General features: G+C 27.9%; 4 protein-coding genes and 1 non-coding gene across 7 annotated transcripts in view; 2 read left to right on the top strand and 3 right to left on the bottom strand.

The window, feature by feature from the left end:
* The window catches only part of LOC132918818 (innexin inx2), a 3,375-nt gene extending 2,254 nt beyond the window's left edge, over positions 1-1,121 (bottom strand). The window contains exon 1 of the mRNA XM_060980186.1: positions 1-1,121. This exon is cut by the window's left edge and continues 2,254 nt beyond it. Coding sequence (XP_060836169.1) covers positions 1-511 — 511 coding nt within the window. The 5' untranslated portion in view covers positions 512-1,121.
* Positions 1,122-17,435: 16,314 nt separating this feature from the next.
* On the top strand, positions 17,436-17,508 carry Trnar-acg (transfer RNA arginine (anticodon ACG)). Its single transcript has one exon. It is a non-coding gene; the product is annotated as a tRNA-Arg (tRNA).
* Positions 17,509-20,130: 2,622 nt separating this feature from the next.
* On the bottom strand, positions 20,131-52,339 carry LOC132929405 (formin-binding protein 1-like). 3 transcript variants are annotated; one of them, XM_060994742.1, is made up of 13 exons: positions 51,932-52,339; positions 40,962-41,077; positions 35,461-35,511; positions 26,610-26,757; positions 25,173-25,430; positions 24,448-24,633; positions 23,389-23,628; positions 22,394-22,420; positions 21,647-21,771; positions 21,326-21,571; positions 21,147-21,260; positions 20,953-21,086; positions 20,131-20,871 (listed from the first exon to the last, which is right to left on the bottom strand). In XM_060994742.1, the coding sequence occupies exons 1-13, from the start codon at positions 51,953-51,955 to the stop codon at positions 20,717-20,719; spliced, it is 1,824 nt and encodes a 607-aa protein (XP_060850725.1). In that variant the 5' UTR covers positions 51,956-52,339; the 3' UTR covers positions 20,131-20,716. The 3 variants fall into 3 exon arrangements, with proteins under 3 accessions (XP_060850725.1, XP_060850732.1, XP_060850739.1); XM_060994749.1 differs by lacking the exon at positions 22,394-22,420; XM_060994756.1 differs by lacking the exon at positions 22,394-22,420 and having other exon boundaries at positions 21,647-21,744.
* A 2,709-nt stretch (positions 52,340-55,048) lies between these two features.
* On the bottom strand, positions 55,049-60,250 carry LOC132917268 (uncharacterized). Its single transcript, XM_060977923.1, has 8 exons — positions 59,375-60,250; positions 58,599-58,708; positions 58,349-58,540; positions 58,040-58,219; positions 57,067-57,743; positions 56,840-57,005; positions 56,620-56,697; positions 55,049-56,543 (listed from the first exon to the last, which is right to left on the bottom strand). The coding sequence occupies exons 1-8, from the start codon at positions 59,934-59,936 to the stop codon at positions 56,265-56,267; spliced, it is 2,244 nt and encodes a 747-aa protein (XP_060833906.1). The 5' UTR covers positions 59,937-60,250; the 3' UTR covers positions 55,049-56,264.
* Positions 60,251-88,220: 27,970 nt separating this feature from the next.
* On the top strand, positions 88,221-142,088 carry LOC132930743 (uncharacterized). Its single transcript, XM_060996779.1, has 6 exons — positions 88,221-88,589; positions 102,860-102,923; positions 125,384-125,451; positions 129,662-129,785; positions 138,078-138,234; positions 139,529-142,088. The coding sequence occupies exons 2-6, from the start codon at positions 102,899-102,901 to the stop codon at positions 140,805-140,807; spliced, it is 1,653 nt and encodes a 550-aa protein (XP_060852762.1). The 5' UTR covers positions 88,221-88,589; positions 102,860-102,898; the 3' UTR covers positions 140,808-142,088.
* Positions 142,089-144,179: the final 2,091 nt, after the last annotated feature.

Genomic DNA, 144,179 nt, shown 5'->3' with positions numbered 1-144,179 from the left:
GCAGGTTAGTGGCAAAGTAGTCGATCAGTAGTTTCTTGCGGTCGGCCTTGCAGTCCTCGCTGATGATCGGGCAGTTGAGGTCGAGCACAAGCATCTTGATGCGGCCACCCTCCCACGTCTTCCACATGTACCTGGGCAGGTAGAAGAACATGGCCTGGAAAAAGAGCACGAAGCACACCCACTGGTAGTACTTGTGGTACTTAACCTCGTCTTCTCCGTCCACGTGGGATGCAACGCCCGGCTGTACGACGTCTTTACCGATGCGGCCACTGATACGGTTGGGTATGGTGAACGTCGAGTATATCCAACAGTACGTGTCCATGATGTTGAGCGGTACATCGTCGACGATACAATCGATCGGGTCACCGATGTACTGGCGGGATGTGACTAGCAGCGAGAACGCCACCAGGATGATGACAGTCGCTTTGTAGTGCAATCGGAATATGTTGTTGTCGATGCATACGCTGTCGATTTTCAGCAGCCCCTTGACGGAGCCGAACACGTCGAACATGGCGGCGGCGGCGGGCTTAAGTGCGGGTTATAGTCACTAGACGGGAAACACACCGCCGGAAGTCGGAAACTCGTCGTCGACGGCGGCGGCGGCGGCGGTCGTCGGGACGAAGAATTAAGGAGAAAACGTTTTCAACCCGGACTCACGTGCGTGACGGGGAGCGCGTCATTTGGAGATGGACGCTGTAAAAATCGGTCGCGATGAGTGTGTCGTGTGTGCACGTCGATTGTCGGCGCGCGCGCGAGCACAAATGCATACGACGAAGACGATAACAATATTTGAATCTTTACCGAAAGAAGGCGAAAAAAAAAATTCGATAAACCGAACACGGTCACATGGATAAACACACACGTCGGACGAGCTCGGCCGTTTCTCGTGGAATGATTCGCGGCGGCGGGCGGCGGCCTGCGCGTACTGCGTGCGGTGGGGCGACGGCTGATTGTGCGTGCGCGTGCGCGTAAACGTCGGCGGTGCGTTGCGTTCGTGTGTGTGCAACTGTGACGACGCCACGGACGACGTACTCGGTAGGTAGGAAGGGAGGCGTCGGGTCAATGGAGTCGGACGGCGCATGCGTGAAACGCCGATTCGACGGGCATGCCCGCCGCCGGCTGGTCGCTACTACCCGTACGCGAACGGGTCTCTCCAGCCGCCACTCTCTTTTGTTAACGACGCGTCGTCGTCGGCGACAATACACCGAAGGGAAAAACCGGTTGTGCGGTTGTGTGGTGTTCGACTCTCTCACTCGTTCCCATGGCGGCGGGGCCGGGCGACCGATCGCCGCCGAACCGGCACAACATTCCTCGCTCGGCGTGTCGTCTCCGCACCGTCACCGACCGACTCCGACGGCACCACGGCAGACGGTCGGCCGGCCACCGGTTCGCGAGCGCTAGCGGTCGAGGCGGCGGGACGGCTTCTACACTACCCGAGCGCGGTGCACACACCCGCCGCCGCGGGTTCCCAACTTGTGCGAGGCCCTCGTACAGAAAATACGTTTCGCGTCGACGCCCATTTCTCCGAGGATCTCTATCGGGATTTTATGAATCGGTTCGAGAAACGTTTCGATAAACGTATTGGTAGGTGAAGGTACGTTCGTCATCGATGACGATGCGTTGCGTATCGTTGAATATTCTTCGTCATTACATGCATTACGGCCTCGTCTATACTGAACGACAATAACGCCCAAAGTTGGCGCTCTTCGTATCGTATCATTAAAACATCGTAAACCTATATCGTTTAGCGCAAACCCGTTCATTTTCATCGTCGACGAGTGTTGTTTCGCGTAAGCCACATTGGCCCATCATTATAATCACGCGAGACCCGATGTCCGTCATTATAATCCATCATAATATGGTACTCGCCACTCGGGTGCATATCGTGAAATATCGCTCGTTAATTAGACGGTCCGACTGAGCATATAATATATTATGTATATCGTTCATTTTTCCGTCATGACTATTCCTATAGCGTTTACCACCTACAACTATTACACTGTATTGCAAGATGAAACGTGACGGATCAATTAGGTGCTATCTACCCATATTATAATAATTATATCTCCTAAACGACTGATAATCGATCGATCGAAACCACCGATAGAACGTACCAAGTGCTAGCAGTATGAATCGTCTGCAGATTGTCGTGTATAAACAAATAAGCAATCATGCAGAAATGTATGTTGTGTGGTATCGTTTAACGACAATAAGGTTGCGCAAGATTAATTGATTTTAAATTATAAAACATATAATATCTGATAGGTGGGTCAGACCCAAGTGTCAAAAGATTCAAAAAATAATTGTTTCTCCAATTAATAATCGCAACCAAATAATATTTTCATACGTCTACATAATATAATATATAAGCATACAAAATATATTACTCGACGTGGCTGATCCGCCACGTCATCCGAGCTTATATATTACCGGTTTTCAATCGATAATTAAATTAAATTAAAAAAGAAATACAATATTTTTCGAATTAATATGTTTGTTATAAACATAAAGTAATATAAACGTTGGTTAAATCAATGCATACTATTATATTTTTGAAGTATGTCATAAACGGTTTTTGCGGTTATTTAATTTTAAGTAAAAATAAAATAAGTTTTTTAAAACGTTTTTTCGTGCCTAAAATTCGTACAAAAAAAAACATTGTTTTTTTATACTATTTATAGTGTTCACGTTAATAACGCTTAAATATTTTTTTGTCTTTAATTTCTATAATTTCAAAAACCTTGATCATCACGACATCGCGTGTGCCACACTGCAACCGGTCGACGTTGTTATTGTAGTAAATGTATAAACCTCTTATACATTTACTTTTATGGTACAGATACTTATACTCGTTCAGTATATAAATATTATAAACTTGTCAAAACGGCTACAGTGATGTATTGTAATATGTGACATGCAGGTCATCGCATAATATATATAATAATATATTATAATGTTATTAACAATGATGACCGATCCTTGATTCGTCAAATTTTCTGTGGCGCACGTTATGTTTACGTATTGCGGAAAAAATTAATAATAATAAATAAAAAAAAATGGCAAGTACAGAAATGAGTGTACTGTACACCCAAATGACCTCGTAAATAAATTACCTATAATAATTTCAATTCCAAGATTGAATTGTTTTACGTGATCCTCCATTCTTCCAGCTGTTGTAAAAATTGCATGCTTCCGCTAGAACAGCTAAGATGACACACGGTTAATATAATTTGTAAATCGCATACTTAATACTTAGGTCTTATACTCTTATGTCCTTATATACTGTAACGACTGCAACAGTAAATACATTTTTTTTTTTTGTTCACCTTCACCGACATTCCATGAAAAACGCGATGACTGCCGAGTAACAATAATCGTTATTATATCGCATATATATAGATCGAATATTTTATTATATTAGTCATAATAGAGCGGTGTATACTGTATAGTATACATAATTAATTATTGATTTCGACTCTACCTCTGTAATAATATGCAGCGCGTATTTGAATTTTGCAGAACTTATCCAGAAGCCGGTCCTCCGTCGAGCGAGGCGTGCTACAGCAATAAACTCAATATTGTATAATAATATGCATAATGTATACGTTACGAAATTTGTTCTCGTTTCGTATCATGACGTATATTTAATAATTATATCCGATTGAACACGAATCGTCGCGTGTTGGCCGGAGGAAACAGTGTCGGTCAAACTCAAGGTAAAAACGTTTTAAGCGATATTATATTATTATAAAATATATAGACGATTTTATTCTCGCCGAGTCACCGACAATGATTGTACCTATATATATTACAACACAATATTTCGTCCACTTAACGAATTGTTGTGACTTGTGATATAATATAGTATAATATTATATCGTACATATTATGATGTTTATAATAATATCCCACCGTTTGTGACCTGATCGGGCGGATTCTCACGGGATCGGATGAGGAAATTGTAGTTTCCAGTGTGTGTTTTTATGTTTCCTGGGAGGAACAAAAAATATTATACCTAAATATTTAAACATTGTGCATCGCCATTATGTACACGGATATTTTGTTGGTATACCAAGAAATGTCTTCCGAACTAGGTAATTCGGACGGAAGAAAAACACACCTGTTGTCGAAGACAAGAGCACCACGACCTTATATTAGGCGATTTTAGAGGCGATAGAGACAAGAGACCATTACTTTATAATACGAACGTATATTATTGTCAAACTCAAACAATCAAAGAATAAAAAACTGTCACATTCCCTGCTTTCTATCGTTTTGCATATATAAATAACTGAACTCATATGTTTTGTTGACAAAACACATCTCGTCGTCAGACGACAAAAGTAATATCATTGGCTATTATAATATATAGGTACGCAGGATTGTACATTACCGTTGGCATCGAATAGTTTCAAAACAGTCGCTTTTCGAAAGACGTCGGTGCTGCATTGTTATTTATTTCTGTATTTATTATTGGTACGAAGTCGCCCGGTGGCCGGTATACATCTGAGTATCTGACCGTATAGTATAGTATAGTCCCTACCAGCAATAACTTTTTTTACCAAAATATTATTTTCCTCCAAAATGTTTAACTACCTATTGATTATTAATATTAGAAGTGTTATATTTATATTATGTATGTATAATAAGTATACAAATCAAATAACTCTTGTCATAATTGTATAAATAATATAGAAATCAAATAAATATTTATTTATTATTTGGGAAAAATGGTTTCACTGTCTTCACCCCATATACATACAATACTTATAGGTGAGTCGTATTTTACATATGATTTGATGATAAATATTTACAAAGAATTAGTATTTTTAAAACAATAACCTCTACCGGCTCTACCTATGTCCTATACGTAATTAGAGAACTATAGTAGTCATAAAATACTTTAGTTAACATACGCTTTATTCACAAATTCACAATACTAAACTGAAATAAAAAAATCAATATTTTATCCTGAATAAGAAAACAAATAAATAAATATAATTTTTATTTCATGTTTATTATAAATTTATAACTTACATTTACATATAAGTATCTAACTTATTGCCCATTAATAAAACTGATAAAAAAAAGTATATATGAAGTAATAATAATTGAAAAAATCAAACTAGAATTTGCTAACTGCCGATTACAGATTTTCGATGGTGGTGTGTGGGGGAGAAATTACGGCCCTGATCGCATCACCTGCAGCGTAAAATGCGTGATTTTAAATATATATATATATAATATATATTTATATATACCTTATACAGTCCTCTGTCGACATAATATTGTATTCGGCGCCACTGCAGCTGCAGTGTGCTTGGTTCTTTCGGAGAAAAGGAGACCGCGAATCCTTAACAATACACCAGTAACCTGCGTATTCAGTATTCATTTTCAGTGTGACAGAGAAACAAGTAAATTTTTTTCACCCAAAAGAGACTTTTCTTACACTATACATAGTCCAATTAGTACATGATATACTGTAATAACGTATACGCACGTATTTAATATAGTCACACACCAACGAACACTGTTTCTCCAGTATATATAAATATATAATATAATATGTATATAGGTACCTAGGTACCTCTACACACGCGCGCATTCGGCCGCCCTCGTTCGAAATGTATGAAAACGTCTCATCGTCGTCGTTTTATATAATAATATCTCGTAAACGGTCATTAAATTCGTGCGTGGGAAATTTCACCAGTCGTGATTGTATGCGCGTTGCGAGTATATAATATAGTATAATATGTTATATACTCTCGCGGGCTCGGGAGTCGGGTTTCTCACAAATCACGCGGGGTTGTGGGGCGACGTCGGCCAAGTGCGACTGTTTTCTCAGAGCACGCGTTTTAAAAAAAACACACACACACATATTTGTACTCTGCCATCTATACATAATATGTATTGTATATATTTGTGTGTGTGTGTGTGTATTTCCTTGACGATTGCCCCGAGAAAATTACGGATAAGGTTAGGTTTATATATATCATATATATATAATAATATAATATATATATAGGCGCATAAGGTATATTCAACCGTATTGTATCTTGTGTGTACCGCCGAGCTCGCACAATCGTTTATACGCGTCGCCGCCGCAGTCCCGCAGACGACAACAACAATAATAATAATAATGTAATGTATACGATTCATAACCCGATCCGGTCGTCTACAGTTATGCCATAAAAATGATAAAATAATCATATATTATAGGTACTATACGTGTTTTATAATAATGCGGTCGAAACAGAATTAAAATAAATATAATGTAATATCACTATTATCAAACAAACGAGACTCGATTGAGTTTCGTGTATATATACGCCTGTAAGTATACAATACTTACCAGAAGTATAATATAATTAACATTAAAGGAGGATATACGATTTTCTCTCGGACTAGACAATATGTACAACGCAGATGTCATTCGAAAAGATTTCCTTTCGACTATAATATACAAGATGTATAAGTATAACGCTTAACAGTAGTCCCTATATATTGACTGTTATATATACGGTGGTAGGTATACAATATGCCTATAATAGGTTATAACAGTGATTTTCAACCGGTGTGCCGTGAGCGCTATTGAAGTGTGTCGCGAAAAATCTATTAATAGTTTTATAAGTATGTATTTATTTGTATATATATTGGTATTTATAAAAAAATATGTTTCACATATTACGTGGATTGGTGTGCCGCGAAAATTTTGTAGGAGATGAAGTGTGCCGCATGGTTAAAAAGGTTAGGGCTATAATAAGGTAGGTATATAATACTAATATACTATTTGCCCCGAAGAGGAATACGAAAACGCTTTATTTTAGTCCTTGTGGATGCTTTTCGTGCAATATATTATAGTACAATTTTGTAACATTTAGAAACTGGTTAAAGCATGGACGTGAGAAAAGCACCGAACTGCGCATGCTGCATAACATGTATTATATAGTCCGAAAAGTCTGAGGGGTACGGCCATATGGTCATCGTGCACTGCAGATCATCTCACTCACGTAGAACATAAATGCTGTGAAGGCAATAAATACAATTAAAAAAAAAAATTAAAACGAGACAATGTGACAATAAGTAATTTTAATAAATTAATGGACAAATGCAAGGCATTATTTAAAATGATGAAGAAATCAATTATATTATATATTTCCCATTGGCCATTGATTAATGTTTTTGAAAGTATGTTTTTTACATAATTCCCAGTTAAAATAAAACTAAATTTTTTTAAATATTTATATCGATATAATTTTTTAAGTTTTTACTTTTTCGAATGACAATATATATATTTTTAATTTCATGTTCTGAAAACAGCTATTAGTTTATGAGCTATAAGTATTTTAAGTTTAGGTATAAGCGTATAATAGTAGCTAGGCCAACATTTTACGGGGTATCCCCATTACCCCATTACGTCACTCATAAAAACTTTAAATACTTATAAGTTATAACTCATATACTTCTCTTCCGAATTGCGATTTTTATGTATAGAAATACCCCGAAAAATAGTCTGCTTCAGAGTATGACATTTTTAAATGAAATATGTGCTTATTCAAAAAAGCAAAAATTTAAGAAAAATATAATTTTTTTTTAAACATTAACAGATTTTTAAATAATTATGAGTGTTGTCCTATAAAAGAATCATCCAGTTTATATCTATATCTTCTCTGTATAAAATAAATGGTAATCTCTAAACACCGTAAATGCATTTATGTTTTTTAGCTGCGTGGCGTATTTTTATTGGTATGGTGTGATGGTATAATATTAAGTGGATTATTGCGTGTGTTTAAATTGTGTTGAAAATGTTTATAGATTGTTTGGGTTTGTTCGGTATAGTTGTTGTTGAATCTAAATCATTATATAAGCCAATATGGTTATTCGTTGCTATATAACCTACCATCACTGTACCAATAATAAGAAACGTATATTTTTACAACCTCAGTGCAAACAATTGGAATGATTGTATTTTTCAATATTACAGGGTTTGCCAGGATTCCTGAAACACTAGAAAAAGGTCTTAAAACTGTGTCTTGTATATTAGAATTTTGTTATGGATTGTGAATTTGTGATATTTTGGTATTCATAAGACTGGGAGAGAATGAAAGAGATTTAATTTGATATTGAAAATCTGTATTTGAATTTAAATCATTTTTAAGTTTTGGAAACAGAAAAGTATTATATAATAATATATAGATATATAATACTATCTATCTTATATTATAGAAATGTCGGAAGCGCTCGCTGTATTTTGCTACGGTTGCTAAGATGTCAACGATAACGCGTATAATTATTTAACACATACATGATACATAATATATATATATTATGATACCGACATACCGTGATATGACCTGAAAACAGTAGCGGGCCATTCATTTAAGTTAGATAACACCTATTAATGTACGTTGTATGCATAGTGAATACCTAATAAAATGTATAATATACATATTGTATATATTATACATTTTATTAGGCATATATATGTTTATATTATAGACTACATTACACGACAATCCTGAATTTGACGCCGGCCAATGACGCAGGAAGGAAATAAAAACTATTCGTATAACAAAAACAGTTGCTTTGTATGTATATTATTTAATAAAATATACGACTATCACGCGGAAAAAAATACGATGAATGCACTGAAATGTTATACAATATATATGTTTTATTTATTATAAAATATAATATTATATGTACACGAAACCGATTAATTTATTAAATGTGAAATAAGACGTTGCTGCGCTAAGACAAATCCATTGTTTCGTTGGAACCGAAAACGTTTACGCCGATAATATTATATTTTACAAAAGAAATCTAACAGGAAAAGTAGAATAATATATTATATAAAAATATAATGCGTATACATACACATACCGACGCTTTTGTCCCTGTTAATGACTTTTTTTGCAATGTAATATATTTGGATTTAAAAAATTAAAAAAATTAGTATGTTTTTTCGATCAACCAAAAATAAAATTATTAAAATTATTATCCTTTTTATTTTATTAGTTTTATTCGATAATGCTGCAGCTTATACATCGGCGGGTACTAAATAGAAGATAAACGCACGGCGATGTATATTAAAATATATAACCTGTATGGTGTATGCATGTACTTTATATATTACATTATTTATAACGGTTACGGATTAAGTATGTTTACTAACGTATTATTTTGTGTTTTTGACCACCCTATAAAGGAATAGTATTGTCTGCATATACATAGTATGTATAGTTGTAGACTGAAGTATGGTCTGTATGGAATTCTAATAATGATAAAGCCACACCAAGAGTCCAGTGTAAGTTTTTGTGGTTTTCCAATTAATTCTCAATTAGTAAAATGTATGTGTCCACCATAAAATTATGTTCCAGTAGTTAATATACTTAACCGTCTTAACCTATCTTCCTTGAATGAGCTAGGAATCTAGGAGTTAGGACGTTGCAATATGTGTTTAATATATACGCAGTTCGTCTCAGTTCATTGAAGGGTTGCTGAATGGCAATATTGAATCGTCTGCACTTATTGTCTCACCGCTTTACTTTATGGTATATCAAACGTTCAACTCAAATCACTATTTATTTTTATATTCCTCATGCCACCACCAATTATTAACTAACCAGCCACTAAGACGATTAATATGCCAATTTGAATCCATATTTTTTTATCTATTAATTATGATTATCAATATATATACTCGTTTAAATCACTTCGCACTACAATTGTTGTTACTCACAGCAGGATTAACACTGTTAAATGAACTACCTAAATACATTATATTATGCATGTCCGTTTTAAGTAAATCGTACCTATATATATTATATATATTATGTAAAAAATAAAAAGACAGTATAGGAACTGAGTCCCTTTAAGGATGATATGTGTCCAGAGTTCTTTTAAAGTATATAATAATTAGTAATTGAGTCCCGTGACATTTCACGTATAATATATTAATATATACTATTTGAATCCACGTGTTAATGCTAACCACGGAGCCCGTTAAACTTTAAAAAAACATCTATAATTTAATATAAATAATTTTAATGTTACTTGTGTATAATTAAATGAGTAAAGGTGATGATAAAATTACATATTTTATATTTTTAAAAATATAGGTGTTCATAAATTGTAGTCGTATTATTTTCTTTAATTGTAACAGTTGCATTTGTTCTTTGACTTCTTTTTCTTTGTTTTTGATATCATTTCTTGTATTGGTAATATGAGTACTTCTAATTTTGATATATGTTTCGCATTGTATATTTAAAAATAAACAATAAATATAAAAAAAGTCCAGCCAATGAAAAAATTATATTATATATAATAATAATAATCATCTTTATGCACATATACCTACATATTACATAGTAAGTTATGTACTATTATGATTAACCAAGGATGTGGAATTATTGATTTAAAAAGAAACGATATGATAAAATGCCGCGTATAAACATAATACATATTATAGGGTACTTATACATAACCTAACGCGACGTACATAAAAACGACGCATGTGAAAAATACAAGTATTTACGAATGGGTTTTTAATATTTTATGTGAAACGTGTTTTGTACACAAATTGTCTAAACGTTCGGCGCCTTCAAACTCGCAAATCGCTTGGTCGTATCATATATCACGTTCGTATTTACAGGTACGATGAATAGGTACGTAGTTATGCACTTATGTTCACCATCACACGTCTCGGACTTGTATTATTTTAGCGTTTCACTGTCCGAAACCGGACGAGAACAATAAATTGCTCACTTCATACATACGCACCCATATTTATTATAATATATTACAGGCAAAGGCATTCAATGTATTATTATTGTTAAAACTTTTTTTTTATCGACAATGTACCTACACAAAGATCATTTGAAACTAATTAAAATCATGTATGCAGCATTGTATGCGAATTACCGAGAAAATAACTATTATATACATATAAATAGACGATAGACACACAATATTACCAGCCACTACTAGTATATAGTACTATCGTGTAGGTATAATTTATTGCATTATTATATACAATTCATAATATTATATTAGTGAATAATGAACACGACAAAACCTAGCCTGTAAGGCAGTAAGTATTAATTATATAGTTTTTAGATTTAGGTATTTAGAGCTTAAACAACCAATAATCGCCGAATATATTTTATAATTAGGTTAACACTATCGAGAGAGAGAGAGAATAAACTAAAAGAACTCTTATTACTAAAAATTGATTTTAAAGTAATTATTTTACCTACCTATTTAATTTGTTTATTCATAGTCAATAAAATATTTAATTAGTTTTTAAAACAATTTAACTATTATCAAACATTTTTATTCAAAATATAATATCTTAACCTAACTAATATCTTGAAAAATATTTAGTTAATTTTATTTTATGAAAAAAAAAATGTTTTCTTTTAAATATTATAATATAGTCTTGTAACTTGTAAGTGATTATAAATAGACCTAATATGTATATTAGATTAAAATTATTTTTTTAATGATTATTTATTAATATTTAATATATATTTTGTTTAAACGATATTTTGGACAAATAACTCTTAATATGTTGAATGTATCAATTTTATTTTATCCGTGAGTAAATGTGGTTAGTGGTTACACTTATTAATAGTTTTATTTTTTTTTTTGAATGAATTCAATAACATCACGTATTTTAACTAAGACGTCGACTCCGCATTTTCTGCTGCAGTAGCTCTATAATGGACTCTTCTAACATTATAAGAAGTAATATTACACGACGTTTACCTAACTGTTATATTTGCATTTCAACAATTCAGTATTTCAGTTCAACTATCGACTGTGATTAACTATCTGTCGACAAATAGTTTGTTTAACATAAATATTTCGAAATGCGAATTGATGTGTGTATTGGTGTTCACTGTTGGCAATTTGTTAATATGATTTTTATAAATACATTACATCAAACCGGTTCAAAAATTGGTTATTCGTTATTTTACACTTCACGGATTTACGTACAAGATTATAATAAACTAAAGAAATATATTATTCAAGAGTCGCAATTTTTTCGGCACGCCGCGGGATATATTTATACCGGATAGAATATAACTAAATTGCACGTTTTATAATTATAACATTAATAGCATGCAATGTATATGTGAAACAAAAAATCCGCAAGTACAAAAACCTATCGGTTTTGTCATTTAGTTATTAGAATTTCCAATTCTTATAATTAATTACTCATACACATTGAATACCTAAAAGTAAACTAGTAAACATCAGAAATTTGAGCTGATTGTTGCAAGACACGTTACATACTTACATACTCCGACGCTCATATTATTATATGACGATTTTCCGCATGTGGTCGGCCTTTTTTTGTTGCATATTATGGAAGAGCCCTATGAAAAAACGACTGCGGTGCGTCACGAGCTTTCGCGTATTCTACGAAATATATGAAATTACGTCATGGTGTGTATGATAATAAGTAATAAGTAATAACAAATATACAATGACTTAACAGAACGTCATTTCATAATTGTGTGTGAAAGGCAATTTACTAATAGTCAACTATATCACCTAACACCTAACCTAACCATCTAATCCTTCGCTAGAAAAATGCTTTCTGATTAAAAAATCTGTGAAATTGTTAACCGTTTTACTAAATAGTATGTCGAGTGTACTTAATGTTAAAAACCGATTCTGAGTGAAATATATATATACTATATATCTGACATGAAGAAATATTTTTCGATAAAAAGGTCATATATATATATATATATATATGGATAACTATTACTAAATTGGGTAAATTGGCACCGTTCTGCTGTACATTAGGTGTCGAGTGGGTCACTATTATGGGTGCATCAAATTTGAATCCAATAAGGCAATGATGTATCATTATTCATAGTACACGGAAGCATCTGTTAGTCTATAATAGTTATAAGTATATTTTGTGATATATTTTTTATGTAGCAACTAGCAATTAAAGCTATTTTTTTTTTTTTAGTATTACGATAAATGATAATTTATTCTTAGATAATTTAGTATTTAATTATTATAATAATATACATATATATACTATGTATTATAAAATGTATAAAATTCGAAATTTTATTTTATAATTATAAATAAATTATTTTAGTTTTATAAATACCGTAATATAGCAAAAATAGATTCATAATATAAATAGATATCATCTTAAAATAATGGAAATATTAGGAACTCTGTATTAAATTTTTAAGCATTTTTATTCATCCATATTTTTTTTATAGACATAAAAAAATAAAAAATGTCTATATAGTCTATAAATAGCTCATAAAAATACTTTGAAAATTATACCACATATTGAAAATTTTCACAAAAAAAACCACTGTAGGAACAATATAAAATATATATGCTCCGCTTAGAATCTAAAATAAGAGAAGAGAGATGTAAAGCGATAATCGTATGATAATCGATACGGAGGTTCGGTAAAAAACAAACGTCTGCTGCTAGGCGCACCAAAACAAGTTATGTATAAATAATTTTCACCGCAATAGAAAAACAAAAACCAATCTGACGCCGATCCGTTGCAGCATATAATATACGTAGATAATATTCGTGTCTTATAGTTAATATTATCGGAAAATAAAATGTCAAAAATAGCTGTTTAAACATGTTATAATGTATCTATAATGTAATCTAAGATTGTATATTTGTATAATCTACGGTATAAAATATTTGACCTTACATAATATGGTACCAGTACCCACCTGCTTGCGTATGACGCTGCATCATTATTCCTATTCGTCATTCTAAAGGTATCATACCAGAATAAAATTTCAAGTATAAGACAATATTGTCAATATTGTATTATTTAATATACTATTATGTAAAACCCGAAACCAGGGGTGTTATTTCAGAATTTTACAAAATAAAATTACCGATTACCAACCATAGGTCTATAGTAAGATGTACTTACAAAATAGGTATACTCTTTGTTAAAAAAAAATATTATTGTATATTAATTTAAATTTGAATAATTAGAAGATGCAGTTAATGATAATCAATATTTAAGTACATATTTAATGTTTATAATATATATAATATATTATTAATTCAAAGAGATAAATTCTCTTTTTCTCAATTAAATTTGATTACATTCATTGTAAAAATGACTAAAACTATATTAAAATGGTATTATTCGTAAAAAGGTCAATAAATTTCAATAATAAATCTGTAAAATATAAATAAGAACGTTTAAGTGATGATATATTATGCATATTGCATAGCCACTTATCCTAGAGGCTAGAGGTTCTAACATACGGTAGAACTCTAATCAAGCAGAATAATATTTACTATTATATTATAGTCCTATATAAGAGTACAAAAATATATCGCTTCCATGTAGTATTCCTCCGGCAACGTTTTAGACGGCTAGATATTTTATGTTACTCTAAACAGTTAACATACAGCAATTATGAGTAATACATGCACAATACACGTCATATATTCATATCAAAAATTTAACACTGTTAGATTGCTCAGACTTAATAGCTGTATATGAGCAGTTAGATAAGTCATACATATACTTTTCAATTACAATATTATCAAAATATAATATTATAGAATTTCAAAATAATAAATAGGTATGTATGTTTATTTTAAAAATTACTTCTGCATGTAGTCTGTATATTAGCTGATAGCTCGATTAGCTCCCCACTTTCACACACGTGGCAGCCGAGTAGCCGACAAGCATCAAACATCTACGCCCTATGGTTTAGCTAGTCAATAAGGAAAAATGTCAATACTAAAAGGCGAGTTAACAGAAAATACAAAATAAAACCAATTAACGTCATACTATTTTATATTATGGAAATGCAGATACATCCAAAGTGGATTCATCCACTAGGATAATGCTGCTAAGCTGGCGGCAATGTCTCAGTCATAATAAAAAACAAGTATCTCATAAATTACAGCAGTTAATTTTGTATAAGTATAGGTTAATTAGTTTAAATTGGTATGGAAATTTTAAAATAGATAACATAGAAAATGGCTTAGCATATTAATTGTATATTTAGTATATTATTATAGTTACTATTATATATACACAAAGGAAGGCGTCTTAAGCAAAATGTACCTCCCTGCAACGTTTGCGAATCTATATATTTAACACCTTTTCGAGGGGCTGCATCTATAAGAGTCGGGCGTTTACAATATTATATAGCTCTCTTCCCCCACTCTAGAAAAAAAGATGCGAGTTGTACAGTGACTTAACGTTGCGGTGAACTCTAGTATGGATATTTTATTGTAAAAATATTACACAGGTATATACTATTTTCACGAACACGGCCGGCCGTGTATAGCTACCGTTAGTGGTGATCGTATTGGATTTTTTTATGTTTCTATACCCATGACGTCCGGCCGGTAGGAGATAACGAGTTTCGTAATGGTATGTATAATGTACGGAGTCAACTTTTTCTTCTTCTCCTACTCCTCCGGCTCTGGATACATACGCTGTTATTAACGTCGTTGTTTAATAATAATACGTACGGTGGCGCAGCAGCTGTGTGCAGTACGACTTACGCGAGTAAGAGACGGCCAGAAAATCTGGCGGTGGTTATTACTTATTACCACTACTACCGAGTTACACCGCTCAGTGGGCGGGGTGTTGAGGTCTTTCTCCGTAGACGGTTCTCACCCCGTCCCACCACATCGTTCCGCGGCAGAGGAGGCAACCCGAGAGAGCGAGCTCCGACGGACCATTTTCAAACGAAACGAGTGTATTATAATATACATGTCGCCAACACCCGTGTCTGCAACAACACTGCATACGTATACAAACTGTACAGGGCGATTATTTTGTGCACTTGCACAGTAAACACTCATTATATCGAAAAGTATTTACGTTTTTGAAAATAATTTTCAATACTTGAATTAATTATGATGCAATAAACAATATTACTTACCGAAAAATGCTATATTTTTCAACATCATAATATTCTATAAGCTATAAAGTGTTCATTATTTTTAACGATAACATACATTTTAACCATTTTAAGTATTATATTTCGTAGTGAAATTTTTTCTGCGAATTTTATTAATTTTAACGTAAAAAAATCGAATTTCGAACGATTATAATAAATTGGTACTAATAACTATTAAACTAATTATGACTAATAATAGTATTTAAAGTTTAGGTGACCAGAATAGGTAACCTAATTATCAATATTTTGTTGGATATCATTGTACCGTGTTCTACACTGTGCTACAATTCGTTCCTAATTTGATTTTTATACATAACAAAATTCTCATTTTTATCATGAAAAAAAAATGTTTAAAAAAAAGTAATTTTGAAATAATGAGTGATTACTATTGTCTATTGAAATAATCACTAAGAATAATATTGTATATATAATTACCTGCTTCTACATCAAACTACAGCAAAGGTAACGTGGTTTGATACATTTATAAGAAATTAACAATAGGTAATTATTTTATTATCGCGTAATATTGAAAACCGAATTATTCCTGTATTAATTTGTCAACTATATTATTATACATTTATATTTATTTAACGTACCTACCTACCTTGTGTGTAAAAATTGTGAGTATATTATTATTTATTAAATCTATATTATTTTAGTACTTGAATTTTAAGCTTATATGTAGATATGTAGTAGAATTTAAAAAACTTTTAATACCTACAATTAGAAAAAGTTAGAATCTAAACTATTATTTCTTGGTAATAATGATTCAAAAAATAGTTTGTCCGTTTTCAGTATACTTTATTTTGAATAAGTAGTTTTAAATATTCTCTACATAGCGAAATTTGAAGTAAAAATATAAGATATTTATAATTTATGTATTAAGAAGAGCTCTGGTCGAGAAGCAGCAGTACAGTAACAGTTATAGGTTCCTACTTTAGATAATATTGAATAGGTAACCGAAATACACGAAATATTATTAATAATTTTAATTACTCCATTAATAATAATAAGATGACACTGAAAATAAACTAAAATAGTGAATACTAGGTATTTAATATACAAATATTAAATTATTTAAAAGTAAGTGACAAATTAATCCAATACTATAAACTGTAAAATAATTATTATAATAATAATAGGTATACTTACAATTAAAACTCATTAAACGTGAAATAATTTCAATAATTTCAGAGTTTGTAAATTATTTGACACCCAATTTCAATTAGGTATATATATCAAACAACAAGCAATGATTTTTAGGTTTAGATAATTACATAGATAGATTAATAAATGTAATTTACATGGTTTTTAAGAAAATTCAATTGAATTATATATGGTTTGAAAATGCGCGGTTAAATACTAATTAGATGGACTACCGTTGTTATCATGACGTTCGTTTTTCAATATGATAACATGATAACATGAACCGAAGTTACCCTAAACGCGTTTATATGCTCACGTTTTGCCACGTCCTCACACCGAGGCCTTGTGGCGCAACGGATAACGCGTCTGACTACGGATCAGAAGATTCCAGGTTCGAATCCTGGCAAGGTCGGAGAATTTTTTGTATTTTTTTCCTAGGCCAATTTCCAATTTTATCTTTCCGCCAGGGCGCCAAACCACCTGCCTATTTTTCTCGCACAATCGATACGAATGATTTTAATAATTATAATAATATTTTATTGTTTAATATAATTTACAAATAAATTACCTTTACTTTTCAATAATGATTTTTATGATTATCACATCTGATGACCGAACGACCGACGAGAGCAGTGCTTGGATTGAGGAAAAAATTAATAGATGAATGCAAAAATAAGAATATATATCTGAATATATAAATGTTTCATTGATTAGAATTCTGAATTTAGAATATAATAAGAAGGGTAAATAATTACGACCACTTATATCAGTTATATCTCACTGAAAGTGTCTGTGACTTTCAACATTTAGATACTCTTTCATTGTCCGTCCCAGGTCCCTAGACTCTAGAGTCCAAATGCCTAATTTTCCTCAATTCCCTTACTGCCTTAAATATACCTCTCAACAGTCTCAACCTTTCCTCCATTCTCTAATTTGGAAATTGTCACCAACAAAATACCTAATCAACTTAATTTTGTTATCTAACAATCTTGTTTTCTTTGTTGTATTGTTTAATTGCATATTATGTTTGTGTTTAGTTAAGTAAATTATGTAATTGTCGAGCTAAATAGTATTGTACTTGTACTGAAAGCTAATAATAATAATGATGACATTGGAGGGGGTGGGACTTAGCCCCCCAAGTATTTCAATAGATCCCCAAAAATTGAAGGTAATATACTAATATGTAATACTCATATTTGTGTATAGAAAAGGGATGCGAGTCACTTTACATTGAATTATTATAGCTCCCCTAAAAATTTAACCAAATATCTGATTAAGTTCACACCTGAAACACTTCAAATTTTTGATTTGATCGATTATTAATTACTATTTAGTTTTTGACATTTCAATCTACTAGAGTAAGAAACACAATTTGTGAGAATGGAAAAGCTTCAGAAGTTAGTGACTTTAAAATAGCAAATTGCTTGATTATATATTTATATTTTCAAATTTAAAATGGCCATGGTTTATTATTATTAATATATTATTTTCTATGATTCAGAAATGGTTCAATGATACCAATTTGATTTATACAACAATATTAAAATAATAAAATAAAGAAAGTTCACACACCCAGTCATTGTAGCGTCAAATACATAGTATTATCATTAAGAATAATATTACATTAGTTATACATTTTATATATAGTACATAGTTTATGTGTATATCGAATAGTATTATTATTTTTAGTATACATTTTTATAATATAATCTTACTACAAGTTATCTACCACTTTAGTAACCTCTATAAGTTTACATTTTAGTTTCGATCACATATGAATTGGCGTTTATTTCAGTAATTGTTAGATATATTTAGCTAGGACAGTTTATTTAATTACTTTGCATATTTCTTCTAATTTATTTCACTCTTTGTAGTCTTGTTTAAGCACATCATTAATTTTGTGCAGGCTTTGTTAACTGTATTAAGTAAAATATTATTATTTTTAAACATGATAATAAATATTGCCAAATTTTAACTAATGATTTAGTTAAATGAGCACAGATAACTGTTATTTTATATTAAATTTGTATGTAGCAGTGTCATTATAATAATATAATATAATATAATATTTGAAATGTCATTCAAAATAAAAGTTATATTAAAAATGTTTTGTAAAAAACAAAATCAATACTAACTTACAAAATAACAAAATAATTGCATTACTATAACAATCAATCTGTTGTGTTAACTCACTTTCATCTGACATTAGGTCATTTGTTTAAAATGATAAAATGATAAAGTTGAAGATAAGTAAAGACAAATGATGCAAGGCATTCCAACAATCTAGCCACTGGCTAGATCATCAATTATTTGACATTATACTAAGTATAACGGTTAATATCCGTATGAAAGCATAACTTTTAATACATTTTTATGTTCCAAAGTCAAGTTTTCCGGAGATAATGATAGATTCTATACTAAGATTATCTCAAACACCCAACACTTTAAAAAAAAATAATAAGGAAATGTATCCATTTTAATTTTTAAACAGTTTAATAAATAACAAATAATAATCTTAGCAATTATTTTCTTTTTACATATGGTTAGTAGTGTAAAGTTTAATAATCAATGTATTGAAACAATAAATAGTGATATGTTTTTAAAGCGTTTTAATATAATATATATATAGTACAAATCAGACTATACTGATACAAAATACACTATAAGCATAGAGTTGGGATTAAATGAAAAATGCTGGTTATACGTATTAGGATAATATAAATAATAATAATAATAATAAAATAAAATACAACTACCCATAAAAAGTGTTGTCTGTTTGTTAATTTTGTTCGCTTATGTTTTGTAAATATTACTATTTTACTTTATTTCATTGAATAATAATTTAATGGTTTTATTATTATTTTTAGTATAACTTATATTAAAAAAAATATACATAATTCATTTTTAACCATTACATATATATAAGAATATATATAAATAACACTCATCTGGTATTTATAATAAGTTTGAACAAACACAACCTATTTTCAAGTTAAAATATTAATCTGTTTTAAAAAAATACACAAATGGATGATTAATTGACAAAATTGTTACTTATGTTATTTGAATAATCAGGTCGAAAGGCGGAAAATTGAGTAAAAAAAAAAAACAATATATAAACAGTGTTAAAAAAAGAAAAAAAACAATATTGGAACTAAAGAACTTATGATTAATAAAACAAAATAAAGGTGGACGGAAACTCTTTATAAGTTGAAAACTAATTACATTCTCGTTTTGGCTTTCAACAGATTAAGACGGAAAACAATAATTAGACACAGTGGCGCAAGTAGAAAAATAAAAGGTCAAGCAAGATGACTAATTTACCACTGGTTCATTTCAATTGCACATTAGTTAAAGAAATTTGATTATCTGAAAGCAATAATAATAGTAATGATAATAATAAAAAAAAATTCCTAACGTAAAAAAATCCTACATGACAACTTGAGCTCGGACCGATTAAAATATCATTTTCATTAAAAAATTGGCACTTTTCACAACCTTATGAAAAAAAAAAAAATTAAGTCTAAAATTATTTATGTATAGGGTGTTTTAGTTTAATATATATACAATTGATTTTAATGTCATAGGGTATCGTAAACATTTAAAATGAATGCCTCTGTTCAGCTAGAGTGTATAGAGATGTATGACGTAGGTACAAATCCTTCCTCAACATTGGGAGGTTGTCTTCTAACACGCGTCCATCCATCCCCTTGATCTTGTTCGATGATTAACAGTTGCTCTCCATCAAACATTGGTATTGATCCTTCGCTTGTAGCTAAAACGTTCAATAATAGTATAAAAATTTTGTTATAACATAAATTATTATAAGAATATATAATTGAGGAGATGTATTTACCTTCAAATGCATAGAGAGCGGTACAAGTTCCTAGTGGTGGCAAATCGTGAATATCATAATAAGGTGGAGGATCTTCATCATTTGTCAATGAATTGCGTGAAGCGCCCAAACTTACAGTCTCGCCAGAGTATCGACTGTAATTGTATTGTTGATATTATATTATTAGTGAATAAATTAACTTATTGAAAACTTACTTGTTTAATCCAACAGCAGGTATAGAAACACTGGAATCAGATGCTGAACGGCTCAGAGATTCGTCTTCTCCAAGAGGAGCTCGTCCATCCGGTATAGATGTATTTAGCCTATTACTATACAAATAAGATAAAATACATAATATTATAAACTTCACATTCACGTAATATAGTTAAATTACTTGTGATTGGATAGGTTGTTAGTGCTACCATTGCCGATACCATTATGTTCTGTCAACTCATGTTTGCGTGTACCTGCAGGACTAACATTACATTCAACTTCTTGTAAAAGTCCCTGGTACTTGGCTATGTCAGAGTTGAGTTTATCAATACGCTGCGAACATTCATTTAGTTGACCTTCAGTGGACATCGGGTCACCTAGGGCTGGATTAGATTCGTATACTCCTTTCATTTTCATTAAACCGTCTCTAAAAATATAAAACACACATCACATATAAATATACAATTCATAATTTACAAATTAAACTGTAAGCAATATGTACTTGGCTGCTATTTCTTGGTGTAATTTTGCTTGCATTTCATCTAGTTTTTGAAGAATCTTTTTTCGACGTTGATTTGGTGGTAATTCACTATAATCATCCTTATCACCCGACGATGAAAGATTATTCTATAATAAGTCAACAGCTTTAATGAATAAATGATTAAATAGTATACCAAATTATTTAAAAATAATGTATCATGCTATTATAAAAACTGTTATAAAAACAACCAAAGAAATGATTAACACAAACAAAATAAACATAATTATTTTATTCAAGCTTTCCTTTTATTCCACAAGCAAAAAATAATTGTATAATACATGTGTAATTTAAATTTGTCAATACTCAATAATCATACAATTTTTTAATTAATAAATATTTTTGAGAGATAATTTAAACCCATTAGTTTGATACTATTATTAGTTGAAATTGGTTTTTTGCTTTTGTTAGTAATGTTAAAATCCAAGAAGTTTTAATAGAAGTGAGTTAATATTATTAAATATTAAAACACATCATTATATAAAGTTTATATATTATGTTATTATCCACTATCATTAAAACATAATATTTATAATTATAACTAGGTTATCTTAATCCCTTTATATCCTTGTTATAAAAATATAAGATGACTTTTTTGAATTTGTTATATTTTATTAAGTTTCTAATAATCATCCCTTTTATGATTTTTTAAGGTAAACAGTTAAACATGATATTATTTAATCACACGCTTAAAAAAATATTTTTTAATACCTTTACAGAACTGCATACGTCCATTAGCTTCCAAGTGCATGAAAAACATATAAAGCAAGCGTGATTAGCCATGCAGTTAGTAAATAATATAGTATAATAAAATTAATGTATAAGTTTTAAAATATTTTATATCAACATTATGTACAATAAACCCTAAAATTATGATTGAATTGATTATCTTAAAATAATTATAATTAGGAAATTAACTTTTTTGTTAACAAAAGTTAGCCGATTGACGATTTGTTTAATAACTGTGAGTAAACGACGTTATAATGATTCATGTTGGAAATTTGGAAGCCGTGTTAGTTTAATGTAAACAGGACAAAACAGGACATTTGTAATTGATAGTTAAACTGTGTAACTATGACCATAGCTCGGAGTAGTAGCGTTTGAATAAAAATATATTAATAAAATTGCAATCGCTATTAGGCCAAAAATATGAATGCGGTAAAAAAACAAAAAGGCGCGTCGTTCACTAAGCTCAGTGTCGTTATTATTTGTGTTCCAGAAATACTGACCCGCTCAACGTTTGTATTTTATGAATGAATCGTATATGAACAACCGTATACGTTTCAACGAGCCAAGATTATAATATACAACATAAGTATTTAACATTCATGTATTTCTTTTGAATTATATTTACAAACATATTTGTTAATGTTATTATGGTCAAAATATTATCATGGTCAGGTAAGTATTTCTAAATCGTTAGAAAACGTTGACATTTGATAAAAATACGGCAATGTAATTGTTTTTTTCCCACGGATAATGATGTACTTACAGAAAGAAGAATTGGGGTGGTATTGAGAATTTTTCAAGAAGAGCATATTTTATGTTTCGTTGCGAAACATAATCGGAAAAAAAATAAAAATAAAACCGTTAAAAAGACTACAATGTTATAGTCAAATGATAAGTACATAATACATATTATTATTTTTTTTTTTATTATTGTCGTCATAAATTTCTATAATAATTTGGATGCATAATATATATACCTTGTTGGAGCTAAATATGGCAAACAGACCCACACGCTTTTTCAGCTTGCCGGCCGACATGGTGCCCTTGACGGTCATCGATTCGGACCTGTGGGCGCCAACGCCCGATGACACATAAGTGTTGCCGCTACCCGGTAATACGAGCGGCGTGGATTCACCACCACGGCTCAAATCATCGAATGGGAAATCTCCGGGTGGTTCGAAACCAGATTTGTACCGTTCTATCACTAAAATCGTGTCCTGAAAGTTAAATGAATATTAAAAATAAATGTATGATATGAAGCGCAGCTATCGCAGGTTTATCACACGGAACGAAGCGAATTAACCGCCGTAATTTTTGGTTTCGGTTTTTTTTTTTTTTTTTTAATTTTACAGACTTTTAAAAAGAATTCTTATTTTTTGGTATTTAAGGGAAATCGGTTACATAGTATGGGTGGCTCTAGAATTTAACACAGACAATTTACTATAACAACAAAAATAATTTATTAGGGTACCCTCAAGTTCACTTGGGATGCGGAAGAGAAAAATAATGGTTTAGAAGCCATCATCGTTTAAATTTTAATAATGAAAAAATGTGTTTATGTAAAATTGTACGACAGCAAATACAGCAATATTGTACAGAGTAACACCAGGCATTCTCACATCCATTTTTCCTTTCGTAATATAGGTACATTTATTTAAATTCTGATTAGGTTTGAAAGTTTTAACTTTTAAGTAAATTTAAAGTATTTAAATGTTAGTACGTTCAGATTGTTCTGCGTAAACTTTTCTTATTCAAATAAGCATTGTCCATTTTTATTATTAATTATGGAAAATATGATTGTAAAAAACGAAGGCATTACGCTACAGGACATTCTTTAAATGCTAATCTTAGTATTTAAGAATAGAATATGCTCTTATTAATTATGGATAATTCAAAAAATCAGAATTTGAATAAATGAATTATTAGAGTAATCACTTATTAGAATGTACATGTTTGGAGAATCACTCTGTAGTCTGTATACACGGTACAAACATATAATATATTATCGCGTTGCGGATTTATCGACTTCTACTCACTTGTTTTTCGTTTACTTGATTGGCAGCGTTTATGATGCCGTCCAGACACTTGTTTATGATCGGGAAAACGTTACGTTCCACGTCCGCCGAATGGGCCATGAAATGTCTGACGTTTCGAATGCGTTTCTCGTCGAGTTCCTGCAGCTGCCTGAACACCTCCGGCATCAGCGCTTTGTAATGTTGGCTCTGAATGAACACATAGCAAATTAGTAAACAACAAATAAAGTACATATAAACCACGCACGCGACTAAACGTTGTGTGGCTACGTTCAGGCGTTGAACGTGTCCAAGTTATTATTATTGGACGAGTATAAATATAGTACCTAATACGTTATATACACCGAGATCACGGAGTTGTAAACAGAGCGATCCTTAGAATAGCAGGAATGCTATTAATTTCGAAAATTACCAATACACATTTTTTTTTTTTGAAATGTGTTGATAATAAAAGTAAAAAAGCAAATATTATTTTGCTTTAAGTCATATATATATATATTTAAAAATGTATATATTATAGGTTTCCTTTAAAAACCCGAAAGCTATGATGGAGGTTTATATCGACGGAAACACAAAAAATGAAGAAGAAACCATTAGAAAATATACAATTTATAGGTACTAGAAATGCTTGTTGAAATAAAAAGTTTTACATAGGATGTCTATATACATATATATAAATAAATTCGAACACCTTCCTCCGTCAATTTTTGGAGTACCTATCATCATACCTGAAGCTCATTGGTTTTTTGCAGCTGGTTGGCATACTCGTTTTTCGACTCTTCACAGTGTTGATTTTTGATGGCCATGTTCATCCGTTGTTTTTCCACTTCGGCTCGGGACAAGTTGAGGTCAGCGTCAGCCCGCTGAAAGTTGTCCAGAGCCCTCTCTGCCTCTTTGAACGCTTTCTCGTAGTTTTTCCGTGATCTCTCCAGTGACGCTACCTGGTTGTTGATCATCGCTACATATTTTGCGCTATCCTGAAGCAACTATGACAGAAATTGAAACATACATAAAAATATATATTGGTTATACGTTATCACGGGGTTGCAACGATAGCAAGACAGTAAGACATGTGCTCACAAGGGAGTCTTGCGATTCACCCCGTTCATAAATAGATAACATTACATGTTTAATTATTTTTAATATCCAACATTGGAACCAATAAGAAATATCCAATTTTTTATGTGTGTATAAATAAAATACAATTTGAAACGAAGTAGGTAGATACATATCGCATCGAGCTATTTATTTTATTATTGGCACTTAAAAATATTACCATATTACGTTGTTTACCAGCTATAGATAGGTACCATACGTCGATTATTTTTTTAATAATTCAATGAGCTATTTTTGAACTATAAAAGTATATTCAAAGGTTAGTTATTTAATGACATTTTGAGATTTATGTTCCTAATTAAATTAATTTTTTCAAGATTTAGTGTTTATGTTTCAAGTCGTATTCTGATAACTTAGGTGATCTGATTAAATTGTGTCTTTATAAATATCTTGTAATAAACAAACAGTCGTAGCTAATTTACATTATTGGCGCTAGCTATATTAAAAATAAAAATAATAATATTTAAAAAATGGGTCAGAAAAGTATTCATGTTATATTTTCAAATATTTACCGATTACTAGAAATATTATATACCTTTAGGTATACTAAAATATCGTGTCTACGATAAACCCGAAAGTTTTAATATCTTAAAAGGCTGAAAAATAATTGCGTAGACAAAAATATTCCTTCAAATATATGTATTTCATAATTTGAGACAGTATATTTTTTAATAACTTTATTTCTAGACTCGTCATGGATTGATAATGTCGGTAGTTCATTCAAGAATGTTGCTAACGGCTGGGAAGTCCATAATGAACTGGTCAAAAATCCACATCTTTCGAAAACTTGTCTATATTTAACTATTTGTTTTAAACTATTAATTAATAATATAAACAAAACATTGATATAAATATTACATAGTAAATATACGTATTACCTTATATATTTTAAATAATATGTAAATTGCCTATTTGAATTTTTAATATTAATGTTTTATTTTAACTTAAGAATTATAAAAAAATATATATGTACATACATATGAAAAATCAGCTACTCGTCATATTGTTTTATAATCTATATACAGTTAGAGTTTAATATAAAGGCGTACCTTCTTTCTTTCTTCTTTGATGTCCTTCACTAGATAATTGATTTCCCTGATGACGTCGGATTGGAGATTTTCAGCGATCACTTCATGTTGACCTGCCAAATCGTTTACTTCGCACAACATCGCCTTGAACGCTTTACACGTGCTATACCTAGCATACATACAAAATTAAATAAAAACTATTTAAGACGAATAACAATAAATAATCAAAATAATAAAGCAATCGATTACTAAAGATTATTAACAATAAAATAATAACAATGGGTAATGAATACTACTATTTCGTGAAAAGAAAATGTCCTTATACTATATTATATATACAGTATACACATATATTTATGTTTATAGACGCGTTTTTCGTAATATATAGGTCACGTGTTTGTACTCAAATATTCGAGCGGCGTTGTTATAATTTTCTATACAGCAATTTTGAGAAAAAAGACATGCTCGAAATTGATGAACAATTGGTAAATTTACATATAATAGTATACTAAACGGGTGTCTAGAAAGTTTGGATACGTTTAATTTGCATTGATGTAGAAACACTTTACACAACTAATGAGTAATAACTATAGGCTTGAAAAATACACGAAGACATAAATATATTGATAGTCAGGGTTGGAATGTGTTTAAATAAGTGGTTTTGTTTAAAATAGTTTATACATAAACGTTTAAAAATAAACATACAATTTGATCGTAATTTTTTTTACAAAAAACCTTAAGACAAATATTTAATATTAGAAAACACAATATTTTTATTAATTATTAATATGTAACACAATTCTTGTAAAAACTTCTGAAACAGTTTAGATTTGTTATAAAACAGTTCTTGGTAGATTTGTGTATTTATTTAGGTGTTTAATTTGATTAGACACTATATATAAAGGCATCGGGAAAAAACTACTTAACTCGAATCGTTTAACCCTTTGAGTGCCATAGACGCATATATGCGTCCACCATACAACAACCGTCAAGTGCCATGGACGCATATATGCGTCTTCGCTTGTTAAAATCATTTACTGCTGTTATCAATACTTAAATGTATACCAATAGATTGCAAATTCAAAGACGATTCCAAAGACGTTTAGTAAAAAAATATCGGATAAATAGCAATGAAGTTATAAGTGAATTAATTATATTATATTTTCAGTGATAACCAAAATGTGTTGTTTATCAATTTTTTTTTTTTAACACCGTTAATTATCATTCGTTAAAATGTTAGAAACCACTGAACGCTTAATTCTAAAAGTACAATTACTTTGAAAATTTAAGTCCAAAATTTTTTTTTTTTTTTTTAGTCATTATATTATTCAATGAATAAAAATAATAAAATATAAAAAAATTAAAATAAAAATGCAAAAATAACTTGGTCTGGCAGGTGTCACTGGTCAAAATTAATTTGGCACTCAAAGGGTTAATGACTTTTTAAGGACCAAATATTTTGAAAAGTAAAAATATTAAAAGTAAATATTTTAAAAATGAGGTCTCAGAGTTTCAGACAAAGCTTATTATTTTCAGGTAACTATTAGTGAAATGAAGGAAATGTCCGTTAAGTAGGCGTTCTCTCTAATTCACGAGACTAAAAAGGGAAATAAATAATAATATACATAATATATCTCTAACAAAACCAATTTAAATATTTTTAATTGTCCGCTTATACATTTTCATAATAGGAGATAACATTTAAATATAATAAGCCTAATGAGAAAATTTGAAAGAAAATAATTAAATACCAACGTTAAGTTTTATTTTTAACGAATTTGATTATATAACGTTTTCCCAGACTTTCGAGACGTATACAAAAACGTGAGAATATTTTAATTTACAGCGGTACGAAAGTTTACACTAATTCACCTGCATAGCAAAAAACAGAATTACTTTAAGATATTAGTTTATTTGATAATATATTAATCGTAAAAAAAAATCACTGTCGGAGTTATGTTAATTCGAGTCAATTGTTTGTGTACACCTTTGCGGTTTGACAATATTTCAACCCATTAAATATCTATAATATATAATTATTGAGCGTTCTTAAACGATAGTCGGTTAGGTATTTTTCGATTTTCTTTTTGTCACCAACCATCGGGTATTATAGTACAAAATGGTTCATACTACAAATAACAAATATAATAATAATATACAATACGACACGACTACTCGTTGATATATTTTTATATATTTTATATAGGTATGTATTCGTTAACGACAGCCAAGGACAAACGGATGACCGAATTACGAACAAAATAACATGTTAATCCGTTATCGTTTTCAATAATCGGCATGCACCACCCTCGTTATCGTACCAGAACCAGTCGAATTATTGTATTATTAATAACACTGGGTCGCTTTGACCCTGAAGGATATAAGTATATATATACTATAGTACTAGGTATAGCCGTATAGGATAATTTTAATTGACGAAACATGGGCAAGGAGGAGTATATAGAAGGTCCCCCTTCGGTATCGATCCCCGCGAGTAGTTACGTCATCGTTATAGCCATCGTGACTCACGCGAGCTTTAGTCGTGAAAAAAAAAATAAAGATTCCCCTACACGAACAAAACAATACTTTGAAGGGAAAAAGATACAAAACTATCAAATATACTACAAACAGTACAAATATTTTAAGGCCCCAAAACGAATCCTATTTTCCGGTAGATTCGGGTGAAATAGAAACTTGGGAAATTTTTTTTATCAAATTTACAATTATTTTATAGATTTTAATTACATATGATGAAAGAAAACACTCTTTTTACTATAGAAAAACAATATTTCTATTCTTAATACAGTTAATTTGCATATAGGTAATATGTTAAGAAAATTAGAAAAAACAAAATTATTCATTTTTTTCTAATGTTTATGTTCATGGCAATGAGAATATCGAATCGCGGACGAAAAGTCGATAGACAAAAAGTCCGCTTTAAAAAAGTTGGACAAAAAGTCCGAATTCATTTTTTATAGTCGGACAAAAAGTTCGAGCACATTTTTAGTTTCGGACAAAAAGTCCGAAAATACAAAATATTTTACATACCAATTCATATTTACTTTGAAAATTTAAAAATGCTGTACACATATTATTATATTTTCGTATATAACTAACAAAAATAAAACGGAAATCCACTATATATCCACTATATTATAGTAGTATAGTTAGGTACCTATAATAACGACAAATTTATATTTTTTTATTATAAATATGATATACTATTTTTTTAGTTTTAGTTTTGTTTAGATTGACGTGTTTATAAATAAAATAAATTTTATTGTTTGTTAAAATGTATTTAGTTACAAATAAATTTTGATATTGTTGTTCTAATATGTTGTTATAAATTATATAATTATAAATGAAAATAAGAAAATAGAAATAAATATAATAATATAATGTGTATAATACATAATGTCTATAAACATTTTTAAATTTTTAAAATAAATATTAATTACCTATACAAGATATTTTGTATTTTCAGACTTTTTGTCCGACTATAAAAACTGAAACCGGACTTTTTGACCGATTTTGACGGATTTTTTTGAGTAGAAACACATACTATGATAATGAATTAATAAATATTGTCTTAGTGTAACAGTATATTTCAAGTTCGAATTGTAATAGCACTAATAGATCAATAAGTGTGACCATAAATTCCATACACAATAATGTTATTATTGTTATTATTCCTAGACGTGGTAGGTAGACATAATTGGACTATTGTCTTTTGAAGTACATATTTTATAATATAATAATTTATAATATTTAATTATATACAAATTTATATTTTATATATATATTTATATATTATGTATAGACGTATAAATGAAATTTAATAATAAATTAATAATCAATGATATAATAATTATGTCTTAAAATTATTCGAAAACTAATAATGTCGTATATTAAACTTTATTTTGTCGGAATAAAATTGTATTCCGACTACTCATTTATCATGTAGATAAACAGTGACGAAATTTTAAAATTCTTTGAAGTAAAAACTAAAATCATGATTCATCATATTGGCGGAATGTAGATGCGACGAAAATGTTTGAGGTAAAAATTAAATTTAAATTTAAAATACAGTCGTAATTTGAGTTAATAGTATCGTGTCGCTAACAACTATGGTAAATTTTTTATTATTAATTTAGTAATCTGATTTTAGTCTTGAATTTGTTACTATTAAATACCAATGAAAATTTGATAGAATTCATTGACTTCAATAATAACATACCTTTAAATTTAATAACAATAATTCACTCTCAATATTAAAATAACAGAGCAAAATAGATTCTTATCGTACAAATTGTTATAAGACATCACATGAGAAATTTTAATTTTTAGCCCGTTATGAGTTTTCATGTTTTAATATCTTACATACTTATAAATCGTTTAAAAATTAATGTATCATAAAAACTAACGACGGAGCACAAATAAATGTCTATCTTTTAATAATAGGTCAAATTAAATATTTAAGCTAACAACACAAAATTAATTTTGCTGAACTTAAATTTGATATGTTTTACTTTTATAAGACGAAGACAACAAGAGCCTATCACATGTGGGTCTTAAGCATTAGATTTTTATAATCTCTAAATTATCGAATATCCATAAGTTATGATATAATTTGAAAGCATTGTATATACTTTATAAAAAAATATCTATTTAAATTGAGAGATCATATGTTAGTGGTTGGCATTTAGAGAGTATATTGAACTTTACCAACTATATACTATGCTATCGGCGACGATAGCCAAATTAAATACCGTATTTTTATGATCTAGTCACAGAACACATGACGGCAATATTAAACCTGTATTTTTAATACTTTTTTTATTTAAACTGATTTATATTTTGTTTGAGATGATGATGACCTGTAACGTTTGTGTTAAAAATGTTCAACAACAAACAGAACTACAAAATTAAAAGATATTTTGTTTTGAATAAAATTGGTATGACCAATATCACGAAAAATTAGCTATACATTACTCATCATCAGATTAAATTGCATAATTAAGTAGTATTCTTAACTGAGTTAAATTACGACGTATAAATAATTATTCGCTATTTATAATATTTAATAATAAAACATAGATAATAACTTAAAATAAAAAAATACGAAACAAATTATAAAAAAGGTGGGCAAGTGGGTACCGCTCTGTTCTACATTAGGATTAATATTGATAAGTGAGTCATTAAATAGATATGTTAATTTTGAATTCAATAATGATGTATCATTGTATGCGAAAAACCATTCTAAGCGGATATGTCAGCCTATATCACTAAGTACATTATTTTTTTAATTTATATTTAAGTAATTTATTTTAATATAAATATAACCATAGGTTGATTTAATTTTTGTCGAAAACATTGCATTTATTATATAATTGTAGTATTAAATTATTCTATATTATTAACTTATAATTCTTTTGAATCAATACCAACAGTGTGAAGATGTTCATGGTATATTTAGGTAATAGTTTAAAATTAATTCGTATATTTCTTTAAGGTCATTATTTATAATAAGATTCATAATGTACGTAAGTTTGAAATACCCGTAAATAATGTTTTATAACTATAGAATAATTTTTATTTTATTTATTAAAAACAATAATATTGACAATCTATACTTGACTAATAGTACAATAAGCAAATTTTTAAATATTATAGAAAAATAAAAAAATATATACTTCATGATTTAACATAGTTTATTATTTATTGTTTAAATAACTAATTTTAATCAAATTAGAACTTCAAATGCTTATAAAACTTGTGCTTATTGATTTCAGTACTACCAATGATTTTTAAATATATTTTAAAATCAATGGTACTACTATTGTAATTTATAAGCAACCTTGTATTAAATTTTCAAGTCTTGACTATAAAATTCAACATTTTATAAGTTTTTTACTACAAATAATATAAATAATACACTAATGATTTACGTATAATTACAAGTTTAGAAAATGAAATTATAAACATTTGATTAAAATATCAAGTGTCTACGTTTATTATATTATGAATTTCAACAAAATATTAAGTCATTTGAGGAGAAATAGTTATTATTTACTTATTTTATGAGTGAACATCTAATATTCTAATGTCTTTGAACATCAACACGCATAAAAAATGAATGTAACTTTCCGGTGAACTTTTTAATATAAGTAGAAAAACCGTAGAAGAATCTTATAGGTATTCAATTTTCAAATCTTGGATATAAAATTTTTTTTATGAATTTCGTCAAAAAGTTAACTTGAGTGGTTATAAAATATATTGTGACGATATTTTTTTATTCGTCAAATAAACAACTTATGAATAATCTTGTACTAAAATTTCAAACTTTTACAATCCAATTAATTGTTTATCAACATTTATAAAAAAATCTAAAATTACTTATGCCTAGAAATAGCTAAAAAATATCAAAATAATTTGAAAATTTTATTGTCTATAGAAAATTATAATATAATCATTAAGTAAAAATGTTAAGTACCTACGTTATTTATTTTTTCTCTTGTTAATTTCTTAAGTATTAGAATTTTTTTACTTTTCGTCCCCAAAATATTAACTGAATTTAATTTTCTATCAGAAACTATCTATACAAAATCGAAACATTTCTACTGCCACGAAAAGTGATGAAAGAAAAAAAATAATAAATAACAATACCTACTGTAAAATGAATACATTTAGTGCTCTGCTTAGAATCTAATAGGTGGAATCATATATATTGCAGCACAAAACCAAAACAAACTATTGGATTAACCGGAAATAAAAATGTATTATTATCTCTGATGAAAAGAAAATATACTTTTTTTTTGTTCATTTTATAAACAATTTGTAGAATATAATTAAAGTTATTTAATTTTTACCCGTAGGATTTTTAGACCAATGACAGTTTTATTTTTCATGTAGACAGTGAAGTTTGTTATGATAAGATTGAGCATATGATTTTTTTAGAAAATAAATATAAGAATGTTTTCAATATTTATGGTACACGAGATAGATAGTATTATATAATAATTATATAAAAAAATAATGATATTTATGATCAAGTTTAAAAAGGATTAATTATTGAACATAAGTATTGCATATACATATTACATACATCTAATGCACAAAAAAATCTATTAAAAATGAAAATTGTTCGCATTCTGGTTTTTAATTATTTAAAAATATGCTAAATAATAAAAAAAAAAAAATGAAAAAATAGTTCAAAATAAAATTTTATTACGTTTGTTGTTAATCATTAGTTCATGAGGTTTTATTATTTATAACTTTATTTTTTTGAGCTCATGACACCACGACACCACGTTGAGGAAACTAGATTCTTATTTCTTCCCCGACGGTTATTTATAACCCGCTTTCTACGTTTAGACTTTTGAAGATAACAATCAAAACCCATTAGGTACTACTCACGTAATTTTTATTCATTGACGAACACTAATAATTATTATAAATAACAACAATAATCTCAAAGTAACTTTTTTTGAAACTACAAGTAAAAATCTTAATATTTAGGGTCATTTTTAGATTTTTGTCGATTTAATTATATTAATGCTAATAAATAAAAATATTACTTATCGCTATTGATTGTGTTATCTTTGAACACAAATAATAAATAACATTATATAAATGAGGAACAACAAAAACAAACTCCAAAAGGATAAATTATTAATTATATTATTCCCAATCTGTATACAATGAGTAAAAAGGCTAATATTTATAGAGTATTAGACAGTACGACGTGATTCAGTAACACTACTTTAAGGAAAAAAGGTTAATTTAAACATTTTATTTAAAAATGGCTATATAACATAAGTACCTATCTAGTATTATATATAATGTTATTATACCCAATAAATGATAATATGTGCAAAAAATATAAAAAAGAAATATTATTTGCACCATTATTAATATTTTATAATATTATAACTTAAAAGTGTTTCAAAATATTTAAACTTGTCAATATTCGATAAAATATAATATAAAAATATTATGGATTATTTTTTTAGCATAAAACTGCTAACACGATAGTTAATAAATTTACCTATGTAGATTAATGATTATACGTTTGGATATGAGGATGTTGGACGTTGGTGAAACTGAACCAGAGAGTCATAATCGTGGAAATACGTAAAATATCTTTATCTTTATTCCTATATTATGTGGGAGAAAGACAGAAAATAAATGTTGGTGTGGCGACCCCTTAACAAGAATTTAGAAGTAACTTAAAATTTGTTATTTAGACAATTAGACGTAAAAAATGTTTACAAAAGTTTTTTCCTTTAACTCAAATTTAATTTCATATATTTAAATTTTTTATTAGAAAGTTGGTGTTAAGTACATAAATCAAAAACTTGTTTATGATTACAATAATAATAATTTAGACATAATATTTACTTGATAATTAAAACGTTAACGTTTTTTGGTTTTGTCAACCATCCGAGTATGCATTTTATGTTCTGAATTTTTTTTTAGTAAAATATAAGAGACCCAATATGTTAACGAACCACATAAAAGAACGTAATATCATTGATTATGAATTTATAATCAATGGTAATATCTTCAGTGACTTCTCAAACATTGTAAATTCGAAGGGGCATATTTTTATATTTTTATACATTGTAACGGGTATATCCGATACTCGATAGCGTTTGTACATAATAATTATGTTGTATATTAAATAGAAAAGTCCTGTTGTTTTGAAACCAATAATATTTACAAATTTTGACAAACATCAATAGTTCATAGATATAAAATATCGAATAAGGAATATTTTACGGTAAAATAAGATCAGTTTTTTTAGCTTAAGCTTTAAAACGATAAACATCGTTTCAAAATACACTATATTATTTTAAAAGCGGCAACTTACTGATACTCTTCTTCTTCCTTTTTTTTGGGTTGATAATTTTTAACCAATCGCCTGAAAAAAAAACGAGATTACATTAAATATTAAGGTAATTCAAATTTAATAAAATATAAACATGTAAAAAAAAGAAGCCGTTTTATTAGGTTTCTATAGAGTAAATTTTCAGATGATATAAATTAGGGATGTTCAATCTTTTGGAATGGGTCACATTAAACGAATATAATTGTATTAATACATTTTTATTATTTACAATCAGAAAAGTACTTTTTAAAAAAATCAAATAATTTTAGAATTTGATTTTTTTCTAGTGATTCAATTTTGAAATTTATGTGGGGGCGCATTACGATCTGCTTAGGGCCGCAAGCGGATTGGACATCCCAGAGTCCTAGTGAACATTATAAAAATATAATACAGAATATAGCACAAAGATCTTATATTTTACACCAATATCGTATTTCCGTGTCCAATTTTCGTGACTTGTGTACACTCGGTATAATATATTATATTGTGTTTCGACGTATAAATTAATTTAACTAACTAAAAAAACTGCACGTTTTTCTAAGTGTTACAGTTGGAAAAAATATTACATCGACACCAATATAATACACGATGAGATGTGTACATTTAATACATTTAATCGTGGAACTACCTGACTTAGCTTAAATGTGTACAAATTAATATGATAGCCGGGGTCATTAATATTTATGCCGATAACACGGTTTGTACCTGCATAATATTACAATATGGGCCGCATACAATTGAACGCGGTATGTGCAGCAATAGCTATCCGATTTCTTTAAGACGTCGACAGCGAGGTATTGCTGTATGCCTGTATTGGTTACCTACGTCATACTTCAATGTATTTTAAAGCACAATATTCAGTAGACGAGATAGCGTCCAATAACAAGTGTTTTAGTATTTTGTTTGGCGAATGGCGATGGATTAAGTAAGTTAGGTTAGGTAACTTTTAAACGTGTCCGATTCTTGATAGCAACATATCGGCTTGATAGGCTCATATTATGATAGCAACGGGTCTGTTAAAATTCGACGAGTGTGGCGCAAAGCATATTATATAGGTTATTATAACGAGTAACTGAGTAAGATTGACAAATTAAACAATTAGTATTAGTCTAATTTTGTAAACTATATTATGTTAAAAACGACGATCATTATTACTTATTAGTTATTAGTGTTCAAAAATATAGGTTCCCTTTAGTTAGTTTATTATTTATTATTAAAAATGTATTATAAGTTCTAACCAACCTACCTAACAGTAATAAACTGCCCGTCCGGCGTCCATATTGTGTAATATTGTGTTTGAAAGGTTATTTTTCGGTTCAATGACAGCAGTACAACATTGAAAACCGATAAAACGCGGTCCGTTAACACAATGTCATGCCCAATGACCGAGAAAATTCAGGAATCAGACACGACGGAACTATGTTCCATCTAATGTTTATAGAGTTACATTTTTTTATAGTGTTAGTTATGGCACACATTTATCAAAACAATACCTTCGACTTAAGTAAATGTATGATACGAATATTTACAATTATAGTGTATGAACACGAAAATGAGATATTACGCGTTTATTAATGATATTTAAACGCAAAAATGAGTAATGACATTCAAATTGTCGACTTTCGCGTTTCGACTCGGAGGAGCGACAATATAATTCAAAAATATTTTTGCTGCTTTTTCAAATCGTATTAAACATTAAACATTCAACAGAAATTGTTTTTAATTTTACTTTAGAGAAAACACATGATGATATACAAAATGAGATGTTGTACACGATTCCTATCCATTTTGGAAACCGAGAATATATATTATAAACATTAATGTGTACATTTCAACTATAGAAGGTATTTGAAAGTAAATATACAAATATTTTAGTTAGTCAGATCATATTGAACGAAAACAAATTGTTGAATTAATGTCGCAGTAAAAATATCTATCTTTTATTGCCATATTATGTAATATGAAAATTTTACCACGAGCTAAAATATCATATAATGTGTTTCTTAGAATGACTTAAATCAATCGACCACATCACATACTTCATAAATTTATCAATTATCATAAAACAATAATTATTTATTAGGTTTATCAAGCTAAACAAAACACATTTCTCACTCATTGTCAATATTAAGTCATTTTTGTTTGTCCAAATAATGAAATATGTATTATAATTTATAATAGTTATTATTAGGGCTAGGGACTTCTAGGAGTTTGCATGTTTTTCAATAATCATTAAAAACATAGCTAAGTAATATAGAAATTTATTTCATGGTAATACGAGTTCATATTTAAAATTTATAGTTGCATATTTTGCATATTTGACCATTTTTTAATTATAAGTGCATATTTGAGCATTTTTAATATGAAAATGGTAGTTTTATAATTAAATAAATATTTTATACAAACAATTTTAAATTTAGATCGATTTCCTAGACCAGAAATATTAATTTTATGGTTTTATATATATATATATATATAAAATTAGTATTGTTGTTTTTCTCGCCGAACGCTCCCATTGTTATTTATGGACTATGGCCTTAATGGTATACTTCACAAGTGATTCCGATAGGCGATAGCCGATAATATTACCAAAATAACATTCTATGAAATTATGAAATTATGACAATTATTTATTATGACAAGTTTTTTTACTATAAATTAAAATTTTATTAATTATGTATTCATATTAAAATAAAAAGGTTTTTATTAAATACTGTTATTTATTTTTTTTAGTGCATATTTTAATAGCATATTTGGTAATTTTTAAAGGCATAAATGCATACATATTTTAAGGTTTTTTAGGGAATGAAGTCCCTAGCCCTAGTTATTATTATCTATTTATCAACATATTTATGAACTACCTACTAAGTATGAAATTGGTATGTCATAAAATGTATACCTCAATACAGATATTATATGAAAAAATTACAATAATTAAAATACAAAAAATACAATAAATGTATTAAGAATATATTTTAGTTATATAATTAAAAACTATTTAATATTTCCTAGTCTCTACATATTTTAATGCATATAAAACAAACGTTGAACCAATGAAAACGTAAAAAAACTGAAATCGGACAAGATACTAATATAAATATATAATATATAAATGGGAATTTTATTTACTGTATGTTTAGATACTTCTTTTTGATCTATATTTTAAGGGAGTACTTTGTTATTTATAGTTTTCTTCATAATATAGACGTAACTAATAGTTTATATAACGTGGATATATATATATATATATATATGAGACACCTGAGGATTCAACTCACAAGTCACAATATTAAGCAGAAATTTACACTAAAGGCACGTTTTCCCTGTGGCGTCAAGTCTGCAGACAGTGGAAATGTACAGCGTCTAGACGTCAACCATGTCCGGGACCGTCGCGTCAAGACTCTGGAAGAGAAAACGTACATTTTTAATGTACTTTACTACTCGTAGTTTACTGCTTAATATTGTGACTTCTGAGTTTAGTAGATATTTTAGGTATTATAATAAATGTCTAAGGTATATAAACTTTATTATAAACTAAAATAGTTCTCTAGTCTATGACCTTAACACATTTTGATAATGAAAAAAATCGTTAGAATCGATCAGTTTGAAGAATAAGAACTTACAATATTATAATAATCTATAATTAACATAAATTAGTTAATAGGCTAATAATATATTATGATAAAAATATAAACTTATAGGGTTTAAACGATTATAGATTTCAATTTCTAGTTTCTATTATTAATCTTCCATCGGGTTCAATATTCATAATTTATATATTTATATAATTTAAAATATCAACTATGATTAAAAAAAATGAATTAAAAAAAAAAAAAAAACACTAAAATGAATTTGGATACCATGTGCTGCTCTGTGTTAAAATGATCGCTATGTATATCTTACATATTACTCGACAGATAAATATATTTAAATGTTCAATGTTGAATTTTCTATTGTAATAAGTAGTAACAACAAATATGTTATAAACAAATAAAATCGTGTTAGGCTGCCAGGGTACAAACTGCCAATTAAATAAATATTTTTAAAACAACATCCGGATCAATTATATGTAAATATTGTATAACTACTGGTTATTGTAAAATGTACGAGTACATACACGATTTTTTTATAACCATCATATTTTTAAAACATTTTTGAATAGTATACTATTCTGATATTATATTATGCCCCACGTATGTCAAATAGTACATTCAAACATGAGTACATTTAAATCATTTTAAACACTAAAATAAACTGAATATCTTAACTCAGAATAGTTTTATTGAATGCAATGTTTTACTCTTGTACTCAAATTTATTCTACACTATACTATTCTATCCTTCGCCAAGGTAAACGAAGCGAGATGAGTGCTCACACCCAGTCTCCGCTGTATCCTGTCCGACTTTTTCATACACTAATTGTATCCAATAATTTTGATATATAACATAGGTATAACAGTAATTTTTCTAATACTTATTTATTTTTGTATAAAACTTGTCTTTACTTGACATTATTTATAGCGAAGGAAAAAAACACATGACACATACACTTGAAAATGTACAATTTTACATCCTAAGTGGCATCCTGTATTTCCAAACAAACATTATTTTGAGTGATTTTACTGTTATATACATTATAAGTGATATGATGACTATAAATAATAAGAAGGATTCACTGTTGTGTTACGTCAGCGTTAATATTAAATAAAGAAATTATAATACAACTTTATAACGAAACATTACAGTTTTAAATATAATCTGAAATAGTTCAGTAGCTGTATGTCTATACATATTCTGAATGTATAATTGATAATAAGAATTAAATATTAATACTATCAATACTAGAAATGTAAAATGTAAAATACACAAATAATATATTTTAAATATCAGTGAAGTTGTTACGAAAATACAATTCTTTGATAATCGAATACTTGAGTGTTGAATAATACATTTTATAATATTGTTTCTTCTTTAAGCAACATAATTGACTACTAATAATAATCAATATAAACAAACAATTCAATCCTTTGCAATTATAAATTAACGACCACGAGTAGTTGATGCTTAAAAAAAATTAATTTAATAACGATTAAGGATATTACGAATATTATAAATAGTAAAAGAAAATATACGTTTAACATAAATCTTAACATAACATTGGGTATATTAAGGGTCGGCATCTGCAAGCAGACCACGGAAGACACAACATTGGACCGTCAACATATCTCAATTAGATTGTGTAATTAATTTATTATTTTAATCTTCTGGATTCCGATAGAAATTACTAGCCAATCCCTGGGATACATGCTTGTTTATAAATTATATTGTTGGAAAATGTAATATTTATTTATTTTATAATACAATAAAACGAAGCTCAAACGCGAAGATTACTTAAGCATAAATCAGCGTATAGAATTAACGTTTTTCCTTCATTAAGTTTATTAGTCGTTAAACGAATTTTATTTTCATAATATATTTACATACCTGAGTTTTCCAGCGTATTCCATTTCAATAAGGCATCTGTCGCGGATGAAGTGTCCATATCTTTCAAGAAAATCAATGCCTTTTTGAGTGTGGAACGATAAATTATCGTACTGGTCCTAAAATATAGTAAACACATGCCGTTATATTTTGGGTTAAGATCAAGGTCAGTAGAATAGCGTAGAATATAGATACATTATATATATCATATATCACATTTATATAGGTATGCAGTGCGCATTTAGAATAATAATAAGTATTTTTATTTGACATTATGCCAATTCTAAAATATTTAATAGCAAATATTTAATTTAAAAACAGTTTGTTCAAGTCGATTTAATTATTTCAAACTCATCCATTGCGCATACCTGAATGCATGTAGTATATATGGCACGTGCATGTAGTATACCGAAAGAAGAGGAATCGATTCTATAGTGAAGGGAAAAAATGAGGAAGTTAAACTGATTATAGATAATGGTATAGAATATAGATATATACTATAATACTATGGCAATATTTACACCAACATACATAATACATTGTTTCCGTTCTATAAACGATTTTTCTATTAATTAACTAACACAAACGTTCGAATAACGGACTCCTGAGTTCTTACAATACCAACATATTTACGCTTTCACTGGGCACATAGCACTATAGAAGATCTGTTTTGTTTTAAGAATGTGAAAATAAAAGGCTTTAACGTTACCCAACAAACATGTCATACATATTTTAATGACCAATCAAATAATCAAAAGCAAAATTTGATAAAATATTTTTAATTGTACCTATATAGTTAATATACGTACAAAACAAAAATAAGGTATAATTTAAAATTATCATAACACTAATGATGTGATGATAAAATATACAAATAATGAAATAATGCCCAAGTACTAAGTAACTTTTTTAAATTTGTCTTAGGTCTGAAGTATAAGACACTATAAACATTAACATTAATTTTAAAATTGTATAATGGAAATTTGTTTTACACTTTTAATTATGAATTGAGTTGAGATAAAATCATTTAGACTTAGTAAAACACACGTGAATGTATGTGGAAAATATCCAGTATTTGTGCGGTTTTTTTTTGATTATGACGATGTCAAGGTTACTGACACTCTACTTTTTAAACTATAAAGAAGTCGTACCAACGAACTTTCTAGTTGTTTGAGATGACTTGTAATCTTCTATATTTATGTTAGTATTATTAAATATAACTATTAAAAGATCAGGGCAATACATTATTTATAGTATATTTATTGTAATTTAAATAAATATTAAACTTTAGAGAAAGAAGATTATATTGATAAAAAACTTATCTTCTATACACAAACTACACAAACTTAGATATCTACATACAATTGACTAATTGAGTATCCTTTTAACAATAAATAAAGTTTTAAATTACTTAATTGCTTATACCCAAAATGTTTTATTAAATAATTAAACATTAAACATAATTATTATTTGATAATTTTTGAACTTCAAGAATTTAGAGTTGAAAAAAACTATTCATCTATTAGGCTAAGCAAAAGCAGTAATTAAAAAAAAAATATCATCAACAATCAATATTCATAAAAACCTGTGTACCAGATAATATTATTGTCGAAGAATATAAATTATAAAGGTTTGCTATTCCAAACACGGAACAAGGATGATGATTCAAGTTTAAAAGAATGGTCAAATGTATAAATAGCTGAGTCTTTAGATATAACTCCGGTTTATTGAGAAAAAAATGATTTCTGATTTTGCCTGGAATAATCAGCAAGGGTAGAATCACGTCGATCGTCGCAATTAATTCAGACAAGATTCGTACAAGAAAAACCTGTTGTTCTACTTTCTCCAGACAAATACTAATAATAATAACTCCCGGAGTAGTTTACGAACCAAAATGCTGTTTCTAAAATAGGAGATTTTCTTTGAGAATGTCAAAACAAATTGTTAACTCCTCAAAGATATTTTATACGAATATATATATTATGTATTACATAACTAGTATAGTAAAACAAACAATAGTACATACAGTTGTTCAAATAATTAATTAAAAATTAAGAAAAAAACAACAATTAGCGTACCTAAAACTTTATCTTTTTTTTTTAAATTTAAAACTATTTACAAATTGTATAATAAAATGTCATTAAGTTTATTTGAAAATATATACATTAAGATTAATAAATAGTATGAATAACATATATCTCTTTAAAGTAATATATATTTACATCATCATCAAACTTTTATTAGTTTTTTTGTTCGATACGTACATATATCGAAATGATTGAATTGGTTTGCTATTAGTGGGATTGCAGAACACTAGATTACAATTCTATAAAACGAAATAGCTCTTTTAGTGGCCTATACACGATCCGTATTATTTTCTGTTTTATTTAAATAGTGTTAAGCATTTAGAAGTCTTATTGTGTAAATGAAACTGAAGTATCGTTCCGTTGAAGCATGACATGAAATTATCAATACGGTTTTGATTTTTCTAGTAAATTTGATGATTTACACGACTATATGTGGTTAAAAATAATTATGAGTAGATTGTCCTTACTTATAAGTTGTTGATTTTCACGAAATCGATTATTGATGACTTCAGAAATGCAACAAAACTAATTATTACGACAAACTTTCTAGCTTGTACATGCCATGGTGTGGTGTATGCGCATTCATCAATTTTATTTTACATGAACGAACTTGCCTTCAGGTTAGACGAAAAGCTAATAGGATCGTGTATGAAGCACTTATGATTGTCTTGTAAATTATAAGTTTTCTATACGTACAAAAATCTTAACTTTTTTTAATTGATTTTTTTTATTTACAAAAATGTATTTTTATAATAAAACACATTTTATTGAAACCATATAAACCATATAAATTATGTTATACAAATCTATGAGTTGAGTCATGCTTGTGATGTGAACCTCAAATAGTAAAACAGTCACTTTTGACATAATATGGTAAAACATGCTTCAAAACAACGTTAACTACTCAGTACTCTACACATTTTCTCTGATGTTATATACTAGGTACAAATAAAAACTAATATCCTCTGAAAAAGTAAGAAACAAGAAAAGAATGTTGTGACGACAAAAAAAATTGTGACGAAATAAAATAAAATCATAACATGAAATCCAGCACGAAACGAACACAATATAATAAATTTACACAACTAACACCGTACAAATAATTGTTTGTGGAAGCTTGAACAACAAGTTTGTTCATTTAATCTAACATAGTCATCCAAAAATTTGTAAATTGTAAAGTGATGGTAAATTTTCACGAGGAAGTGGGGGTTAGATTAGGTTTAGTATAGTCAGTATAGACAAGACCAAAGTATCATAAAATTTAATGAAATTAGAAAAAAATATAAAATTACAATATTTATGTAGAGAAATTAATATAAGTTAACAAAAAACATTTGTAAATAGCATAGGTCACAGACCTAAGGTCAGTGTTTAAGAAAATGTAACTGATTAAATTCTTATAATTAAATATATATATATATATTCTTAAATTTTCTAACTTGACTACTTGACATATCTTTTTGTATTGACTATATTTATAATCTTTTATATGAAATAATATTTGTTAGTTGCAAGTATAAGGAATAATACCTATTGTAAAAAAAATAAAAATAATTTTTTATTAATTTACTACTTATTGTAAATCGAATATTGAATTTTTATTTTAGGATTTTTTTGTACGACTCAAAACATGTACTCGAACTTTTTGACCAATTGCCGTCAACAACGAATACCACTATCCAAACATGAATTCGTATTTAGAATTACATTTTAACTTTAAATAGCTGAATTAAAAGACAATATTATAAGGGCAATATATTATTAAGGGTTACATTGATTATTAATACTGATTTCACAAAACACATTATACAGGAAACAGGATATGCGACCCACGTAGAATATATTGTTATTGATTAGTGATTACGTATCAAATTACGTATGTCAAAATAACATAGGCGTGTGCACAGACTCTAATCGCAGATACAGCATAAAAAATGCGCTCCAAATTCGTATGGTTAGATATATATTACTAAATAATATATTTAATTGATATCGAATATATAAGTATCCAAGCACCTCTCCTCGGACTGCCGAAACATTATTAAAATAATTTTATAACTTTAGGAATCTAATGGTAAATTTTTTCATTTACCTGTTTTGGTGTTGGAATTTCCACAGTCAGCTAGTTTATCCACTACCACAAACCACAAAAATATCAAAATTCATAGATAAGTCATTACGTAAGAAATTATAAAAGTAAAAACAAGGTTATTATTTATTATTATTGTATAAATTAACTCATTAAAAATACTCATAATAACTTATTATTACCAGACAAACATTAGAATGTATTTATAATTGAATATAAGTTTAAAAAATAAGTAGGTACTTACCACTCGTAAAATTAAGAAATATATTACATGAAGAGATCTACAATATAAATAGAAAATACAAATTAAGTAAAAATGTTTAAAGGTATAAATGGGACAATTCCCTATTTTATTGTGATTCTTAACTAATAAATAATTAAAGTTTAAGTTTTAGTATTTATAATCAATGGTTATAAAACAGATTGATTCAGTAATGTTGATGAGACTTACATAAAACAGTTTTGAAAATTGGATGCCACTCTTAAGAGAAGTGGCATCAAATGGTAAATACTCTTCGAATTGAGCAATATACTTACATAAAATCTAGCTCTAACAACTCAAAACAAAGGGAATAAATGATTCAGGAGGTAATTATGTTAAAATAATATTGTGGAGTTCATATACAACATAAATAAGGAAATATTAATTTGGTTGGTATTTACCATATTATTAATAAAAATAAATAAGTATATTAATGGTATTTTACAGAAACAGTAAATAACAATTGCATTTTAGTATGCCACAATTCATTGTATTAGTATTATAACAAAAAAATATTTTTTAAAAATTTAGGTATCTTGCAAATAAAAAGTAATAGATAATTTAAGATTTACCATACAAACAGATGAAAATAACTTTGAATTATGATCAAAGTTCTCTTTTTAAGTATTAATTTAAAAATGTAATCATTAAACACATAAAACATTAATATTATACAAATATAAGGTATGGTCCAATGGGCATATAATATTTGTTCCTATTAAATAAATTCGTTGACTCAATATAGTTTAATTTATAAGATTTAACTATGAAATGTGTAGGTGCCTATAGAAATTTAAAGTAGAGCAAATTACGTGTTGAGATTTTAAGAATCCTAAATTACATTTATAAATTTAAATTCAATTATAGATACCTATTTAAAATATGACATTGTGATTTTCAACCAACAACAAAATTACACTTTATTAAATGTCTTGTTTACTAAATAGGAAATAGTTTTTGTTATTTATTGATTACTGTCTACAGACAATACATGGCCATAACAATAGTACTTATTTCAATTGGTAAATAACTAAAAGTATCAGTCAATAATGTGTATTTTTGACAAATGTATATATAAGTAAAGATAAGAAAGACTTAGCTTTACTTAATCACAAGTTAGAAGAACAGTTTTACCATACAGTCATGGCTAGGAACTATATAATAAAAATTAGGATTACAATTTTAATCTTAATCAAAATTACATAAGAAAGTTGGATAAACTGGCATTCTTCTTGTTTAATCTTATAAATCCCAACATTTTAAATCACACAGCTGTTTTAGCTATTTAAAAATATGACTATATAAGTATTTTTCCAATCAGTTATTAAACGCTGGGAAAATAATCACTTAAATTAATACAGGAATTTTTTAACATGACATGAATGTGTCTTATGGCTGGGAGTCAATCTGAATTTTGTGTGACACGGAGAGTTACGACATCGTGGTAACAAAAAAATAAATATATATATGTATATAGACCGTTCGGCTATCCAAGACAGACGGATAGACAGGGTCCATAAAGATCTAGATATGCTGGGAATCCTGAACAGTGAAGAGCTAGTCACAGACAGAAAAAGATGGAAAGAAGTGGTGATTGTGGCAAAGGATCTAAATGGTATATACCAGGGATGGCAAACCTTTTTTGGGTCGTGCCAAATTTTTCTGATCAAGATTTAGAAAATTTTTCACGTGCTCAAAGGAAATTATATTTTCTAAGGATAAAAATAATGTTACAGAATTTTCAATAATTTCAATTTTTTTGGGTGCCATTGAAACTTGACCAACGTGCCATAGGTTCACCACCCCAGGTCTATACTAAGCCATATATATATATATGTATGTGTTAGCGGTAATGTATGTAATACATTATTTTATTAAATAACTAGTTATTCTAAAAAATGCCTAAATATTTTCTTAAATAATATTTTGTTTGTTAATATATAAATTACACTGTTTTACTAGTTAATATGTATATAAAATATTGATTGGGTTTTCGCTAATGTATGACATTTATATAATTATTAATTAGGTAGATGACCGGGACTGGATTAGATAACATACAAGATTTGTTACTATTGTCGTTTTATTAATAAAAATAATAACCTAACCTAACGTCCCAAATTTAATGTAGATATTTGTCTTTGAAAGGCATCCGAATCCTAATCACTTGGTAATGGTCAAGGGTTTTTCAAATACACATGCCAACAAAAGTGCACTACAAAACGGTGCATATATTTAAAAAATAATTTATTTAATAATTCTAAATGCCATCCAAAATGTTCATGTACTAATAAATAAATTGTAAATTGTAAAAAAAATAATAATTTAATAATTATAACTATGATAATAGATTTTTTATTTTAATTTGTAATTTGTTTAAAATTTTAATAATTATTCTAATGAATTGATGTGAAATAAATTAATATTTATATTACATAATAATGTAAGGCGTGTTTGACTTAATATTAACATTTGATTTTTTTTTGTAATTTGTAATTTGATTAAAATGTTTATTCAATAATAGTTCTAAATATATTAACTAAACCCTTATTGTTAGTTTATAAAATATCTAGTTAGTATGTAGAATAACTAATTGAAGTATGTTGAATTCATTCAATGCATCAACTAAGTACCCGCAATTCTATAGAATAACTAGTTATTTTATAGAATTACAGAATTTCATACATTAACGCTAACATATGTATGTATAATATAATATTATTTTTTATAATAAATTATACAAATAAAAACAATATTGGTTGACAATTGTTCGACATGTCGGCAGGCAAAAATTATTAGTATTTATAAGGTATTTATAATTTTAGCTCATAACTTCTGATAATTATATTAATAACTTAATATCATGGTAAATTAGTCAGTAGCCATAAGACATATACATGTACCAATGCATCTATATGCAATGTTGTCATTAGGTATTTTTACAAAAAAACATTTTACAGCCCACATTGAACTATGTTTTTTAATATTTTAATCTCAAAATTTATAATATATTTCAATTATATCCTTAATAAAAACAATTTTAAGCTGTTTTTACAAACTACTTACTTGAAATTAAATAAAAATCTGAGTTCAATGTGGTTTTATAAATAGTTAACTTCTTAAGACAAAAAAAAAAAAAACAGTTATGAAAATCTGATAATTCTAAAAGGCCAGAGAATTTTTCTTGTGAGTCATTATGGTTTAAGTTATACACTGTACCCCTCACCCCATCTAATTAGGTATAAGGTAGTAGATTGGTAGAAACAATTATAATTAATGTGACAACTAAAATGTAAAAAAAAATATTTAAATGAGTTAGAATTGCAAAAATATTTGGAAAATTGGTACCACACGTATTAACTCATTGGTTATTATTTTAATATAGTACATTGTTATCTATCACTGATTGTTATGTACTCAATATTCATATTTAATCATTTTTTTTTATTTTATCTTTTACAAGTACCTACTTATTAATTGTCAATATGTAATAAATAATAACTTTTATTTGAAATATTAATAAAAATTAAAATAAATAGGTATATAATTTGTGTTATTTTTCAAATGTTTCTTACATTATTAATATAATAGTAAATATTTTCTTTTTAGAATTTAAAAAAATATGATTTTAAGGTATACTTTCTCTGCATGGTTTATTCAAAAGGCGACCGCACAATTCTACTACCCACTTAATCCTCAAGGCATTGCACAAAAAACATTTTTTTTAGTATTATATTTTAATAACTTGATTTTCATAGAAAAAATTGCTAAATATTTTTAATAGAAGAGTTTCTAAATTTTAATCTGAAAAATACCGAGAATCAAAAAATATTATGACATACAATAATGTCAAAATTTACAGTCAACATACACAACTATCTTTTCAAATATATACAAGTCACTAAAATAATACAATTTACTAACATAATATATACAATTTCACAAGAACTATGAAATATATTTATATTAATCTCGTGTAAAAATTCTCAATTGAATGAAAACACTGGATGGGAAATAGTATATATTGTTTAGTTAATTTTAAACAATATTGTTACCATACATTATTTAGAACTAAATAGTTAATAAATAATTCCATATAAAATAACCTTTAAATTATTAATTTTCAACTATTTAACTAGCTTACTAAAAATTAACTAAAATTAATCAAAGTATGAAGATAATGATTTATAGATAATTTGTAATACATTCTACATTCTTCTATACATATTAGGTGACAGGTGTATATATATATAAAGAAAATTTAATAAGTTGGTATCCCGGTTGGTTTATAACCTATGCACTACAACCATGAAAAACAAATAGGCCGACTATAACTGATGTTTATTAATGTTGTTACTTTTAAAATACCTACAGTTGCAATTTATTTTAATTGATTTATTTTCTTAGTGTATACTTTTTTGCTAATTTAAATAGAAAAGCAAATCTGTAATAAGTACCTATCATCAGATTAAAACATTGATATTATTTTTTTTTCTACCTATCTGATATAAGCCAACTAGTTTAATTAACTTAGTAACTTCATTTTAAACTGTATTTAAATGATTAGTTAAGTACTTTAATTATATTTATTAGCTCATAGACCATAGTAGCATAGTATTTATAGTACCTAGAGCTGTCTAGTCTTACTAAACCTTATTATTATTTTTTTTGTAATAAATAGATAAAATAATTTGAAATAATTCAATTAGCTTTAAATAGTATAGAAATGAATAATAATAATAAAAAAATGACAATAATTTTAAAATAATGTCATGAACATTACTGAAGATAAATTTTCAAAATAGTATTTGTGCTTTAGACAAAATAAGGAATAAAAGATTACTCAGTCTCTATTACAACTCTATGATTACAACAACAAATGACTAATATAATCAATTGTTATCAACTGGTTATCAATAATAAATTGTAGTCTTTGTTAAAAAGTAAAATCAATAATTTATCTTTATATGATAGCTAATTAACGTGACTTTAAATCAACAATATATAATATAGATACACTATTAAAAAAAAAAAAAAAAAAAAATACAAGGCCTCTTCAATAAAACGATTTAAACAATATCATCAAAAGTTCATTGCCCCAAAGTCTAAACAAAATCTTGTAAAATTTAAGTTCATGATTGCAAAAAAAAATTATGGAAATATTAGTTTTAGCTTATATTTAGAGTAAGATACCACCTGGGATATAATGATAAAACATTTTTGAAATTATTAATACTTAGGTATCAGTTATCACCTTAAACATCTAACTGCCACATAATATTTCTTATTCTAACTTCTAATCTAATTGAGAATGACTGATGATAGATTTATAAAGGTATCAATTAGTATAATACATGCTGATGTATATTATATTATAATATATTTTATAGTCCACCAGTAAAAAATTTCCAATAATTTGGATAAACCAATAAAAAAAACAAGAGGAAAAAGAATATTTACAAAATACCAGTTTTTGACAAAATTGATTTGTAGTTTTTGCCGTTAATGTTTTAAAATTTATAACTTAAATTGTTCGTTTAATTATGTAATATATACAAGTTTTTAATTTATTCCTTTTATCTCTTATATTTAATAATCTAAATTATTGGTTTTATTTTACATATGATTAACATAGACAATAATTTTTAATACATATAATCTTTGGTAGGTACCTACCTATCTAATTATACTAATATATATGACAGCATAACACTTAAGTAAAACTTATTTATTGCTTAATTTAGTATTGTTACATTTATTATGTTACTTCAATTTTTTTTTTTTTTTTTGAGTTCTTAGTAAAAACTGAAAATAAATATTATAAAATAAAACGTAGAATACAACTTACTTTTATTTAAATATTGGTTAAACAGTATCTATCAAAAATTACAGATTATACAGCTTTAAATATAGATATTACAAGAAAATATACCTATTTGATATTTTTACATCTAAGAAATCATGAATAACAAAATAAATTTACCAAAATCTTTTAACTATATAACCTTATTGTTCAAACCTATGGTAGATGGTTTTGTATAAAAGAAGTAGATAATACGAAAATATAACATCATTATATATACTATTTATACTTAAGATATAACTATTCAATAAAAAAAATATAAAAACCAAGTGGTTTTTAGTGTAGGTAGTAGGTACTCTAGTTACCGTGTTCCTACTTTGAATTTTTACTCACTTAACACAAACTATGTAAAGAGCCTATATTAAAAAAAACTAATCCTGTGTGTCAAAAAAACAAGAATAGTCATAAAATATGTCTTGCCTTGACAGTAGTTTTTTAACTTATGAGTACCTAGTTAAGTAAGAGTGCAGCAGTATATAATGACACATGACAATAGACCGTCTATTCAGAGAAATAAAATATTCGCAGTCAAAAATTTTTTAAGGAGAAATAGTTTGAATATCGCAAGAACATATCACAGGACACCACGCCATTCGTAACCGCCTACACATTACCCTGAAGACCTGACCTAGGTGTATTTTTCATGTCATAGTAAACAGGTGCAGTACTCACCCATAATTCCGTTCCCCAACTCATCTTTTGCTATTTTTCCACATCAAACCACCAAATAGGTGCTACAGAATGTAATCTACGTCGTTATCGAGGACTGGTTTTTTTTTATCCTTTTCACTACGACCCGGTTTGGGTGTATAACAAGGTAATCAAACGGCGAGCGGACGCACTACGAAGATGTTACCGGATCGGTCACTGCAATCAACGGAGGCAGACGACAAGAAGAGTACGTGACATATTTTGATTAAATGAAATTTATCGTAATTAGGTAGTCGTCGATGCACAAAAAAAAATTAAAAATTAACCGCAAAAACCGAAAGGTGAAAGAGGAAATTGGTTCACAAATAACAAAAACGAAAACAAGTGCGCGAAACGGGTGCGACAAACGAACTGATAAAAGCGTAAAAAAAAGAAAAAGAAAATGTTAAAAACGTACGACGTCAACCGCGGGTGAAACAACGACATCTGGTGGTAGCAGTGCGGTACTGTGTGTTTGTTTTCTTACTACAGTCCCCGCCGTTATTCTTTTCTACTCCATGAATAATTCGTATAATATATGATTTATCATCAATTTACTCATTAGTCCAATCCAGGGCCGGGCCTAGGGCGTCTGCCAGGGGCGCAAGATATCGAGTAGAAATGGGGGCGCAAAATTTGAATTTGAAAATCTAAGCCAAAATATTTTAATATATTAATATCTGTTATTGGATACGAGTTGATTAATACTGTGTTAATTCATTAATTGTGCTATATATTTAACACTTAATTTTTATAATTAAGCAACAAATTTACTACAGAAATTAATTTTCATACACGACGATCGACGATGGCTGTTATTGAATGGTATCGTAAAAGGAATATTATATTTTATTTATAATAATGTAAAAAATATTAATGCGTTTCCCATGGCCGACAATTATAAAAATAGAACAACTATGATATATTATGTATATAAAATGGTTATCAGTTTTAAATCGACCAAAATAATATTTTCAAAGATTATATTAAAGTATTGAAATAAGCTATACAATATACACACACACAATTGTATTATTATATTATAAATTACAATAATAATTATTCGGTTATTTTACAATAGACATTCGATTAAATGACAACGCGCACATTACGGACTACGGAGTTATACCTACCTAATCTACGCTCTTAAACAGTGAAGCCTGAAATAGAACAAGGTAATTAGGTAAATATTCTAATAGAATTTATTTAAAATTTAACGATTATGAAAAATTGTTAGCATTAATATTGTATCATTTTTCCCATTATTTTTTCATTATTATTTTATTCGCACAAATTTGCGTACTTTTGGATTAAAGGACATCAAAACACTATTTTTTTTTTTTTTAATTTTAAGATAATTGGTGTATTATTGTAGTTAACACAATGAAAAATGTTTTGATTAAAATCCGAAGTTAAAAAAATAATTATTTAACCAAATAATGAGAGTATAATGAGTAGATGGATAGCCGCGTGACGTCATAGTGCCGACGACCGAGCAGCCGCCTATGTTTTACGCGTAAAAGTAGTTTGATTTACACAATGATATTAATAACTTAAAATTGTATTTCAAAATTTTTTTTTTCATAATCCGAAGTATATATATGTGCTTAAGACGATGGTGTGATTTAAAATTGAATATATTTATTGTTGTATACATATTATAAATTATAATTTAGTAAAATTATTGAGTTCACAACTCGCATTGTATTGTTGTGCAAACCAAATTTTACGAAATTGACTATAATAATTTTATCTTTTATAAAAAAAAAGAAAGTATATCAAAATTATAATCACACCAGTGTCATTAACACAAAAAAACACTTAAGGTTACATAAAAAAAATTTAAAATCATTTATTTTTTTATTTTGTGGGGGCGCAAATTTTTATTTAGCCAGAAGCGCCGCTAATGATCGGCCCGGCCCTGGTCCAATCATTAAACATATCTACATATCAATGAAACTTGCAAGTTGCAATACCCATCTTCACTATGTTTATTATTCATCCCTATTAAGCTAAAGTACAAATATACAAATCTCTCCTCGAGCCTAATTGGATTTATGGACTAAAAAGACTTTGGGGTAATGTATAAAAATGTAATGCTAACAAAATCTAAACGTGCCAAAATATAGCAGTTCAAAACGTTCGAGTCTTTTATTTATCTACCTACTGTAAATTAAAAGAAGAGTGGATGAATGGTAAGCTTAAATGCTTAACTATAAAGATAAACGTAAAATTTTGGTTACCTATGTATAATTTTAATATAAAAATTTAATATAATGTAATAGGTACTAGATAAAATGTAAATATAAAATAATAAAAACTATTATTCTAAACTTTTTTTTTTTTATCAATTTTTGAGTTAATAACACCTCACTGCGAAAAAGCGTGAACAGGTTCATAGTATAAGTATAGTTTTATCTAAAAATTTTGGAAATATCATTGCACGTAGTATAATTTATGATATACATGAAAGTTATGTGCCCATGAATAATTATTTTGAATTATAACAAAATTTATTCATCAATTAAATACATAATTTCATCCACATTTGAATTTCAGATATCTTTAAAACATTATTATGATTATATATTATTTAGATCATTAGATCTTATAGTTCCACTAGATCCAGTATGAACTACTTTTAAAAAACATTAAATTTGATGCATTTTTGAGTGCATTAAATTTTTAAATCTTAACTATAACTGAAGATAAAAATCTTAAATATTTTTTATTTGTAAATGTTGGTGATTTTGTATAAATTTGAATTTAATTTTGCAAAAATTTGTACTTATATGTATTTTAGATTTTGTTAAAATACCACATATTAAATGTTTATAAAAAAATATTGTGAGTACACTTTTTTGATATTTTTCAATTGGTAAAATGGTAAATAACAACTTAAAGGAACCTTGATTATAAATGGCAATATTTTGCAATAAATTTAATAACTTATTAATTAGTAATAAAATATAGAAATTAAGAATAATATTTATTTAAAAAGTCTGATACAGTGATATTTAAATTTAAAAACAGTATATATAGTCCACAGAAACACCACTTTAGTTTGGACTTATTTGGACAGGATTTAAAGGCATAAAGATTATGAAAATATACATTTATTAGTTACAAAAATTATAAATTATATAATATATAGTACAATAAATATATGAATATAATTATAATTATACACAATGTTAAAAATAAATAAATAAAATAACTATAATTTAAATAAAAAAATATTTTTTTTACAATACAATACAAACTAAACACTAACATTTTACTACACCATACAAATTAATTTATTTTAAACTATTTTTAAGAACATTATTTATATAACTTGTTATTTAGTATGTTTTTTTAAAAAAAATTATTAAGTTTTTAAAGTACAGTACAATTGGTTGAATGAAGAACTGTAGAATCATTTTGGGATTGCATGTTTGGAAAATATTTATAATTATCTTTCTTCTAATGTGTTTTTATGAATAAAAAAATATTTCAAATTAAAAAAAAAACAATCATAAAAAAGTTAATAAATACATATAATTATATACTTATAAAGAGGTATAATTTAAATAATATTTAAGATAAATATAATATATTATATTTAAGGAATTTCTAACTTCACAATATAATGTAATTATATTTCAAAACAAAACTTACATTTTTTATTACAGTTTTGGTTTGTAAGATAATATATGAGTATGTAGTAACTTGTGTTTGTTGTACTCCATTTCAACTGACTTTCAACCATATAGTTAAAAATTAAAATACAACAGTCGAATGAGTGGTATTGAGTAGTTTTCATAATAGTTTGTACAGGAAATAATATTTTAATAGTCAAATCAACTTGAAACTTGATATTAATGCTCTTTAAAACAATTAATGAAATACACTTAAATTAAACTAGCTTTTTTAGTACCACCACTTATCATAACAAAACTACTTACTGATATATAAGTGAAGCCATGCAATAATTAAAATACATAGAAATATTATACCAAAATAGTAAAACCAAAATTAATGTTTTACATTTTTTTTATAATAATTATTAATTAATATAGCAATCAGTGCAACAAAAAATTGCTTTAACCCTTTAAAATTAAACTAAATAATTACAATTATTTAAAATAAAAATAAAACAGATAGAATATAGATAAATTTGAAGACTAAACATTTTAATTTGGAAGAGTAATAATGTTCAAAGAAATAAAGACTAGTTTTTTAGAATAAACATATCAGTTAGCTAAATAAAATAAAAATTATATATAAAAGCCAACATAGGTGAAAATTATTTCAGGTCTTAGTATCATTAGTATTAACTAACAGTATACTGATTCTTATTTAGCAATATCCCTTGGGTTATGCAATCCAAAATCCATTTTTCATGAATATTATTATTTAATTGTGGTGTATAACCAATAACTATATCTGCTTTAGTCTCAGTACTCGTGCAATGACCACCACATGCACGCACCAGTCGTCTCAAGAGTTTAGCAGGTGGCTCACAGGTATCTGATACGTAAATTTTGCCAACATTATCAAATATATGAAATGTTAACAATGACCCAAATGTATGACGTCTTAATTGAAATTCCTTTAAAATATAAAAGACATTCATAAATATTCATTAAAAATAAATAAATAAAAGAAAGTGAATTTATAATTTTTACTTTAACGCGTTCAGACAGATCTGAGATTAAGTATTGTTCATGAGATAGCCATCTACCAATTTTATGTGATTCGTGTACCTTAATAATTAAACAACATAAAGTTTTCTCAGTTATATATTATACATCAATTTAATGTCACAAATATTTTGAACAAAATCAATAAAACTGAACTGTCAAACAATTAATAAGTTATTAAACATATTTTTGTGAAATGTCTTACCCAATTTTCAGAAACAATGAAACATCCATAAGCCATCGCAAATACAATATTTAATGTTCGATTTGGTTGTGATTTGGTAATTAAAAAAGTAGTCGAAGGTTCTATCTTAGTATGAAAAATGAATGTTCCTAAGTCTTGTATAGATGATTTTAAAATATTTGTTTCACTGTTTAAACAAAAAATGTTATAAAATATTATGTTTTATATAAATAAATATAATTTGTTACCTTTTTGTCATCCCACTACATGCAATTGACTGTAACACTACAGGACTAGCTAAAGAGGTTTTTGGTGTTTGGAATATTTTAGAAGAATTTCTGGACATAATACTAGAAACAGTGTCTTTGGTTTGAGTTATTTTCACATTTTTTACATTTTGAACAGTGATTTTTTTAGTTTTTTTTGGACGTAGGTCTGAAGGTATTTCCCATTTTAAGGGATTGACTTTATCATTGTTTTTTATTGGTGTTTTTTTATTACTGTTTAAGTTTTTGTTATTGGGTAACAATTTATTATCAAGCATTGTTTTTTTCTTCCTTGTACTAATTAATCTTGAAGGAGCACTGATTCTCAATTTTTGAGGCGACGGTGATGGGAAATCGCTGACATTGCTTGTGTTATTCAAATTCCCTTTTGAAGGAAATAATAGCTTACGAAATCGTTGTCTAGCTTGAACATTTAAATTTAGCCTTTCTTCAATTTTAGCTAGTTCATTATCTAGTTCTGTGGAAGTTGTATTCTCCTTTTCATTGGGTGTGAGATATTTTCTTAGTACTTTAATTGACATTGGAATATATAGCTCATCTATTTGGTCATCTGGTACTGGACTATCGATATTGTTTAATACTTTACATAGTTGATCAGATAATATATTAACAATATCATTTGTTTTGTTAGGATCATCCTAAAAATAAAAATCTAATATAAAACAAGTATAATGGTTGTTTTCTTTTCATAAAACAGATAGTTGAATTAGGTACCATTAGATAACATTTGTATTTAATACACAAAGTAATATGATTGTAAATAATAGTTTTGGCTTTTTATACAAAAAAAATTTGAATAAATCCTCTAAAATATATTTAAAATTTTAAAAATAAATGCACTTGGAATTTCAGTACTTAAAAGTACTGGATTTAAATTTAATAGTACTTCTAGATTCACTAATGAATACAATAAAGTTTAGGTTGTTAAACTTACTAATTTGTTAACACTACATTTTTTGGGGATTTCAGTGATAGGACTGTTTTCCTTATTTTCATTATTCTGTTTCATATTGAAGTTGATAAATCTTTTCATAAGATTATCACAATTAGATTTAAATATCTGATCACGTTCAATATTACTTGGTCTTAAGAATTTTTTATACGTATTGCTTATCTGAAAAAATATATATCAAATCATACATAAAAATATTTATAAAAACGAAATTCAGTTTAAATGTAGACAGTGAGTACTGAAATGCAATATAAAATTAAATGCATAAATAAAATATTGAAATTTACTTACTGGAATATTAATGTTTGTTGCTGGTGTTTTTTTATACTTTTCCATATCAACGGGAGGATAGTCATCTGGATCCAACATCTTATTAGCTAATTTACTATATTCCATCCACCTTGCTGATACAAGTGGAATGTTACGTTTGATTGCTTTATTATATGTACTACGTAAGCCATCACAAAACATCACATGGGTAACCTAAAAATTGTTTAAGCATAATAATACTAATAATAATACTAATCATGTAGGTAATTACTTTTTGATTGAATGATTTTTCTACTTTGGCACCCAAATTAATGAGACATTGGGTAATACATGAACCACTGCGATCATTGTCAATTTTGTAATCAACAAATGCAACAACTCCTAAATCATAAGGTGTTAAAAATATATTCACAATTTTGTACATAACTTTAGGTGTATAAAATAATATATAAAAACTAAATTTAAGAAAAATTTAATATTTTTAGGTAAGAATAATGGGGACATTTTTAAAAACTTATAGAATCTCTAAAAATAATAAAAAAAATTAATTTAACCCTATTTTAATATTGTAATTCATAATTAACTGGTACAAGTTTCAAATGTCTAGCACTATTTAAGAAAAAAACCTATGCATTGGAAATTGTAGCATATTTTTATTGTGATTTTTTCCATATATGATATACATCATATAAAAATGTAAGAAAATTAAATAATTTTTTAAGTACAATCTAGGTACATGTAATTTATTAAATCACTTATATTACCCTAAAAAAATTATCATAGATATAAAGAAAATAAATATCAACGTAAAACTAATACATCCCTTACTTTGTTCAGAATTATAAAAATGATACAACTGATATAAATTGAAAAAGTATACATAATCAATGAGCTATCACTTAAGCAAATAACATTTTGAACTGGTGGGTATAATTATTGAACTAACAATAGTTTAGACAAAGTCAATGTAAATTCTAAAAATTTTATGGGACAAGGATGCTTTATAGTATATTATATAATTATATGTACATATTAATGAAAATTTACCTTCAAGAACTCGTCGAGATTCCTTGTCATTATCATTATTCTTTGAATTTGTTTTAGACTCATTCCTTGTACTTTTTATAGGGCTAACTTGTAAATCTTGTATTCCACTAACATTAAGGCTATCAGTTGTTACAACTGAAATGTCACTTGAACTTTTGTTAACACCCATTAAGGAGTACAATTCTGTTTGCGCCTCCTTCATTATCTTCATGAACTTCGGGGTAGGAATAAACACCCTTTTTGGTCTTATTATTGGACTATCAATCATAATTTCTTCACTTGGTTGTTTCTTTTTCTTAGATACTGGTTTTTTTTTAGTTGATTTGTTTTTAGTTTCTGCGTTACTGACAAACTCATCTCGTGGTATGAGTTCACCAAACAAGTCTCTATGCTCTTTCAATGATGTTTGGGAATCTTCAATCACTTTTAACTGAGAATCTATGAATAAATCTAAATTACGGGTTAATGATATTTCATCAGAATCGTCAATGGCAAGTTTCCTTTTTTTACGGTCACTGACTCGTTGCAATACTTGACGAGAATACGTTGTTTGACAAGACATAATATTGTAGTTATACACGGTTACGTATTGGCTAAATTATAATAATGACTGAATTAAGACAGGTTAGGTTAATATAAGTCTTATGCTTGCCGAATGAACTCCGAATTCGGAAGTACAAATATTTGTATTTCGTAAGAACTCGGAGTTCGGAGATTGAATGTTTGTCGTATGTCCAACTAAATACAAAAGTTTTCAGCTTCCATCCACCCAAAAGTAATGTATTACTGCATTAATGTGGCAGTAAGTTAGAGTCACAGCAATTGCAGGTCGTAGACCGTAGTCGTTTACTCACTATATTCATTACTTGACATTCGTTTCGTATACGTATTACGTATTCATATTATAGTGAGATAAACTGATAAAGAAACGTCCGTTACAAATAATTGATAAATATTTTTATAACGGACCTGATATGTTATCATTTCATTTGGAGTAGCTGTTTTTATTCCATGATATCTGAACCAGATTTGTTTCAAATTTGCATCCAGAGCAATAATGCAATATAACTTATATAACACAGTCATCTATATTCTATACGGATTACGGACAATCTAAATTCAGAAATTCTAAATAATAGTTACTTGCCTCTGAACTAAGAATTTATTTAAGTTTTAAATCTATATCCTACTACTTGTCTACTTACATATAACTCAATATAATTATATTTATAACCTAAAGTACTACCACTAATTGTACATATCATTATATTGTGTCTTTGTTACTTATTATTATATGTATTGTATACCTACTGTATACTATAGATAGTGTGTAAGTATAATTACATTATACTGTATATAATGTAGGTAATAAACTAATATGTAATAACTGGGTTATTACAAGGACAATACCTATACTAAGTTATTAGTTACTAAGACGATTGCAATTTGCAGTGTCAGACTATAGGTAGGTAATAGTTGAACTGTTGAAGACCGAAGTCACAATAATTGAATAATCCAATGTTTAATAAAATCTGTACATATATTGTAATATAAATTAAGTAGATAACATAAGCAAGATTACTAAGTGAATAACACGTCAATCTGGTATAAATTTAAAATAATATAATATTTATAGCGGGGGCGCAATTTCAATGAAAAAACTGAGGATGCTGAAGCTCCTCTATCTTTTTTATAATGTTATCTTGAGGTTATGGATACCTGTTATTATTAAAATCTAAATTAACATGAAATAATTTCAAAATTGGGGGTGCTAGCACACACGAGACCCCCTCAAATTGCACCTATGATTTATAGACTATACCTAATATCTTTATAATGTATATAGACGTATAGTCTGTATTGAAAATCAAAAACTATCGTAACCATGATAAGTAAAATATCAAAACCATAGTTGTTGTAGATCAGTGCAGTGGCGGATCCAAGGGAGGAGTAAAAGGGTAAATACCCCCCCCCCCTTGAGCTTATTATATTTAAATTTTATAAATTTATAAAAGTATAAAAATGTTGTCATTGATACCAGTTTAAGAATAAATTCTAAATGGTGAATATTATAATAAGTAAATAATATAAGTAATTAATATTTATATTAATAAGTATGTTATTAAGTAGGTATGAATAGTATCTGATGGATATATTTTAATTACCCCCCCCCCCCCCTGTTACTTGTAGACTGTTATTTTATTTACCTATAGGCTATAATGTTGTATGTAGTGTAGAAAATATATTACTATAATATAGACATATGTAGTACCCCTAGGTATTATGTTATAATATTGTATGTCTTTATAAATTTATAATATATTATATATTGTATATTTGTATATTAAAAGTTAGGTATGATTTGAAAATTGAAATGCAGTTGTCCATATTACTTATTATATGGGTGCTAGGTAGGAAGGTAAATCAGGTAATTTGTATGTAATACGTATTGGTCTGTATAACGTAGATATGCTCAATATTTTGATCAACATTAGTAATTCGTTGACGATCGTTATTACTTATTATTGTACGATTATCGTTATGAATTATGACATAATGCAGTACTTATAATATTATGTCCTATGTCCTACATATTATATTATTGTATTATTATCTTGATATTATTACAGATTGAATGTATTCAAAGACTCAAAGTTCAAAAAGGTTGTTGTCAGACAATCTCTTGGTGTACATATCACATACGAGTGAGAGCCAATGACGAAACTAAATTTTATATAGAATAAAATTAGGATGGGTCAACTTTAAAGCTAGTTTTTTCTTTCTTAATGTTAATTTAAAAATATTTTAACGTCAAAGTGAAACAATTCTAGTACATTATGATTGATGAATAATATAAATTATATTATATTATATTATTAAACCTATGACGTATTATATTTGTTTTATATTATGTTTTACTAGCCGGTGGATCTCGTCAAATAAATGTGACAAAACTCAATAAATCTGTACACAATGGCAGGATTCCCCGATCTATGTAAGTCCACCGCGTAGTAAGATTTATCATAAATTTTTTTATTTATTTAAAAAAGTAAATTAGTTTTAATTATATAGGTATAAACAGGGATACTTAAAAGTAAATTTCAACCAAAAATTTTTAATCTAACTATTTATAACAATTTTTCAGAAGCATTTAAAAAGTACGATTTAAATTTTCAACAGCTTATTTTAGGTTTTTTATTATAAATATTAACATAATAATTATTTAAAACTTTAAGCAACAGACTAATAATAACTATTGATTAGTTTTTGATTACATAGGTACCTAGCTATGCATAATTATTGATTTATTCTATTGTAGTATTGTATATTATATAATAATTATTAACTGCTTTTGTTCTCTGTACATTTTTATTATATAATAGCTATTGCGACTGGCTTTAAATAAATATAAAAGATAATACTCAGATTACTCATATAACTATATTACTATATAATTTATTACTCATATTACTCCGCCCGTTTTATTCAAATGAACGGATATTAATAATATTATTAATAAAAAGTGATTTTTTCAATCCGTTTTGCGATGAATTGACTAATTTTTCATACACATAATATGTATAATGTACATACCTAGAAATTAGTATATACCAGAAAACATTTTTACCACGGAGAGTGGCCCAGCAAATATTTTCGTCACGCGGTTATCTTATAATAAAGTCATGACTCGTATTGTTGGTACGATTAGGTTGGAATATGTATATACTGAGTATACTTACTCGTATAGTCATAGTGATGAAGACATAAACGACCGACTGGGTGGTTGATCGATTATTATTTATTACATCAATTTAAAAACAGAGTGTACGTAAAATGAGTATTCGACATAATTTTCCATTGTACCTTATGCAAAACTGACATTTTGTTTAACTAGCTTAAGTTAAGATAGTTAAGTTATTCTAAAAAAGTAAATTGAGTAAAGTAAATGTTCAAAATTCAAATTATAATAATATGCATAACTGCTATAATAGCAGTCACGTCTGTCAACGTATTATACTATTAACTAAGTAGTAAGTTTGATTAAAAATTTAAAAGCTAAAGGTTACTTTTTTTAAATAACTAAAAACAGTTGAGTTACTATTATAAACATTAAAAAGAATGGTATAAATAAATCTAATTTCGATCAATGATAAACATAAGAAAAATAGAAAAATATATTTATTTTTTCAAAGACGTAGTTTTGAAATGTTTCAAATCAAATATGTGAAAAACTTTTTTCCAAAACGTTAATACTTTTCATGAAAACGAGTGTCTACTTTTAAATGAATTACCTTGTAATAACTAATATATATTCGTAGATCGCACATAAGTTAGAAATGTTTTATTGTAGGTATATAATGTTATAATGTTATATATACTTATGTTTGATACTTAGACTGGAATCGTTTAAAAACGATGTAAATTATAGTTTAATAATTTTTTTTTATATAAAAAAAACATACTGCAATTATTTTTTTCTTGATCTACAGCTGTGGAGTTTAATGTTGTGAGCTCATTGTCGTTATAATAACGCTCGCGGCGGCGTCGATAAGTTTTTTACCCTCCTCCCACACCACTTAAATATACAAAAAGTGGTGGAAGTAATATTTTTCTCTTGATTTGAATTATATTTTTGTTCGATAAATAAAATAATAAAACCTAACAGTTAACAATTAGCCACTCCTACATCGGGGAATAATTCATCCGGTTTGCCCGTCCTCTCACTAATCTGCACAAGCTCTCATCAGCTTTGTGCACGACATTTTATATTCCGTACTGAGTGAGAAAATTATTTTGTAAATCCCGTGCGTCATGGTGTAGTTTCCGAAAGAGAATGCATAAACATTGTTTCTAAATAACATTTACGTATTATTATATAAGCGCGGCAAATGTGATTTAATAATCTATGAAAGCTGTGACGACATTAATATATTATTATGTTTTTACAATGTAAGGCCGATAAATTTGTATTTGTGTATAGGTATAAGAAATGATCGAAAATATTTCGGTCGTGATTTGGATACATTTTACGATCTGGATTTATGACCATGGTTAAGTTTTTGTGAACTGATTTCGTTACAATCCAATTCCTACAGCTATTTCATTATTTATTTGTATATCGTACACTATGTCGAGATACTTCATTAACACTGTTGGTCGTGTTTTTAATAATAGTATTACTGTATTAGTTTAAATATCAGACTTTCAGTTTATAGTATTCTTATACAATTGATGTAGTAACAAACCCAATTGCATAATTTAGGAATTATATATATATTGTCGCTTTATACTGCAGATTATACGTATATGGAACTATATAATATGCGTACACGTGTATGCATGTGTAAATAGTATATTATGTACATTTTTAAGGGACGCCAACGTTATTACACGGGTATTTTGATTAGTGAACGTGACTGAATAGGTAAAGTTACTAAAAGTTAATAATGATAATAACGAATAACGATAGGAATAGGTTTTAACAATTTTTGGCGCTAACAAAGTTCTTATTTTAGTTGCACCTCTACGGCTCTACGAACTTATTACTAATATCGGAATAGGGTTATTCGTATAACAATAAGTCATCAATATTCGTGACGATTAGTTCGTGAGTGAAATATATAGTGTACTTTTTAAAATACTAAATAGTAAATAGTTTATGAGCGTACAACAATTTCGGTGTCTTGGTGAACTTGTCTAACGTTTGGTTGCCAATGTAGTTAATGTTCAGGGGTAATATTTTATAGTCACGCTGCTTGACAATAGTTATTTATCATTAATTGTAACGAAAACGTATACAGAGAGACATGTTTAAGATTTCAGTGAAGTGGGACTATAACAATGTGTATTTGTAATCAATTTTTCCATTTTAAATCTTATCACACATAATTATGTAAAAATAATTTATTTATATTTATTATCAAAATAATTTGTTTCCTTGCTTCTTATTATTGTATTCTATTTGCCACACCTACAATTTAACAATCCTAGACCCAAGCCTTTCTCCCAGTTTCCTCTAAATATTTTGCTAAACGTACATACCTACCTTTAATATACAGAGTGATCAATTTAACGTAAGACACTCAACATAGTTATTGTATACGATTGATGATTAACCCTGCAGTATTATGTAAATACAGCAAAATTATATAATTATATCATGTCTGTTTGAAATACTGAGGCGAGCCAGTAAACATATATTATAATTTATAATAATTGATCATGATATAATATAATTTATTTTTAATATTTTTTAGTATATCAAGATAGTATGTACAATTGAAATCACTGCGTACCTATAAAATATCTATATCATTATACAATTATATTATATCATATTATCATGTGTTTTCACATTTGTAAACTGTCGAAATATGCAATGCTTTAAATATTTTATAATTATTACTTTTGGTATTCGTAAAAAGTAGGCAATGAACCATTTAATTACAGAAGTCGGATGTATAGTTTTAAATATTTTTCGTTGATCGTTTATTATAATACAGGGTGATTCTTTTATCATGAAACACTCATTATTTCAAAAAGTATTCATGTTTTTGAAAACATTTTTTTTTCATAGTTTCAAGTTGTTAAAAAACAACGTTTTTATTAAAAAATTATATTTTTAAATATTTTTTTAAGTTTTTTATTTTTTTGAATGACAACATAGTTTTAATTTCATATTCCAAAGCAGACTAATTTTCTGAGTATTTCGATACATAACAATCGAATTTAGGGCGAGTATTATATGAGTTATACGTATTTAAAGTTTAGACAAGCGGAGTAGTAGACAAACATTTTGCAGGTCCCGTACGACTCATCTGCTCCGCGCATCTAACCTTTAAATACTTATAACTCATAAACTACTCGCCCTAAATTCGATTTTTATGTATCAAAATACTCAGAAAATTATTCTGCTTTGGAATATGAAATTAAAACTATGTTGTCATTCAAAAAAAAAAAAAAAAATACTTAAAAAAAATATAAGGATAAATAATATTTAAAAATATAATTTTTTTTAATAAGAACGTTGTTTTTTTTAACAACTTGAAACTATGTAAAAAAATGTTTTCAAAAACATGAATACTTTTTGAAATAATGAGTGTTTTATGATAAAAGAATCACCTTGTATATTATGAAAATAAAATATAATATCATCAAAAACAATGTAAACTACAGAGATTGGCATATCACATTAAACAATGATATTACTAGACTTAAGGAAGTCGAAATTTAAAAGTAATATTTATTAAATTATGTATACTAACATAATATGTCATATTCCATGAATGCTCGATAATGTAAGAAGTTATAAGTTGGGATTGGGGTACTTTTTCTTATGAAAATAATAGAACAACCGTACGGCTCACTACACGGCATACACATTATACACATACTATACATCATATTATATATCACGATGGCTTAGAAAAACATCTAAAACCATGCTACACACACTTATATATAATAGGTAGGTACATAGAATATAGATTATATTCATAACGTATTGTATATCTATGTGATCTTATTTTTAAAATAATACTTAATATATAAGTGTGTTTATTGGGTAAGAATAGAATATAATAATATAATTTAAATATTAATATAGTAACTGCAGCAGCCAGCAATGTTATTTTATCAAGGAAACTAAGAATATAATATTATTATTTCAGACTTCAGTAGATCTTTCGTCAGCACGTAGTTTTAAAGATAACGCGTAATTCTAGTATTTTACATTGCATATTACGAGTTGGTTATTATTACTACATGATACTTGCTGCTATTAGTAGGCACTTATATATCCAATGATTAATAAGGCTTATTGTTTTCATCGGTTTTAGTCGTCCACTATAATTCAAAAGATATATAGTATTATTATCTTAATCCATGTGACCACTGACCACGTGAGCAAAATAATTAAAAAAAAACAAGTTTCCAATAATATTAATTTATAATTTTTAGCGCTCGGAGGCAATATTATTTACGGGGAAGTCAAGCGATTATTATTTTGAATTTATTGTGTATGTACATATTTTAATTTAAATGAGTTTTTAAAATTATTCAAAAATTACAAAAGGAAAAAATATTAAGTAAGCATAAAAATGTATTCAATTATTTGGATTATGAAATATTTAAATTTTCGATGTATCTAAATATTATTCTATACTGGTTTTTGATAAATAAATGTTCAATAAAAAGTTAAATAATGAAATTAAATTGGGAGTATGATGTCAAAATACTTCAATAAAATTATAGAAAAAAAAGAAAAAAAATTATATTATCTAACAAATAGAGAAGCAAAATCAGTTTTATATAAAATAAATTTTATGTATTATTTATTTACTTATTTATTTACATGTGTATTGTACATTTGTACTTATAACCTATATATATATAATATGAAGAAATGTAAACTTCAACAATAATTGCATAGGTGTACAGCAAAAAAATAAAAATAAAAAATGTTATTTGTTGATAACCAAAAATGTCAACGTTAATATTATATCCGACAAGACAAATTTCGTAATAAATAATGACAGTTGGCAGTTCAAACGAATTATAAATTATGAGTTATGACCGTAAGACTGTATGAGTACACTTATTACATATTATGTATGACTTATGCGCAAGTTATGGCGATTCTAAAATCGATAAAACGTTGAACAATATCGGTCAAACAAAAATGATATATTATAATCATAATTCATAACGGTTTTAATATCTGTGTTGATGTACAGGTCAGTTTGTGTTCTTATAGTATATTATTTATATTGTATAGTTCTTATTTTAAAATGCAGTACTTATATCTATAATGATTTTTAACATTATAAGTATAAAAAAAATCGTTTACTGGTAAAACGTTTTACGCTCCAGAGGCGATTGTCCTTCCCTTGGATATAGATGATTAAAATTTCTTGTGCATTATTTTAAGATTTTTTTAGATTATTATTTTCTAGTATTAGTACTGACTGTGAGCTGCAAGCCACAGAGGGGTCTCATGATCAACGCATGAATCCTTCGGTACGATAACGTAAAATGAAAAAAGTTACTCCCTTTTTCTAATACTTTTATAAATGGTATGTACCAAAACCGAGAAATTTATCGTAGAAAATTAAATATAGGAGATAAACGGGTGATTAAAGATTTTTTTTTAATTTCTATCACTTTTATTAGTGATGCTTTTAGTTAGAATAAATACTTTCAGAGTCTTGGCCAATTATCGTAAAATAAATATTATTTTTGACAGGTTCATTCATTAAGATTTTTTTAGGAATAGTTTATTAAGCAAGTAGAAAATATATACCTTATGTCTATATATAATATATTATTATGTATAGCTGCAGTTTGCAAAAACAAACTCGTTAAAAGATTTATTTTAGATACATATTAAAAGAGCCTAAAAATCTTTTAATTATTTTGTAATTTATATTATAAGGAAATTTAATGCTTATCTATTGTGTTGTTTACGACGACACGACGTGTTTTAATTCAACTAGACATGTAATAATATAACAATACACGTATAACATACATTATAATATTATATATTTTAATTAAATGTTTATTAAAGTAAATTATAATAATTTTATTTTCATCTAACCTACAGTATAACATTAACATTATTAAAATATAATATAATACTATGATAATATATAATATACTGTGCCATTTGTGTCAATATTAGGTCTTATTGAACAACGATTTATTTATATTTATATATTATAATAATATAATAATATTGAAATAAAACTTTATCGATTTAAAAAATTAAGTATATACACATAGAATTCTATAGTCAATCACACTTAAGTATAAACGAACATTAAAATATTTATCACTAAAACCTTTAAATTTCATAACTGCATGACGGTTTGATTTGCAATCTAATTGTGTTTAAGTAGACCGTCGGTCACTGAGCCACATATATTGTCGTGTCTTGTTCGTAACAGTTATTATTGCCTCATAAGTTTTATTTGTATTTATATTATTTTTATTTTGGCACGATACGTTTTTTTTTTGTTTATACATATACATATTATAATATATAGATAATGAGATCAATTATATTGGAATTTCGTTCAATTAAGCTACTATATAAAAATATTTTATGGGCGTGACCAGTCACCTCAAGGACTTATCCTTGCCCTCAGACACCCCTACGTATAATAAAATTTAAATTTAATACTAAATTATTTATGATTTGAAATGTAGATTCCGCATTAAACTAGTAATTATTGTGTTTCAGATTTATATAGATATATCGAGTATCATATATATCGTTAAATGAATACATAATAAACTGCAAAAATATTTACCGTGTTTTATTAATTCACATCTACTATAGTCCGCGTCATCATAATAATTATTATACATGATTCGCAGAAAAACTATCACTAAAATTATAGCTATATGTATTAAATAGTTTCCTTTACGTGTATTATGTGTACCTATGCAATACGAATAGTTCAAACTCATGATGTGTGTACAGGTAATAAGCTTTATATTGGCGGATAATTTAAAACTAGTTCGCATTAATAAATTTTACAAAATATATACAACATTACAATATACTTAATACATAAAAATATATTTAGATAATATACTATTTGTAGCTCTTTGTTACGGTGAGTTATAATATTATAATACGGCAATTGTATATTTATAATTTATATATATATATATTTATTACTTATATCATACATACAAACATACAATTACCTTGGGGGGGGATTTAAATTGGAGACCATATACAACATTATAATAGCCATCAAACAAACATAATCAGTCTCACTGTTTAGAGCCGTATCAATAAATTTAGATTGTTTATAATTTTTTATTAGAATTAGACATAAAAATTCATGTTTAGCTCAATCAATTTAATTAGCTTTTAGGTCTAAACTGTATAAAAATATATATCCTCCTGAATATCACAATGTTTTAAGTTGATGACTAAATTAATGGTTTACGATTAAAAACTAAAAATTATGTAACTTCAAACCGTACGTTTTTATATAAGCATAGATTTTAGATTTATTTTACAATAAATATTTCAAACATGTATATTATGTTGAAAAAAAATTATTTAATATCATTACTTGATACTTGTAGGTGGAGATTTAGTTGAGTTTTAGAAAGATGGAAGAAATTTAAACTTTTTAAAAATTAAGTTTGTATTTAAAAGAAAAATAAACCGATGCAAACTAAAATTATTTGTTATTTATTAATAATTATTATATTCTCTGCTGACTAATAGTTCTATATTTTCAAAAAAAATTGTAGAATTATTTTACAACATTAGATAATATTGTATGCTTTGTGTTTAAAAAAATCGTTTTTCTTATTTCGTTGAGAATATGTTACGTAAATAATATGAGTTAGGTAAATAATGTGTAGGTATGTATTTATATATGTATATGTATATATATGTACAACTAGAATTTAAATAGAAAAAACAATATAAACAAGTCTATCGTAATAATCTATTGAGTACCAATATAAATTATTAATGTATGGTTGATCAAATCAATTGTGAAACAATAAACTTATTAAGTTTAATAAGTGGCATATTTCAATTTTATTATAAATTACAGGTTGGATATAGAGTTTTGTAGTGATGTTATCGTAAGATATTGATTAAAAAACTTCAGATTCGAATGGTCTATTCCTATGCTAATATAATAATCATAGATAGAGTTATCAGGTAGAGAAATAATTTATTTTCTTAAGGTCATCGAGCTAACCAAATTTTTGTGACCCTAGAATATAGTCTGCAGCATCATATATTTTGTGTAAAATTGATTGTGTTAAAAATATGTTAAGAATATTCTGAATATTACAGATTTACAGAATATCATCGAAGTTGTACCAGGAAGAAATCTGACAATGGTATAAATTTGAAATTTACTCTTGGTATTGATCTAGTATTTGCTTTAAATAAAAAAAAATGGTTTAATAAATTACTTTGGTCTTTGATATATTTAACGTCATTGGAAATTGAACATGTTATGTGTTAAATCGCTTAAATTTATACTAGATCGGGTTTTTAAACGTTATAACTTGTATAAACTATCCAGTATCGAGATAATATAAACAAAATAATTTAATACTAGCTACAGGTATTAATATAAACTTGATTTAAAAATAGAATTTTTTACGCTTATTACTTATTAGTTAGTAATAAATTGATGAAAACGTTTTTTATAAAAGCATGATCATAATTCACATATTTACTTTGGTACTCCAATGAAAGCTTGTTTCATTTTCATAAGTGTAATATATAATATTATACTTATGGCAATGTATGAGTATCAATTAATATATTTCTTCCTTTTCTATGGTTAACTATTTGTCATTATTTTTTGGCTTATAGATTATGGAGTAAATAGTACTATTAAAATATATTTAAATGTCACCTAAAATTCGATGCCATATGAATTATGACCAAACCAATGTAGTTCAGCATGTAACAGATATATTATTTTATTAACATCAAATAGTTTAAACATTTCTATAATATATGTTAATGTTGTGCATTAATGAACTTTTATATTTTATTTAACAGCCAGTATTAATCATAAACCGTTAAATAGTATATGATGTAATTTATTACGAAATATAATATTATAATAAATTATTATTCATTTTTATTTTTTTTTAATCATAAACGACATACACATAAACCAGGGAAGTATATACTCCCTGTATACTTTTTATGTTATTATTGTTTATAACATTTTCAAATGTTTAATTCATAAATTCGTCTAATGAGACAATTTTCGGTTAGATTTTTATACTACAAGTCAGAGTCATACACTTTTGACTTTGATGCCACTAGCTCGCCATAGCTGTAAATTAGCGCCCTATCAAAATATTAGCTAAATTTATATGTATTTATAGCCATTTAGATCTGGTTGTACCTATAAATAATTATAATTTTGATAATTTCGTGATAATTGTTATCATCACACAGGATAATACTACAAGTAAATAAGATAACATAGAATATATACTAGATATGGAAACGTAATGGAAGGGACGAGTGTCTACCGACACTACTTCCAATTAGAATTTAAGGAGATAGTTTATAAAATAATTAAGATTTTAAATTCTAAATGTTATTTAATAGATCACGTGGCCATTTACGTTTGAGACGACGGATAGGTTTGTCAGGTATTGTGCGAGCAGACAGCTTAGATATGAGGGGTTTTGAATGATTAAAGCAGTTATTATGAAATTTGTTTTAGTGATAGGAAGCAAGTGTAGATAATGTTATGTTGAAATCATGATTTAGGGTGCGGTTGCTAACGTATCAGGGAGCATTAGAAAGAACACGAAGAGATATTGATTGAAAAGTTTTACATAATATTAGGACTAGAGAGTGATATATTGTTCACAATTTTGAACCAGATGTACCTAATGAAACAACATGCAAAGCATATTAATGGATTGCCGTTTAGAATTGACATTGTAAGTTCCTATAAAATTAGACCAAGACTTAATTAACGTATCTATTATTATAGTCACTTAAAACACTATTTCTATACTTACTATTTTAAAACTATAGGCGTCTGTGTTTGTTATAAATTAAAAAAAAAAGTTTTCTTATAAAAATTGTTATTTATTCTGACTTAGTACCTATTCAAATAAGTGATTATATATGGGTGCCTAGCTTATATATAGTTCCCCACGTATTTAAATTCTACACAAAAATCTGTAAAACTCAAGTACTCTCTGTACCAAAACTTGGAACAAATATCGATTAGAAATTAGAAATCAGTTGTATACTCGTATATATATGCATATATATATATATATATAATATCCCTTCATCCTAATAGATTTAATGATATTAAAAAATACAAATTGTATTGGTGTCAATGGATTTTTTGACTGACTTTTGGGTATTGTTACGACGTTGGTCATTATAGTAAATTTTAATTTTTCTTTATCGCTTAACGGCATAGGAACATATTATATTATGATCAATTAGCCTATGCGCAAGGGCCACGGACGCAATGTTAGGAATGCGGTATGTAATATTAGTAAAGTATTTAATATATATAGTCACTTTAACGTGTGTTATGTGTGTGTATATATATATATATATATATATATAAATAATATTATGTGTAAATAAATTATTGTATATTATGTATTGGTGAACGCGTGCTCCCGGACCTTGGACTCTTGTGGCGCTACGATACGCAGTTACACAATCTTTGTCTTTTTTTTTTTATATGTGTTTATGTGGGTGGTGATATTATGTATTATAATATACTCCCCGAGAGAAGGCTACGTTCACGCCACAAACATCGATAACGATCTCGACTAATCGACTGTTACTTGTGTTATATTATTACATATTATATACAATAATTTATATTATTATTGTAATGTATTTGCGTTCATATTTTTTTGTTTTGCATGTACGAAATCTATTGTAGTGACGTTTGAATAATATTTGAAGACAGCAATAATATATACCAATGTACACTCGTACGAGTGTGTAAAATAAATACGTCATATTATATTTTCTGTTGATCGGAAGATATTATTATTGAGAGGCGTGCAAGTGTTGACGTGCGCAGTGTTGTGCGTTTTGATATTATGGCTTTATAATATATTATACTATAGCCATACTGCATCAATGTGCATATTATTATTACGTGTGCAGCTTAGTGACTATTAGCTTGGGTCTTATAGAACGAACGAGGTATAGTCTATACACATTTTATAATATAGTAGATACCTATACGATTTGTAACATGTGTATATAGATTAGGTATGCGCATAACTGTTCATTTTAGGAGCGTTTAGCGTGCTTATATTACATCGATTTCGGTGAAATGATCTTTTTACCTTAAAGACACACTTATCGATTGTGCCGTAATAGACTACACTAAGCTTTTTCATAATATGTTGATCCCACTGACTCATATATTATTATAATACACTTCAGTTTATAATTAATTCATAATAAAATAACGTTATTGAAATTCTGCCTGTAATATTATGTATATATTAATATATTATAATAATGTATATTAAAGGACTGAACACAAAAACATCAGCATATTAAACAAAAGTTATGAAATGAAAAAAAAAATCGAAATATATAATCAGTATCTAAAAAAAATGACAATTATTAGCATTTAATTTTTTAAAAACAATAATTTGAGTTATATAAATATAAATTAATTTTTTTAATTTTTATTAATTATTTTTTTTTATAAATTTTGTATTGTATTTTTTGTTTAATATTTTATTGTTTTTCTGCAAAATGTTTCATAAGTAGGTATATATATTGAATCGATAATCAGCGGGATCTATATTAAAACAGCAAAATCGATAAAATCCCCATTTTCAGGAGTGTAGCTATATACCTAAGACAAATAAATAAAGACGTATAACGAATATAATGTGTATTATGTGATGTGTAGTGTGTACCTATATTATTTGATACATATAATAAGCCGATGTTCGATCGTAAATCGTATAAAATAATTTTTATATAATTGACATATATTATAATCGTAGCCCGTAGCCCGTAGGTAGGTTTATACATATGTCGTTATATGTTAATTTGTATACATTTTTAATAGCCGACACTTCCATTTTAGCCCGCACAACTACTATATTATACTCGTCTATAGCACATATGTCGTATATATATATATACGTATTAATAGAATACTATAATGAATTCAATGTAGATTTTTATACATAGCGTCATAATGTTTATATATATATATAAAAAAATAATAATAAAATAATTATCCTTGCGATTTAATAATAATAATAAAATAAAAAAAATACCGAGTGGTATTTAGAGGACGTCATGCTGAGACGTATTACATTTTTCTCTCTCATATGTGCTTTGCGTAAACGAGTTAGCGAAGATCAATCATAATAATGATTATGGGAAGTGATTTTACAGCTCAAATATTAACTAATTATTGTAGTATACAACAATTAAAACAAAAAAACAACATTTTCAAACTAGTTACGAGATTTAATCTCAAAGATATTGTTTTCTTTAACTGTTATAACAATTTTATTAAATCTAGTGAAATATTTCTGACTGGTCTGCATGAACTATTGTCTTTGTTACACACTTGCACGCGCAGTAGAATATATAATTACATAAATATAACAAACCTTGAATTATTAGTGTTCTTTTAACTGAAAATATTAATCACGAGTAATAACATATTTAATAAAATATCTTTAATATGCAACAATAATGTAAGTACTTATTATCTATCAGTGAAAAATATTCATTTTTATCTTTTAGAGTAACAAGTTCACTAATACTTGATTATGATGACCATATCCATTCACCTATTATTAAAAGTATATTAAGTATTCGTGATTTCAGAGATATTTTCTTAAATATTTTTAAGAGTTGGTTTAACATAATACAATTTATAGTTGGCAATGATGATTTTGATGAATTTAAAACTGAAATAATTCTAAATTATCAGTGCTTGTCCATTCATTTTGATAAACTACCTGTTTAGATAACAACAGAAGGTATTATATTGTTAGTTACCTACGTGTGTAGTTTTGAAAAGTTATAGATACACGCAATTTAATAAAACCGTAGTAGCTTGTTAATATGTTACAAATGTCCTGTCACAGAACGGGTGTATAAGTGGACAGCAATATGTTATATACACTATAATGTGGTGCGTATGGGGGAGTTGAGAGGTCAGTAACAATCACGAATCGCGAACAAGACAGACGGCATTTTTTAAATTATAATAATGAAAAAATAGGTTGAATAATAATCGTTTAGTATAGTAGGTACATTTCGCTTGTTTAATGGGTATTAATTTGTTCTTTTCGTATTTCATTTCCAATGAAATTGTAACACGTTTCCCAACAACCAGTTCGGTGAAAGTTAACGGCGAAACGATGCTTGCACTTGTCCTTGTGCTTATGTCTGTCACTGTCCGTCCGGGGTCAATTCGTACATGATTATTATTATTATTATTATTATTATATTATGTATATCGCACATGATAATATTATAATCGCGCGGAGAAGGAACATTATATTGTATTGTAACCGAATTCAAGGTCGGGACGTTGGTTATTGTTGACCGGACCCTTAAGACGTATATTGCGGCCGTTTGTTATCATACAATATGATATAATGGACGGATAAAGTTTCACAAACGCACGACGATGAGTGTAGAGTGTTACCGAATATATATATTGCTATTTGCAACCGCCGAATCCGGGGATCGTGGACTGCACGTTTTTGAAGTCCATCGTACGATTTTTAACATTTATCGCGATTATAAATTATAATATTATATTGTATGTGCTACACAAGTGCACAACATAACTTGCTTACCACTAATCTTAAAAGAATTGATTTTGGCTATATGTTATTTTATCCACGATCGCATAATAATAATATAATAAGAGAAACGACAATTTTCATTGTGGTTTTTTGTTATCGATTTCATAATTACGCAAAAATATCATTGAGGTAGGTTTATGTGCGAAGGTTAATTAATTTTTCCGAATTCAATTTGCAAAATTACTGTATTTGGTAACAATGTATCTCTGAGTGTAACATTGAAGAACTCGGTGCGTCGAAGAGATCTAAAAATTCGTTTTACTGCAGGTGAGAACCGATTTCCGTACGAAAGGCCATAATAATGTATTATGTTTGCGATTTACGTGTTTGGCGTAATTATTTATTATTCCTTGAAATATTTAACACACTAGTATACAACAGAGTATATAATATTAAATTATTTTTGTATTCTTATTTGTACCTATATATATACTGTAATAATACACATTATATTATTTTATATTGAAATCACCTTCTTGTTATTCGTTTTAATGTTTAATTAGTAGGTATCTACCTATCACATAATAATATATATATATATATAATAGATACGTATGTGATCATAAAAATTAAAATTGTTAAACGCATATTACTGTGTGACTAATTATCAAGAAAAAAAACAAACTTTTTTTACACACATAATACAGTCTAATAACACAGTTACGCAATCGATTTCAATTAATAAGTATTTAAAAAAGCTATAATTGTTTCGAATTTGCATATAAAATAATACGCATGATGTATAATGTGGAGTGAAATTTATTTTAATTGTAATTTGCAATATGCCTTGTGGGTGGCAACTGGCAAGTACGGACCACAGGCATAGTCCGATAGTCGTAACAATGTACAAAGTGTTTACAATACGGATAACTGTATAGTCTGTAATGCGTGAAGACTTTTTTAACAATCAGTGTACGCGTATAGGTTGATAGACAAAATTATAATATTATTCGTAATCGTGTTATACATCACGTGTATTCTTTCAAAAACGAATGAACAGTAAAAAAAAAAAAAAATGATAAATAGTGATTACAAATTGTAATTTACAATTCGAACTATACAGCGACCAGGCTGCGAAGGGTGAGGTGGCCGACCGGATCTCAGTATGCAACATAATATAGAAACCGACCTAAACGAAATCGTCGCTATTACGTTTATAAACCGATCCTGTCTACGACGCTCACAGATGAAAAATACGCATTAAAAAACAGTTCGCGTTGGTATTAGACGATTATGATGTCCGGAGATACATCGCGTAATCTGTAGTTGTCGGCGTTATCATCTTGGGGCGTCTGCAGAGACGTAGATTCTCAGACGCAAACGTACCGCTCCGCCACTTATGAAAACGACCTATCCGCACTGCCACCCACCGGTTACACGGTATCCGCAAAGCTAGAAATCGGCAAGTCCCTAAGAATTCTGAGTCGAAGACTGTTTGGTATAAAATATGCCGTCTATTGCTTGACATTATCGATTACTTAGGTGGTTGGATGACTGCGAGGTATAATAAATTTATTTACTTAGAATATTCGGTATTAATTTTAGAGTTTAGACATTTTGACTTTACATTGTATAAACTAGTAAATAAATAAACGTTCACCTAACTACTCGTAGAGATAAATATTGAGTTTTAATTAATTGTTATACCTATTAAAAAATAATATGTATAGCAGGTATTGTAATAAAATGTTTGAAAAGCTTTGGTCTGAATATGAGTTTTAATTCATTGCCCACTTCGAATTGCATATTTTAATGTTAACTAGGCGGTATTGGTAAAAAATGTGACCCGCAAACGGTTACAATTTCCCAAAGGCAAATTTTTTTCCGGTCACCTCCAACAAAAGAGGAAGGCTATACACTGCTCTCAGAAAAGTCCATATACGACTTGAACGAAATTATAATTTCGAAAGACGATTTTTAACTCGTTTAATATTATAACAAAATATATGTTATAACGGATTACGCTCGTTCAAAAAAAACCTATTGATCTTAAGTATATTAGTATATTTAGTAATATAATTTTATTATTATTTATTCATACAAGTAGGTAAACCGTATCGTATACATATATGTAATTTGTTTAAGTAATTGAGCAATGAAATAATAATCGTCGACATTTACATATAATTTACAATTTTTAAATATTATATCATAATATATTCGACGTGATATTCAAGTATACCTACAATATTGCTGTATAATATATTATGTAGTGTATATTGGTATTGCCGATGCATTTTATTTTAATTTTTAACGAAAGATTTTTTAGCAAAACCACAAATGAAGTTGACAAATATGAATTAAAATATAAAATTCAAATAAATCAACAATAAGTAAAATTCTCGACATCCACAAATTTTGGTTTAATTTTATAATAGTTATAGAAAAATTAAATTGATTAAGTGATATAATTGCAGTATACTATGGTTAAGCTTAAATTGTTGTAATTTAATCTAGAGTTCTAAGGAATGGGGTATTCCAACATCCAATCAGGGAAAATAGGTTATGAATGGTCGTGGGTGTTTGTTAATTTTTCTGTACAAGACTGCCGATTAAAAATCTTACATAATTCTGTACATCATCATATAATTATTTGCTGCATGCAAGGTGTATTACGTATTATGTATTAACGTGAAATTGAAAATTGATTAAATTTCATTTCGACCATAAGAATAAAACCAATAACAATTGAAACCGAAAAAATTACATTATATGTACAATTAATTATTGTTGTCGTTTCAAACATTGTGATATAATTTTTTTTTTTATTAAAGTTTATTTTTATCGAAAACGGTAACGGATCATCGATCACCCGCTGAGTCTTGTATTATACATCACGTATGACCAAAGCAAATGTGGTTTTCGACTACACAAACACGATCAGTTGTACACTATATTTTCAAATATGTGTTTATGCACGTATGTGATGAATGTGTAATGTTTTTAATGTGACAAGACGTATGTATATATTATGTATTATATGTTTTTTTTCGTATTTTACCACACCTACGCCAGAGGCTAACCGCTTTGCGGGCAGAACAGCTTTGTTTCCTAACTGGATTTTGCACTTAATAATAATATACAATAGTGTTACAAAATGTTCACTGCTCAACTAATATAAAAATATATCGATATGAACTTGGCTTTAGAACTATGTCTACCAGCTACCGCAAGTTTTAGACGAGTAACGTACAGCGTTTAAGACCAAAGTTTGTTCTTCCATGACGACTTGTACCGGTAGGTGTGGTTGAACGTTTGAACTATGACACTATATCGCACGCGGCCATGGACTCGACATCGATTTTATTACATTTTCTATGTAAAGTATTCGTAATACACTGCACACTATTAGTTTGCCGACCTTAATCTGCCTGCGTAAATCATGACAATAGTAATTTTTAATAAACATTCCAACAGGTTTTGTTTTATAATACATTATATTATAACATGGATTCTGAATATTATGGTAATATGAATTATTTAACTAATAAACTATGTATAGAAACATTTTTCAGGTCAAAGAAGACAATTTAAAACTATAATTTTATTTAATCTCATGTACCCTAACGTTAAACTTATTATAATATTATAATAGAGTAAAACAATTTTAGTATAGGTAGGTGTTTATAGTGTACGTATGCATGTATGGCGTATGTGATATTATGAATATATTATTGTAATAATAATATTTATAACGACTTTTAGTGATAATAGATTTCTTTTTTCACTTAGAATCTAAGGTGGACATTTTCGCACCGCTATTCTTGCATTGGGAGTGGTAAATCACCATTGAAAGTGTTATGGTAAGTTTTATAGTTAAATATTTTAAAATTAATATCATTTGTTATCTTATTGATAAGAAAAAATATATTTTATTAACATTTTAAAAAACTTTTTCAATTTATTAAAAAGATTTTGAGCTAATGTAGACTATTATTTTAGGTACTTAGATATATTTATTTTATTTTATTTCAAACTATTCAATAGTTTGTGTAAAAGTCATAAAAAAACTGTTTGTAAAAATGATAAGAAAGTATAAGATTTTTGACAATTTTGAAATGCATTTATATTGTCGTTTTTTTTTAAATTAAAATTTAATACTTATGATTTATTATCATTACACATTTACGCATATCATAACTCTGGTGTATAGTATTGTACAGTAGTGAATGGAGTGAGGCGAGTATAAACAAACATTATACAGTCTTTATAAATCTTTTCTGGCCATTATAATTTTATTTTATTCAATCTTATATATAATATTTTTCTTGTGAAATGATAAAATTAGGTACATTATTATGTTTTTAAGTGTTTATTTATTTAACAAACTTGAAGTGTATGAGTACAATAGGTTGTCGTTTAATTATAGTGCTAATTTAATAGGTATTCGCATCTTATACTTTTACACTGTTACCTATGTATTGGAATTGAAGACGTATTATGATATAACATATTTAATGTAAGACTTTGTTGCACTCAATACATTTCATATTTTTTATTCCCCAAGTTATATAATACAATCCAATTAGTAAGTCACGTTTTTGACTCCGTTTTTATGAAGTTAAAAAAATAAGTTATAATAATACCTATTATTATGATAATACCTATTTATTATGATAATTATAACGTTTATTCAAATAGTTTATTTTGTTAAATGTGCGTATTAAGCAGTGACTTGAATATTCTAAGGAATTCAATTTATAATGTTTTAAAGTACCTACCTTGTTTTCCTCGAGTTTGATAGTATTTCAATTTGATTGATTACGAATCCATGGAAAGTTTTGAATTTCGATGGATGATGGAGTGGTGTTTTTAATTGATTTTAAATTACTGTGGTCTAGTAAATATTTTTAACTAGTAAAAAAAGTCCGTTAAAATGCTTAAAAAACATACAAAATAAATGAGCTCATTTTATTTTCGTTTCTAAGTACAATAATTCAAATTTATCATATCAAATTATATTTTAAACGTATTCAATATAATAAAATGATTTTAATGAATAATGATAATCTTAATTAGTATAGTGTGATGGGCACGCACGAGAATTGTTAAGTGTTTCGAAGTTTTACCTTACGCAATCGATTACGATAAAAAGACGTTTTACCAAAACCTAACTAAGTTTGATACCTATAGTCGTAATTAAAAAAAAAGTGAAAAAACGCCGAAAATAGGTTATTATCATTAAATTCAAGCGATTGCGAAATCATTTAGATTGTATTATAACATTTACAACCAACGCCTACGTACAAAAAGCTTTGTATATTATGATATAATATGCTATATATGGTGTATATAATATTTAGGCATTCAAACGAAGGTAGCAGGGTGGGCAACTCAGTTAAATTTGAAAGGGCTGGTTAGGATTTGGGCCGGCTGTCTGTTATGAAAATTATAAGTTTAATGATTTACTTTTAATATGTCGTATACTTTTATAGTACGATCGCGATTGACCAAGAACATGGCATGGCACCGCCAAACATTTTTATTGTGATCAATTCTTATTCTCTTATAGATAACCAGTTGACTGGTCGGAGATACTATTAGTTGCATTAGTTCAAATGTCAAAATACGTTTATAATGTATTTATATAAGCCACGGCTTGTAAGTATTGATAAAATCTATTAATGATATTTTTTATTGTCACATTATACTAACTACTATACACAAAGTATAAAGCAGAGCCGAGTTGCATTAAAAAATTGATTAATTTAACGGTTCAGTAAAATGTAATGAGCCAAGGGATCATTAGCTCGCTATCGATTTATTAAATGTTTAGTGATTTATTATGCAATCAGGCATAGATATTATACATAAAGACAAGTGTCAATGAATATATAATATAAATAACATATTACTTTTTAATTTACACCATATAATTAATAATTTTATTAGTCAAAATCATAACGTATGAGTATGTAAGTAAGTTTTAAAATATTTAAAAGTGCTACATAACTTAATATATGATACATTGTACCTTATAAAACCATAAAAATATTATTACTCCGAATGAATGTAATTGGCCATATAAGATCGACTGATATATTTTTATTATATTTGTTAAATGGATTATACTAATTTAAACGAGTTTCCCGAATGAATTCTGACACGTACCTATGAGTTTAAAAAATATATTTTCGTATCTGATGAGTGAAATTTTCCGCTCTTCTTTGTATAGATCCTGTATACGAGTGCCAACTTCGGAATCTACAAAGTGATACCTACGATTTACTATACGCTGTATGAAAAGTTTTAGATTCATCAATATAATTTATTTATATAGTAGATTCATTAATTATAAAAATTAGGAGGAGGGGGGTTGTAATATTTTTATTTAGCTGATGTTAGGTTATTAATCCACTAGCACCAAAAACGTATCATTAAGTTTAAATGATTGTACCTAAAAAAAAAATAAAAAAATAATAATAATAGTGAATATTTTGACGACAAATGGGCCGGTAAAAAATATTTGCTGTACCTGACCTGAAACTCTGCGCACGGCTATTCGAACACCTAATCTATACATGTGCGTGTATGAGAGTGTGCTTTATACGATAAGCGTGTATTGTACAATATATCGTCTCGCATATATATTATTATATAGAAAAGTGATAGGCATAAAATGTCGACTGCGGCAGAATATCTGGTCGATACGCGATGTCGCGATATATAATATTATATAGGTGTATAATAGACATAGTACGTTTTACTCGTCGAACGCCCTTGGCTCCTGTTGTATATCGGTATAGTAGCGGGGTCGTAGTAGCAGAGCACGGGCTGAACGTTCGGTCGTCGCCGTTGAATTCCTGCGACGGCGTCATCACGTTCCGGATCATCGGCCTCGAGGACGAACGAGGTCGTCTCGGGTTAAGAAAAAAAGTTTGCGCGGTAGCTGCACTGGAGCAGTGCTCATCGCGGCGGTCGTGCGACTAGCGAGTAAAACGGTACACGGACATTACATTGTATATGATATTATATGATACATAAGCAATAATATAGGTCCTACACACATACGCATTACACTGTATAGTATATTATAATATACAGAGCGATTATTTTAACTGGTTACATAAGTAGTATCCGCTAATTTTAAAAAGCGACGCGTTAACTTTTAAATCGACAATTTTTTTTCAGTAAATAATTCGGCATCAGCAACTGCAGCTATTTTTTTGTATCTTCAAGCTTTCGAGTACTAGTGTACTACGCACGTGTAGTATGTTCTAAATATTTTGATGTATTCAAATATATTGATGACATTTTTTTTTAACGAGTAGTCCTATGTATTTAATACAAAAAGCGTTTAAAGTTTCAACTCGTGTGTAGTGATGAATCCACCAGGGAAAAATTTACGAATAAAAAAAGGGAAGCTATAGATGCCAAATAATCGCGTTAAGTAGTATAAACATTTACAATTATTATAATTATTGTAGGTACCTAAACTATAGGCACTACATAACGTAATTGTCGTAATTCACAATTTTTTTTTTTATTAATCAACGAATTAACGAGAAAGGCGTATCTGCGTAATAATAATTAAGCTGGCTTGGGCATTCATATTTTATCCATTACCATAATACTATTTATTGCCATTTAACTTATCCGGTCTAAACTTTAAATATTGAAGTAAAAATTATTTGTTTAATATTCAATATGTATACTGTATAGGTATATAAACAGATTTAGAAATTAAAAGTATCCTGTTGGCAGCTAGAGATTATGAAATCACAAGTTCGCACAAATACATATTCAACGACAAATACTTACGTATCACAAATTGTCGATACTTTTTGAAATGACTAGCACATATTTTTATAATAAACCTTCAATTATATGCATGTATATAGTAGGTATACATAGAGTATAAATGATTTGTACCTACCGGATAGTGTATTTATTCTTTGTATATAATATAAAACGCTTACACGCTTTGGGTTATTACTTAACGAGTAAGAATTTAATTGTTCGAAAATTTCGTCATTATCATCCTCACAATTATATCACACACACACACACAAACGCGCACACGTAAAGTTTTAGTGCGTGTGCTATATGTACTATGTAGGCACATATTCGTATTGTAGTATAGGATCGCATATATTATTGTATAGGCGTTATTTGGATGAAAAGAAAGCGATCAATCACGTGGCTCATTACCTGGTCCGTTTTTGATATTTTTATTTGCGATGCTTAAATAGAACTACGTACATACGTTAGATACGTATTATGTATTATTATATTATTATAATATGGACTAGCTATGTAATATATTTACCCGTGCAGCCGGTACCACTGCCGCTGCACGCGTAATGACATTTCTTTCTGTATTGCTTTTTTTTTTTATTTTTTTTCGTTTTACTTTTCAATTAACCGACCATAAAGAGAATAGAAACCGATCGCGGGTGAAAATCGCAAGTCACGCGTTATCAAGAGCTCTCTGGGTCTCTTTGTTCGATCATATGTGTCTATATGCGCAGCTCATTACATTCTCTCGGCTCGTTACACTATTTTTTCCTCGTCGCTGCAACAGTGATCACTTTGGCGAGGAACTCGCCGCAATCAATCATTTCCCAAAATCATGTATTAACGTAGTATACCACCTATACATACATATTTTAATACAAAAATTGTGGCTTAACACGTAATTAAGGACATTGGTTTCGGTTAGTATATGGTTAAATCGTCTTTTGTTGTATCGAAACAACATACGAATATATCACGCAAAGAGAGTGGAGTCGATGAGATGACCATTCAAAATTATGTATACATACATAGTATTATGATGTGTTTACGTTACTCGGTTCGTTTTCGTATTATAATATAAGAATCTGTAAAGCGTATATCTGAATTCTGTAGACTGCAACATGAACTAACTATTTCGTCAGAGATGAAAAAAATGTTTAGTTTACCTAATAAACTTTAATTTTATCATCGCAGAAGTCATATTGCAATTGTGTTTATTTGAAAGAAAAAAAAACACGAGAAGAAATAATAAAAACAAAATTCAATGTTTTGAATTAAATATTGAAATTCTAAGCACATATATCTTAAATAATATAACGTTATTCAGTATTTTTATTAACAACTAAAATATATTAATAGATAAATATTTTTTATGGTGATAAGGATATGAAAACATGGTTTTTACTAAATTTGTTAATAGAACTCATCTATGCATTCAGCGCTTAATTGGAAAAATACATCTAGAATTAGTTTTTCACGAAAATCGAGCATTTTTCTTTTATCTTAAGGTATTTTTAACTGAGTATTTTTACACTAGAATTTTCCTCGAAGTTTTTGCTAAATACGATTTAAATAAGTATTTCATATTAAACGCTTAAAATTCAAAATAATGTTAGTTGATCAACCCGTTCAACCATAACCAATAATTTTCTGCAACACTAAACGTCTAAACTATGAGTTTATATGGTAATTCATATTACAATTAACACACAAACATTGTACTTAGTTCATTCATATTATAGATTACACGTTAATATATTATTACCTATAGCTAATTATAATTACAATAATTTTATAAAAATTTAATTTGGGAGTTTAAATCTATTTAACAGTTTTTTCCATTAATAAACGTCTTACTGCGTATGGTGACCTTAACGATCGCTTCGTTTTATTATGATATATTATTGTTGGTTTATATAGGTTTTCCGCATGAATATTGAAATTAAATATAAATAAAAAAAGTCATACCCTAAAAAGAAAACTTGGAAAAGTTAAAAAAACTAATATTTATTTATAGAAAAAAAATACGGAATGTGTAAATATTAAATTTAAGTGAAGTATAGGTAATAATTGATTTTAGTAATTTTAGATATATTTTAGCGGTACCTATATATACTTTTTGCTATTCAATAACGACGTATAAACTTTAAACTTAAACTTTTGTTTTTATTTAATTGCATTATTAATCATAGGCATGCTTAGATTTGTTTGCAGATTTAACCAAGATTATTTTTTTGACATAGCAGTATAACATAATAATGATAAATTGGTTTAAGTTAATTTAATGTATTAATGACTTTACACATTAAAAGCCATATAATTATATTGAATAGTTTTAAATAAGTACAGTACTTAAAGTACCTATCTACTAACAAAATGTATTTTATCTGAAAACAACAAAATTTGTATTTTTATAGTTATTCTCACGGGCACTCATAATAACTTAATCTAAAACAATATTAAAAGTATCGCTATAGTGAAATGCATTTTTAACGTCATTATGATCAAGTGCAAAATATTTCACTAATTACATTTATTTCGAGGTCAAAATTATCCTCGCTTTTAAGGGTCATAATTACTAATTAGTAGGTCATTTATTCAATTGGATTTTCGCACATGAAAAACATTAATGTTTGGTACGATATTTATCATCGTAAAAACAAGGTTTTACTTAAAGAAAAAAATTATATCGTAACTATACTTACAGATTAAGCACACACATATCGCTCTAATAAATTGTAATAATATAGTTACCTAACATTATGTAAATTGCAATAAAGTGTAAAGTTTTATTGGTACTTGGGGAATTTCTTTACAGTTCTTGGACAAGTTGTGTGTGCATATGCAATTAATATGCAGGGTGTCTTACTTGTCCTCGTATTCCTGTGTACTCCTACTCCTACTCCTACATCCGCTTCCTATAAAAACTTACGTAACGATTTGAATGCTTAATGGAAATAAGTGATTCTGCAACATTTAAAATATTTACATAAATTATAGCTCTATATAAATATTGGTTATAGCCTATAATATTTAAAATAATTCTTATCTCGAATTTTGATGAGCTAAAAATAGGTACTAAAATATAAAATGTAGTAAAAATAGTGTAATTATCAATTAAATTAGATGATCATTTTCAAACATTATATTAAAAAATAAGATTAATTAGACAAAAGACAAATGTATTTACAGAGATGGTAATTACGGTGTTAGTGTGCATATATTTTTAAATTCTTTGAATATTCATCGCCTTGTTTGATTAATGCTGTTTTTTAATTATTTAATTTTTCATCTTGAACGAATTGTTTTAATAGTATATTTTACATAGTTGGTAAATACCTATATTTATTTATCGAACCATCTTAAATATATTTAACTATAATAGGTGTTTAGAATTTTTCTTATTAACAATACCTCAAAGACATTATTATCGTATTATTTCTCATACGAAATATATATATCGTGTGTATTATGATTTTATAAAAATGCGCTAAATTAAATAGATCAATAGAGTCGCGCGTCATGCGTATATACTTACACAATATAATATAATATATCCCCATCAGTGTATAATCGAACAGTCAAAAAATCCCGCTAACGTACTATAAGAAGTAAAAAAAAAAAAGGAACACTTTCTTGTCCTCTCACTTTCTGGCCCTACTACTGTGATCCTCCCACTGGCTCTACATGTCTCGTCTAATCGGTATGTCTGCTGTGTCGGTTGCGGTGAACACGGCAGAGAACAAGTTGAGGGCGTCGCGCCAGTGATCACGCCGAGTCGCACGCGCTCAGATCGTCGGTCCCGTGTGGATGTCTCTAAGTAATAGTTACGTGATTTTTGAAAACAAAAATAGTTAAATAGATAACACGTATTTATGATATATATAATAAAATAAGTATCAATATTTACTAGTGTTTTTTTTTTGTTTAATCTTTTTTTATTATTGAAATTTATCGATTTGTTTAATTATTGTTATTTTTGATTACGAAATTATGAAGGAAATATTGTTTAATTTTAACGTCAGTGATTCGGTCTGTACTTGACGGATTTCCTGACACCTGGATTTCTATTTTGGACCAAAGTGGTCAAATGACGTTAACATCGTGAAAGGTCGGTACATTTGCATAACATGTTTAGTATTTTTTGAAGTACTGCAATATTTATAGGTTCTACTTATAATCATTTTATACTATCGATTCCACTATTTTTAGGATTTTTAGGATTTTTCCATTATTTTTTAAATTTCTTTTTTTAATTGATTGAGATTTTAGATATTTACGTTTTGTATGTTTATACTAAAAGTACCTATAAAAATAAATAAAGACCTTGTTACGATTTATTAATGAATTTAAATACTGAAATTACCAAAGTAACTTAAATTAAATTGGCAGTGAATAAATTAATGTGTAGCTATTTAAGAAAAAATTTCCTAATAATTTAAAATATATTCTAATACCTAAAAGTGTAAGTTTTACACTTATTTTAGCAAAAATTATTTATATTTGAAGGTTTATATGAAACCATGTTTAATATGAAATAGTCATGTAAATTTTCAAATATATTATATTGTATAAAAAAAGTAGTTAACTAATATTATACAATTAAACTATTAAACATAAACATTAAACATGATAATATTTTATTAATTTATAACAAATTTAGGTATCTAAGTAATTTGTTATTATGGCCAATTTTCATATTTGTTCAATTCATATTAAGGTTATTCGCATGTTTCAGTTTTTAAATTCTAACGTTATATTTAACTTAAAAACGTAACTTTTTGTTTTGAATTTAATCTTATTGAGAAAAATAACATACACGTAGATTTTTGATGTTATAATTTTTAGAGCGTTACATCATACACAATACACACATACATATATGATTAAACTAATTAAATATATTAACCAAGTATAGTTGGGTGTCAAGTGTCAACCTTAATGCTAATTTATAGCTATTAAGTAACATATTACCTTAAACTATTTATTATTATATTCTTGCAATAAACCCACTAACATTACAATTTGTTAAAAATAAAAGAAGTACACATTTTTAATGAATTATGGATGAATAAGCAATATATATATATATATATGTATATTATGTTGTTTGGAGTAGAATTTCAAATGAAATCATATTTATCTAATTATTATTTATATATACCAGCTGCTAGATAAATTGATTTTATTCAGTAGGTATACTAGTATAGTTGTATAATATCAATAGTGGAAATATGATTTCTAATTTTAAATAATACTCTCCTTGTATTCTGTATATTTGAATTATAATTTATTGTATACTTTTATAATAATAAAAGAATTAAACTATACTCTTGTTGAAGTATTATACTATCTATACCGCTATACCATACGAAATGATCTATATTTCTTTACATTTTTTTTTATCGAGGGATAGCATTATTATTGAAACAATAACCGGAAGTATAAACGATGTTTACACCCCGATGTTATATAAAACAGAGAGAAATCATAATAATTTAAATATTTGATATTTGTGTATTTTCTAAAACGTACAGTAATATTATAATTAAAAGTTATAAAGTTATATACTAATAATGATGATCTATAATCTAAAGATTACCGAGCGTCTGAAATATAATTGCCATGGGAATATGTATATTACGTTGTATTTTAATTGGCGGGCTTTTACTTTTGTGAAAATTATTTAAAAAAACGCATTCTGTGTATGACTATCATGTTTACCTACCTGCCTTCTACATCTTTCATTCTAGATTTATCTTAATAATTGCATGTACAAGTTTAAGTAAACCTGAGTACCGAGGTAAATGTTAATCAGATTATACTAATAAAATAGATTAAATCGTTTGCTGATAGTCTTATTTACAATTTATTGATGATATACATTTCAACTAAAGATTATTCGTCTGACATCTGTACTAATACTATATATTTCAATATATTAAATAGATACAAATCTATTATGTATACATTATAGTAACAAATAACAGTAATAATAACATATTCAATTTCAATATTCGACTGTGTACACTATATATATTATAATACGTAAATTAAAATCCCGATTTACAGATTCGAGAAGACAAAACACAATTGATTTACTAAGCATTTCGAGTTATCGAATAATAATAATAATAATAATAATAATCATAATTTAAATATTGTGGTGTAGGTATACCACAGAATTGAAGGAGATTGATTTTTTTAAACCAGTGAGATTATAATATACTTAAGGTGATTACTGATTACTATGTAATTCATATTTATGGTAGGTACTTACATTAAATATTAGTTTTCAACTATTAATGTTTTGATGAAATAATAAGATTTATTTTGAGAGATGTAATTAAGCAACTTTTATAATTTACATATAATTATGATATGGTTTACCAGTTTAAAAAATATAATATTAAGTAGTAGGTACTAAAATAGTTAAAGAATCATGTATTTTATGTAAAAGATTATATTATAACACATCGCTGCATACTATATCATTTAAAATGGCTATTAAAATAATTAAAGTATTTGCAATATGTACCTATAAAATATTTAATTGAATATTTTACACACTCTATTCAGACAAATTATAATCACATAGTCACTTATAATAATTCGAATATATTATGAATTTATATTTTTTTTAGTTAGTTTTAAGATTCACGTTTGTTTTATACGTATATAATAAAAACGAAAATAAAACAGTTAAATGTTGTTAATTTATATCTTACGCGCTTATCTGCAGCAGCACAGCAAATTATGTGTCTAGTACATCAATAATTCTTATATATCGTGGAAATGTCGTTCTCTCGTTCTACAGTATTTACGCGACGATGATTAAAGTTCGTCTGGTTGTACGAGTACATAATATGTAAGGTATAAATCGTAATAAAAATAAATAAATAAACAGTATCTACGACATATCGCACACAATATATCGATGTTAAAGAAAGCGAATCTATTACACGGTTGTTGCATCATATTAAAATATAAATATTAACTTAAATCACTCGTTTAACTGTACAAAAGCGTTTTATTATACTAATTATAGTGCTGCATCGCATCATAACACGCGTAAAATATGTATAATGGTGTTATTTTTGTTTTATTCTTAAAGCTTACGGTATACCGGTGAATTTAAGGATAGCGCGGGTGGGGGTTCAAAGTCTCGCGATGCCTTCAGCGGTTATTTTTAAGCGAGCTATAAACTTGCTCCAAAAAAAGGACATGTATAATTTGCAATATTGTAGTTGTAGTTATAAATAGTGTTTGTAATTTGCACCAATATGAGTATTGAGTATCTATTTCTTCAAGTATTTCTCCTGTACCTTCGATCGTTGACGACAAGAATCAATAGACTCAAATGATAATACATTTTTTAAGAATCCTAACTATCCGCCGTTTTATTTGGTAATCATTACAAACAGTTTGTCCCCTGATTCATCGTAATCGGGTTATTACACAATATTATATTTATTTTTTGAAATAAAATAACCATTTATAAAAAAGTATACAGATGATAAAAATATTCTGTAAAAAATTTTAGTTTATCTATCTTCTGTGAGCAAAGCTTGTATTGAAAGTAGAAAGTTATTTTCTTAGAACCTACAAACTAAATACATTTACAATAACAGAATACAAATAAATACAAAAATAAAAATAATTTCTTAAATTTATAATTCAGATATATAAAAATTAGATAATTATTTATTTATATTAATATTATTATTTATTCTAAGATATTTCTTAAAATTATAATAAACTAAAAAATAAGTTAGTCAAGACAGATATGTAAGTACCGTAAAACGATGTTAATAGATTAGTTAAATAACCACTCAGAATCTAAAATGGAATATTCTATGTTATTAACTTTTCATCGTAGGTATACTCACGTAAGTTAACTAGCCCCCCTCCAAAAAAATATATTTTAATTTCACAATTTTTTCTATGTGAATAATTAGTGCTAAATTCCTGTAAATTCCTGATTAGCTTTTTAAAATTCTTGTTCTACCTGCTTTCCGGAAAAGTTTAACTTTCACCGTGTGAGGCTAGGGTATAACTTATGTTAACTTTAGTGCAAATTGACTATAGCCAGCTAATTTTAACCAGCTCGCAAAATTGCATTTAAGTATTTAATAAGCTAGATGAAATTAAAATTTTTTTTTTAAATATTTTAACAAAAAAAAAATGTAAATTCATATTTCTGTTGCCCAAAGGTGTAAAAGTCTAAATACGCATTAGGTGTTTGGGTCTGTTGTATGTGTATCGCATGAGTACAGTGTGTAATGCGTAATATTGTAACAAAATTGAGAATGGAAATTTAGCGAACGTCACGGATTTCTACATGCATGTATACGTACGCGTGTAGGTATACATTATACCCAAGTATTATAACTACACGTATATATTACGCGTATTATAGGCGTATAAACTATAGTCGGCGGCGGTGTATCGGTTACTTACGTTTAATAATTGAACTCTTCGCCAGCAACAGAAGAGTGACAGACAGGAGGAAGGCGAACGGACAGCGCCTTCCGGATTCCCTGCAGGAGCCGTTGACCTTTCGGCCGACTACATTATTATACGTTATTGAATTACAATCAATCATTATATAATATAATAAATATAAGTATATATACGCGTTCATTGGCGTCGATACCGGAGATCGATGGTAAAAATTGAATTCAATATATTAATTATTATTAAAATCAAACGTGTGTTATCGCGCCGTGCGCCCTGGCATTAATAGTAATTTATCATCGTTTATATCAACGGCCGCGATGTGCCTCTTTTCCGCGCCAAATATAATGTGTATTATAATAACATAATAATTGGATAGATATTAACTAGAATAATAATAATCACTTAATACTTAATATTAATTATAATATTATAAATTGCTGTACTTTAGTATTACCCAAAGTATAACTCGCATACTGATGTCACCGATACTATCAGAGATACCAATATACCATACGAATTTTTAAGGCTGGACTGTTGGAAAAAAGTGGAATTTAAAATTGAGTAAGCTACCCTAATTAAATCATAAACATTGTAAATATAATGTCACTATGCCTAAATATTATTTAATAGAACGTTATTTAAAAATATATATATTTTGTAATGGCGGTTTGATAATATAAATCGAAGTATTATAATAATTAATAATATAACTTTTATCATACCTCAATCCAGTTATATACAACATGATATTTTCGATAGCGTTTATTTTGCTCTTATTTGGATTTATCATGGATTTGTATAGTTGTCTAGTGTCTATACTCTATGTATCACATGGATGGATGTATTTGTGTTGTTTGTTTTCTATATTATTAATTATTATGCGTAGGATGTTCTCAAAGTTGCAGTTTAAACGATATTTGAATATAATGACGATGATGTATTTTTTAATTATCATGATGATTGTAATACTATGTGACGTGTAGGATGACATGAGGTCGACGATCTGGTAATTGATAAATAATATGTTCTATTGTAATACAAATGCATATAGTTATTAAAAAAATAAAACTAATATATAAGTGAATATATTGTTCGTGAATTATAATATTTATTTCCATAATTTTTACGGTGTATAAATAAATTATTATCAATTAAAAACAATTATGAAACTATTTGTAATTTTATTTTTCTACCGTTTTAAAAATTAGCATCATATACTTAGTAGGTACACAATATAATAAACACCGCAGAAAAAAGAAATTATTTAATACCTTTATTAGTTTAATTAATAATTAGTAGGTAATAACTAATATGCATACAATTAAATTATTTTATTGATAAATCAATACGAAAACAATACAACAATAGTAAATATATAATTAAGACTTAAGACATATTACATATAGTATACAATATATACACGTCTGTAGGTACTTGGTATATAACCCGAACAGTTATGATGTAAGAAAATGTACATAATTTTTATGTGTGACCTTATTAATATTTAATTATATTTTATCTCAAGAGAAATAACTTTATGCAATGTTTATATTATATTATTTCTCATGAAGTTATACGTATTCTTCTATATTAACCCATTCCAACTGCTGTCACCATTTGATATCTATTTGATCTTATTATCAATTTATTCTTTATACTATAGTCAAATTCACGTACGGACCGTAATACGGTTCAATTATATCATGATGAATTTTTTAATAATATTGTAGATCATTGTTCAATATTTATAATCTGTAGTTTACTTATTTAGTGCTATATTTATTTTTAATATAATTACAATTATAAATTTATCGCATAACTATTATCTACATTTTTTACTTTCTTGATTTTAATCAACTTCAAGAATTTGTGTTAAATAGGAAAATGATAAAAATGTAACCCAGTTGTAACGAGTAAGTAGATAATTAAGTTAGCTTTAACATAAAATATTAATGAGAGAGATCCGATATCACACCCAAGCGGTATAACGATTTGAAATTTGAATCCACAAAAACGTCGGCGTGAACAGTCCCAAAATGTCTATATTTTAACTTTTCTCCAAAACTTTTATAGCTAAAAAGTTAGTTGATAGCTCATTAAAAAGGGATACAAAATATGAGATTAAAAATTTTCAAACAAAATTATTGAATTTTTCACTTAAAAAAAAATAGTTATTCTTTGCTAGATTTTCATTTAGTGAGATATATTTCTGGAACCGGAGAGCGGATTTTGTTGTTTGGGATCTTGTTAGATTCACATTGGCTAGGAGAAGTGCTGTGAAGATTTTCAGAACTTTATTTCCAATTGTTAACTCACTACAAAGCTATAAAGCCGAGAAACATAAAAAAACGCCCAATAAAATGTGTTTTAATTTTTTTTTAAAGCTCTGTCGTAGTGAATTAATTATAAAAGATAAAGTTCTGAAAATCTTCACTGCATTTCTCCTAGCCCATGTGAATCTAACAAGACCCCAAACAACAAAATCCGCTCTCCGGTTCCAAAAATCTATCTCACTAAATGAACATGAAAATAAAATACATTTTAAATACATATTGCATACAATTAATACATTTTTAAAAAATTGAAAATCAAGAAAGTTTAGACGCCGATCTTTGACTTGGCAAGCGTTTTTATTTTGTATATAGATAGTTGGAAATTGTCTTTAGTAGACCCTATACCAATATCATTGAAAGAATATTTCTAACATTACGGGGCAGCATTATAGTATATTTTAAACGTGCGAGCGAGATCAAATTGCATTTAACATCGCCCAATAAAGAAAATTAAAAGTACTTATTTTCATTATTAAGAACTTGTTTTCATGAATTTAGCACAATAGAGGAAGATTTCAACAATCTTAAATCTTTTATACGAATTGTGGGTAATAAAGCAAATATAAGTTCACGCAGATCTTCCATAAATCATTTGAAAGTGATTCTGAGCTACTTAAAACACATTGTATACAAATTAAAAGTTATAGTAACAATATTTTCGAGGACGTCTTGTAGTCTTTCTTTTATAAATATTTATTAATATAAAAAGTAATAGCAACTCAAGTCAATTGAAAATAAGTCGAGTTCCATTTGTTATTGATTCCGTCCAACATATTATATAAAAATGAATGTATCATATGTTATTAAATACTCGATATAATATATTATAATACTAATATAATTGATTATTTATTACTTATGCTAATATGCTATAGTGCTATACAGTACCACCAGTTTATTGTACACTGTGTACAAAAATATGTTCCCCGGCGAAGAAAGATATTCAGCCCAAAAGGTTAAATATTTAAAATCGTATTATCTGTACAAATGGAAATGAAAATGCTGATTTAAATTTTTAACGATTCAACTGTTGTGGCTTTTGTAATGTAATAACGTTTAACATAAAAACATTGTGTTATTTAATTTAATAGAAATAACGCTACAAGATGCCCTCGAAAATTTGTTTTCTTAAATTTTTATAATAGGAATTTTATCTCAATAATCGTTATAAGACTAATAATTTATACTACTGATCTGGGTAAACTAGTTTTCGGCGTGTTATACGTTTATGAAAAACAAACCTTGATGTAGCGCTATGTGACAATATATTATTATTTCTGTGGACATAAAATTAGTAGTAATAATATGTATGTGTTTATCATCGTTTACATTACGTTATAAAATATTGTAATATGGTATGTATAAAATCATTTTGAAGAAATATAAAAATTGATTTAAAATAATAAAAGCTTTTGTCATTAATGATTTAGCAAAATAAAAATTATACATTTTTTAAAATATATACCAACTTAGACATATTTGTTTACAATTATAATTTTAAAGTTCGTATGCAAAGACACAACTTTTCTATCGTTTATGGCATTTACGCTTCAATATACCTAATTTGGAACAAACATTACAATTAATTATCTATTGAATTTTAATTTTTTTTCAAATACGAGTATGTAACCAAATAAATAGAACTAAATAGATATTCATTGAGTTATTTTTGGGAAGGCTAAGGCTTTTTAGATTCTAAGTGGTGTCGCGAATATATTAATTTTACAATAATTTGTGTGCGTGTTTTTTTTTTTTGGGGGGGGGGGGAGGGCTGTCTTGAATCTTTAGCTTTTAGGAGCAGTATGAATAGTTAAGTTTTTGATAGAAAATTGGATGTAATTGGCTCATTATGACAACGACTTATGAGTTATATATTAATAGGTAATATATAATATGATATAAATATAATATAGTATAATAATATAATTAATTATAGTTATGTTTTTAGCAAAAATTAGTTCAACATACAGTATATTAAATAATAAAAAATTAAATTATTAATATAATGATATAAATAAATTATAAAATATCCTTATAAACAGAAGCTGACTTCGTCACCACTATAGGAATCATTTTTCGAATGCAATGATTTATTATTACTTATTCAATTAAAATTGACAGTGATCTACTCAATAACAAGGTACATTCAAAACCTACTATACAACAGTGACTTCCTCATTTTTTTTTTATTTATATGTTTTATTATACAGCGTGTGGTTTAAAATAAAAAGTTAAAAGTATATACTTTTATATATATATATCTTGTTTTTATAATATTTTTTTTATCAAATTTCTTAGATAAGTACTAGTTTTTAAAATCATATTTGTGAATTTATAACTAATCATGATTGTATATTATGACCTTGGAGAAGAGTAAAATTAACTCCAAAAAAAAATTATAAGCCGGAAAATTTGAATATCGTAGATAAATCAAAATAATTTTTAATTGTTACGTAATTGTTCTGATTTGACATAATTATTTTATAAAAATGTATAATCGATGTAGGTACATGATATAATTAATGAAATATGTCCGAAGAGAAAACGTGATGATATTATGTTTATGTTCTTAAATTAATGATAGGGCAAATAGAAATTATGACGGGTAGAATAAATCTAATGGTTTCATAACAGTATCTATAGGTACAGTTCTACAAATTGTATAACTATGAAAAATCATTTTAGTTCACAAAATTTAGTATAACGATTAAATAATTTACTGAAATATGCTTATCTTATGACTCCATAGTTTAGAATATTAATATTTTTGATTCACAATAATATAGATACATGACACATTTATAGAAACAAAAATGTATTGTATAACGTATACTTATTATGAGAAATTTGCGACTTATTGACTTAGAAAAATTAATTATTATTCAATTAAAAAAAAAACATTTTATTGATAATAACAAAAAATAAACTTATAAATTTGTGTAATAAAATACAATTATAACTTTGTATACCTAAAACTTTTAAGTGCAATTGTTTTTAAGTTATGACAAATTATGAAAAGGTATAATAATTATTAAGTTAATTTAAGTTAAATTATTAGATAAGATGTGTTTATAATATACACAAATTAATAACACAATCATTTTCTACAATTTTTTTTATAACTCTATAATTACATTTTTCTAATATTTATTTGTTATACAACATTGTAAATAGAATGTGTGCACGGATATTTATTCAACTAGGTAAAATATTATACTTATATAGACATAGCAATGGTCTTGTTGAAAAACTGTTTACAATAGCCGTAAAATTAGGATTTTTGCTGCACATACCAATATGTATTCAAATATCCGATTTTATTTCTATGTAATATTATTAAAAAGTATATGACATAATAATTGAAGTATAACATAACAAAATCGTATACGTAGGTGTCAGTTTCTGTATATCAAAAATGATATTTTTAAAATTTTTTATCATATCATATATACAAATGCAACTTATAACTACTGTGGTTACAACCTGAAATCTGCAGACCAGAATGAGTGTGACCAATGCATTTTTGATATGTTTTATTCTTAAGTTATTTGTGGTTGAACCTATACCTTAGTTTTTAAATTGATTGTACGTTGTACAATGTACGTAACCTATCTATTTTTAATAAAAATGTAATTAAAAATATTATAAAATAAATACCTATAACCTGGTCACTAATATTATTATTATAAATTAATAACAAACAATTTAAATTGTTTATAGTTAAGTGAGTGTATGGATATAAATGTTGCAATACATAATAAATTTGATACAAGAAAATTTTTGTCTTGCAGTGACTATATAGATTATAGGTTTAACGATTTTTAACATTTTTCTACAACTTTTGTCTTTTAAACATATTATTAAAATAATTGCTACAAAATGAGTTTCAGTTTGCTTGTATAAAAATGAATTGTATGATTTCACAATACGCTTAAGTATAGACTTAATCGATTTTTAATTTGTCTCGAATAGTGCAGCTCATTGCATAGATGTGGGGACGGGGTGGCCGAGCGGTCTAATTCGTCGGCTGTGGAGCAGCTGGATCCGGTTCGATCCTCGGCCACTGGGCGGCATTTTTCTCCGGGTAAGTCACGGTGTCCGGAGAACAAGTGCTGCCATCCCCCCACCCCGGGGCATGGCAGAAACCTACGGGTGCCCCATTAAAAATTCTGCCAATCAGGCGCCGGGCTTACTCCCGAACTTACATACGCCATACGAAAAAAAAAAAAAAAATTGCATAGATGTAACCGGGTCGATTAAGAAAATACCCATTAACACATTGAAAAAAAATACGATAACTAAACACCGTTGAACCAAAACTTGTCTTATTTATCAACAGGATATATCGTTTACTCTACAAAATTTCTCTACAAAGTTTGTGTTTTAATATTTTAATTTGAAAAAATTGTTGAAAATATTTGGATTTCGACAGTGTGTTATTTCGATCAAACCGGATGCAGCGATATCATTTTATAGTAGATACCTATATACACACACTGTATACGATATGATAATATACTCATTGCGGTATTTATTTTATTATAAACGAATCTAATTGTATACGCGTAGCTGTCTGCGTAATACACAGTCGGTATTATCTATAATAGCATAGGTATAATACCGCGTCGTCGTTTTTCTCGCACAAAGTGATCGTATCGTATAATATAATAACTGCAACTATCTTGGCCACCTGCGTGTTCGGGACGTTACGAGCATATTATACCCGTGCGCCTTTTACCACGTTGCAGACGATGAATAATAATTATTATGACATTACGATAATATATTTTATAATAAGGGCTTTAGAGTCTTCTGCCGGCGCGGCGTGGACCCCGCACGGACTCGCCGGGGATCGGTGCACGTTGTGCCCGCGTTCGAGTCATGACAGGTCGATACATATAATTAGGATTCTCCGCGAAAACCTGTCCATAAATCATCAACGTGACGATTCGCAGCGAAAACTTTCTTCTGCCGCGTTTGGTACACCGAATGGGTCACGACCGATCCGGCCGTCTGCGGCGTGTGTAATACCATATTATATATGTATAGGTATATATTATATAAAAAAAATATAATAATAAATATATATATATATATAATATAATATATACTATGTGCTATTTGTCTGGTCGTCGACAAAATATTATCAAAGCCGTGGCGAATCCTCCGGCCCCGGGGTTGGTAAAAAAGTGAGGCCGCGGTAAAACATATAGGTCAAGTTCGAAATCGGGCTACATACCCGCAAATGATTTCATCACGAATCGTGGGGTAAGGGGCGACGATTAAGGGCGATATGCATAAAATATACGCGCTAACGATTGGCGTGTAATGCGATCTTCTAAATACTCGTATACGTCACCGCGGGTGGATAGCGATCGAAATCGAAATAAAATACAATTTTGTGCTCGAAAACGACCGAAAGTGTTGCAGTATTATACATTTATACGTAATTTTTATCATCGCGTATCGATTTATATAATTTTACATAACTGAGGGCCACTGCAGTTGTCAGTTCAATGAAGGACGCGTCGCGACATGTACCTACCTATTATACCTATATCGTCATCCGGAGAAAATCTGCGGACACATATTTCTGTACGATGTAATATAATTATATGTACGCGTAGCAATGTTAAGTCGTGTACATGTGTAAAATCGTATATGTATTCGGTAATCTAACGATTTGAGACGCTTCGCGTTCCGAGCGGCGGCAGCCGATATTATAACAGCGGTATTTAATATTATAGCAATATTATAGGCCACGTATATCTCTATAAGTGGTTGACGACGCCTGTTAATTACATCCGTATTAAATGTGTCTATACTACTGCAGAGGACTTAACATTTAGCCGAGGCCGCGGGCACGATGAACAAACGCGCGGCGTTGACGATTTGGATTTCTCAACTCGGGCGTCGGGATCAACAACAATAACAATAGAAATAATAATAATAATAATTTAAAATATAATTCGTTTATACAATAATAGTATTGTATAATATAGTATATAGTCACGATGATACGCGGACTACGCGAAAATAACGTAGTTATACATGTTACTTACACACAGTCTTCTATGTCTGCAGCAGTTAATCGAATCTCATTGATTTAATAACCGTACATGCATACTTCTATGTATATAGGTATAATATGTACTCTTTTTGCTTATATACAATCGTTCCGGTAATGTCAAGATATTATACTGGTACATTATGTAATTACATTTTTATAACGCGAAAACTGGAGACTTCAACGATCGGGCATTTTGTTGGGTGTCAACATCGTAATGTTGTATACTATAAAAATGTATTCAGGATGTTATAAGAAACGGACCGATATTCATTTCAAGAAATTTTATATCTTTCAGGGTGTTCTTCTTATTATTTTGTTTTTTTTTTCGGCTGTTTTGGTCATAATGTTCTATCTCTGATTTCTCTCACGCTAAGGATTCTTGCTGTCTCATGGTCAGTCTCCAATTATAGTTAATTGTTAGATTTAATATCCTGAATGTTTGTATTAAAATAATTTCATAGAATTCTATAATCAATTATGTACAGCAAAGTTATTTTAATAGTGAAAACTTATTAATTTCAATATAATAAGAATTAACATTTTGGAAATATTTAAAAAAAATTTTTTACGTTGTTTGAAGATTTTTAAGATTTTACTTAAATTTTTTAATGACATTGTATATTCTTAACTTCATATTCTAAAGCATAATATTTTTCTGATAATTTAATGCATAATTTAAAATATAAATAGAAATATTGAACGAGAAGTTCATTATTTTTCACTCTATAAGTATTTAGAGTTTAGATGAACTAATATTAACGGAATGGCGCAGAGGAGGTTTTCAGAAAATATTATATTCCAGAATATAAAATTAAAAATGTGAGACGTTGTACAAAAAAAGTAAAAATTAATGATAAAATTATTATTGAAAATGTTGTTTTTTAAAGAATTAAAACTTATCTACATAAAAAAATATTTCTCGAAAAGGAATATTTTTTCAAGGACCCATACGTTTACTAAACTAACCATCTTGTTTATAGATTATAGGTATAGTAAGTAGTTGGTAAAATCAAATTTGTGCTAGTTTCAGTCATATTATAATAGTGTTGTGTTTCGTGAATGTCTGCGTCGGTAATAATTTTTCTTAATAAAATTACCTGTACAAAAAACGTGATAAAATTATATGTGTACAATTTAATGAATTTCCCTGAAGTTGTCAACTATGATATTTTCACTGCAGTTATTTTCCGATTCTCCTCGGTCTGTAAGTAAACGAATAACGAAGAGGAGAACAAAATGAGTAGCATAGAAAACAGACAGAAGAGGCGTGCACGTGCGCGCAAGAGAGAGAAAAAATTTCTGCAAACAATTTCAAACAGATCAATCAAAAGCGAAATATTAAATAAAGATCATTTATAGCTTTTTATTGTTGTGCGTACGGACGTAACCGACACGCATTGACAACTCAATCCCGTCACCGTATACACTCCGTTATATATCAATTCACAATGACGCAACGAAATAATATATATTGTGTATGACCATTTATAATAATCGGATAATAATTTATTGTTCCAGGGACATCCGGACGACGACACCAAGCCCAATGAGATCACAATGTTGCTGACATTTCTACTGGCAGGTGAGTGCGACGGGGTGGTACTATCGGGATTTCTGTTGATAATTTACACATATACACACACGCACACATACAGCTTTAGTATAAGTATAAATGTAGAAATGCATATCATACACAGCACACATCATGTATACGCGGCGGTCGATACGACATATTAATAAATCAGTGTACAAAAATATGAAACAATTCACTATTAGAAAACTCGCAACCGAGTCACGTACTGATGGGGGAAAATGAGAATGGAGAGAAGAAAAAAAAATGGACAAAAAAAATCTATTTATATTTTATACGTTTTCAACAACTCTCTCGGTTGTTCTGTTATGTATAGTATAAAAATATTCTTCGTTGTCATTGTATTATATTATTAAATTGTCTTATATTATACGATATATACGAGTTTGCTTACCACACTACTATATCGGCAAAGGATATATTATGATAAAATTCCACAAATTTCTTGTACTTTTTTTAAAATTTATTTTTCATAATCGATAGTGCATGAGTAACTTGCGATGCTAATCTAACCGTTAATCAATTTAGTGAATTACTGAAGGAAAATTTACAACACTAAATTAACAAATATCATTGACGTTTTGACAAACATTTGGTCTGTAACGCATTATTATTATATCGTCAAATATCATTCATTCATTTATTCTGCAAAAAGTAGATTTTATATACATATATGTATGTATTATACTTACATAGCTAGACTTGTTTTGACTATAGCCTGTTTAGTGGAGTTCACATTCAAAATTTACATAGAATGATGTAACTGCATATGGATTACATTATTGCACTCCAATAATGTCCTCGGAAGGACGTCAAGAATCGTATATTCGTAGTCATCGTTGAAATGTACTGTTAAATATCTAATATATATATATATTATATTATATTATATTATATTATATATATATATTTATTTTTATTTTTATTAAAGATAAATCGAAATTTTAACAAACATTAAAGTGAGAGATACTGCCACATTAGCACAAACCAAATATTTAGTGTTTACTAAATGTAAAGTGGTATTAATTATATATTTTTATATGTTATAAGTTTTTATTAAAATTTGAATCAATAATTATATATTTTGTTATATACTTGTTATAGGTATTATAACTATAAATTAACTGATGTTATAAAGTTAAAACTGTAATTAAGACCGTATAAAGTTTATTTTGGTATAAATAAGTAAACATGTGACCAATTTATCTACATCAGTTTATTTTTAGTGTTCAAAATGTATCTTATGTGTATGCAATTGCTATAACCCACTACAGCATATTATAAATACATCTAATTTATATTTGTACTTCGCAACATGTCATAAAAAAGTAATATTAAAAATTTAGAAAATATTTTGATTAATTGGTTGCTTTAAACTAGTTTAAAAATATAATATTATGTACCTATAAGTTATAACTCATGTGGTTAGAGTGTGACATTTGTTATTTTTTCACTGTAGGTTTAATTCACTTTCCAGAAATTTTTAAGAAAATTAATAAACTGTTATTGTTTTTTTGAAAAATGTTCACAAATAATAAATGATATAACTACTATATATATTTATTTAATAACTTTTTAGGTTTTTATTTTTTTACAAGTATCTATATAATATTATAAAGTTATAATATAATTATATAAGTCTTAAATTATTTTCAGTAAAACAAATTTTTTACATTATTCAAAAGTGGATTGTATAATTTCTTTCTAAAACAAGTTTTTATCGTTATAATATCTCGGTGTCCCAAAAAATCGTTCAATTGTATTCAAAATTCGATAAACATATAATAATTAATTGAATTATTATACACTTATTAGTATGAATTTATCTCAATGATCAAAATATAATTAAAAGTGTATCGTTTTTGCATATTTTATATCGATTTAAATGTATAATGTATGTTGTGAATTTAAAATATCAAATAAGTATAAATATTACCAACGCAATTGTACAAAAATCTTTTACCAATAATCGGGATGAAATAATGTTACACATCATACCTGGTATCCGGTATACACATTACCCGCTGCAGAATCACGTAGCGCAATCTCTGTTTCATCACACTAGCGTAGGTATATACAATAGTATAATAATATACATATTATACGAGTAAGCAGCATAAACTACGTTTCTTAACGATTTTTCTGCGGGTTTCGAAATCAAAGTAGCAACTTAATACCCCAAGGTTTGAAAGGGTTAGAATGCACATGCGATATAGGTTTTGCTTTACGCGATTTGACTTCTGTTGTTGTCGTTGTATAATATTTCTTAGACTCGCGTGTACCGCGTTTGATCGTTTATGGGCAGGCAGGAATCGCCCAGATCCGCTTACATAAAAATATATTATCGAAAGAAAGAGAAAAATCGAATAAAAGAAGTCAGAGCGAAACCGGTTGTTCGGCGGCGGGCGAATTTCGTGGAGGTACGAAACGCAAAAAAAAAATGCCATGAAAAACCTTGTGCGCGAATATGTATGTATACTAACCGGGTAAACATATATAATACAAGTATAGCTTATAATCTAACAATTCTTTGGCACGTGAACGCGAATCCGAAAAAAAAATCAAACGTGTTGATCTTGAGATCTCCCGGACACCTGTCCATTGTTCTGTCGCGAGATATAAATAATATTATTGTTTTATAGATAGGTTGCATCCCGATCCTAATAATAATATAATATTAGAGTTGTGAAATTAATATTCCCATAGAAAAATACGATTTAACGGTAAACGTTTTTTAAGCCTAAAATTTCGTATCAAATGCAGAATATGATTTCTGACAGTCTGGTATTTTACATTACTTTGGGTATATACTTATATATTATATGTATATTATGTTAGTGCAATAGTCGGGCATACAATATACTATATAGAAATGGTCGACACTATAGGATGTTTTTTCAGAAACATATTCACATATTAAGATAATGTACAGAAAAACATCGGTAAATAAAATCTCAGTTATTCAATGTACAGCATTTTGAATGTCTTGTGTTTAACCTGTTTGAAAAATTGACCAGGTTCCTATAATGAGTTTAATACTTTAATGAATAAATTATTCTTATTTCCGGGATGTTATGATTTCTAAATTCTAAGAATGAAGCATAAATTATACGTTTATTCTCTGTGCATTTTTACCAGAATTTTGACGAGTCGTTTTTTTTTAATTTGAGCAACGACTTTTTTTGTATTATAAAGAACCGTTTTTTTTTCTTTAATGAGATTTTCTATTAAAATATTTATTTTTAGATTTTTGAAGTTTATTAAATAATGAACATTTGATATAAACTTATCAAGTATTTAGAAATTAGTTATAGTCATGTGATTTTACTTTTTACTGAAGTGAGTTTTAAGTACAATAAAAGCGCTCTACAAGTTTCACCTAGTTATTTTCTAGATTTGTGACAGAATATGAGAATAGAGTTGGTCATTCTTTTAAATTTCCTATAGTTTTTAATAAAACACTGCAAACACTGAGAAAACATACTAATAGTAAAAGCTCAAAACCGAGTAGGTACATATTAATAATTTTGTTTTGTAAATGAGTTTTGTTCAAATTTAGTTATTCATTACAAGCTTAAAGTGTGCATGAATAGAATTTATATATTATACGCCCCCTTCTTTCAGTTTCTGTTGCCCAATCGAAATTGGTATCACATTTGATATGTTTTAATTTTTACACATAATTATGGATAATATGTCGAGTACGTGCAAGATGATAAATGGCCCCACACATTATTTATATATTTTGAAATTAAAATGAATGCTTGTACATCGAATTGCACAGTCCGTATACACTTTAATATACATACGACGGTTATTATGGTATACTATTAGAGTTGTTAATATTAACATGATGAAATTTGCGGGGTCTGTGTTAATATAATATATACCATGTACGTATGTGAAAACTAAAGAGATTTGATGATTTTTTTTTATCATAAATCATAGCTTTCACAATGCAATCAACATACTAAATATTATTTCATTTCACAAAATTATATTTTCATTTAACGTTTTTGGGTTATGTTAAATATGCAAACATTTAATTTATGAGAGACATCGATGGAGATGATGAGCTATATTTCTTAAATTGTTTAATACGTTTTCGTTTTCTGCAATAAACTATATTATATATTTTGTTTTTTATCTGTTAATAATTTAATGAACCATGTCGGCTACATGTGAAATTGCGTCACAACAATAAATTGGGATTTTCGGGTTCACAAATCACAATAAATCTAAAAACCGATATTCTCGTGCGTTTAAAGATAATATGGGTATACGTGTAAGTGTGTAACGATATAAAAACGTTCGTGGTTGCCATTTTGTAAAAACGATTAAAAATACATATTAACCACGTCCACGTAGTGATTTCTAATATATTTTAAATGTTCACCTGCTATGCCTATATAAAACACGATATTATAGTATGTATTACTGCTGCTATATCGAAACAAACTCGAGATATTAAAAGCATTACGCCCACCGTACTTGTTTTGCAGTTTTTGACGTTTAGACTTTCATCCGAGCCCCGGGCTCATCCGTACATCGTACGCGCCAATTCAATTAGATCCACTCGTATTTCTCGTACCTGTATAGTCCATTCACAATTGTATTACAAATGTTATAATTATGTTTTAATGCGAACACACCTAAACGTAAGTCGTAATCGCGTTCGTATACACAACGGGTATACAAACAAACATTAACATACCTCCTCGTGCATTAGTGCAAATGCATTATAATAATCTTCAAACAAATGATAATTATTATTATTGTCATAATTATAATGATATACACGCCGAACAGGTAGCGATGTATACAACTCTGTATAAATCCGGTCTAACGCAGCCTCCGGATGTTTAGTAAAATAAATACGCCGACGATTAAAAGTGTAATGACGTAGGTATATGATGCTTCATCGAAAATGTTAAATCGTGTCAAGATTTTTAGATCTTCTTTTATATAATATATTTGTATCTATAGTACAGAAGTTATAGTATAATGATATGATAATGTCAAAGCTTATGTATAGCTACTGTAAAATAATCTATTTTTAAATGAATACAGTTAAAATTAACCATATTATATATCCATGTAAAAGAATTTAACTAAATATTTACCGATACTAATTGAGTATTTATGAATGAAACTCACCAATCGTATTCAATTATTTAATACACATTGAAAATATATGTTTAGTCCAAAATGTAGTATAACATTTATATTATAAATTAATAATTTGATGTCTGGTATAACGTATAACTTTATTAACGATTTTCGTAGCATTGAGATATCACCAACAGTTGATTAATTATTTTACCCTATTTACAATGGCCTATGAGTTGTAATTTTTAACTCATTTTTTTTTTGGTAAATTTATACTCCATAAAATTCGTATTAAAAACAAATCATCTCTAACGACTCGTAAGGTCAAAATAAAATTCTGGACATTGTCCGTATTTTGGCCATGGTCATTAGTTTTCTTCAATTTATACGCCCAATTAATACGAACACGTTGTGGAGTATACCTGTAACCAATACGTATATAGACGTTTTCAAAATAAAATAAACAAACAACGCACGCCGACAAATTTCAATTAAACAGTTTTTCATTGTATACGCATGGATAGCGGTGATGGCAAACAACAACAATAATGATATAATTTCGTCCAGGGTCTGCATCGCAAGTTGTGAAATCGTATTATATTATATAGATTATTTATAAAATATTATGAAGCGTTTTACTTTACACGTATTATAACAATATATACTGCCATATTATAATATGTTTAATGATAGTACGTTAATAATACGATATTTAACGTTCTAGAGACGCAATTCTTTGCTACGGTTTCGAAAAAGGTCAAGTATTAATTTTTAATACTACACTTGCGGGCAGCATTAATTTTTTTTCTCATAAAGATATGAATTGACATAATAATTTATTTGAAAAAAAAAATACTCAATGTGTTATATTATTATGACATTCATAGGTAGAATATCTCTGTTTCTTGCAGAAAAAGATATTGCATATAAAAAATAGTTCGACAATCTTTTGCAGAGGAAAAATAAGTTTGTATTGCTACAAGAAATTCCTTAAGTTACACACAAAATCTAAGTATTTAAAAATATGATTCTTAAAAATGTCATAAATCATTAGTCTTCTTAAAAAAAAAAAAAAAATATTTATGTATATTGCTATAATTATTATATCCTATAATCATTAGACATTAATACATTTAAATACTAAGGTCTACATATTTTTATTTATACTTTTGCGTCTCCCTTCTAATTTTTATCCAACTGCTTGAAATCTGTAACATAGTAAAACGTACTTTGTTCGCATACGGTATAATTATAAATTATAATATAATTTTACGTTTTACGAATATGACGGTGCAGGCGGACGAACATTTAAACAGTTGGCGATTATTGCTAAGCAGAGGTGGCTCTCCAATGCATTACAATATTCGTTACACTTTTCATTTCAAGCTATGATTTTCAATGACTGTTGTTGTCGAATGACGGAGAGATGCCGCCAAAGCAAATATACATTTAATATAGTATTAAACGAACAGATTATAAAACGTTGCGAATAATAACAGTAATAATAATACGCGCGTACGACGTCGTTTTTACGACCGTATTGCGGCGTGAAATGTGTGAGGTCGCCCAAAGCATCAAAACGGACAGAGATCAACTTTCACCGTGGGAACTGTAGTTGTGATGTCGAGATGTGTTATTGCAGTGTATTCTCGCATATACACAAAGATTTTTACGGACACAATTTTTTGATTGGTTCACTCGGGCGATGACACGGAACGGAATATTATACGTATATATTATTGTATACTTAAACGGAGACTAAATTATAAGTATATAATTAGTGGCGTGACGAAGGGGGTATCTGCAGTAATTGAATGTTCGCCAACCTGAGCTCTTTAAGGGATGGTTGTATTGACTATCAGTTAATGGGTAATATACGTAATTTAGTACTAACTCGTGTTTTAGTATTTACTACAACAGGTAGAGTTGAAAATATAACAGTAAATGCCTTTATTGGATTTTTCGCGGGTAGGTGAGAAATATTAAATTATAGCCTCTGAAAAATTTCAAGTTCATCGCGTCATTGCGTGCACTGTGTATATCATATAATATTATATAAATGAACGCGATGATGCGCCTCGTGGGTCAACTCTGAAATTCCACTGATCACTCAACTTTGACGCGCAATGATGATCTTTTTGCCTAAAAATGGATCATGATCGTGTGAAATTTAGTTTCGATGATACTTGGCCTATATTTACGGCGCCGTATAGTGTTTACAATTTCTCAAACTTCGTGAAACTGCGTATAAGTGTCTATATGGTTAGGATTTTCGAAAAATTGTATTTTGTTAGGCTTAATCGTGCAATATCCACATTTTACTTGCGAATTAAAATTTGTTCATGTTATGCATTACTATGTACAAAATATGTATACAGGAATAAAACCAGACTATTCGTAAATATTTGGCCTCGACAGATCTGCACGCCACGCAACTAGGATTTCGACAATACACATAAATTACAGGTTACAGATCCCGGTCTTATGGGTACGCGGATGTAACTATATAGGATTAAACAGTTTGGAGATAGAGTCCTCAAAAACCAAAGTTAAGAATAAGTTCATACACCATCAATAGAATCACTAGATTTTAGTAGTTACGGGGAGTCTTAGTTGTAAAACTCAAACCACTTCAGGGTAAAAGTGTCTGTTCTCATTGCATTTAAAAAATAAAATGTAAACATTAAAATAACTATTAATACTATAATATTATATTTTACAACTATTATTTTATACACTTATATTTAGATGTAAATACTTATAAACTATCATTGTCGATGATTACCTTATTACAAGATATAATTCTCTTTTTATATTTAGTATAGCCAGATCACTGAATCTGTTTTGGGTCATATCTTTATGATATGTAGTGTGTTTTGATTTTTTTCAAACAGGTTTACTCGTACACACTCAATATTAATATATTATAGCATTATTATTTTTTTATACATTGAACACATGACAAGTTTTTATTTTTATGCAATAATTTAGATTTTTAACTTGGATGGACAAAAAGTAAAAACGTATAAGGGGTTAAAATATTCTATGGGAGAGGAAAAAAGAACGCTAGCTGCAGGTTCTTCTTAGTTACGCCATTGATGAGACATTAATAGCGAAGTGAATAAAACTATTTACGAATTTGGTCGTTTTTAAATGTCGATTAAAAAAAATTGAATTCTAGGCCTCGAGCTTATAATATTATGCTATATAAGTATAGGTAGTATTTTCGCCTCCAGCTGCAGCAGAGTTGTAAGCACGCTTCGATCGACTCAAAAGGAGTAATAATATTTTGCATTGCAGTGCTAACTTAAAATTATGAAATACTTACAGTTTTTTTATTGCTTTTTCATACCATTCATTACAAGAAGAATACTAAGTGTACATTATATTATTATAGTGTACTTATTAATATTTTGCTGTTATGTAACGATTTGGTCATATTATCACTGCTTGAACACAGACATTAAATATTAAAATATATAATATTATATAGACATCACTCATTCACTCACGTCAGACTTTATTACGTATTTCAAATTTTGACTCAATATTACGTATAATATATATATATATATCACAGAAGAATTGCTGTCATTTTTTTGTCAACGATTTGTTATATATGTCTATTACATTAAATAACAAAAAGCTTATACGATAGTTAAATGGATGCATATTATATTGTATTAATTAAACAAATAAAATTATAATACCAAAACGTATAACAGCCAATGAAAACGTATCTACATAATTTAAATATAATATATTATTTTGCATTAGAGTTGCATTCTTAATTTGATATATTTGAGATATATTGCTCAAATTTGCTTAAAAAAATGTGGGTTGGTAAATCTAGTTTATATATTATTATATTCTGGTTTATGCCGATGTTTGAACAAACGTTACACACTAAGGATTATAATTGTTTTGACTTCCCGGAGAAAGTGATGCGGTCATTTTGTCTGTCTGCGTACGTGTACGTATATATATATATATATATATATATATATATATATATATATTATGTATGTATACTGTACACATTGAAATCGCAGAATATAACCTACCTACAACTCTGGTTTCATAATAATGTAACGATGGACATCAATTATATGGCCAATATATAATAGACTATATAGATTTTGTACGTATACCTAACGTATACCTTGTTCGTATATCTATGAAAAATATGAATTTTATTAAAATTGTTTTTTGAATTAAAATTTACATTTAAAAATTAATATTTTTTCTTTCATCTGCGTCGGCATCACTGATTGTTAAATATAGTTAGGTACATAATATTTATTATATATATTATATATACTAGATATATTATGTAAGTACTAATAGTGGGTACCTTTATTTTTATTTCATTAAATAAACAACTTGATGACCTAATATGTATGGGTTTTTTTACGCAAGTTGATGATAATAATTAATAAATTTATAATTAAAATTGCAACGGTTTTAAACGATCGCATTTTCTTAGTTATATATTATTATATATCAGTCAAACAAGATTAAATAAGTATATATAGGTTTGGTATACCTGCTACGGTGCAGCTAAAACTGTTATCGTTGTATATTATGATCCATTAATTACGCACTACATTTATTTTTAAGTCTATCATATGTGATATTGCTAGTATACAATTTAAAAATTACAACATTATTTATTGATGAAATAAATTACCTATCTATATAGTTTAAATGGATAGTTTTTTAAAGACCAAAACGATTTTATAATATAGCACCTACACACAGGTATAATAATACTTATTTAATAAAGAGAAAATAAATAATAACCGTTTAATCTTATTTGAAAAAATTTGTCATCGCCATAAATATATTTAATGGTGACACATTATTATAGCATATTGAGCGATGTAAATAATATTATTCGTTCAGCACGAGTTGAGGATAATATTAATATATAATATAAAAGTATCTATATATACAGTAAATGGAGTTTTAGTTTGATTTGCATCTTACGTAGGTATCTATAATTATTGATAAATTTCACAAAATATTACATTATCATTTATCACTGTGATTCGACCTTATTATATATTTATCGTTAGTATATAAAAAAAAAAAAAAAAAACCAAAATAATTTTATATACCTTTGCCTAATTTGCGTCCAATGCAGCATACATTTTATCGTCATGTGGGTGGGTATGATGGCCGGCATATATCATTTACAATTTACTTATGCCTGCTGCAATATCGAAACGGTGATAAAATTCATCGACACACATATTCGTATATCAATACAATAATAATAAATATATTTATGAATTAAAGAACGCGCGTGTGCGTTTTGTGCGACAGTCAATTAGCTGCGCTGACCGAAATCACGTCAAATTTTGAGAGCCGCATCACGAGCGAGAGCTTACATTTATATTGTATAGGTAGGTCCACTAAATGTATGTATTATACGACATAGGTATATTGTTGCAGGTGTCACTATATGGCGTTGGCAAAAGTATACCTACCTATAATACCTATTGTATATATACGTATGCCGTAGTATATATAGTACCTACACGTCGCATATATATGGGTTTCAACGGCGGCGGCGGTCTGGGCGTGATTCCAGTCGCGTGTAAGTGCGATTATCGTCCGCCGCAGCTCCGTAGAACAAACAATAGAAAGCAGATTATATTTTGACACAGTGAAAAAAAATTGCGTTTTAATAACACACATATGCACACTCTGTCACATTATACTGTATACGTGTTCGGATTATTCTTTTTATTACTATTACTACAGCCTACTACGTGTGTACGACAGCCGGTTCGACCCGTATCGTGTTATATTATGTTATTATAGCTATACAGAGATATCTTTTACGCTAAATACGAGTTGAATAAAAATATTTAAAAAAAAATAATAATAAAATAAAACGGATGATAATACGGACAGGAATGGCGTGAAAATGCCATTATTACTATACATGCGTACACATACGCATATATAGGTATAGGTATATCATGAGTCCAAATGGATATTATATTATATATATATATATATATTGTATTGTCAGTTCGTATATAATAATAAATAATAAATATATAAGTTATATATTTTGCGGGCGCAGAAGAATTATATTGTTTTTTTTTTTGTTGTTCGTGTGTTATTAGTTGTGTAAACACGAGCCTTGATTTACGTAACGCGTAGTGGGTGTCTCCAAAATATCGATTATCGTTTTTAATAATATTTATAACATAGAAAAAAATACCAATGTGTGTATACCTAATAAAATAGGCACTTACAATATATTCGTGTGGTGCGGATTAAAATTGGTTTTATTCGATCGCTATTGTACCTATGGGAAATAGCTTATATTAGAATTAAACAAACCAAATACCTATATTGCAGATAATAATGAAAAAGTGATACAATAAGTAAGAAAATCGTCAATAGAAAAAATTATATACACATAGGCACCCATAACATAATATAAATAATAGGTATAAACTGTAATAATAACCGTATTATTTACGACCTTCGTTATTATATAATAATTTATAACGTTATAATAACATCTATATACTTGCGCCCCTGTAATACATTGTGCTATAAGGTTTTGTGGAGATATAAAAAAAAAAAAATTGTACGAATTGACTCCGATTTGCATATCTATATCTACGAGTTTTCGAAAAACGCCCACAGAAAAATAATAGATTAAATGATAAGTCTAATAACAATTCGCTAATTTTGTTTTGTTTCCAAACAATCGTAATGCGGTTCCGATTTTAATTATTGTTTACCATAATAAAATAGTATACATAAAATCGTATAATGTATGGGTAAAAATTATAACTGGGGTAGACAGAGTGTATATATTTTCGTACATGTGTACTTTTTTACTTCTAAGGCCGCCCTTGGATAAAGTCACGCTTTAAAACACGCATTGTATTGTTCATTTTTGAGTCGCCTTGAAGTCACTACAGATTAAATTAGTTAGGAACAGCTTAGGTCGAATTAAGATTTTCCAGCGGTAAAACAATTGATACCAAACTGGATTATATATTGCGTAAAAACATAAATGATCGAAACTCTGTATATTATTATTAATTATTTCAAATAATAATTATTGGGTATATGCGTCTATAAATATCGCGATCTGAATGTACTAATTTGCCGTAATTACTTTAATTCGATTCAACTCGTGTACAATATAATATACAAGGGCTGTAGCTGCAGTGTACAAATGTACCTAAAAATATATCGCAGTACGTTTATAGTCTATATATATATATATATCATGACATCAGTCATGGTGTTTGAACTTTAGTATTTAAAATACATTCACATAAATCATATACAGCGTTATACATAATGGCCTCGATGTACATGTATATATATATATAAATATTTAAGATCACGGACAATAATATAATTTTATGTTATTTGATCACGAGAATTACGATGATGTATCAATGTACGAAGAAAGGAAATTAAATCATAACCTAATAATTCAAATATATATTTTGGAAAAAAGATAGTTTTATATTTTATCTTTTAACGAATATTTTATTATTGAGAAAAATATCGTTATTAACAGGCATGTAATCAGGATTTTTAACGGGGTGGTTTTAATTTTTGTATTTTGTTTTAAAATATAATTTGTGAGGATCTTTACACGCAATTGTAATAATTTGTAGTTATCAATCTTCATATTAATAAATAATATCAAATATGACAACGTATTTTGTAGATATTATGTGAAATATATAACAAATATATTTTTAGTTCATAAATACAATTTAGAAGCGAGGAATGTTAAAACACTTAAAACATCCCTCTGAATTCTGATAGTCTGATGGTTACAACATCTTTATAAATATTGAAAATATAATTTATTAACGCTACATCTTGATGTGTTGGTCTTCGTCTAATAAAAGTACAATATAGTCAATTTTTGTCTCAGAATATCCATTTAATGTTTTAATATTAGTACTATAGTAAATTGGACTTAATTTAAGTATAATAATATTATCTTGGCCCTATATTTTAATTTTAAGGTGAATAACGAGCGTTTAATATTTTATATATAGTTGTAAGTTAAATCTTATTTTAAAAGTTCTAGACGAGATGTCTTAGAGTATATACTCTTTACCTTTAAATTTAATTATATAGATCAATTCACCCTTATATTTAAATAAAGTTACTCAAAATGAATTCTACCGAACACAGATTTGCTGTGTATTGGATGCATTTGTATGATGAAGACAACACATCTGGGTTTATCGTCCTCATAAAATTAATAAATAATAATTATATTATACGTTATACCAATAAATGGCAGTAATATTGTGACTTTGTCATAGTCTTTCCATAGTGGAATAGTTTTTATTTGTAGCAATTAGGTACAGTTAAAACTTTTAAAAACTTAAATTAATTTACAGTAGGGATGGGCTTGTAGATTTTTGTATTATTCTTTACATTACGACATAATAGTGAGGGTACTTTTTCTGCGCTACAAACGTTTTTACGTACATCAACATGTTTAAAGTGCATATAATATATTTATATATAGATGCCTATAATCTACATGTAATATTACTAATATTATATTATGTATGGGTCACGGGATATGAACGAACGGCACTTCTTATTTAATCTGACTCAGGTCTTCCATCAATTCCGATGATAAGCAACACTATTTCTGAAAATACGTGGTTGACGTAGGTCACGGTCGCTTTTAGCACCTAAACACACACACAAAGTTTATCATAATAAAATACATAGTCGATCAACACGCGATCGTTCCTATTTATACACAGATTTAAACGTGTTATTTTATTTTTTATTTCAAGCGCCCCGTTATTATATTACTATATATGTGTATGTGATTGTAAAAAGTCGCACCACGCGTAGGCCGTATAGATAGACGTACTTATTATTTTATTATTATTACATTATTACCATTATATTATGTAGTATGTACGTTTGCTGCGCGACACGCTCGTTAATCGCACAACGAGCCTACCGAAGCGGCGATAATCTAATAATAAGAGTCCGTTGATTAAGACGCAACAACGAAACCGGTCGATACGGTAAAAATTTCTCACCGGCGAAAGGTATCCATTATAAATATTAAAATAATGTACAAAATACAAATAATATCATAATTCGCATGAGTTCTATGTATACACTGTATGATGTCCGTTATTGTATGATTGCCAATCGATGCCTTAAACTAACTATCAATGACCAATGTCCAATACAAAATATACGTAATAAATATTGTGTGTATAAGTTGGAGGTGTACTGTATTATTATTTTTATTTTTACTATTATTTTTTTTACATAATATTTCAATAGTATCCGTCACCTGTATGAGCGTAATCAATACTTCTATAGTTTTATATAATATGTATAGGCACCCCTGCAAGATATTATTTAAAAAAAAAGATGTAATCGCGAATGTTTATATTATATCATTGCTTTGACTGCTGCAAGTTGGAAATACTAGTTTTTATCTAAAAATAAATAAATAAACTTTTAATTGATTTTATTATTCCTTTTACTAGAATATTAGGTATATATATTATATATATATGTATATATTTTTTTAAATTTAATAACCAAAATAACTAAATTTATTGATTTAATACGTTATAAGTGTTTTAAGTACCTATAGAAGGAATAATAATAATAAAACAATGTTTTCCAGACTATAAAATATATATTGCTTAATAATAATTACTAAGTACGTAATTTATATTGGTATATTTTTGTATAAACAATTCAAGAGTACCTATAATTATTACGTGATTGCGTACATAATAAAAATTATGATTGTCGTATTTTTTACTATTCATAATAGAAACAAAACTCATCATTCATGATTACACATTTGATATTGGTTTTGTTTTCAAACTAATAAAATCTACCAAAACAAAATCATTTTTTTAAACCAAATAATATGATATTATATTGAGATAAATGATGTACTATTATTGGATTGTAAAAAAAATATGAGATTTTATTTTGAAAATAATCGCGACATTGACCTATTCACAGAAATATTTATGAAACACTATATTCAACCCTTGAATTACTAATTAATAAAAAAAATCATTCTTTTTTAAATTAATCTATTGACCCTTACATTCTGCCTTCTTGGTCATAATTGGTTCGTTCTCCGCTACCTCTGTATTAGGACTATAAAAGTCTATGACCGTGGTTATGTTCATAGTATTTACATTATTGTATGTGTAATAAGTACATCTAAGTACGCAGTGTCAAGCTAATAATTATTACTGATGTTTAATCATCTTTATACTTTCAATATTATAATTCGTAGATAAACAGTAATATTAATATTAATAAATACGTATACAATAAATAAATAAATAATTTGGTTAAATAAGTTTTTTTAAAAATTTAACTAAAAATAATTTATTATTTTAACAATGTATAAAATAGATGTACTATTATATTAAATAGGTATTCGTATTCGTATTGTAAAAATATTTAATAATAATAAAAACAACGATTTATGTTATGAGTTATAACATTTATATAAATATTAGAATTTTCAAAATTTAGTAACTACACATCCACACTTTCTAATTTTCCAATTTTTACTTCTCAAACTTAATTTTAAATACATAATATTGCTAGAGCATATAGTTTTTCGTTCACTAATCACAAAATAGTAATTAATTAACATGCTTGGAATGAATGGGACATACGTTTTTTTAGAAATATAACATTGGTGGTTTTATTCAATTCTTTTGTCATGAGATGCTTAAGATAGGTATATATTTTTTGAATTAAATTAATAACAAAAACTATAAATGTATCGTTTAATTTGATGACCTAGTGCACTTGTCCTCTTTGCCCTTCTTTCTCCTTATTACGACCTTGTAAATACACGCACATAGTATTGTGATAAATTATCACTGATAATATACTATACATATGGTTTAGGTACCGCATGATTTATAAATCAGTAATTACATTAAATAGAGGTGTATAATGTGTATTGTCGAACAAGCGAAGAGAAATTACTTTAGTGCCTATCCAATACGTTAAAGTATATTTGGAAAATAAATCTAACGCAGGAACTTCCAAAATTGTGCCTAAAATATTGTTATTGTAAATATTTGTTGATTTTTGTATTGATCTTTTACATAAGTTCCGCAGCAATTATAGTTACATTATTAAATATTAACGACTTATTTGAATAAGGATAGGCCCGGTAATGTAAACAATAAACTGGAAATAATAGTCGAAGAGCGGATTTGAAGCCCGTTTAGGGGGGAGGATAAATGGGAATATTTATGAGTGATATAAGAAGTACAACGCGTATAATTAACGGTTGGTACCTTAATTTAATTTTAAGTATAAAAATTCATTATTCAAAAATATTAATTAAAATTTGTTTAGGTAAAAATATATTTAAATTTTGAAGTCTTTTAAACATACATTTTTTATTTAAAAAAAAAAAAAAATAACTCAATTATTGTGTTCGGGATTAGCTATATACAAGGGGAGAATTGAGATTTTCTCACATATCGAGATTGAATTTGTTCCATATGATAGCGGGGTCAGCGGTGGTATCCGATTCGGATGTGTTTTTATCGAGTCTGCAGATATCGCATTGTCTACACATATGTAGTATAATAATTAAGTAAAGACGTTATGTATACATCATATACATTGACACATGAAATTACGTTATTAAATTATTAAAGTATGTTACCGCGTATTAAAATAATACTATAATAGTATATTCAAGTAGTCCTGCTCGAAGTGGTGGGTTCGACCGAACAACAGAATATGTTATAATATAGTATGTATATTGTATATTATTATAATAAATAATGATAAGACTATTGCTACAATCGCGAACGGGCGCGCGCGCGCGCTGGTCACGCGAGGAGAGCGACACACGACGAACGAGACGACGACGACGATAACGATAATAATTATGACAGAATCGTGTCGACGCGCGCCTGCATAATATTTAACGTGTGTGTGTGTGTGTGTGTGTGTGTCTGTGTGTGTGTGTGTGTGTGTGTGTGTGTGTGTGTGTGTGTGACGTGACGGGCGGCACGCGGAGTTTTTACCATATGGCCGAGGTAACCCAGGACGACGCAACAGTTTTTTTTTTTTTGATATTATTTTTATCTCGAGTTTTGTGACTTTTTTATTTTATTTTTTTTACGTACGCTTTACGTCGATTGTAGGTAAAAGCTCGGTAAAAGTATTACTTTCCTGTTTCTTTCAGAGATCGGTTACCGAATTTTAGTCTATGCGATTACTCGCTATATAACACGGTGTTTCGTAATTAGTAAACAATCGTTTCAGATTTTCTCGACATAGCTCTATATACTGACCGAGAGTGAAATATATCGTGTAGAACATGTTTAATATGATATAATATACGTAATGCGTATCGATGGTTAAGCGCACGCACAGGCCGACAGGTTAACAGTTATAACATAATTTATTAGTAATTTTTCAGGAGCTACGTTTGAAATGTATTATTGAAATAATTTAATTTAAATATCTATCGATAATTTCTTTATAAAATAATAAAACATTTTGCGAACGAAATAAACAAAAAAATACTAAAATAAATGTATATTAAAAAAATTATGATCTCAACACAAAACAAAAGATTAATTATCGGAGTGATGATATATGACCACTGACCAGATATGTCCAAGACAGTATGAAGTTTATACTATAAACTTATACAAAACTAAAGTGCATATTCTGAGCACGATTTATCAGTAAAACAATGTAAGAAAGCCATTATTTACGACAAAAATAGTTATTATTTTAGGTATTATATCATGATTTTCAGGTATACTATAAAGATTCCAAAAATCAGATTTTGAATAAATTCACTATTATTATTATTATTTATGAAAAAATGTGGGTGCGCATTCTTGCGGTGAACCATTCTGTATATTTATATGTTCGACATCGCCAGAGTGGTTCACGATTCACATTTCATATTCATTGATCGTAGCTATTAGTTATTAATGTTATTACTTATTACCTTGAAAATGTTATCATATCTTCGTTTAAACTGAACATTCTGTACTACGGTATACTTCAGTTATACACGCATTATATTTTACATATTATGTATTGCGTTAAATATACAGTGGTCGTCCATATTTGCGGTTTCTAAAAATTCCTTCACTTCAGTATAATATTATGATCGGTTAATTCCGTCGGAATACTGATTTGATAAAAAGGAGATGAAAAGATCTAATGTAAACTCCGCTAGTTTTCTTACCTATAATGGGTGTAAGAAAACTTCATCATCAGAGTTAAGGCCTCGCCAATTTCCACATTAACTACATCGACATTCGTTGCGATGACTTACGTAGAAATTACTGAAATTGGTATTTATTAATTGCTTCGAATAAATTGATTAATTAATTTATATTTAAAAATGATCTTATCATGCCGACCAACCATAAAATTAGTTAAGTTTCCCGATTACCTTGTTGAAAATTATAATAGCAATGATGCAGCGTTCCTCCCTTATTTGTAGGTTGATGAAACTGCAGATATAAATAGAACTACAAATGCTTATAAATAATTTCATTAGTCATATAAAAATTAATTTTACAAAAGAGACCGAAATGTACATTTTTTTACTAATGCCTTATCGAATTTCAAATCAAAACTTATGTAGGTATAAAACTTAATAATACCTATATCTTAATAAAATAAACTCAAAATTAAAATTAAAATAATATAGAGAAGTAGAGAATAAAAAATAAAAATAACGCTATAAATAGTTATAATAATAATATGACATTAAACATATATTTAATTAGTTTGGAAAATGTATTATTATTATTTTTAATAATATTATATACAAAGTAATTTAATAATTTTAACTAACTTTTTAGTTTTAAGTTTTATATTATATTTTGGCATATTACGCCTAATTATTATTTAATGTAGGATTGTAGGATATTTTACTATTATGAATATTATGTTTTTTTTCTTAAAATATTTATTAATTTTATATTTTTATACGATTTTTTTCTGGTGGAGTTTACACTAAAGAAGGTATATACTTTGCTTTTACATGCGTCCAAGTAACATATTACGCGTTCATGATGTTTGTGACATAACACCCATACACCACAAAAAGAGTTTGTAACGAAACCAATATTAAATTCAATTTGTAAATAAAAAAATATAAAGAAGAAGATAATAATAGGAAAAAAACAATTTTAAATTGAAAAAATGGCGGGTGTATTATTATTTATTATTGTGTACAGTATAAGACGTAATTCGAAGACGGCGACAAAAAGAAATTCAATTTAAATTTTTCACTGACCCGTCTGGAAACTGCACGATAACTGCAGCGTACGTATAGTAGAAATAATATGTTGATAATGAAATGTTAAAATAGTTAATTTATTATAAAATGGACAAATCCAATAATAGAAAGACTGCAACAAACACACGCAAACATAACAAAATAACTCCACTATAGGCACAATATATACGAGATTTTACTATAATATATTAATATATATTAGGTATCACAAAAAAATACGCCCAATATTAATAATAATATTAGCGATTAAATAAATAACTGAAGTCATAGTACGCATAAGGAAAATAGTGGAAGAAATGAGAATAAATTAACCAGAATAATGCAAATACTTTAAAAACTAACTATTGAAAAACTTCTTTGAATTCAAATCAAGACAACAATAATTATATAATATTATATTATTATGAAATCTTTCTTTGTGATTCAGATGTGGCTGAGTTTTACGAGGATCTGTATGATACCGTACAGTCTGTGAACTCAAACAAATATATAAACGTATGAATGTGGAATTATACAAAATGTGATTTAAACGTACACGAGAGTTTAGATATGTGACAATTTAGGTCATTTGAAATTTGGATATAGCTTGACAAACCATTTTGTGATATCTAATATTATGGTAATGCAGTTCATCAAGGATATTATACAAATCAAACATATCTACCTGTGGTTTTAACAGAACATTTCATAATAATGTGTTGTGCGGTTTGGTCTAGGAATCGTAATCAAGCGAACTAACAAGCAGACAATTTTGCATAATACAATATTTAAGTAGATGTATTTGTTTTATTAATATATTATATTATATGAACAGAAAAATAGTTTTATAATACCCACAATATGACAAACCATTTAAATATTCAACTTTGGTATTGTTTACGAAATCGTGTGACCGAATTGTAGTCCATAAAAAACGTGTTGACGGCCAATAAATAATTTAAAACAATAAAAACGGTTTTTTTTAATAAAATTATGATAAATATAAATAAACTATTAATATAATAATACTAATTTATACTCGAAAATGAATACAATGTGTATAATATTATAAAGAATCGTGATTCATGCGTTCGATTGTAAGTTTTAAGTATCCGGTGAATATATATTTTTACTGTTATAATATTACAATATTAAAATAGCTATCCGCACGATTTAATTTTTTTAAATAAATCACTGTATATGCACTATAATACAATTGTTACAATTTCAATAAGACGTTCAAATTTGTGGAATGTTTATACGATTACGTCTTGATAATAAGAAACTATGACCGTACAATGTATTAAGTTTTGAACTCGTTTAACATTTATAAAATATCATATGCTATACTAATGGTAATAATATGTATAACACGTAATATTTATAGCATCAATACTTTTTGTCAAATCGCCACTGCAGTTATGTAATACATGTGTGGGATTCACGGTCAGCAAATTTTAAAATTTCGATCGGAAATTTGATTTCGACGACAGGGACTTACGCATTTTATGCGGGCGTCATGCACAAAATTCATAATGAACCAGTGTATTGCCGACGTTTTCCTGAAATATTTTCCATTAATACACCGCAATATAACATCATTTATCGGTGTTAAAATAATATTATAACAGCGGTTTGCTGGCGTGTCCGAAACCATGGAACGCGGCGAATGACCGAGAAAAAATGTTGATAAAATAAAAATTTCGTTATCTGGGACGCGCAACTCCCCGAAAAAAAAAACATCGGTTCTTTTACCCGGCTCGCAGACCGCGCGATTGTTTACTCTTTCCATCCGCATCCCATACACAGGCGTATATTATTGTATACCTACGACTTATATTACGGTATACCACGCCGCGGCGGATCATAGGTCTCGACACCGGGCCGGCCGAGAAGAGAGGTCATGCTCGGTTGCCGAGGTCGCACATATACACGGATGAGAGATCGGTTTAATAAGGCGTAATTTTTTGCTTTTCGGGTTTTTGTTTTTTTTTCACAACTTTATTAGCCAACCAAATTATGTATACAATACACACCATATACGTATATATATAATATATACACCGCGCAGACATATAGTCCACCACAGCATCCTCGTCGGTTTTTTTCCTCTCATATCTTTCCTCCTATTTCTATATATAATATCCCGCGGGCTTGGGTATATGATGATGCTTTGGCCGTTTCTATAGCACGTCCACAGGCCGCGCAATACACATTATACGACGACGATAATCCGATACAAAAGGTCGCGGTTCGCGACCGCGGCGCACAACATGAAAGATGATTTCGTCGCGATACAGGATCGACTCGTTGCCGTATAAACACTGTATAATATGATGTAGTTATATTATGCGCGTGTAGGCGTTTCCACAGTATATACGGTAATAATATAATGTATTATATATACATATATAAATATAGTTATATAACGACCCGATTTATCGGCAGCAGTTGGCACGTCGTTAAAAAACTCGAATTGGAATTTAAAATGTCTGAAACGATTTAGCCGCAGCCGCAGCCGATTCGCGTGTTACAAATACATTATTATCCTGTCGAGAACTGTATAATATCTAGTATGTATGATAATAACTATACCACGAAAATGACGAGTCCTATACCGAATAGTCCTTTATGCGGTCTATATATTATATGAAAGTGTGAATCGTTCGATAGACCTATAGCTACTATGTACACGATGTTTTTAATAACAGTTGGCCCTCGTTATACATTTATATATTAATTTTTTTAATGAGGAAAAAAAAAAACGTTAATTATGTTGTAACTCCGTATACACGTAGGTACCTATTATTTTTTATTTCATAAACTACGTCGGTCAAACGAATTGGATAGATTCGTTCCCCGCAAGACGCGTAGTATATATTATGTATATACTACAGGTATATTATATTAATATATTATTGTACTCACCGGGCGGATTGTACAACTGCCCAATATATTATTGTGTTCGAACCTCACGTTTTTCATTAATTTAATAACGTCTTATTATACTGTGTATTTTTTTTTTCAGCCGCGCTGTGGAACTGCAATTGCTGGTGGAATGCCGCCAATATTTACACTTTCGCCGTGCAACCCGGAGTAAGTACTCGTACAATAAATTATTAATATAATATTATGTCTTATACTCGTATTATACGATTTGTGTAGTATGACAGAGCGTTAAAATTGTTTTTCAAATCAATATTTTCGATAATAGATCGCGGGCGAGACAATCGCATGGCTAGGAAAAATACACTCCACCTGAATATAATAACATATATTGGAGGTATACCCGAAATCTGAATAATTACATAGTGTGTATAGTATCGATATAGAGTTATAGTGATTATTTGCGCCCGACGCCCAAACAGCAGTTCTGTAGGCATCTATTCCAGCGCGTGTGATTGTTTTGACTAAATTACATAACTCGGGCACGCTCGAAAAACCGTGGTATGGTATATATAGTTAGATATTAGGAGGTACCAGCTATTATACCCATAAGTCATAACACATAATATTATATTATGTGCTCACATAACGTATAGTACGCGTAAAATATTGAGGTGATTGTTGTCGGTGTTTAAGATGACGGATAATCGTATATATACTATATACACACAATCGTTAGTAATTATTATGCGTTCGTAATTATATGTAATATAATATACTGGGTGATTTTTTTTTTTAACTTTAAACACATTATTACACAAAAAGTATTAAAATTATAGTTATTTTAGTAATTTACATATTTTTTTATTTTTAATGACGACATCGTATGGTTTCATATTCCGAAATAAAACATTTTTCTGAAAATTTCGAACCAATTAAATGTTTAAAAGTATATTATATAGATCAACAATCTGTGGGCTACAAAGGTATATGGGGTATAATTCAGCACAGTACTGTACAGTTATATTATATAGCTCATATAGTATAGTACACTGTACGATATCAACTACAGACCACTCCACTTAACACATCAAATTTAAAAAAATTACAAATAATGTAATAAATTAAAATATTTTTAAAACTAACAATTTTTTATGTTAGAGTGTTTATTGTTTAAATACACATCCTGTACATAATATGTTGTTGTGTATATTAAACGTACCTACCTATTTATAATACACCTGAAAAATAAATATTTGTACGAAAATAACTATATTATAGCCCACAGGTATATAAGATAATAATATACATAACTGTAGGTACCTACATATTGACGTAACGAATTCGATCGAAAATCAATAATTAATTGCAGGATATTCTAATTTGTACGCACTTTAACCGAAACGGTTTGATTACTTATCCACGTTTTTAATTTTTAAAACAAAATCATAAACATTTTAAATAGATAAATATGAATATAATATGATGACATATACGATTAACTAAACCTTGCGGAGAAAGTATTTGAAAATTAGTATTACCGCGTGTGTGTAAGTGTGTGTTTTAAAAAATTACAATATCCTTGGCAATTGCGACTGATTTTTAAATTATTATGCTGATGTATTCATTACAAATTCAGTTCGCTTAGTATATTGATTTTCAGTATACGTATATAAATAGTATATACCTCTAATGTATAAGTTAACGTTAAAAAATAACTATAATATTATAGATACGTAGGACTCGGTTTCATAACTGGTTATAAAATGACATGTGTTACTTGTATACACTTCGTTATATTTTCGCCAATTAGATACCAATGCTATGAATATTTGTTCACATCCACGCGTCGCCATGACGTATATAGTGATATACCAACATCGAAAACGATTTCAAGAACATTATAAACATAATATCGATTGATTCAATTAATAATATATAATAATTATGGTCACTGGAAATATATAAACAATTTAGAAGAAAAAATTGATGAAACATTAATTGAGTAATACTATTTTAATATAATATCTACATAATATCATACTTGATACTTATATATTACTTAATATAATATATATAGAAAGAATAATTCACGTATTATATAATTTTAAGCCACGTCAATGTATCATCATAATATTCGTATTGTGTATATCTACTGAGATTGATTTCGCTGTCATACATAATAATATGTATTTTAAATTTAAAAAATATGGAAAATACTAAAAAGTACTAAAGTAAAAATAAGAATATTTTTTTATAACCAATTATTTTTGTAACTTTTGACGTTTAACTTTTTAATAAAAAAACATATAATGATATTTTTTTTTACTTAGTAATATATAAAATGTAATATGTACTTGTCTTATATTTAATCATACATTAATTATAGCGGAGTGTATTATATAGGTACCTATAATATAAATAATATTATTATTTCTTACTTTGTATTATACTAGTGTTATACCGATAAATATTTCAATATAATCATAACGCTAATTAATGATTATTATATAAAAAATAAAATCATCAAATCTTAGTTATTATGTAATATAATGTATTATACAAGTATAATATATATATATATATATATTCACTAAATATTTGAATAAATAATATCATAATATAACTTATAATTACTACTTACTAATTTTAATAATATTGTTTTGACCCAAAACAAGAAATCCAAAAAATAAAAATATTTTTAAATTTAAATATAGTTATATATTTATACATTTCATAACTGTCATGTTGCTAATAAAATAAACCATTAAATAACTGTCATTTATAAAATTATTTATAAAAAAATCATACAGTATCCCCGTAAAACATACTGACAAACATAGCATACTCGTATAAATATAAAATGGTATTGTCCCTTATTTTAGCACTGTGTCTAGTTGCCTCAACATAACTTCCCGAGGAGATACAACTATTGTACAAAATATAGATTCGATATTTTTTTATTTCGTGGTATACATTTGATTTTAATACAAAAACAAAACTTCTGAAATAATAAGTCTATATTAATCTAAGATTTGTCTTGATGGATAGGGATGTCTGGATGTGATGAATGATGATTAAAAGGAATATTACATTCAACCTATTAAAAATAAAATCACATGAATATATATTTTATAGTAGTGCCATAGCCGGGGGGGGGGGGAATTCGTGCCTCATTGCCTCCCCCAAATTTTTTTTTGCGCCATAGTATATTATATTAGTATACAGAGATTTATTCTTATAAGTTATGTTATTAAATATTAACATATTTATGATTCAAAGTAAATGTATGATAAATTATTCGTAATTTGTGTTCATAAATGTTAAAATATAGTAATGATGATTTAGTATTATGCATGATGTTAAAATAAATGATTGATTTAAATTTCATTGTTATTTTCAATATATACTTATAAATACGGAATACCCGCCGCATACTGTACCTAATTACAGCTCTACATACATATTATATAAGTAAAATATATAACATATAATCTCAGTATTCCTAAAACATAATTTTATGATTTAAAATAATATAATTTGGTGACTACTGTTTATTTTTATTTGTTGTACATTTGGTATTACGTCTTACGTATGCCGTTGCGCAGTTGATTGTTTATCATAACTTCATGTACAAACTGTGATATTTGTTATGTTTTTAATCACTTAAATTTATTTAATTGCTTCATAATAATCTCCTTTTGTGTAAGGAAGGTATCGTTTGTTTTGTATTAATTTATAATAATATATTCATAAAATTTAATAGTTATTATATTGTTCCTTTTTAATAATAATATTCGAATTAAAATTAAATTTCCTGTTTACAGAAAATTGTAATATATTAATATTAATTAGTTAATACATTAATCTATAGTTTAGAATAATGTTAATACATTGTTATGTGAAATGTATACCATAATTGTTAACATAATTCTACAGCCATAAGAAAAATGTAGATGTGTAGTAAGCAATAAGCATTTAATAAACAAAAAGATCATAAAGTATAGAGTAATAATGTAATAATAAAGTATAAATTAAGATATGTAGGTATTTTAGCATTGTAAAAATTAGGAAAAAAAATTAAGTGCCCCTTCCCTCCGCAAAAAAAAAATTTTGGTTATGGCACTGACCTATAGGTATATCCATGTATAAAATGTTTAGTGTAACATAATTTTATTTTACATATTATGCAAACAATTTAAAAAAAAAAACGCTAATAAAACTGTGTACATTTATGTCAAAACAAGATCATGTTTTTAAAGTGTTAAAATTGTTGGGGCGTGTGTGATGGGTAGGTAGTGGGACGTAGGGAGTAGATTAAAATTCGTTATCTAGTCTAAATTCAAAACTGGAGCATATATGGTTTCATCAACAAACACAATCATTCATTTATGTCATATTGTTGTGTGTATGTTTTCAGTATTTGGACTTTGACAATTTACCGGACACGAATTTTTCATGCGACGGCAAAGTCATCGGAGGTTATTACGCGGACGTGGAGACTGGCTGTCAGATGTTTCATGTTTGCACCATTGGCCAAAAAGGTAAGAGGGAAATATAAACAAAAACAAAACCCTACCCAATTTGATTTTTCGTTTCGCAGAGACAACTTTCTTCCGACACGCCAGTCGGTCGGTTATTGCCACTATGCTCGGTTATATAACCGGAGCAATCCAGTTATCGTGATTTACATAAAAAAACTGCCACACGGTTTTAATCCGCGCTATATTACCTCTACCTAGTCTACCTGCAACTCCGGCTGCAGAAGTTTATGTTGTATTTTTGTTCATATATTGATATAATATATATATATATATTGTTATATGTGTCTTACATGTACTTATATCAGTTATATCTATAGGTATATAATAATATGTTACATAGGTGTACAGCTGAGCACACATATATATATTTATCGGTATAGGGCGCGGGTATTGTAGGGTAATATAAAATATGATGTATATTATATTATTATAATATTGATTATAAACTTCGAACATAATATAGGTACACGGCGTACCATTATACGCAATTCCCCCGTTGGCTAAATCTATAAACGATTATACGTACGAGTAAAACTATAAATTTATATATATATATATACATATTCACAAATAGGGTGTATCGAGATTTCGAGAAGGTCTGATAGATATTCAAACGTGATTCTTATGTAAAACCGTTAGATGTCCATCGGTGACAACGACGAAAACGATTTACGTCAACACCTCTCGATAAAGTTTTGACTGTGTCAGTGGGTTCTTACACCATATTATTTTACACACACACACACACACATATATATATATAGTCTCCGCTCTTAATGGATAGGATCTTCTTTTTACGCGTATATTATATATTTTATATTGTATATGAGATAGACATATGTATATACAGGTATATCGCGTGCGTTTCGTTTGCAATATTTGCGTGCAACACATTCCACACTTCGTACACAATGGTATAAAACAACTATAACATTCGCTATATTATCACTATATGTAGGTACTTTCATGATGATATTACGCAAATCTCATTTTATCTGCGAAAAACACTAAATACGCATGTATCAGTGTCGCCTTTTTTCTTTGTGTATTTGTTATATACACCTATATAGAGTATAAGAGGTATTTACTTCGACGGCGGTCGAAAAGGTCACGAGTATACTTACGTTAAAATGCTAAATACTATCGCTGTACAGTATATATTTTATACTATATCGTTTGTCATCGAATAACACACGATCGAATCGTATGCTGTTTTTTAAACACTTACACGATTTTTTGACTCAAATTATTAAAAATAGAACGTATTTATTATATTATATTATTATAGTTATGTACGGTGTGTATATAATCTGTATGCACTTACGTTATAACATTTATTAATGATTACCACACTACAATATGTCAATATACATTATGTGTGTATATATAAAAAATAACTTGTAAAATAGATATGTTTTAAAATGCTCCAAATTTATACGAATAAAAAAAATGCGATGGTCTAATTTAATTTAAATATGGTAATAGCATATTTTACATGAAAATAATATTTAAATATAAATTATAATGTTTCTCGGAAATCTTAACGACATATTTTTGTCGTAATATTTTGATACACGAATTATCATGCTATTACCTATACCACAATAACTTATTTAAATGTTAACAATTAATGAAGGTAATAAAATAGCTACTTCCAAAAGTATTGAATATTAATTATTATAGTATAACTTCATTAGCACGTATTTTAGGCATTAAGGCCGTAAATGGTTTCGTTGCGTAAATGTAACAACTAACAAAACAATGCGGATATATGTAAATAAAATGCTTTCGATAAACCTATAATATAATATAACAAAACATATTCCAGGTAAACACACGATTTATAATTTCTTATATATATTTATGGTGTTTAATTGTAATATTTAGACAAAAATATTACTGCTTATTTATTACATAATTAATTTTACAAATATGAAAACTTCAGTGAAATATTTCACGTATTTGTTTACCTACCATTTTTTTTTTTAAATTTACACATGTTATTTAAAAGACAATTTTGAGCGACGAGTATTAAAATTACTTATTATAAAATAAATTTACAAATCGACTGAATAAAATATTATATTAAAATGCATTTTTAAATAACATGTTAGGATATAAATTATAAATGTTTATAAGCATTATTATTTTTATTGGAATGTTAACCATCAACATTTTTAACATATAAGTAAGAACATACTAATAGTAATAAATAACCTATAACCTACCAATAGAATTCATAACGCATATGTATAAAATATAGTTACACCATTATGTGGTTTGCTATCAAGCTAAACAAGTAATATTATAAAAAAGCCCAATTACTAATCGATATAAACCATTTGAAGAATTGAAGTTAAAACATAATATCAAGTACATGCGCCTACTCAAACTCTCAGAGTAATATCATAATATAATATTGAGTATTATTATTATTAAGTATGTTATGAGGAAGTGTAAATGCGTTTAGAGTTTTTAAATGAAAACCATTGTAGGTATTTGATAATTAATCACTAAAAAAACATATCAAAGTATACATCGTTTTAGCAGTGTTTTGAACCAGTTTTTAATAAAACCGCATTTTTTGCAGCTAAAGTTAATTGCACTATAGTGACTGTTGAGGGGGTTTTCGATTTTCACTCTCGATATATATATGTATATAATAATATATTATATATAAATATAATATTACGTAGGTATCTGCAATCTATATTATATGCCTAAAGTGTGCAGCGAATGAACCGCCTTATACGGTGCTTTGTCAGTAGCTCGTCGACCCGAAGCATTTTGATAATAATTAATCACAAAGTAGGCTAAACACGGATTGTGGGAGTGAAATGCGAAAAAATAAATAATAATAATAATAAACCGTATTATACCTATAAACTTAATATAATCATGCCGGCGCGTATGTGCGCACGCCAGTCGGTGGACCAGTTTTGCGACCCAACATCGGGACATATAAATTACAGACATTCTTAACAAGGTTATAACAACAACCATTGGACCAGGCGAGTTGCATAACCCCGCGAGACTTGCACGCCATTACTCCGCGGTATCGAGTCTTATAGGTATTATACAGGTAGACTGCAAACGCTGCGTTATAATAATGTATATATAGTATACGAATAATATAATACGTATCTACCGTGTGTCCGTGTGTTTATTCTATAAGCTCACGAATCCCCCGGCAAAGTCCGAACCAGCGTATATATTTATGTTTAATATATATTATAATACTATAGAGTATGTAGGTATATTTTTTTTATGCGTGTTATTTATAATTACCAGCCGAGTTAAATATATATATATATGATGTAGGTATTATAATATATATTATTCAAATTAGCGTATACCCCCGCAAGACGATTTAAATGGCGCAACAGCACGGGTATCCCCGTAACAGCGGACCACTGTACCTGAAATGTGTGTTAACCAGAATTTATTTCCAGAACGCACACGATTACGTCGGCCGTAACTGGGACTCGAACTTTAACGCTCTATAGTCTATATAAAACCATCTTATATACTCATAAAATATTATATGCATTTAAAAGTTATGCACTAAAAAAAAAAAAAAACCGAAAATATGTGATTATTATTGTTTTTTGTTCACGAGTTCGCATGTTTTCATAGTAAAAACTTACATATTAAGTTTTTCTTAAATCTATAACATAATATAATTATAATAATATGTATGATTCTTTACTCTTCGCATTTACAATCAATTTACTTAAATTACGTATATTATAAAATACAATCTGGTTTCGATGAGTATAAAATTGTATTTCATAGATATGATTAACATCTTAAAATGATGAATATGTTTTAATCTGCAAATTAGGTACTATTGTATCGACCATAAAATAAATGATAAAAATAGTGAAATCAATAAATATGTTTTGAAAATCAAAACATTTTTAAAAACTCCCTGAAAATTGTTGACATCTATTTCATGTAATAATGCTACTGTGTAGAAAAACTGTTTTTCGCGGGACAAGCTTAAGAGTACCTACGTTATTTATACCGAGATTTACCAAGTTTTCACACTATACAGTATACGTTACATTTAGGAGAACTTTTCTGTACCGTAGCGTTTCTATTTTTATTTATATCAATACTTAATAATTTTAATAAAAATATGGACCGGCACGGTAACCTAGCTAATAGTTCAGATTGTTTTTAAATAATCAAAATAACGAAAACCCTGCTAACTTCAATATAATAATAATAATAATAATAATAATAGTATAATTTATGTTATATAAATAAAATTTTAAAATATGATAGTTTTGAAATTTTACAATAATAATTTGAGGATATAACTAAGGATCTAATCCTTATTTTGATAGACATTCTTGGTTGACATTCTCATGCTTCGTTTAAATATTGACTGTCGATCATCATAACTACAGTTGAACTCGACTGTAGAAATCATTAAATACTTTCTGCAGATTAAAATGTGAACAAATCTTATAATATTGGAAAGTAAAATAATAAGATTATATTTTCATGTTTTAATATTTATGATTTTTACAATATTTATTTTACACGTATTAAATTTATTAAATAGGTCATTTTTAATGGGAAAGTGATATTGACAACAGCCGGACTATAATAAATAATTTATAATAATAAGCAACATAGGAATGTGATTTATAGTTTAAGAACAATTATTGTTAACAATAATGATTTAATAGAATTCTGAAAATATACTGGAAAATGATTGTATTTAGAATATTGTATAAATAAATAATAAATAATAATTATTAATTTAAATATATAAATATATTATAATTTACATTATATAGTTATTTTATTTATTTATATAACTACAATATTTTTTACTTGACATTAATACCGTAAATTTTATTTTTATTTTTTAAGTGTATGTAGAACTTGTAGGTACTACTCAGAATAATAGTTTTGGTTAGGTTCACACTAAAAAAGTTCATCGTATATAAAAATATATGCAAATAGTAAGCTATTTAATCCATTCCCCTCGATTATTATAACACTGTTATGTATTAGTTATACTTATAATTTATTAATAACGACAACGCCCTATATTACAAGGGCGTTGTTATTATAATAATAACAAAATACGTGCCTGTATTTGTTATGTCCAATGTATCTGACATTAATTATTTTTATTAATGCATTGATATTACTATCAGACTTCAGTAATGGTCACATATCGTTTTTTCAATAAAAATCATTTTTGAAAATATTTCACTAATAATTTATCCTTATATGTTTTTTATTAGACAGAAAATAATAATTATAACGATGAATTAACCTACTCAGTGAAGTACAATAATATTCAATAAATTGTACTGATCAAACTAATACATTTAATAGTTATTTCACTTGTGTATATATTTAATTATAAATAAAGTGCTTAAAATGCAAATACACGTTTCATAAAATTAATTTTTACTATGACCTATTGGTAACTATCGCAATTGGACACTAGGTAAATAAATCGTTAACAAATATAAATCATATAAAGTTCTACAAATGTTCACATTATTTAGGAGCTTTGAATATAACATAAATTAGCTCATTTATCAACAAATTTAAAATAAATTAAAGATTCAAAAAAAATTATAAATGTTACTACAGTAATTTTAAGTTTTTAACAGAGCAATTATTCGTACTTAATGTAACGTATTACTGGAATCTGTGAACACGTTATACCAATCTTACGTTTATAAAATATTATAATACAACGATATACTTCATATTATATGCATCACCATTACTTTATTTTTTAAGAGATCACCACACCATTAAAAATGTATGTATGAAAATGGTTTAGCTCGGAACAAACTTACAGTCACAGTAGCTTTACCAAATGTTTACCGTACAAATTAATCATGTTATTATTATTAGTTATTTAGTTCTCATATTATATTATTTTTATTTTTTATAGACTCTATCGTACAAGTTTTATTATATGCCTCTAATACCACGCATTTAAGTTAATTTAATATGTTTCGTATTATATATAACCCATATGTCTGTTCAATATAAATCTTTAACAATTGTAAATCAGATACGAGCCCCATATTTACTACTTTATAAACACGAGTTTTCTTTTACTTTTCATATAATATATATTCTGGAGTATTGCAAAAAAAAAAAAATTCCAAAAGTTATTCAGCAAATCAGTTTTAGAAAACATCTCGGTTATTTTATGGCAATTTAGAAAATAACAATCATACAGGGATTTTAAATTTGCGCCGTATCATCATACATAACATTTCATAGTCAAGATAGATTTTTATTTCGCAATTATTTTGTTATTTTATCGTTTACTGCAAAGTACTACTCATACAATACGTTTTGTAATCTAAGGTATTAGATAACCATAATTTTCGAAACCATGATTTTTATGTTAACTTCACTGCCTACTCGTAAGTTAATACTCTTCTATATTCCACATACCTACCGTATTGTCTTTAGGTATTCGGTTACCACCTATAGCTAGTATACATAAAACCTACACAATACACTATTACATTATTATATTATTATCATCATCAACAACAAAAATGAAAATAACAACCAGGTGATATCGTATTATTGTCGAACGATCTTCGTATATTAGTTTCTTATTACGACTTCCAACCCGATCGTATAATATATTATTATTATATTATTATAAACCGCGAATGCTGGAGCACAATATTATAATAATAATATACGATTGGCACGAGCGATAAAAATAACACGCTTTCAATACTAAACAAGTTGGCCGAGCATAAAATATAATGTGCATTATAATATTATGTATAACATAATGGTTGGCTGCAGTAGAACGCATTAACCAGTATATAAGTACTGTTTAAACTACTATACTATTGTATTACGACGGTAATAATGTTACCATAACAATAAGCGCAATAAAATATGGCATAATGTACAGAGTACACAATAATTATATATATTTTGTACGCATGGTGACAAAATCTCGTTTACGGTCATCATAATATTATAACACCTGATATATACTATTATACATTAGATGTGATAGTACCTGTGTAAACATTATTAACACCAGGCGCTGTCGTTATAATTTATAATTGCATCTCTAATATACTAGTATATAATATACAGTCGATTAAGCGATTAGGACGATTTCGCCGATTTCGAATTTTTCAAACTCGAATGTAAAGATATACTATATTAATAATGTTATTCATGTTTATTATTATTTATTAATTAACCGATATAATAGTTAAAATATTTTAGGTAAAATCGACAATGTGGGGAATCATTTAAAAACAGATTTTAAAAATACTAGAAAGACTTAATGCCGGACAGTTAATAAAGATAAAAAAAAATTATGATAAAAGATGGTAAAAACTATTATACATTTGTATTATATCGGTTTGTTTCAATATTCAGTATTGAGTAACCATCACGTTTATATAAAATATCGAACTTAATTATAATTTAAATTAAAAATATTTTTGAAATAACTTATATTGACAAATGTATTGGGTCAGAATATGTATCAGTATCAGTAAAAAATATCTATATCAGATTATTTCTTTAAATTTAAATAAGATCAAACAATTTTTTTATAATTTTGCTGAATAGCGGCGCATTGTATGGCAATAATAATATAAATAAAAATAATTTATATTGATTTAATTGCAATTTTTCATATTCGTTTAGTCAATCACACTTTTATACTTTCTACAACAATTTGGGTTATACTTCCATGTTAAAATAAGTCGTGTAAAATATAGATAAATTGATAATGTATATCAATCTGCGTTCTGCAAATTATCTATGGCCTCGGTTATAAAAGTCAGATATTCAGATGTCACATAAAAGATATTTTCCGAATAAAGTACTGTTGCTAAACTAGTCAGAGACGTCTTATTGCAATCACTAATAATAAAGTAACTTTTCTCTACATATTGGTCATGTAGTAAGTCGTGCACTAGACATTTTTTGATAAAATACAAATACATGTATAACAAAAAATGACGAAATAATTCGTAACAATTGGAATTATAATTAAAAACACTTGTAATTTTTGACTATAAACTACTTTAATTGAGTTTTATATTATACACTATTATATATTCAATGTCAGTTCCTAAATATTAACACCTTTATGTTTGAAATGTTAAAATCTTACAAAATTTCATCGGAAAACAAATGTAACTTGGTATGTTAATATTATATTGAATCGTAATAACTCTATTACCTATATGTTTTAATATTGAACACTTTCAGAATAAATTGATTTTAATATGTTTTTGTCTATTTTAGCGGAAATTACGGATATCAAATTCTTATGTCTAAACGGGACGGTATTCGATCAGGAAACCAGGGTTTGTGAACGTTTGGACGAAGTGGATTGCAGTAGGAGCGAAAGTTTCTTCGATCTTAACTTGGAGCTATATGGAAACAACGGAGCGGGCTATGGGTAAATAATTGTTTATTACTGCAATAAACGAATTTATAACATAAATAAGGCATACAAAAACATTCGTTAAAGTGAAAATAATTTAATAGAGCTTAAATATTCAAAGATATATTATTATTATTATACGAAAAAATATTTTGAGTTCGTTCAAAAATCCACACAACAGGTTTATACATTCAATTTTTGAGGTTGCGATTTTATTATAATATTGCCATAAAATTATCATACAAGTAGTCGGCAAGAATAAGTTGTTTACCCTGGTCGTTCTTATTATTTTATTTGCTACTTTATCGATAAAATGAATGAAATATTATCCGACAATATAATATTATGATATGCCCACTGGGCATAAGAATCGGTATAGAGACGAGAGGTGGTACGTTGAAATGTGTGTACCTATATTATAATAATATTATATTATTAAATAAAATATCTATGATATACAAATGTATTTACTTGATGAGACGATTTTAATAAATATTAATACAAATAATTATAGCATTGAATATTATATTGTTACTTATTTAAATTGTACAAGTTTTTATTTAAACCCGTAATTATTGTATTCAATAAGCAATAATATTGAAAACTTTCAAAATATGACGTGTGCTAAGTATGTAATTTTGTATTTATGTTTAATAGTCAATATTCACTATTTTGACACAACATGTATTTCAACATTATATAATAAGTACCTACTTAGTTTAGAAAATACATTTAAAGAAATAATTATAATTTAAAATAAAAAAATATTTATTTGCACAATACGGTAGTCATGCACTATTATTTTATTATTTATCTATTAAATTAAATTAAACTGATTTTTTTTTTTGAATCCAAACAGATATATTCCGTGACATTGTGAATAATGAAGAACTAATTAACTATTAATTAAATCTCAAAAAATAATAATAATAGCAATAATGAAACATAAAATATATTATATACACATAACTAACACATATAAACATAATATGTCTAAAATATTACATCATTCTAAATATTTTAATCCCTATATATTGGCTATTTAATATATTTGTATTGACATATATTATAATATTTCTAATAGCTGTATGCCTTGGGATTACAAATATTTGAATTTAGTTAATTTCTAATTTACAACATAATACGATAATGATATTAATCGATTTAATTCGTTGATATCCTATATTCGTTAAAAAAAAAATGATTGAAATGATATTTAAAAGTTTGAATCACAAAAATGCGAATATCCTCAATTGATTATATTATTATATTATTATCTTTCATGTATTCATGTGGCAAATGCTTGCAGGATCGCACCGGAAGAACCACCGGAACAGGAGTCAGTGCAGTGTAACGAGGATGAAGGAGAGTGTTCCGGGACATCCGATTACTTTGACGAGGAGATAACGACGATCGCGGGGCCGGTGGGCGCGTTGGCGGCCACAGCGGCAGTCATTGCCACGACCACGACGACGACCACCACCACGACGACGACCACTACGACGCCGCGGACAACCACGATCAGTGCGGCCACGAGCACTAAGCGTCCGTCCCAGCCGATAGTGATGACGAGCACGGCGAAACCGACGCAGCAGCCAGCCGTCTCGTATCCGACCAACTCGCCGGAAACGATAGCGGCCCTGATAGCGCTGCACAACGCGTTTCAGGAGAGTCTCAAAGAACGGGAACAGGGGCCAGGGCCTAAGGGGCAGCAGGCTCATCACAGGTACCATCCACCACCACCGCCGCCGCCGCCACCACAACAGCAGCAGCCCAAGCCGTTTACGGTGGCCAACTTCCAACCGCCACGGCACTTCCCGTCCAAGGCGCCGCAGCAACATCTGCAACAGCAGCAACATCCACAACATCACCAGCAGCAGCAGCAACAGCAGCCGCCACCACCGCCGTACCGACATCAACAGCAACATCTACAACAGTCCCAACAACAACAGCAGCAGCAGCATCCGGTTTTATTGTCGTCCGAGCGGTTTGGAAACCAAAACTTCCGTCACGGCTTCCGGTTGCAAAACGAGCCGCCGCCGCCACCGCCACCCGCGGACGAGCCGCCACCTCCTTCGTCGTACCAACATCAGCAGTACACCGGCGACGGTGCGCAGTACGACGGTAACTACGACGAAGGCGTTGCGGCCATCGGATTGGGCGACGAGGACGACGTGGACGACGAAGAGTCTCGGCGGAACTTTGCGCGCGAAGCTCCCGAATCTTCGGTGTCGGTTTCGGTGCAGGTCAGCTCGTCGTCGACCAAAAACAGTGCCATCAATCAGCAGCAACAGCAACAGCAGGTGGCCGCCGCCGCCGCCGTTGACGGAGAGTCTGCGACGCCGACCGCGACCGCGGCGACGACCACGACGGTGGCCACGGCCACTGCGGCCGACAGCCCGTTCACGGCCAAGCCGTTATCATTGCCGCAGCCGCCTCCAGCGGACGACGCCGATCCGAACGGCGGCGACCTGTACGAAGACGAGTACGAAGAGTCGGAAGGCGACGAAGAGTTCTTCAAGGACGTGCCAAAAGTGGGTCAGGACAGAAGACGGAGATACGCATTGGGCGACGGCAGACGAGCGTAGCGATGCGACGATGATTTTGATAACAATAACAATAATAATAATAATAATATTATCGTTGTCGTTGGCAACCGTGTACGACGCGGGAACGGCCGTCAAAGCCGCCGCGATGAGACGATCGAACGCAGTTCAACATGTTTTTGCTCAATAGTTTTGCGTCTGTCGTTGTGATCACGACTATTATAATATACACTATACGCAAATACGGCCATTTTTTTCACTTCTCGTCGTCGTCGGTCGTATATTCTTTTACGCCGACGTTAATGTATACTATACTTCTCCTCCTAATCTCTGTCTGCCACCCTCACTTTCTACTCACCCCTGTCCTAGTTGCGAGTAAGAAAAAGAAATACGTGATTTTTTTTATTTTGTTTTACTGTTTACCTACATTTTTTTTATGTATAATAATATTAGACGATTTTTTTTACGAATACGCTAATGATGGTCATAACATTATTATAAATATTATTATTTTTTTGCAATAATTCTGTCGTGTAAAATAATGTACATATCCTTGCTATTCCTATACAATTGTCATGTACCTATAATCAGGGCTCGGGACTATTAGCACTCGCGTGTATATGATAAACTTGTGTGTCCGTGTAGGATTTATCGTTTAAAAATTTTGCGGAATCGTTTCGTTCAAGCTTTCAATAATATTAGGTATTAATACGAATTTTGATTTTTTTTTTCTGTTTTCGCGGTTATTTTTTGAATGAAATATTTTTATCCACACTATTTTATGTCGTATTCAACCGATAGTATTAGTATTATTTATCATAATTTTAAATAAAGTGTTTGGATTTAAAAAAATAAGTTTGAGTTATTCATACATTTTTACGTATTTAAGTGATATTATATTAATTAAGCGCTCAAGTCCCGACCCATGATTATAAATAAATTAGTATAAACGATATTGTGTCCTGTACGAATTAAATACATGTTATATTGTTACACGCAACGCGTAAGGATATTAAAATAAAAGAATATATTTATAAATGTAATATTATTTTGAGTTAACCAAGTATATTTAGGGATGTTACACAAGTCGTATGCATATAATAATATAGTATTATTTTGTATTTTTTTTACCCTAGAAAACATAACAATATCATATATACATAATATGTTATTGATGATTATTAATTTTATGTTTTTCCTCACATATGATGGGTAATTTAGACTGATACATGTTATTATTATTGTACTCGGATTATTGTGTTTAGTTTTACGAAAAGCGTATAATATACGATATTAAAATTGTTTAATCATTTTTAGTATAATGTTATGCTTTTATTTTTATTTTCACTTCTGTCAGTATATTGGTTATTGTAGATATCTCTACATTTGTACGTTCATGATCAGATCAAAAAAAATTCCAATGAATTTTATAAAGTGAAGTACCTACGATGAATTCCATATAATCATATAATAGGAAAATAATAATGTTATGCAAACATAAACTATATAAATTATAATAATATAATGTAATATATATTATATTATGTCGAATTACATCGAACCCATCAACGAAGGTAAACACGTCGTTATTGAGCTGTACATTTTTCGTTAAGCGATTTTAAGTAATGTGCCAATTAACATATTATAATTTTTGTTAACTTTTTGTATGCTTGAAATAAACTCGCCATTGGATAAATCAACCAAATAATAAAATATATAAATAATATATAATGAAACAATAATTTTAATATCTATTGTATTAAATACCTATTACGATATAATTTGTATAAACTATTTTAGGTATTAAATAAAACTTTGTAAATGAATTGTATACTTTTTTGTTTTGGTAAATTTAATTTCGCGCAAAATGCATTATTTAATGGTAAAAGGTATTTTCTGTAATTTTACTGATGTTTTTATATCAGAGAAAATGTAAGAATTTAAATACATTTTTATAATTTTATTATTCAAACAACTATATAGGTAATATAATAATATATTTATATATTATAACAACCATCAACCATACCGTATGTTTTATTTAGACAAAAAAACTCTAGAATTAACGTTAATTAATATTACATTGCAATTAAAATCCATAAATTTATACAAAATATACATAAATTTCCATTCAATTTTTGGTACTATAATGCACTATATGATTATGTAGTTATTGTTGATGTAGACAATATAATGTTACAACGAAAAGAAGTATTTATTAAAATTAATCATACTCGATACTCCATAATAATTAAAACAATAATTATTATTTTATTTTTATAAGTTAAAATTGATAGGTATAATTGGATTTTATAATATTTACCCATAATAGGTATTTAAAAATTTAGCGAATTCATATTAATTCAAGTGTATGCAGTTTAAAATATAAATATATATGAAAAATGCAAAAATAAGGGGAGCTAGGGGGTTGTGACAAGCGAATACCTCTATGTCATTGAAACAGATCTTACAGAATGCATTTTAAAGTATTGAGCATCTTTATAGGTTTTTTATTAATAATAATAAAAAAAAAAATAAATAGAATTCTATACTAAGAGATTAGAAATTGTTATAAGAAAGACACCTATACAGTAAATAATGTTGGCATCAAACATTTAAATACCATCATAAAAAGTCTAAAAAATATTTATCAAAGTGGAAAATGATCTCACCGCAATACTTATATCTTGACTTTAAAAAATAGTTGTCTAATTATTTCTAGATTATTACATTTTTAAATATTTATATACAGTTTAATGATTATTATTACCATTGATTATAAATTTAATATTATAATTATTAATAATCAATGTTATTACCTTAAATATTGACATATTGTACCTACTTTTACTTTGTTGTTTGAACCTGAATCGATGTGAAATGAGAAGTTTTCTACAAAAATAAAAATTTCTGGACAAGCTTATTATCTATCTGATGACCGATATATATATATATATTATCAATTATCATTTATCATATATAATATTGAATATAATTGTTTTAAAATAAAATAAACTTTTAATGCATAGTATTAATTAAAATTAGCAAATGTATTGATTTAGTTTATTGGAACTATTTAGTATAATATTTATTTAATACAATAAAAAAAATAGTAAAATTAAAATTAGATTTGATTAGACAAAATGACATGACGTATCAAAATAATTGAACGATATTTATATTTATAGACATTATATTTTTATCTGTCTTGTAACTATTTTATTGTTTGGTGGTATTTAGATTTTAAAACTATTCAAGCATCAAAAATTGACATAGTATGATATTTTAGTGGAAATATTTATTAATTTCTAGCGTTGCTTAAATAGTCTTTTTTAGTTGGTATTATTGAGTCAATTCACTAACTAAAGCTTTGTCATAAATAATAATAAATTTTATCCCTATGAATATTTATAT

Source organism: Rhopalosiphum padi, chromosome 1, assembly GCF_020882245.1.
Source record: "Rhopalosiphum padi isolate XX-2018 chromosome 1, ASM2088224v1, whole genome shotgun sequence".
Lineage (NCBI taxonomy): Eukaryota > Metazoa > Arthropoda > Insecta > Hemiptera > Aphididae > Rhopalosiphum > Rhopalosiphum padi.
Note: the sequence above shows the minus strand (reverse complement) of the source record. Positions and strands in the feature narration are given on the sequence as shown.

Coding starts and splice junctions, on each gene's coding strand:
- LOC132929405 (XM_060994742.1), bottom strand. CDS start 51,955: ATGAGTTGGGGAACGGAATTATGG. Junction 41,078..51,931: donor GTTGGGGAACGGAATTATGG/GTGAGTACTGCA, acceptor ACTATATTTTAG/GACCAGTACGATAATTTATC. Junction 35,512..40,961: donor GAATACGCTGGAAAACTCAG/GTATGTAAATAT, acceptor TTTTTTTTTCAG/GCGATTGGTTAAAAATTATC.
- LOC132917268 (XM_060977923.1), bottom strand. CDS start 59,936: ATGTCTTGTCAAACAACGTATTCTCGTCAAGTATTGCAACGAGTCAGT. Junction 58,220..58,348: donor CAACAAACATTAATATTCCA/GTAAGTAAATTT, acceptor ATATTTTTTCAG/ATAAGCAATACGTATAAAAA. Junction 56,544..56,619: donor ATCTGTCTGAACGCGTTAAA/GTAAAAATTATA, acceptor TATATTTTAAAG/GAATTTCAATTAAGACGTCA.
- LOC132930743 (XM_060996779.1), top strand. CDS start 102,899: ATGTTGCTGACATTTCTACTGGCAG. Junction 102,924..125,383: donor GCTGACATTTCTACTGGCAG/GTGAGTGCGACG, acceptor TTTTTTTTTCAG/CCGCGCTGTGGAACTGCAAT. Junction 125,452..129,661: donor CTTTCGCCGTGCAACCCGGA/GTAAGTACTCGT, acceptor GTATGTTTTCAG/TATTTGGACTTTGACAATTT.